The following is a 102692-nucleotide window of genomic DNA, read 5'->3' as shown; positions in this document are numbered from 1 at the left end:
ATGGAAAAAATCAAATTCACCAGTCAGTTTTGAAGTTGTTGAGAAAGTTAAACCAGTTGAAATATATATAGCGCAGTAACTTTCAGGTCATAACTAATAGGATTCAGTCAAAATTTGAAAAATTTTCAAGCTAAATTGGTCAATCAAACTTTTCTTTAACTAATCACCGATGCTAATGCATTCTATCAGATTATAAGCGTGCGACAATGTGACTGATCTGCTCGTTCACATTTAACATTTCAGGTTAAGATAAGATGACTGGTCTTTGGTTTCTCTTCCTCACTGTGTTGTTTGTTCTCAACCTAGGCATGGCTGCAGCGGACCTTCAACGCAATCGTGGTTGGCAGCATGCTACTGCTACGTTTTACGGCGATATGAATGGTGATGAAACCTTACGTAAGTCCTTAACATCCATTATTTAGTCCACATACATATTGGCATATTGTTTTGCATGCCTTCCATATTGTAATGTAGGCTAATGACTAGGAAAACTTGAAAAGTTTACCGAATCATATACTCCACACTCATGTTTGTAGCTTGAAAATTCTATGGCAGAGGGAGCTTGTGGATATGAAAATGTTATTAACCAAGGATACGGGCTTCAAACAACAGCATTAAGCGAGGTGTTGTTCAACAAAGGACGTACCTGCGGAGCTTGTTTCCAAATAATGTGTTCAAACTCAAAATGGTGCAAAAAAGGCGCAGGCGCAATTCAGGTCACAGCTACCAACTTCTGCCCTCCAAGCCACGATCAGCAAGCTCCTTGGTGCAATGCACCTCGCAAGCACTTTGATCTATCCATGCCTATGTTCTTGAACATTGCAGAATACAAAGCAGGAATCGTTCCGGTTGTCTATCGCCGAATTAAGTGCCAGAAGAGTGGTGGCATTAAGTTTGTGTTCAAGGGAAATCAAGGTTGGTTGCTTGTGCTGGTGTACAATGTTGGTGGTTCTGGACAGGTTGTTAATGTGAAGATAAGGGGTGCACAGACTGGTTGGATACAAATGGAACGGAATTGGGGGGTAAACTGGCAGGTAGTGGGTGAAACAGTGCAGAGATTAAAGGGGCAGAGCTTGTCTTTCCAAGTTACCACAAGGGATGGTAAAAGGGTGTGGTCGGATAATGTCGCCCCGAAGGATTGGCAGTTGGGGAAGACATACGAGGGAAGGAACTTTCAGTGATCTGAATCAACACAGAATGCTGCAGTTGGGTTTAGGGTATTAGTTGCAGTTCATTATGCTGCAGTTTTTCCTGGATAATTAGGATTCTTGATCGTGGAACTAGCAATTGTAACTTGTTATCATGTGTACTAGTTTTTTGTAGTTTCTTTTTAACTCCTGAGGTTTTAGTTCAAGTAGCGTAATCCTAGATTCATTTTCCATCTCCAAGATATTCATACTTGGTGTTTATGCTGAAAGATGATAGATGGCAATATCAGGTCAGTTTATTACCCTAAACCTTTGATACTAATTTACCATGTAAGAGACAAGACTAAGATGCAACTTTATATCATGGTGCCACTGACACCAAATATATCTAATATAAGATGGTACAGTACAACAAACGATTATAGACGAGGAAGTAGTACAAAGGCAAATCACGCTGCAGTAATCCTCATCTCTATCTATTATTGCTCTTTCAAATTTTTGACTTTTGAGCACTTGAATCCCAAATGCTGAGTATATTTACTGTTGCTGCCTTGATTGTAAGGAAATAACCAATCACTTTAAAAAGGAACTAGGATCTGTTTCTAACCTAAGGGATTTGCATATGTGAGTAGATGAGAGTAAAAAAGAGCTCAACTTCTGGTACATTTAGAATGATCTGTATGAATTTGCTTGATTCTCCGAGGAGTGTGGGCCCCATCTGTGCAACTCTTGCCAGAACTTTGGCAAGGGGTGTTCCCGGCGCTAGATCTCCTCCAGATTGAGCACCCATATCCACTACCACAGTATCCACCACTGCTCTCAATGCCATCTCAGCAATAGTTCCAAATTCACCACTGCATGAGAAAACACAAGATTATAGATCATCCACTGATGCAATAAAGAAACTAGTAAGTATGTGAGATAACGGAACATGAGGGACAAGTTGTGTTCCACATTTTAAAGTTCATGAAAGAACAAGGCATTGAGTAAACCCAGAACGTCAAATCAATTTTTAATATTAGCAATACCATGCAATTATCTTTACAGTTCATTGGGTCTTTTATCATCAATAGCATTATTGCACCCCTAAAAGCCACAAACATACCTTGATATTACTGACCGTGTCTCCAACATGAGTTGTTCAAATTTGGTGACATCAGGAAGAACTGTGCTATCACTGCTGAAGGCAGTCGTTAGTTCAACCCAACGAGCATCCTCAGGCATCAAGTAGTTCACCCAGTGATGATGACTTCCAGTGCTCATGAACTTGTCAAGTATTTGCATAATAGTATCACGGAGGACAGTGGTATTGAATCGATCGGTTAACTGCTTTCTGTACATGAAAATCATCCAAGACAATTAGTAACATCTCTAAAGTTTCTAAGACTTCTAGTGCATCTTCAGGTGAAGTCCATGACTCTTTACTGTGGTGGGTACTAATGAGATTGAAGTTGTTCAATATATTCCAAGCTCACAACATTAATGTAGTTTCAACTTTCAAGTATTGAAAAACTTATTCCCAGTAGATTCAAAGCTCGGAAATTGACCACTAATATGCTACAACAAAGCTTACCCATTAAGAACTTCAGTTGCTGCTGCCTGGATATTTGAAATTAAGGCAGGCATTCCATAACTGGTGAGATAATCAGAACTTGCTAGAAACTTCTGCTGGTCATCCCTATCAATGAGTTCAGCATCCTCCTGCAAACATACATACAAAGATAACACTAATCTAAGGTTCACATCGTAGAATGCCTAATATAAGTGGTATTATTAATTAGCATATATATGACTTGGTAAAGACTGAGCTAGATAAGTACAATGATATATGAGCAGTCGGATCAGAGTTAACAGAAGTAAGAACACTTTTAGAGGCATCAATCAGGAAGTCACAACGCAATAATGATTTCGTAACAGGCATCATCCAAGACACTGACACACAGTTCAGTAATGCGGACCCTCAAGAAAAACTAACAAGAAAACCAGGTAGCTAATCACAATCACAAAAAAGCACGCCTTTTTTCAGGTGACTACACTCCATATAGGCAATGTTCCGATATATGAGAAATTTGGTAGGGACAAAAGGATGAACTATTACATATTCTTACAGAAAACATAAGGGAAAGTCTAAATATATCTCACTCACACTTCACCTCCTATACGATAACCAACACATTCTCTCTCCCAGCAACACAGCCCGGTCCTTTCCTATTCCAAAATTCTATTGGTAAGATTTTTAAACAAGCATCTCCAAAAGGTATATCTAACAACTCCATAATAACGTCAAAAATTAGACCAGATTACCACCATCCTAGTTAGTCTTTCAACACTCTAGATGTAAGTATCATAATCTCTACACTTTATAACCATGTTTCATCCTATTTCACAAGGGAGAACATATTTGATAAATTGAAAAAGGAGGAATTTAATATAAGAACATTTCAGGTGCATGGATACTAAGTAAGCATGTTCAGTTGCACCACTACTTAAGCTCAGAACATTCAGATTCATACTGCACTTCATACAATAACAGGATTCCATCAAAACCAACAAATCTCATGAACTACAGTGCATAAGTAAAATGGGATAGTAACTGGCCCTTACAACTATAAGAGAGCTTCCAAAACCACGTGCAGTATCAATGTATAAATGTCTCCCTAATATATTGACTTGAACTCTAATATATAAGCTAAGCATCGTCATCGCCCATAACGACAGCACCATTCTTGTGAAACCTGGAAAAACAAGACCCATAGAAGGTGAGCATATCAACAAGACCTCATCAGATACAAAATTGAAAGACAACATATTAATTCAGTACCAAAAAAGAAAGATTCATACTTAGAACTTTTAATCTATCCCACAATTCAAGTTTCTCCGGAGACTTCCCCCTCATTTGCATCAACCTTTCGGTGATGTAAGTAGTATCCATCTCTTCTGCTATCCGATTACTCAAATAGTGCATCGCGTGCGGCAGCGTGGTTGTATCAGCAATGCTCTGAATGCTCTCGAAATGAGCTTGCATTCTATCCATGGCAACAACAGTAGAACCCTAATAAGTAGCAAAGAACTGAAGAACCCAAAATCAGAACAACAAAACAGAAATCTACATACGTAGCCTTAAGGAGCTCATCACTGCCTTCTTGCTCGTGGGCGAGTTCGGTCTCCAAATCAGCAAGCCTTTGTCTGTGAGCATTATACAGTTTATACAGTAGATATCCACCTCCTAACACACCAGTTGTAACAAGCACCTTCCTCCTATGCCTCCTCCAAAACCCCCTAATATCACAAATGGGGCATTAGAAACTAGACTCCCACCAACAAAAGCAAATGAATTTCCACCAAACAAGCAAATCTTTATCCATAGAAACTAACTACATGTAAAGAACATGTGACTAGAACAGTTAAACTAGCAAAACAGAATCACTAGAACACTACCCAGAATCAGAAAACAGACGATTCAAAGACCCAAATGAGAACACACTGCAATTTACAGAGCCTGACCTCAAAGAAAGCATCTTTTTTTTTCTGCTAGAAGAGCCAAGACTTCATCACTGCGCCTTGCTTCAATGGAGCTTAAAGAGATAGTACCACAAGCGGAAAAACACGGTGAAGAGCTAGTGGGCTTTCCGTTTAGGGCCGGAAGCGGTGTTGGGAAACCCGCCGGGATGGAGTTTGTAACGGTGGGGGTGATTCGATTCGAGGGGGAGAGAGATAGAGATGGTCTTAAAAAGAAGAGTTTATCTGAGAATTTATGCCTCAAGGTTTAGACTTCAGAGAAGGCAAGTGGAAGTATGGGACCTTTTTAGGAGACCTGAAATTTCATGGCTCTATAGAAAGTACCGCTGTGTTTGTGTTCATAAATAATTGCCTACAAACCCATTTTGCCACTTATGTTACAATGGTTTAGACTTTTAACCGATGTAGCATATTATAAAACATTTACTTATACTATAACAAATTAAAGAGTTAGGTTACATCTAACCATGTGTGATGTGTCTCACTTCAAAAAAGATATTATTTGGCTAAACTCGATTGTATTACTATGACAACGCAGTAAAAAGTAATTAATGTTAGCGCTGTCAATTTTGTATCAAGATAAATCAGTCAACCAGTTACGAACCATGACAACCAAGCTTAGCAAGTTGATAACCAGACATGTTGGTGACAACAGTTTGGTAAGATGATGGAATGTATCATCAGAAAGACATTATATCCCACCAATATATTTAGTAATTATTAATATTTTCTATCTAAAGGGATAAGAGACTCTTTTCTGATATTTCTCCTTATCACATAGTGCATTCTTTCTCTAAACTATCCTTTTGAACCCACCAATCACCTAGATTCCCGAACACAATTCACCATTTTGCAACGGACTTGTGTCTTACGAGTTTAGCTTTGTCGAACACATGACTCCCCAATCTTTCTATCCACAAGAGTAAGTGTACCAACCGAATACCAACATATACCGAGATCATAGTATACTGAATTAGGTGAGTTAATTTTACGTACCAATTGTAATTGGTACGGTACATGGTTCCCCGCTTCGGGGTCGGTACATGAGAGGCCTGAAGGGCCATATAAATAAATAAAAAAGATAAAAGACCAACCGGCTTCAGGTGAGGCCCAGACTTTAGTACCAATTACGGGCTTTCAAGTCCAACCCGAAACCAGGCCCCAAGAAACAAAAAACCCTAATATCGTGCCCCTATTTAAGCAAACACTCGTTTTCATTTTTCCTCTCACGCCTTTTATCTCTCTGTTTTCCCCAAAACCCTAAGAGCTTCTCTCTCTTTCTGCCGCCGCCGAGCTCAAGCAGCCATGGGTTCCGAAGGCTTAGTTCTCAAGGGAACCATGAGGGCTCACACCGACATGGTCACCGCCATCGCCATCCCCATCGACAACTCCGAGATGATCGTCTCCGCCTCCCGCGACAAATCCATCATCCTCTGGCAGCTCAACAAGGACGAGAAGGCCTACGGCGTCCCCCGCCGCCGCCTGACCGGCCACTCCCACTTCGTCCAGGACGTCGTCCTCTCCTCCGACGGCCAGTTCGCCCTCTCCGGCTCCTGGGACGGCGAGCTCCGCCTCTGGGACCTCGCCCAGGGCGTCTCGGCCCGCCGCTTCGTCGGCCACACCAAGGACGTCCTCTCCGTCGCGTTCTCCATCGACAACCGTCAGATCGTCTCGGCCTCCCGCGACCGCACGATCAAGCTCTGGAACACTCTCGGCGAGTGCAAGTACACCATCCAGGAGCAGGACGGCCACAGCGACTGGGTCAGCTGCGTGAGGTTCAGCCCCAACACTCTCCAGCCGACGATCGTCTCGGCGTCGTGGGACAAGACCGTCAAGGTCTGGAACTTGACCAACTGCAAGCTGAGGAACACTCTCGAGGGCCACAATGGCTATGTGAACACCGTCGCCGTGTCGCCTGATGGCTCGCTGTGCGCCAGCGGAGGGAAAGACGGCGTCATTCTGCTGTGGGACTTGGCCGAGGGGAAGAGGCTGTACTCGCTCGACGCCGGTGCGATTATTCACGCTCTCTGCTTCAGCCCCAACAGGTACTGGCTCTGCGCTGCCACTGAGCAGAGCATTAAGATCTGGGATTTGGAGAGCAAGAGCATTGTCGAGGATTTGAAGGTCGATTTGAAGACGGAGGCTGAGAAGACTGATGATACCGGCATTGCCAACAAGAAGAAGGTATACTGGTTCCTTTTGTTGTTTGATTAGAATTTTGATGGATGGAAATTGATGGATGAAAATTGATATTGTGTTGTTTATGTGTTTATTATATTTGGTTTGAAATTGTGTGGATGTCATTATACATAATGATTTTTGTAGAGAATGGCTACTTTGAAACAATGCTGATCATTTGCATTATTGTAGACAATGCAGATTGTGATAAACTGTGTTCTGCTTTATTGTTAGTCATTGTGCTCCCAATGACAGATGATCAGAAATCAGTATTGTTTTCAATATTGTAGTTTTTGTTTGAAGTCCTAAAAGTTTATAATGTGTTGCAAGAAGTTGTCTCTTTTTTTGTTCCTAGGCACTAGGCTGCTGATCTACTGTATCAAAGAGTATAATGCTGTTAGTCGTTGTTGTTGTTGCACAATTAGTTTACGTATTGATAGCTGTACATTTGTGAAAGGGTGCTGCAAGGAAGTCCATAAGTGAAAAGAGATATAGTGAACCTTAGTACACGTTATGAAACATGTTTGGAATCCACTCTATTTCTGTGTTTGGGTAAACATTTTGAAAGGTTACCAGTCACTTCTGAAATTTCATCTCTGCTTGATTATGGATATTGTTCTCGGAATCTAGATAGTAATGGCGTGGTGGAAAGTGTGGTCTTTGTTGCTCATGAATTTCCTACATTTTCAGTTGGTTAAATTTTTTTCCATGCATGTTTGAATAGATGATGGGTCGCTATGTTTTGTTTCTGTTGGCTTAATATTTTTCTCATGTTATTGCAGGTTATCTATTGTACTAGCTTGAACTGGAGTGCCGATGGAAGCACATTGTTCAGTGGATATACTGATGGCGTCATCAGAGTTTGGGGAATTGGCCGCTACTAGAAAACTGCTTATGGAGAGATCTTTTGGTTATCTGTGTACTGTCAAAGTCTATTTAGGTTTTTGGTTGGAAATTTGGATATTTGGGATTTTATCTCTATGTTGACTATATGGCTTTAACGCCTTGCTATTTTTTGGTTTTCAATTAAGATATTATGTCAGATTTCAAGTTAAGTATCTCTTTGTATTGATGCTGAGATTGCAATCCCCTGTCATGTTCTACAATGTGGTATGATATATTGAACAACCTCAACTCTTTCTGTTGAAAGAGATCAAAGTAGAGCCATGGAATCATGTCATGACATTGAAATCTGGAGATCAATTATGGTTTGAGTAGTGGCTGCAAACCTGTAAGGCTGAAACCTAAGCAAAGGCCTTGAAGCAAGCCGACACCATATTGGAACATTTTATTGTTTGATTGATTTCTATCCTCAGTCAATAATTTCCAGCAAGCCTTCACTTAAATTTAAGGAAAAAGCTTGTGTACAATATGGTTCGCAATATAAATGAAAATTTTTAAACGTTTAAAAGTTAAATAAACTAATAAAGATCATTTCTGGAAAAACTATTGAATGACGTGCAATGTAGCTATTAGTTTGCCAAACGAAGGAAGCAAGTCGTGTCCGATCTGTCTCCCATTTATCATTAAAGCAGACCACCTTGAGCGGAATTGAGACTCATGAATGCAGGACGAATTCATGCCACGAGGAAGTGAGGCAAAATCCCAAACCAAATCTGAAAAGGAAGAAGTAATCACCACTAATACAAGTACTTTTGTGAAAAAGAAAAAAAAACACTGATAAAAATCCTGTGTATGCATTGCACTATTATCTTCCGGTATATACACGATTCCAAACTCAGACAGGCAAAAACTGTGTAAGGTACGTAGATGATTAGATGCTACCTTGCCGATGATTTGCAGAAAATTGAATAGCAATCCTTTTGAATGGTTTGTCTAATTTTGTCTAATGCAGTTCTAACTAAATTGGCTGATATCCTGTGCGTGTATCCAGATGAGTAGTTCAAATATCATCTATACATCTGAGTATCTCCTCTGCCAGATTCATGTCACTTCTTTGATCTATTATGTAAAAAACAAGCAAGCGGCATATCATCGCCCCTGTCTGCAGCATTGCTCACTTGTTCCTTCCCATATTTGACTGACATCTTGTTTAGGTACTACTCCTGCATCAGGTTCATTATGAATGACATGCTGTTTGGACGTTTGAGCATGCCTCTTCTTTAATTTCTTTTTCCCATGGAAGCAAAAACAGGATCACCAGTCTCATAATTACTCCCTGGATCAATTGCCAACACTTTGCTAATTGATTCTTCGAAGCCAAGCTGATGGCCTCTGACTGATTTTCGTCGACCAGGTACTATGGTTGGCTCATATTGCAATGAAGCTTCACGATCCTGTATACAGGGGGATAGGGAATCCTGGACAGCATGATCAGCAACTTCAAGCTTTCTCTTCTTTGATTTATGTAGAAAGTAAGAAATAGTATCATCTTCATCTGATGTTCCTATGATTCGATCTGAACAAGAATTTTCTGCTGGTTCTTTGCGTCTGTCATACTCATTACTAACAAGTACAAAGTCTCCTGTAGGTTCAGTGACTTTGTGCCTTCTGTGACATTTTTCAAGAACTTTCTTCTTCGAGGCATCATCCCCATCACATGTCTGAACCTCAGAATTACTTTTCCCAGGAATCTGGCCGTTCTTTTTATTCCTCCTGGGTCTACTATTCTTTTGTACAGGTACAACAGCCTCACAGTCCCCTGTGGGTCCATTGTCTTTGTGCCTTCTTTGACGCTGTTTGGAAACCTTCTTTTTCTTCTTCTTTGAGGCTTCATCCCCATCATATGTCTCAACATCAGAATTGCTTGTCCCAGGTTCTTCCTCGGAGCAATATTTAGCATTGTTTCTACGTCTCCTGGGTTTAACCCTCTTTAAAACTCGGCTGCATTAAAAATAAAAGCAGGCACCACAAAGATTAGAGAAAGGAATTTCCTGTTGGAATAAAGTTGTAACACTCTTCACTTATTCAATCCAAGAAATACACGAATTTAACAAAGCTTCTACAATAGGCTGTGTTTGCTTCAATATTAATAAGTGGGGGCAAATGGTTTTATGCAAGACTGAATTTCTAATTATTTGGGAATATACAAGCAAACTATAATGTCAAGGTCCAAAAAGACAGAAACTGAGAAGATGCAGTCATTTTAATTTGTTTTGAGGAAAGAGTATTGTTATATATAAATTACTGAAACTGAAGAGATTTAAAAACACAGTTGATACAAAATTGACTAACACTGGAAATTTCCAATAAAGAAACATTTGATGAATGGTCTACACAAAAATTGATGCAGTTCATTTCATAAGTCGATGAGTAGTAGTTCTAGAATCAACATATTGAGAGGAACAAGAATAACATTAGTGTTTGAACATCATACCTTAATTCTCCTGCCTTCCTAGGATAAGTTAAACTTTTCCTTGAGGTAACATCTTGTAGAAGAAAATCATTAGGGCTAAGTTCTGGACGATCTTTTTCCCGATCAACAAAGTTGCGGATGAGAGCAGTCTTACGTATTCTTTTCTCTTCTCTGCGCAAGGGCACTTCATCCGGAAACAACACCTTCCATCTCCTGATCAAATAAGAGTCAGATCAAATGTAAAAATACCCAACTGTGGGCAGCACAATGGTACATAAAAGAACTTCACATAGTCAGGACTCTATACCTCCAGCACATATTATCAGTCCGGTGAGGCACACATGCAGCAACTTTTGTCCAGCAATATCCATATTCTTCAATTGCAGCTATCAATCTTGAGTCCTCTTCTTTGGTCCATTCACCACATTTCAAAGAAGGTTCTAAAGAGTTGACATATCTGCCAACAGAAATGTATAATTAACAAAGTTCTCAATATAGTAGCATTTAAAATTCACTACAGAATACGGTAAACTACCTATCCCTGCACTGTGACTGAGTTCGGCCTGGCACAAACTGAGCTGTCTTATTCCAGTTTTTTGACCCAAAAAGCATTTGAGCAACTATCAGGCGTTTGTCTTCCTCTGTTGTCCACTTACCAACTCTTGTCCTGGTTGGATGAAGTGATTTCTTCCATCTGCATAGCATGAAAACGTACCATCACCATCAATGAGGTTAAACATGCTGCTATTTAGATAACCAATATTTAATATGAAGCAATTAAGGATATGTCAATCCATGAGTGTATAGGAAGGACCTTGAAGGGCCTAAAGTCTCAGAACAAGGTTACTAGGGGAAGACTTGGTCCATGGATCATATAGGAATAAAGCTCCAAAATACTACAGACCCAGATGAAACCAAGGTGGCTTTATTTGTCTGTGGAGCAAGAATCTTAAAATTACAACTTTAACAATTTAATGCTTAGTCGCTCATGTCATAGTATTAAAACACTTGAGCCAACTACATTGTATAAAATTCCAAGTCTATTATGACAATAATTAAGCAGGAATTATGGTTGATCTTTCTTAAATACCAATAGGATGAATGCAAATTTTTTTTATATGGTCTGAGAATACAATGTACCTCAATTTTTGGGTTCAGCAGAAAACACCTTCAGGAAGTCTAAAAATGAGATAAAAATAGCAACTAACCTATTAGAGCATTGAGGACCGGTTCGTCCATTCAATGCAGAAGCTACATACTGCCAATCACTCTCACCAAAAGCTTCTACAGCAGAAGAAAGTTTTGCATCCTCATCCTTGGTCCACTCCCGTTTCAGTATAGAAGCATTTAGGCTCCTTTGGTAGCGTGCCAAACACTGAAATGGAGTCCTGTTAGTCCCCATTGCTTCTGAGATATTACTCCAATCATTGACCCCGTTCTTCTGGACAAGATACAGAATCATCTTATCCTCATCTGTAGTCCATGGTCCGTGATTGATCAAGGGATCCTCCCAGTTCAACCACCTGCAAGATGTCATCACACACATGAAGTATCCATGTGAGCATGATTAGTACTTCCTCAAAAAAAAAAAAAATTGTTAGCATGATTAGTATGATCTGACAGGCAGAAGTTAATGAAAGCATCACATCTATCCTTGATGGAAATCACCACAGATGCACTCAACAGCACTGTATTGATTAATTTCATAGTCAAAACGACTCAAAACTATGGGTCCCACCTTTATGACACATGCTGAACTTTTTAATCAATTCGAACAATGGTAAAAGCGTCTCTGAGGAAGACCTCACAGAGGTCTGAAATCTCGCTTCATGGAAGAATACACATGCTTCAAGACAATCAAGAGAAACAAAAAACACAAATCAAGTACTGCACATATTGACACATGAAACAAAATGAAAATCCCATCTCACAAACTGCCAATGGGTGTATTAAGTAGTGACAATTCCCATATGTTGAGCTTATCATGAACACTTGTTTCATTGTTCTTTGACTTAGAAGAAGGTTATTATTTGGGTCAAGAAAAAATTACAGTTAATTTCAATAAGCCAAATGAAATTACCGTTCAAACTTTAAAAATATGACTTATTCATGTGAAAAGTTGGATGCAGCTGATCTGCCAATCCCCTATATTTTTACAAGTATGTTACATTTCAGCATTGAAACTACATCTTATGACTATTTTTACAAATAACGGAAGACAGATACATAAAGCAAAAAAAAAAAAAGTGTAATATGTTGGAGTTAGATTAGTGGGTTGCCAACATTTTGAAATTGATCGTTTTATTTGTTTGAAACTTATAAATATAAAAAGAAATATCTCCATTAAAAATGTAATGCCATGAGAGGTGAACCATCACAGAAAAATCATACCTTGCTTCACATTCTCCACCAGAGCGACCCGGAACGTACATGGAAGCCAACTGCTCCCAGTTAACCTTAGGCAGGAACTCTTTGATGCTATATGGGGTAATGTCTAGATCCTTAATCGAAGCCAAAATGCTATCAATGTCATTCGGGTCTCCACAAGGTGTCTCAGAATAACTGTGAAGGATAAATGAAGTCAGCGAGCATGTTTAGGAAACACTGTGGAGTAATGTACATCACTAAAGTCTAGGTAAGCTAGACAAAAAGGGATATTATACCATTCTAATCTCTTTTAAAACATCAAATGAATCCGGTTGGAATTATACACAACCATAAATTTCAAAGATAAATAGCTGCTACTGCTAGGTATTGAATAAAAGGGATTTGTGCCAAGTGCTAAAAACTTACATAGCCTATTATATGTAGGTTTATTCCGAACTTTCACCAATCCCAATTCGTTTCAGAAAGCACCTTAAAATGTTAATGTGACATGACTTCATACATGATGAAAAGGAGTGAAGATACCTTGATTCATCCATAGAAGATTGAAGAACCATTTCCTGATATTGCTGTCTTATTCCCTTTTGAAGATCTTTCTTTTCTACCTCTGACCAATTTTTTGAATCTATTGGCAGTGGAAATCTTGACGATGCCTTTCTGTAATCAGCAACATGTAAGTTTTCTTCTGGGCCGTAGGACATAACTTTGGTAGCTCTGTCATGTGCCTGTATGAACAATAAGTTTAATGGACATTACAAGGAAGCCATCATATATCAACTTCAAAAGGCAAGAAGAAAAAGACAATTTCATGTGAAATATCCTATAGACTGTCATGAAAACTAACAATCCCAGTGAAGGACAAAATTACAACTGTCACATTTGCGTCGTCTTTTCTAGGATAAAGTTATCTTATATGCTGTACAATGGAAGTTTGAAACCAATAACTTAAATGAATAAATAGCAGCCAGGATGAACAATAACTTGACATTTCAACAATCAAGAGGCTTGGAATGGATAGTTCCACTGATTCTTATTTATTCAAATGTGAATTTTTAAATTTTTTCTACCCTCAACCAAGCATTTATTCATAAATGCTAAGAGTAGCTGATGCTTACTCGTAAAAAAAAACAAAAATCAAAAGTAAAACTCACCTTTGAGTTAGCCCTTGGCTTTTTTGTTAAAATTAACTGGACACGAGGATCCTTCTTTTGGGACAGTGCCTCTCCTGTCCGTCTCTTGCAATGAGCTTGAAAGTCTCTAAGGATTTTGACGCGCTGCTTCAGCTTGTTGTTTTCCTCAATTTTAGCTTGGATTTGTATCAGCTTACTTCGAAGAAACTTCTGACAGGACCTATTCTTATTAATAGCATCCAAAAAAGCCAGTGCAGACTTTGGGAACTCTGAACTTTTGATTGGCGACTTACAAGAATCTGACTGATTCCACTCAATGGAAGTTGACGGCTGTCCCTCTTCATTATCAGTGACCATAGAACGAAACCTCTCATGAGCATCAGTCCCAGATACTTCATTGCAAGTTTCGTCAACTGATTTGCAGGAAGAATCAATCTGATCAGCACTTTTCTCCTGGGTATCTAAAAGATAATAAACTAAGATCCTTGCGGTGAAATACAGAAATTCAATGCAGTGATATAGAAAACAGTACAGCCAATAATTACATCCATACTCAAGTAGAAATAATGTCACCCAATCCTTTCATTAGCACACTAACTATTATCAATAGATTGGAGCTTTGTGCTCATAAAAACAGCGATTCATGTAGAAACATACACCGGGATCATACACGATACGCATTTTCAATGTACCGTACCAGTTACCATCTCACTCCTAAACCTAAAATAGCTAAAGTTGTCATATAATCCAAACGTTTTAAGTGACCCTCAATCAATGAACAAAAGGTGAAAAGCTTTAGCTGAATCCTAATTCTTCAATTTCTGCTAACAGAACTGACCTAATTGTAGTCACTCCACAATTTTAATTAGCATACACAAATGCATTAACAGAGATTATGTAAGGCTTACCGTTCTCATAGGCAGCAAAGCGTTTGCGAATGGCGAGCAGCGTCTGGTAGTCGTCCTCCTCCTCGTCGGAGGCGGAAGGCGGCAGCAAAGTACAGAGCGGCTTCAGCGAGAGAGGCTTCTTCAGAGAAGCGTCGGAGAATTGGCTCTTGATTTTGCGGAGGAGCTCGAGGTCGTCGTCGAAATCGGAGTCGGAATTGGGAGCGGAGGAGGAGGGGCCGGCTTCTTCGTCGTCTTCGCCGTCGGATTTGGCGATGACGTCGTCGGGGTCTTTGCCGGTGAGCATGCAGGCGCGGCGGATGGCCTCCATATCGTCGTGGAAGCCGTCATCACCATTGTCGTCATCGTCTTCGTCATCGTAGTAGGAGAATTCGTCGTTATCGGCGAGAGCAGACATTGGCTTTACGACGGAGGAGAGAGAGAGAGAGAGAGAGAGAGAGAGAGAGAGAGAGAGAGAGAGAGAGAGAGAGAGGGCGCCAAGATTGTGGCGGAGTTTGAAGCGGCTCTTCAGACTAAAAACGCAGGGAAGCGAGTAATTCAGCCAAGCGGTTCGGGTTTGGTTTCGGGTTTGGACTTTGGACCTTCCCCATTGGGTTTTGAGGCCCAATATCTGTGTTAACACCAAAAAAGCTCTTGAAATTATTTATGTTACTCGTTATCATGGCAATTAGTGTTCACCAGCACACAACAACAACAACAACAACAATAACAACGACAATAAATTTTCACTCAAAATCGTGAAAATATACTCATATTAAATTTCAAACAGTTTACGAACATATGATGCTTAAGAAATAGTAGAATCACTACGAACACTTCTTTTATCATATTTATAAGGCTGAAACTGGTAAAATCATAAAAGAATAATTTGTTTGAGAATTCAGCGTCCCATTCTCAAGTCATACTACAAGTGTATAAAACAAGATTTTTTTAAAAAATAACAATGCTATTTTTGCGGTTCTTGTTACGGGACCCTTTGAGAGTCGGAAGTCTCTTTAGATCTTACTAGGTTAACTCCTCCGAGTATGATGGCTCTAGTGATATAATAAGTAAGTAGTCTCACATTTGGCTCTGGTGTATTTTCATTGATGGTCTGTAGCATTGAGTTAGATATGTTTTTTCTTATTTGACTCGCATGATTTCGTTGTTTCGAAACCCTAGAGAGTGTTCCAAGTTCATGTTACTTCCTATTTGTTCTATATATGATAAAAATCGTCGATTCTAAAAAAAACAATAATGTTGACAAGGTTTTAATGTTTTATCGTGATATACATTAATAAAGTTTATCATTTTCACTTTACACAATTACATACTTCACGTTTCAATATTCACAAGTTAACACCTCAGAATACGTGAATTCATACAAAAAGACTTTCTTGTTTCTTATTGGCATTGATAAGCTCTCTGTATGACCTTCATAATTTGATCTTGGGAATTTTATTTTCTTACTTTTATGACAAAAAAGAAAAAGAAAAATTAAATGAAAATGTGTGCCGCACGCGCGTGGACAAGAGCGTTCACCGCATCGTCACCCGCGGGAATTTCAACTCAATTTGGCGGTAAAAGGACAGTCAATATCACCAAAATGCAACGTGGCAATCTCCCATTTGCTTTTTTTCCCGCCATTTTCTCAAACATTAAGCCCCTCTCATTTCCTTCCTCATTTCATCAATTGGAAACAAAATTAGAAATCCAGAGAACCCAAAAACCCTAGAAACTGAAAAAACCCAAACAGGCAAAATGGGCATCAAAGATCTCCTCAGATTCATCAAACCTTACATTCAAATCATTCATATCAGGAAATACGCCGGCAAACGTGTAAGTTTCCATCCCAAAGTTTCGATTTTTATTCTTATCAATTCATCTTTAAATTGGGTTAGATTGAATTTTGGGTTTTGTGAATTGATTTTGCAGGTGGGTATTGATGCCTATTCATGGCTTCACAAAGGAGGTACTAAAGTTTTGACCTTTACTTCTTTGGTTTTTGCTTCAGTTGGGTAATGAGATTTTGATTACAAATTTTGTTTCTTTTCAAATTTGTTTGGCAGCGTATTCATGTAGTTTGGAGCTGTGTATGAATTCGAATAGCGAAAGGAAGCTGAAGTACATTGACTATTTTATGCACCGGATACATATGCTTCAGCACCATGAGATAACCCCAGTGGTGGTTTTTGATGGTGGCAATGTACCATGTAAGGCTGCCACTGGGGATGAACGCCACAGGCAAGTTTGTTTAGTTTTTTTTTCTCGTACATTAGCGATTGTATTCCGCCTACTTGTTCAGTTTTGTGAAACAGGTGTTTGTGTTATTAATTCGCAATATTATCATTGATACAGGAGAAGGCAGAAATTTCATGATTTGGCAATGGAAAAAGTTGATGAAGGAAATGTTAGAGCCGCCACCGAGCTCTTTCAGGTATGTAGTACATGTTATTCAGCAGTTATACTTCCTAGTACATTATATGTCAGTAGCTCAGTATATATGAGTAGCTCTAGTGTTCCTCTAGCCAAGTTCAATCTAGGAATTTCTGTGACATTTGGTGTGAGTGGCATAACTTGAAGTTATGCATTACTTCTCATCCATTTTGGTATTCGTTGTTTGGTTTTGAAGATTACAGTAATTGGACCAGTTCTCCTGAATCCCTGAGTTATATACTTCTCGACTTATAATGAGTGCTGCATCACTTGAACATAAAAAGTTGTTTATGTGTTGTCAATTCATGACTATATGGAAAGCATGTTACGATATCAAATGTGGTTGAGTTTACTATAGGATACTATTTCCTGCCTATTGTTTATCTGATATGTAATGTGTTTGTTCATCATTTGTAGAGGGCAGTGAGTGTAACTCCATCTATGGCACATGAGCTTATAAAGGTAATTACTTTCTACTTATCTAGGTATACTTCTTACTTTCTGTAAAGTTTGAATTCAATTTTCATGTCACTGCCTTTTGATTCAGTACTTGTGAAATCAAACCTCATCCTAAGTTATTTACTTGATGCCTTTCTGGTCATTATGTTTGTATTATCAGAGCTCATAGCCTTTTTATTTATCTTTGACCCAGAGTCCAAAAGTAATTTGTCCACTGTTGGCCTTCCAGGTTTTGAGAGCAGAGAACATTGAATTTGTTGTAGCTCCATATGAGGCTGATGCACAGCTAGCATACCTGGCCAGTCTTGAAGCAGATAAGGGCGGAATCGCGGCAGTCATCACTGAAGATAGTGATCTAGTGGCATATGGCTGCCAAGCTGTAAGATCTTCCTTGAAAATCTAATATGGTGCTCATGGAGGTCTACTCTCTCTTTTTTTCTTACTTCATTTTTATCACATATTATTGAACTTGCTGGTGTTTTGTTTGTCTTGATTTGCGTTGGTTGCAAACAGATAATCTTTAAGATGGACCAATTTGGCAATGGTGATGAGTTACTGCTGGACAATATTCTTAAACAAGTGGACCGTACTCCTTCCTTCCAAAATTTTGACCTTGAATTATTTACAGGTTAGTTCAATGTCATGCTAAACCTTTTTCTATATGATTGTGTTTTCAGTGACAAATTTCTATGAGCTATGGTGTGGTCACCCACAAATCATCAATCTGAAAAGCTACAAGTTGTTACAACATAACCTACCTTAGTATAACGAACTTCAATGTCTCAATTGGCATCGGGCATTGTGTTCTCTTGATACAGGATTGTCCTTTTTTCCTCACAAATCTTGCCTCAGAGCTCTTTTTACTTCTGTAAACATGCTTTTTATTTCATGACGATACAATATATCTCACCAGCTCAAGTATGCATTTTCAATGCACAATCCAGTTTATTATTTGGCCTTGGTGCAGGTATGTGTGTCTTGGCTGGCTGTGATTTCCTTCCATCTGTTCCTGGAATTGGGATTGGTAAAGCTTATGCCTTGGTTTCTAAGTATCAAAACTTAGATCGCGTAAGTATGCTCTCTGATTCTTAACACTGTTTTGTCAGAAATATTGAAGAGTATAGCATGTCTGAAACAACAAAGGAGGCATGCTTATGACCTATACACTCCATTTGCAACTTTTATTAACCATAAACTTAATCAGGATGTGTCAACTTACTATACGGATTTCTGTATTGTGCATTTACTCACGCATCACGTTCTTGAATGTGTATTGCATCTCAGCAGGAGAGCTTTTATTTAGGGCAGAAGATGTAACTTGTTTGTAAGCCTTATACACCGTCTGTTGCATGTTTTGCAGGCTTTATCAGTTTTGAAATTACAGAAGGGCAATCAAATGCCTGAAGATTACCCCAAATCTTTCAGAGAAGCAGCTGCAGTTTTCCAGCATGCTCAAGTGTGAGTAATATGAAGATTGCTTTAGTAACAAGGCTTCACAGTTTTGGTGTTCTTTTGGTTACTTATTTCTGGTACCTAATTATTCATACAATCATACAGATACGACTCTGACAAGAAAATTGTCAAGCATCTGAGACCCATACCACACGAACTTGTGGAGTCCCTTGATGGAGAACTTGATTTCCTTGGACCGTATCTTTTGTTATATATCTCTTTCTGTTTCGAGGTTAAATCATTCTTACCTAACAAGTTCGCCTGTTTAATATCTTCATTTGTTTTCCTTGACCATAAATTGAACTAGAGATATCCCTTCATCAATAGCCATTGCAATTGCTGAAGGAAAACTGGACCCCATAAGTATGGAGGCCTTTGATCATTTCCCCAGTTCAAGTTCTAAACATCGTTCAGCTCCCATTAAGAGTCAAATTACTCACCACTTTCAAAGATCTGAGACTGCTATTGTATCTGCACAAGTCAGTAGCTTTGTGGCCTTCTCTTCCAATAAAATCAGAAAACAAGATAGTACCATGTCTACAGGCAAGTTTCTGCTGTGTCCTCCTCACATAAATTATGTTTGAAGGCTTTTGCACATCATGACTTCTCTTTTTTACTCAAATTCTGAAGTCTGTATATGCCACACACAAACACTGAAATTGTATACATGTCTTTATGCTTTACATTAGATGTATTACAGTACAAATGGACAACCAAATATATCCACATACAAGTTCTTACATACGTGTAGCATCTAACTTATGCCTAAAGTAGTTAAACCTGTTCATAACCAATGTGTAAGTTGCTTAATGCATGTCTTACAGCAGTGAAATTTTTCTGTACAGAAAATCAGAATCCAGTTTCTGATGAAAAGAAATATTTGAAGGAAGCTACAGCACTTGGAAAGCTAATTGTTCCTTCTACAAAGAATGAAATGGTGGAAAGTACCACAGTGCCCATCAATGTCCCGTTGAAGGTTCGTGCCAGCAATCCTTTCAAGAAAATGAAACAGGAAACCAAATCAGATCAAATAGGTAGCAACACTAAGCAAGTTTCAATTGCTAGTGAGGTAGAAATATTGGATAACTTGTGTGCCTCTACCAGTAACATATCATCAATAGTTCTTGTTGATAGCCCTAGAAAAAGAAAAAACGATATTCACTTAGATGACATAGAGAGCGATAGTAGTCAGGAACAAGTTTCTGTGGTGACAAGTACACAGTTAGAAACTTCAGGCGTTGTGACTTCTGAATCGCAGGAGAGTGTAAATTCAAAGCTATCCAAGCAAAAGAGGATGGTGAAAAATGACAAGTTGAAGAGTAACAGCTGTTCAACAAATAAAAAAGGCAGTATCTTGAATTTCTTTTCACCTGTATGATTTATACGTTTTTGAAAAATTTATATTTGAGTTCTCTTAATTTCTTTTCTGAGACTTCTAGCTACTTTGTTTGAGTTGAATCTTAGTTCACTTGAGTGAAGATTTTCTAGAATAGTCCATTGGGAAGGCTGATTCCAAGCTAATCATTGGTTTTTATATGTTAATTAATATCGACAACACAGTGACAAGTTTGAGAAGCTGCTCCTGACCAACCAAAACTAAGAACAGCAAACTAATGTTGAACCAAGGAACTGTTCAATCCACTTTGACAGTTCTTCATTATGGTATCGCATAACCAGGGACTTAAAACAACAAAAGAGTTGCATGTTCAAAGGTAAATTAGGTTTCCCAGAATCGGGCATATATATGTATGTTTTTTTTTTTCCTTCAGGTCTCAACATGTATCGTGCTACTGAGTAACTTTCATTTCTGACCGGAACAGAAATAGAAGATGGCACCGGTCCTATTGCAATGGGATGATGGACGCTCTTCAATGTTTAAGCTAAACACAGTTTTGTCCTTTCTCTTTTCCTTGTTTTAGTTAACCCCGAGCTTTGTCCTTGTTAAAACCAAAGTTCCAGACTCCCACATTGAGCATTGAGGGAAAGCAAGTGCTGAATAGCCCTATAAACCACACAGCAAGCAGCAGCATTACTCACTTACCTGGACGGGGTTAATGGGTGATCAAGAAGACCTATAGCCTAGGCTTGTGACCTCCATTGCACTACGGAGGGGTGCTTGCCTATGGTCTCCCCAATGTGAGAGAGCCAACGTCATAATTTGTTACAGGAGGGGCCTGCGTTCGCGCGGCCCCTCGCAATTCTAGTACAACATTTTCAGTGCATTGTGGCTGTGTGTTTTCATCTGTAGAACCAAAAACAATAGGGTAGGACTCTACTATGTTGGTGCTCAACTGCTTATTGTTACCATTTTTTCTCTTCTTAGCATAAACTAAACTCTTAAAAGCTTTAACAGTTGACAATCTTAATGCTTCTTTTTGGTCAGAAGTTTCTTGAACCAGGAGGCAGACATCTTTGGGTATCTCTTGAGGGTGGTGAAGTCAACATAGACTATGCCAAACCTTGAGGTGTAACCCAATCTCCATTCGAAGTTGTCGAGCAATGACCAAGCAAAGTATCCTACCACATTGGCTCCCTCATCGACTGCCTTCTTCAGTTGCTCCAAATAGCTTCTGTAGAAGTTGATCCTATTGGTGTCGTGCGATGCCTCTTGAAGCGTCTGGTTTCCGGGGTTATCCATGCCTACAAATCAAGCAACATAAATTGTTGAAACTGCTGAAAAGTATATACAACGTACTGAAGAGAAGAGGAGAAGGCTTTTGTATAGTACCATTTTCGGATATCATCACAGGCGGATTCCCATAATGCTCTTTTATGTACGTTGCACACTTGTACATACCCCATGGTACTTGGTAGAGCCAAGAAGAATACGCCTGCAAAATGCTCAAATTATGATCATACATCAACAACTCTAGTGAATTAAGGATTTTGAAGTGAAAGCAAATTATGTATGATTGGATTGTGGTTACCCTAGGACCGATAGGCACTCCATTCTTCTCAACTGCAAAATTCATGACATACAGATGAGTAATGACTTATTTATGTAAAAAAATTCTTAGATGAGTGAGGTGAACATCTTACAAGCAAATCCTGCATTCCAGTCATTTTGGTACCCGAAGGCATTTGGTTTCGTTTTGTTCTGATGTGGATCATATATGTAATAAGCTGAGTACTGGTTGATGCCTACATAATCCATTGAGCCCTTCACCATCTTAACCTCCTCTTTCGTAAACTTTGGTAGCCTACTGCCAACAATATTTTGGATTGTTTTTGGATACTCCCCGTATACAATCGGATGAATGAACCTATTGAAAAGCCAATCGAACATATAAATTATAGATTCTGTAATAAATGTCTAAATTGCATCAAAAGACTGAAATATTAATTACCATCCAACATGGAAGTCTCTTGCTCTTTGAGCTGCATATCTGTCAGCCTTTGATCCGGTAAGTGGCTCATACCAGTTAAAATCCAAGAGAATACCAATCTTCCCTTTCTGTGTTTTCTGATATATGCACATACTTCAGCATCAGCTAATCAATAACACATTTTCTTTTCTCATGAATTGTCAATCCATATTCCCTCACCTGATACTTTTCCCGGTATCTCTGAACAGCAGTTGCATGTGACAAAATCAAATGATGTGCTGCAATGTAAGGCTCAGTTCCTGAGTTCCCAGCTGTGCAATTTCCATAAGCTTTGGAGCACCGTGCAGGAGGATTCAGTCCATTGTCATAGCCAAGAGCAGCCACCACTCTAGGCTCATTGAATGTAAACCAGTTCTTGACTCTATCTCCAAATGTCTTGAAGCAAAATTCCGCGTAATCCGCATAATCCTTACTGTCAGCAGTTATAAGCACTTCTTAAAATTCCACTACTATTTATAAGGTGTTGTGAAACTAATCCAAAGCAAAGTACTTGCATCATTTTTTTTTCTCTTGAAATATTAAAGTACTTACACCACTTGGTCACTTAACAATCCAAGATATTTTTGTTCAAGTGCGAGGGGAAGATCATAGTGATACAAATTTGCATAAGGAGTAATGCCTGCAGAACAAGCATATGTAACAATCAAATCAAGCAATACTGGAAGCACATTGATAGCAATATCAACATTTTCTGTTTTCTGCATGCAGCATTACTTTACCTCTTTTGAGCAAGTAGTTAATTAACCGGTTGTAATATGCAACTCCTTTCCAGTTCACTTTCCCAGTACCATCTATATAAGTTGAACAAGGCATAAAAGAACTCGATCAGAGCAAGTAAAGAAAAATAAATTGAAAACTCAAGTGATGAGTTACCTGGGAAGATTCTAGACCAAGATATTGAGAACCGATACGCATCAAAATTTAAGTTCTGCATCATATCAATGTCTTCCTGTAACAACAAAACCAGACATTCACTTTCTCAACCTGAGAAAGATACACCACAAGCCAGAAGAAGGCAAAACATGTATGTACAGGATTTCAGAATACATGTACTTCTCAAATGTTGCAATTCAAATCATACTTCTATTATCTAGAGTACATGATGTTCTGTAACACTCAAAACGACCTGCATATCGAGAACACAATAAAATTTTCAACGTAAAACAGAACTTACTTTGTAACGGTGATACTGGTCCACTGTAACATCTGCTGTATCATTATTTGCAATATTTCCTATGTCCAACAGAGCACAAATATAAATTAAATCCCACACTGAATAAATAGTGACTTTGAACAGTGGTCTAATTGCAACAAAAGGAGTTTATACCTGGGATTTTAACAAAGGGATCCCAAATGCTAGGTCCACGACCGTCCTTGTTGGCCATGCCTTCTACTTGATAAGCAGACGTAGCTGTTCCGAACAGAAACCCCTTCGGAAAACCAGCTCTAAGTCCACCCTCGACCTCAGGGAACGAAGCTCCATTGTGCTCTGCTGCACCAGCAACGTACTGGATCACACCAATAAGATTGAGCAACAAGACCAACAATGCTGTAGTTCTCATCCTCAAGCTGAAAAGCTACAGAAAACAAGAAGAGGATAGAGAGAGAGAGAGAGAGGAAAGTATGGTTACTCTGTTTTATAGATAATTAAAAAGATGACAGTTCTATATAAGGAATATACGTTTCATAAAGGAAGCATACAAAAACGAATTGGCGTTAAAGGTCACATCTACCCTGGTCCATGTTTGGGGGGCTACATGGGGCCATCAACCTTCAATCATTCATTCACGCATGCGCTAACTTGTTTTCATCATCTTCTTCTAAGAAATGGCATCCAATTCTACAATGTCACTCTTGCAGTTCTTTAACTGGTGATTGGGTTCTTTTTTTTCATATACATATAGCTTGCTAGGAATTAAGAACACGAAACTTGATGAGAATTGTAACTTGGAACCAAAAGTTGAGCAACTGATCAGTTGCAACATACGAATGATACGATGTATAGGTTTGGTGGAATGCTCGTTTTCAACACTTTAGATATAAACATGGCCCAAAATGGCCAACAATTGTGTACTGTTCTGCCTAAAAGCGCCAGCTCCTTTATTTGTTTAGACTTTAAATATGCGTCTCTCTTTTATTGGTGTCTAATAGTTAGGATTTCGAATCTGCAACAATTGTACGTTTACGTGTGTAGGATAATTAGATTACAGGATTTCAAATCTTATTTAGTATGAATTGATAGGGACAATGCAATACGAATATACGATGGATGCTGCTTGTCATGTATTGTTATCATAATTAGCAGCAAAGATAAACCAGTCTTATTATCAGTACTACCAAGAGCTTGACATGAAGTTCATCTACTGCTTCTTTTTGGCAAGAAGTTTCTTGAACCAATAGGCAGACATCTTTGGGTATCTCTTGAGGGTGGTGAAGTCAACATAGACTATGCCAAACCTTGAGGTGTAACCCAATCTCCACTCGAAGTTGTCGAGCAATGACCAAGCAAAGTAGCCTACCACATTGGCTCCCTCATCAACTGCCTTCTTCAGTTGCTCCAGATAGCTTCTGTAGTAGTGGATCCTATTGGTGTCGTGCAATGCCTTCGGAAGCGTCTGGTTTCCAGGGTTGTCCATGCCTACAAACCAAACAACATGAATGGATGAACTGCTAAAAATGAATTTAATTAGTAAACAGGAGAAGGCTCTTGAAGAGAGCCGTACCATTTTCAGATAAAATCACAGGGGGGTTCCCATAATTCTCTTTTATATACGTCAAACACTTGTACAAACCCCATGGTACTTGGTAGAGCCAAGAAGAATATGCCTGCAGAAAATGCTCAAATATTTATGATCATGCATCAAATCAAAAGGACTGAAGTAAAGGCTTTGAAGTGAAAGCAATTTATGTAAGATTGAATTGTGATTTACCCTAGGACCGATAGGCACTCCATTCTTCTCATCTACAAAATTCATGACAGATACAGATGAGTAATGACCATGTTATTTAAGTAAAATTTCTTGGATGAGGGAGGATAAAATCTTACAAGCAAATCCTGCATTCCAGTCATTTTGGTATCCCAATGCATTTGGTTTTGTTTTGTTTTGATGTGGATCATACATGTAATAAGCTGTATACTGGTTGATGCCTACAAAATCCATTGAGCCCTTCACCATCTTAACCTCCTCTGTCGTAAACTTTGGTAGTCTATTGCCAACAATATTTTGGATTGTTTTCGGATACTCCCCGTATACAATTGGATGAATGAACCTATTGAAAAGCCAGTCCGACGATATAAGTTGTAAATTCTTGAACAAATGTCTAAATTGCATCAAAAGACTGAGAGATTACCATCCAACATGAAAGTCTCTTGCCCTTTGAGCTGCATATCTGTCGGCCTTTGATCTGGTAAGAGGCTCATACCAAACAAAATCCAAGAGTATACCAATCTTTCCCTTTTGTGTTTTCTGATTAAGTAATGCACGAATTTCAGCATAACAAAGGCAAAACACTTTTTTCTTACTCATGAATCAAACTGTGGCCAATACAGCCTCCCTCACCTGATACTTATCGCGGTATCTCTGAACTGCAGCTGCATGTGATAAAATCAGATGATGTGCAGCAATGTAAGGCTCAGTTCCTGAATTCCCAGCCGTGCAATTTCCATATGCTTTGGAGCACCTTCCCGGAGCAAAGAATCCATTGTCATAGCCAAGAGCAGCCACCACTCTAGGCTCATTGAATGTCATCCAGTTCTTAACTCTGTCTCCATATGTCTTAAAGCAAAAATCCGCAAAGTCCGCAAAATCTTTCCTGTCAAACTTGTAGTACAATATCAAAATCTACTAATCTAGTCTAACAAGTAAAAACATTGTGTCAAACTTCAGAATCTTAGGTACTTACACAACTCTGTCACTTAACAATCCCAGATACTTCTTCTCAAGTGCAAGAGGAAGATCATAGTGATATAAGTTTGCATAGGGAGTAATGCCTACACAGTATGAACCAACAATCAAACAATGTCATTATTATGCATACTGTACAAATACTTCTACAGTTCTACTACATATTGTATCAGAAAAATGTTCATAGGCTTAACCACATTTTACCTCTTTTAAGCAAGTAGTTAATTAGCCGATCGTAGTATGCCACTCCTTTCCAATTCACTTTCCCAGTACCATCTACATAGATTCAAGAGTATTTGGAATCCAGGTTGAGAAAATAGATAAATGATAATGAATTTAAACACGGCAATATATAATCATTACCTGGAAATATTCTGGACCATGATATTGAGAACCGATAGGCATCAAAGTTAAGGTTTGCCAGGATATCAATATCTTCCTATCACAACAGAACCAGATTGTTAATCAAATATTCAACCTGAGAAAGATCAATGACCTCGACCATTTAAATGCTAAATATATAATTATATATATATGTAACTTAAGAAGAAAAACATTACTTTGTAACGGTGATATTGGTCAACTGTAACATCTCCAGTAGCATTATTTGCAACAATCCCTATAACCAAACAAAAAGAATCACCTTAAGTAAGAACCAAGAACTAACACAAAAGGCAAATTAAGCATTATTGGGATCAAAACTCAGGGCAACAATGGCACTAGAATTAGTTTCACCTGGGATTTTAACGAAGGTATCCCAAATGCTAGGTCCACGACCTTCCTTGTTAGCCATGCCTTCCACCTGATAAGCAGACGTCGCCGTTCCGAACACAAACCCTTTCGGAAAACCAGCTCTCAGTCCACCCTCAGCCTGAGAGAACGGAACTTCATTGTGCTCAGCTGCACCGGCAACGTCCTGGATCACAACAACAAGGCTAAGCAAGAAGAGCACTAGCACGGGTGAAGTTCTCATCTTGAAGCTGCAGCAAATAAGAGAGAGAGGACTAATGGTGCTACTGTGTTGAGCTAGAGTCAGTGAGAAGAGTGTGTTTATAGATAAGAAGATGACAGGGACTAGCCGTCTAGGTAGACTCGAGTATCAGAGGAAAGGTACAAAAATGGAAAGATGGAGTGGCATCGAGTCCATGCCAAGCTCACACTTGGTCGGTAAGTTGGTCCTTCCCTGCGGGCTGCGGCCTACATGGGACCAGCCACTTCCAATCATGCATGCGTGAGCTTAATTGTTCCTTCTTTGTTATATGCAAATGGCATATATTTCTACACAATGACTGGTGATTAATGGTGGAATCATATATGCTTGGGTTTGCATTTGCTTGTCATAAACTCATAATGTGTTATGTGACTCCAAATTTATGCTAATTTTTCCATTATATATATATATATATATATATATATATATACTTTATACATCGAATGGATATCGATACTACTTTAAATCAATACATATTCGATACGAGCATATTTTCACCGTTGGAGCTAATCCTAAGAATAAGAAACACACTAACTGGAAAGTTCTTGATAACACACTCCCCTTTTCTTTTGGCTTTGGAACATAAGGTCATTTGGATTCAAGGTTTCAATCACTAACCAACGTACACTTTAAATAAGGCCTCATACTCTAGTAGCTTATCGATCAGCAGCCTTAATAAAGTAGCAAAGGGAAGAACAATGAAGAGATAGTCAGATAGAGATATATAGCATCATTTACATATACTAGACTCGTACTCGTGCCATGCACGTGTTAATTTATCGCATGAGTTTATTGTGTAAAGATGAAAAAAAACATTTTATTTGTAACATTTTGTTTTTTAAAAACTTATCCGTTTTGATTTTTTTAAACAATCATGTAATTGTGTTTGATAAAAAAAAACGTATTTTGAGTAAAACATAATTTGATGATTTTTAAAAGATATAGTAGAGATATGTACATATAGGATCATAATCATTTCATCATTTGCCAACTCGATCAGTAATTCAGTATATAAATGGATATCTCCAATTAGGGATGGAAAGAACATTGTTGACCGGCCAATTCATCATCTGGTTTCTTTGTCCTATTGGGAAAGAAACGTGGGAAGCCCTGGCTTCTCCCCTATACTGTTCCAGCATGGTCATCTCGGCTCTACTTTCACTCATGTTTAATCTGGAAAACTCAACTCTTCTAACAATTACTACACGACCACTAATTGGAGGTGATTTTAGGAAAAATCGATTGTGAGCGGCTTTCAGTAAATTCCTGCCAAACCTTTACTCCACACTTATCGTGCATTTCACGTGCTCCTTCCTTTTACTTACAAAACTATGTTGTATGCTATACAGGACCGTGATTTTAGGGTTATTACACATATATAGTTTTCCCAGTCTAGTAGTGAAGCTTTGAAGTTTGAACCATGACAGTCACTTAAATTTTCCTAGCTAGCTATCTACTTCGTTCACAAGGACGGATCCAGCCCATGCAAGATTTTTTATCCCAAAATTTTAGCTTCATATATATTAGTGTTAGCCAAAAAAATTATTTATATATGTATATATATATATATGTATAGAATTGGATTTTTAATATGCATTTCTTCTATATAACTTTATTCTTCTTTTTAAATTATTGAAAATTATCAAGTATAACTCTTCTAATATTCTTGTTAGTTGTTACTCTATATAATAAATTTGAAATTGTAAGTATGAGTTTTTACGTTTCAATCTAATCATTCTGCGAACAAAATTTGTTGTGGAATTTTAATTTGTCATTAATTTTAAGAATATTGTTATACTTTCATTTACACTTATTTTCACTTTTAAAAACTCACTGACATCTACATTTTGCATAATTATATATTTGTACTTATAAAAAAAAATTGGCCTTCGTTCATATCTTAATTGGATGGGATCAGTAATTCAGTATGGTACGTCCCTTCTCTCTATTGCGCAATTTTTATCGTGCCTTCTCTATCATTTGTATCTCGATTCCTACTTGCAACCATGCAGACATGCATGGTTGTTTTCCATTGATTTCATGATCAACATCTCAGTTCGATCATCAATCACCACTCCAAGAGTCCAGTGGTGCTGAGTCCAGTGGTGATGTAACCTCCAATGGGCCAACCAGATTGAAGAGCTAGATCCAGAGTTTTGTACATATTCTTCAATTAATCTTCAACACAAGTATGCAAAAATGATATTGTTGGCCATATATGTCGGTCTGATCTTTAGTTGCATGTTTGAAAACACGTGAAGTTGAATAAGAAGACGAAGACTGTAAATCGACAAGAACAAATATGGTTGTTGAGGAAGACGAGCCAGACAACTCAAGGATATGCATGCCGGCGTTACTAGTCCTTCAAACAAAATCCAAATGAAAAAGAAAACTGGCGGGTGAGCATGGAAAATTAAGCTAATTTTCCAACTATCACTTTTAAATAAACTCCAACGGAGACGGACAAGTCTTTCGTTTTTCTGAAAATTTCGTCCCGCCATTATTGAATTTTGGTTGGAATAGGAATTGGACTGGTACAGGAGTTGAAATGAAAAAATTAAAATAGATAGATAAGGTTTGAAAAATTGCTAGCCTAGCCAAGGATTAGGTGGATTAACATTTTTAATTCATATTTATTTTTATATTTGTGTTTATAAATCTATACTATTAATAACTCAAACACGCTTTATCAACTAAAATATATGTGAAATTACATTAACACCCTCGCACTATAGGTTAATTTAAAATTTCTTTTAATAATTCAAGGGTAAAAAGATAAATAACAAAATCAAAATAGAATAAAAATTTAGATACCATCCACTTTCTCTGCATAAAACTAACCCACTATCACTCTACCATAATGTCATTATCTAATCGATAACTGCCAATAGACAGTTTTTTTTTCCTGAATATTTTTTTATTTAACAAATTATTCTTACACATGCATAATATGTGTTTTTATGACTAGTAATTTTGTACAATAGATTTATATAAGCTAACGTCAAGCCCATTAAGCCATAAAAAAGATCGTGCTCAAGGCCCAGCCCAAAAGAAATTGGTCTGACACAATCTGGATGTAAACATTAGAAGCGATCGCCTGACGCGAAATCGAAGAGGTTGAGGAGAATGGACAAGGTGGAGGAGGAGGTGGAGAAGGTGAAGGAGGAATGGAACGACACCTACAACAATGTCGTAGATTTGATCAAGGCCATCGAGAACTACGGCAAGTCACCTGATTCTGCTTCCGCTACGGAAATGGAGACGACGGCGACGGCGAAGAAGGAGTCGCTGCCGAGATTGAAGGGGCTCACACAAGACGGCTTGTCGTTGCTGAGTTCTCTCCAGTTCAAGCTCGATCTCTTCGCTCCTCAGTTGCCGACCGACGATCAGGTCCAGTCCGCCAAGGCCTTGCTCGAGTCATGGAAAAACCGATCCCACAGGTATTGGATTTGAATTTCATGCTCTCTATCTTTGATTTCGTTGTTGGTTGAATTATCGAAACCCTAAGAAGTTTTTAGTATTAAAAATTTGGCAATTGATCAAGTTGTTGCGGTGTTTATGAGCAGTTTGAGGTTGAGTATGAGGAATGCGAATTTGAAAGCGAATGAGAATATTAGGAAAGCTGCTCAGAAAGAGGTAATGAGCTGAATTCTTGGACTAGTTTTGAGCTTTGTTTATTATTTTCGGCATTGCGATAAGCCTAAGAAATTGTTGTCCTGGTCCTGTAAGTTATGTGTTTTAACATTTGTGTGATTGATTTGGCAGAGGGAACTTCTACTGGGAGGTGGAGGAGAGTCCACAGCTCGCAGGCGAAACTTGCAGTATGTATTTTGATTCGGTGTTCAAACTTTTAAAAGAGTATCATTCCTTGTTTTAAGGACATGAATGGAGTTCTTTCTTGCTTTTAGATGATTTTCTAAGCCTGTTATTTATTGTTCATTGTTTCCAGGACAAAGGCTGGCATGACATCCGCAGCGGAGAGCATCACAGAGAGCCTTAGGCGGACTCGTCAACTTATGGTTCAGGTCAGTGTCTGTTTGTTTCAATTACTTTCAGATAATACTTATTACATATTTGTGCGATGGTTGAATGTATAATTGGCATGTTTGTAGGAGGTGGAAAGAAGCACAGGCACACTCATGACTTTCGGTGAGTTCAGTTCAATTTTACATGTCAACTGAATGTTTACTTTGTTTGAAGTGCAGCGTTCAGTTCTTCCATAAATAAAATTTTAGTTGAGCTTTATAAATATGACATATTAAATTGTGCTTTTGCACTTATGAAAAATTGTATTGATAGATATAGACAGTTTATGCAAATCAGCAGGGTTTTTGCAGCTATGAAAATCACAGTTTGGAACTGTTAGATTCATAGATAGCAGTAAAGGCTGGCTCAAACTTTGTATATTGTGGTGAGACTTGCTCAAGATTGGAATATGTTCATGGTTCAATCTACGGGATGATGTAAATGTCTTGGGCTTTGTCAAATTAACTCATAGCTCATACCATGCTCCTCCATGGCTGAAAGGTCGTTTACACCACATCAAGTGTTTCAATGTTCTGAAGGGCATTCTCATACTACTTTCTATTTTAAATCTTAATTTTCAAATTGTCACTCTGAAAAATTATAGAATGCGTCTTACATTGATAGAACCATGTGCTTTGTATTACAGATCACTAATTATGTGGTCTGCTTGCATGATATCTGGAATATGAACATTGGTTTGGTTGATTTGAAAAGGGAGTTTAGTTTGTAGGACTGAAACTATGTATGTTGGATTTTTACAGAGGAATCTACTGGAGTACTAAGGAAAGCTGAGAGTGAATATAAAGGACACTGGAGTTTGTTTATGCGCACTAGAAACCTGCTATCCACAATGCAACGCCAAGATGTCATTGACAGGTTCGGAAGAGAAACTTTTTGCTTTGTCTTATACTGTCTAGATTTCTTATGTTGAGTGAATTCTGGACAGGGTGATAATTGCAGTGGGATTTTTCCTGTTTACATGTGCTGTTCTTTATGTCGTATCGAAGCGCATTGGTATACTGACGTTGCAGAGGAAGGTCACAGCTGCTTACAAGGCCGGAATGGTTGGTAAAGAACTCCGGCCTGGAGCTGTTGGCAACGGTGCGAATCATCCCCCAGTCCATGACAATGCAGTTCATAAAATCGAGGACCCTTTAGAAAGATTAATGCATGATGAGCTATGACATCATTAGAAAGATTGTCTCTGTAAGTTACTTTTTCCATGCATTATGCTTCCCAGTTCAGATTAACAGAGCCACTTGTGCCACAGATATCAGTAGTAGCTTTGTCAAACATGTACACTTATTTCATATTGGAAATGAAAGATATCGTACATGTGGTTCACACTCCCTCACGAGAAAAGTATAATGAAAGAATCAATTCAATAAAAAAAAAGTCTCAACTCAGCTAAACTGCAGTGACTTGATCATTTTCACACATCTCAATGATCTCATCAAGTTGCTGAGTTTGAGCTTTAGCCTATGATAAACTTTGACATGATCTCTATAATAGCAATGGGAAACAGAACCGCACCAATACACTGTCACTGACCATTACAGTATAACAAGGTGAAAAAAATGCGACTTTCCTCACCCCAAAAACCCAGGAAAGAAAAGTTTCACGAAAGGTAGAAAACGGAAAAGAAATACATCTGAAAATCAAAAACTTCAGTTTGATCTTCTGCTTGGGCATTAATACTCCAGTCAAAGATCTAGATTTTTGCCCTGCCACTACCAGTTGATGGCTTCTATGGTTCAAAACTCTGGAGGTTTACAAAGCTAAGATATCTCTTCAAGCCTTTTGCAGAATCCAAATCACCAAACTAGACTTACCAGAAACAGAAATCACATTTGAAATCCACCAACTTTTACAACTAGCAAAACAACTTGAAACTGCAATTTTTCTCACCCAGGGCAAGTTCACAACAGTATAAAACTCAGGAAATCCAGATAGTCCATCAACTTCTTCATTGTTGCTTTGATAACTTCCAGAAATCCTACAGAATTTTCTATTGCGGAGTCAACTTCCAAACACGAACAAATGCATCCTCACCAGAGCTTACCACTGTGTGCTCGTCTGTAAAAGCTATCCCATATACCCCGCCCAAATGAGCACCCTTGATGGTAACACGGCTCGATGCAGGCTTGTCAACTTCATATATAATGACACATGTGTCAAGTGATCCAGTAGCGACCATGCTGTTATCGGGAGACCAAGCAAGGCAGTTTATTCGAGCAGTATGGTACAACATGTTTTTAAGCTTGACCTGCAACATGGCATGTGCCGAACAATGCAACTACTAAGTTAAGTCGCAAAGGTCATACGATTCAAGTTCAGGACTATTATGACAATTTCATGACCAGGCCTCTAATGAGTAATATTCATATAGGTACATTTGACATTACATAAGTCGAATTTAATTATTCTTAGGCTCTCACTATCTTAAGACAGACATCAATTCTTCGCAAAACTACCTTCAACACTTTCCTTACTTACAGAGAAGTATGTGTGCACAACAGAAGGGAAACTCACTGCAGAGTAAATAAATTCATATCATATGCTTCAATGTGACTTCAAGGATTCCTTCACATATCAAATTCAAAGTTATGTGCAAAAACTTCCATTAGATATGAATTGTATTATATATTCCATTAAGTACTTCTTTCTATTCATAAAATGTAGTCTAACGTAAAACAGTGATGAATTTGCAAAAAGAGATAGTTGGCTAATTGCACTCAAGAGCGATATCATATATTTTAAGTAGAGAACTTCATCACCTTTCCGCTATCATATTTATATGTGTTTTATTACATTTGTCTACTGAAAACCATGCATTAGGTTTATCAAAGAGCATTGATTGATCATGGATTGATACAGATATCTGCATCCACATCTGCTGACAGAATACTCATAACTAGGAGATAGGAATATAGGTTAGTCTTTTCTCCAGCTCATCATTCACTAAAGGATACTAATACCAAGATAAAGGTTTTAAATATAGATTGGCAACTGAGGCTTGCGTTAGTTGTCTGCTATAAGATAGTGAGAGGGGGCTCTCGACATAAATAATTAATAGCTATGGGTACTGAGCACTACCTCTCGGGTGGCACGATCCCAGATGACAGCTTCTCGGTTCAAATCTCCTGATGCAATCATTGAAACATCTGGTGAGTAACGTATGACACTAATGGCACCCCGATGTTTCTCTAATACAGCCTCTTCCGTAAGTGTATCGCCTGCTATAGAATATAAATGCAGTTTGCCATCCTGCCCACCAATGATAGCTTCACTACCATCTGGTGCAATAGCAGATGCTGTGACAGTAAACCCGAGGTTTATAGTTGACACTACTTTGCCACCCCGAAGCAAGACAGCTCCTGAATCAATTGAAACCAAAACAAGTTCAGGACACTGAAGGGCATGGCTTATGTCCTTTGGCTGACTACCAACATCAACAGATTCTGCATCTCCACATTGATCACCATCTAAGGGAACTCTCCACACCTGGATGAGGGGAGAAAGCATGAGCAAGAACAGAGATAAGTTAAAATTAAACAAAGCAAAGTACTTTATGGGTTTAGAATTAAGAAATAAGTTTTTTATCACCCCAAATCTAGAGGTGATCATACCGGCTTTATCAATGGCTTTGTAACACCTAGAGTAATTGTACAGTAGGTGGGGCAACATAAATTGTTATAGAAACCAAATCTAGTGATAATTTGGTGACGCAGTAAACAGAATGAAGAAGGTATCAGAAGCAACAGAAATGAAGAACACACTTCTGTTTTTTCCGCAAAAGAAATCAAAATGTAAAACTAGATATCATCAAATTGCAAGCCAATTAGTACAAAGGATTCTAGTTACCGTATTGTCAAATCCAGATGAAATAATTTCTTCTTGCACAGCTGCAAAACATTTTATTTGTGAAGTCTCCTTCCATTGTAATTTTCCACTATATCCAACACCTTGAATCCATTTCACAATCAGACCATCATAGCTGGTAGACAATATAACTTTAGGGTCATTCTTTACAACAGACAATGAAGTAACATTCTTCATGTGTCCAAACAGTGATAACGGGGCTTTATCAAGGTCACTAGCTGAGAATATACTAATCATGCCTCCAAGTGAGACTGCAACTATATGATCATTCTGCCATAGTCCACCAACAAGCATATCATCAACTCCACCTGATCCCGGACATGTCAACGTTTTATGCACCTTCCCGTTACCATCCTCGCATATATCCCATATTTTTGCCGTCTTGTCAGCAGACACAGTCAGAATCTATCATCCATCAAAACAAGCACTAATCAGCAAAACCCAAATGGACACAAACATGAACACATTTTCTAGCACAAGAAACCGATACTATGTTACCTGTTTGCCATCAGGACTCCAACTAAGAGCATAAATGCTGCCCTTATGGCCATCTTCCGACAAAAGCTCACCGATCTTCTCAGCAGTCTTACCATCGAAAATAAGCCCCTTCTTATCTGAGCTTACAGTAATGAACTTACTCCCATCCGGGGAGTACCTCACACAGTTGACGAAATTCGAGTGATCCCTGACATCCGAAAACCACCACAGAACATAAAACTTTGCAATGACTTAAGTACTACACACATACATTACACATCAGGAAGCAAACAACATCACAACTATAATCCTCAAACAGAACAACACCCACCTGTGAGACTGCTTGAATTTGAAGGGTGGCCCTTCATAGAAATTGACGAGGAAATCCTCACCGCACGTGACAATGCGGAAGGGTCTGGTGGGCTTAAACACGCAGCTCAAAACCCGCTTCGAGTGCCCATCAAAGTCTCCCACAGTCGACCCTGAATCCCACCTAATCATAATCCACACCAATTTTTCAATTCTATCACAAAATATAATATATATATATATATATCATCAAATATAAAGATCAAAACGACGTCGTTGTTGTTGGCTTACATGAAGGCGCGGACGAGGGACTTGCCTTTGCCGTCGCCGCACGCGACGATTCTCAGGCCGTCGGCGGACCACTGGAGGTCGTCGATCCGGCCGGAGAGGACCTTGAACTCGTTCTTGAGGACGAACTCGTTGTGGGTCCCCCAGATCCTGACGGTGCCGGAGACGTCGGCGGAGGCGATCCACTCGCCGTTGGGGGAGAATCTGGCGACGGTGGCCGGGTAGGCGTGCTCGGCGTAGACGGCGACGTCGAGGGGGTTGTTGAGGTTCATGAGGATCACGGATCTGCCATTGGTGTAGAGGAGCCTGTTGGATTTGGGGTCGCCGGAGATCAGGATGCCCCGGCCGCGCTCCGTCGACGGCACGCAGGCGTAGGCCTCGGTGAGTTGGGGCATTTTGGGGATTTCCACAGGTGGGGGATTGAGATTTTGTGGGGATTTGAAAGCTCGAGGGTTTTATATCTCAGTATATGAAGTGGTGGTCATGATGAGGAGTTGGTTTGGAAATGTTCAAAAAGGACACGTGTCGGGATGTGTGTTCGTGGTCCGAAAGGGGCTGGTCACACTCAGAAAGAACCTCACTGGGTCCAAGAGTCAAACCAGGCCTGGCTCATTTTTCATATTTTTATTTTTATTTTCTCTCCGTATCCCTTTTTGTTTTTGTATTAGTATTACATAAGTTCAATTAAAAATAATGAAATAATGCTGAAATAGTATTACATAGAGGATACGTATAAATACATGTATGATTGTGATCCAACTTGGCAGATACCATTTTCTCTTTCGTAATACATGTAGGAATAGAAATTTTATATCCTTAACCGTGCCACTAAATAGAAAAAATGAGAGTACGAGAGTAAAATAGAGACACCGAAAATACGAGAATTCGACATCTAAAAACAACTAGGCTAACGGCTGGTGTTCGACCACAGTATTGGTGTCTATCTGAATTGAATAGTTAAACAAGCTAGAGTGTTACTTATAGTTTGAGTGCTTGTGTAAAGGCTTGCTTAATTGTGAGCGTACCATAGAATTTAGTTTTTCTTTCAACATAGGTTGGAGTCAGATGACTCATATTTCCATTTTCTTTCTCATATACGGCTATGTAAGGCTTTGCAGAATATAGTCTTAAAACAATAATTGAGTCTATGAAGTAAAGGAAGAAAAGAAACCAGGGCAATGATCACTGTGGACACTTTAAAATTTGGACTTTTATGTTTTGGGTTTGCATAAATGGACAACCAGTGGACTGAAAAGATAAAAAAGAACAATCAACTCATCCTTTCAAGCTTTACTCATATATACCATGAAACAATTTCATAGCTTAATCTTATCTTATTCTCTATTCTTAATTCGTAATCTCATTTTCTCATTATTTATTTGCCAATCACATACAAATTAATTATGAATAACATGAATCTATACCAAACATGATAAAGCCCGTAAGTAACAATAAACTTCTATCTAAGTTTACACCTGATAACTTACATAATTTACGTACATTTCAAATAAATCTACAGAATAAATAATCATCAATCATTTTTTTCTCATTTTAAGTAAGTAAATGTGCATTGGATGAATTGCGTATTTTGAAAAAGTGACATAGAAAGTAGAAAACATTACAGTAGAGGCGAGTCTACCCACTCATTTGTGTTAGTTAGATGGAGGGAGCGAATTAAAGGTAAGTGGCAGTGTGGCATGGCCGGTGCACATTCTCACCTCACCAAAGCATGCACACTATATATTGTCGTTCATTCAGCCTCCGTCACAGACATATAAACATGGAGACTGGTAAAAACAACCAGTCTAGTCCTCCATTCCATATGTGTCAACCTGATCTATAAAGTATAAACCAAGTCCTAAGTAAACCCTCACTACCAGACGCAGCACACCCCTCATTCCTCTTATATGGAGTCATGGAGATATATTAATTATTGTTTATATTGCTCTATTATATCTTGATTATCTTCCCAACCAGTACGCACCCTCTGTTAGAGGTTCAGAGAACCTGAGAACCTGAGACCTTTCTCTCCCTGACTCCCTGAGCTAGCTTTTGCGGTAACCTAGCTAGGGTTTACCATGAGGAAGCCCTGCCGCGAGAAGATGACAGAGATGACTAAAGGAGCGTGGTCTATCGAAGAAGATAAGAAACTCATTGACTACATCCAAAAACATGGCGAAGGTTGCTGGAATTCTCTTCCGAAGGCTGCAGGTACATATATATGCATGCATCATCTTGATTCTTTCTTGGATTAGTTTTTGTGTTATTGATGAATTAATGTTGTTGGCACGGTTGATTATGATGATCGCGATCGACTTAATTAGGGCTGCGTCGTTGCGGTAAGAGTTGTCGACTGAGATGGATAAACTATCTCCGACCAGATCTTAAACGAGGAAGCTTTGGCGAAGATGAAGAGGATCTCATCATCAGGCTTCATACCCTACTTGGGAATAGGTATGAATCTCCTCAATCACAGATCAATCCTTGATTTACCCTTTCTCAAGTTAGCTCCCAGATAACGTAATAAAGTAGTTAAGTACGTGTACGTTGTCCAGACACTCTGGATTAGAGATTTAGAGAGAGATGGTTTAATTAATCAATTGGAATTAAAATAACAGAGTTATCGATTTTTTTTTGTTTTTTTATATTAATTTGTCAGCTCTTCTGTATCTGGCTGCCTATCAATCTTCTCGATCAAAAAATTTGGAAAATTTCCATCGATTGCTTGTTTGCAAATTTCAGATTAATGACCAAAACATTTTCTACATCGACTTATAAAATAATCAGTCTGGTCCGATCCCTTTAACTTTTTTCTGATTTGACTAGCAATCAACAGACGACTATTAATAGTCTACGTGCGTGTCTGTGTATTAAGTCTGATCGATCTTGTAGATTTCCGACTCAGTCACAACGAACAACTTCGGTCTTCTAGTAAAAGGAAGGGCGTCATTACAGATGTTTTAACAAATTATCGTTCTTATTTTTAATTAAAGAACAAATGATCGTCTAAGAAATCGTAAAAGAGACAGTTATGATCATGATCGATCGATTTCAGCAAGACGTTCCTTTTTTTTTTTTTCGTAGGTAAAATAAAAATAATATTCATGCTTGAACTTTGCTATATATATATATATATATATATATATATATATATATATAATGAGTGAATTGGATGAATTTAATGAAGCTTCATGCATGTACATATTTTCATAAATTTGTATAGGTGGTCGCTAATAGCTGGAAGATTGCCTGGAAGGACAGATAACGAGATCAAGAACTACTGGAACTCTCATTTAAAGAAAAAGTTACTGAACATGAGCACTCTTCATCCAAATAAGCCCCGTGAGATCAACCGTCCACCTAATAACAAACTTGGCAAGGACTTCAATGACATGGACGATGAGGTCTCATCAGCCGATTATGCAGGCATTGGAGTTAGCAGCTGTTTGGGGCCTGAGTTGAATCTCGACCTCACTCTAAGCATCATATCATGAGCAGTTCTGGCTAGCTAATACTTCTCCTGATCGAAACTCAAGTCGCTTATTTAACGTGGAAATTAATCTGATAATTACAAGCCCTAAATCAGATTGTGAATATATATACCGTTCCTCTCCAGGGCTTCTTTTAGACAATGGTGCTTGGATTGATGGATTCTGGGATTGGCTTTACATATGACTAATGTTGAATAGTATGACAAGGTACGTACTCGATTAAATTGTCGTTCTCAAGTGTAAGTGTTCGAAGAAGTGTAAGACTTAAGTGTTGTCACCGCCCAAACAGTGTAAGCTAGTGATTCTCGATCAAGGCTAGGGGCATGTCGTCATTCTCGTGTTCTCCCTTAATTTATTGATACCTATATATGTAGCAAATATATATATATATATATAATTATATTTATGTGTGTGTTTTATCCTGTATATCTATATACATCTATATATTTATATATATGACCAATATACAATGTAAGAAATACCCTGAAGAGAGATCGATGTAGAGCAGGTTGTTCTCTCCCTTAAATATATGAGACTGAGCAATATTTTGGCCCAGAAATATTTGTGTGTGTATATATATATATATGTGTGTGTGTCTAGTGTACCGGTCAAATGCATGTATAAAGTAATATTTGTATTTTGTGTTAAAGGCCAGTGAGGACATGCGGTTAACCTTAAGTTCTAATGGAATTGCGGTTAACCTTACGTACAAATGTGTAATTGGGACATAGACATTTATGATCATTACACCTCTCTTTTGAAATTTTCAAAATAACTTTAGTTATATTATCCACATGCATTTTAATAAATTACTCATTACACCTCTTATTCACTTACTAGACCTTTATTCTTTGAATTTTTTTTTCTCTTTTTTATACTATGCAAACTTATATTCTTTGATTTTTTGCTACCAAAATCACGTACTAAACTTTCATTCTTTGATCAAATTGTAAATAATTTAAATTAAAAATTATTTGATTCATATTAATCAACTCACAATATATCAATCATTTGTTGAAAAAATATATGTAGTAAAATACACCTTCATTCTCTATATTTATTATTTTTTAATATGTTTTACATATCAATATATATTATTTCAATAGTTAGTAGTTGCAATTATATATTTATATTATGGTATATGTGCTCAAACATGTAAATTAATAGTAATCTGTGTCACATAAAGATCTTAGGTATAATTTTAGTTCTTATTGAATATGTAAATTTAATTATGTAGATAAATTAGAAAATAAATAATGATAAAGAAAGTAATTGATAAATACAACAACCTATTATTTATTGAATTCAATAAAGTCTATAAAATTATCTCTTTTTAGACACATTGTAATCATCATTATGTAAAGGGATATATGTGTCATTCAATAATTCAAAATACATGGAGGTCAAGTAAGAAAATTTAGAAGTCTCAATAACAAGAATCATAATTAATCATCTAAAGAATGTCCTACTATATAACATGAATGTTCGCTAAATTTATGTATTGTAATACGCACAAAAGTAATTAAAGAGTAATCTACTAGCTGTTCTTTTTTTATAAAAAAAATATTTACTTGCTGTTCTTTATTATGACTTGTAATAGTTTGTACTGATTGCTTTTCATATCTACTGAATCTATATATTTATTATTACCCTATAACAGGGTTTGCACTAATTAGTTTTTTATTATGATCATTACTCATTAGAGGAGATCGAATCACTCACTTGACGATACGTATGACATTTGTACGTATGTATGTGAAGTAAATTGCACCTTAGACTCTCCATGCGTTCACATTTTTTTCTTTTAGCTCATTATTAATAAACCACACAAACCGCTCTAAGAGTAGTCTATCCAATGTACTATTGTGTGAGCATATTCCTACAAGTTTTTTGACATGCTTGTAAGATGGTTGTGGAATAGTACGTAATGGCTGCTTTGGCTTTATCTATGTACTTTTTTTCCTATTAATTTGAAAAGTGTATATCATTTGATTAAAAAAAATGCACAAAAGGTTGATGTCAATATGCAATGTTATAATTGAGAATACAAAATTTGTTACCTAGCTAATAAGAACCTCTAGTCTATGTATATCAATACATGCATATAAACATATTACATTGTAGTATTGAAGTTCTTAAAAATAAAATTTCATAGGGGCGAATTAATTGTATATTTCAACCATGATAAGAAATTCGTTGTAGTTTTACCCACATATTGCCCCGTCAATGAATGAACTATAGTTTTTTTTTAAAACGAACTAATTAGCAGTTCGTATATACATGATAAGTAAAAATGATACCTATACGTACATACGTTATTTACTTTAAATCATAAATGACTGAGATTCCTCATTGAGAAAAACGACACAAGGAGTCGAAGACTTGCATGATTGCATGAACGAGGCTAATGCCTCGAATTTGACATTAAAACGTACTAACTAAGTGATCAAGAAGGCAAGACATTTCATGCTAGCTAGTTGTCTACTAGCTCATGATCATCTGTACATGAAAATCTCGATCTATCATTTAATTAATTGAAACAAACAAAAAAATCTACAACCAAATCATTCTAGCAATGTGAAGCACAAAATTGGAGGATATATGGTTTCATCATAGATGCAGGTACGTACAAGGTCAGCAGTTCATATTTTTTTAATAGATGTCAGTTGTTTATATTTTACCAACGATATGATGAGGAACAGATCGATTTAATACATAAATTTCGACCAAGGCATACATCTAAAAATACTCTAACCTGTTAGAATTGGAGTTGGCCAGCTAGCTAAACTGAATTAGTGTTTCAAATTAAGCTCAGATCACAACTATGTACTTAATTAGAAATTTTGAAGCTATGTATAGATATTAATATATATGTAATCATTTGAAGAAAGTACGTACTCTTAGAACAACTACTGCGAGAGGGAGTTTCTAGCTAGCAAAAAATTGTTAGCTCATGAGCGGCTAGCCCTAATTAGGCTCATGCCCTTGCCTGGAAGCATATATGGATGCCACAGCGGATTTTCAAAAGAGATATGCTGACCAAACTATATAACCTACTGTTCAAGATCAAAAATATGATCACGAGCTTAATTTGTTTTTCTATTTTTTCAGATAATGTATATTAACTTGTCTAACTGATGAACTAAGCTACGTACGTACATTCCGAGTCCTTCATGCTGCTTAATTTTTCTATTTTTGTGAAATATACCGTACATATATACAGTAAATAGGCAAATGCATTTGTCATTATATATGCATCTTCGTTTCCCTTACAAATCAAACATCAAATTAATCATCCAATTTACCAAGTACCAAAAGAAGCATCAATCAGCATCCTATGTACAGTGGAATATATGGCATAGTCGCATAGATGACGTATCACTCCAACAACGTATTTGTGTTTTAGCTGTATAGAAAGCTGTACGAATACCGTTGAGTTGAAAATAATATTGATATATGGTCATAATATTGGCATGTACATAGTCATGTACGTTTCTTGTCGTTAGAGTGAGACTCGACCTTCATGGCTCTTGAAAATATATTAATTGAACACGATCATAATTCAACGTACTCGAATGTTTGAATTAATTTCTACAAGTAATACATAATATATGATAAAAAGGAAGTATATACGTACGTACGTTCCCCCACTAAATTAAGCAACGTAGTTGATATTAGCATAATTTACATGGATGTTAATATGTATTACCGTATTGGACCATATTCTTGAAGTACAGTACGTTCGTGTTCATCATCTTCAGTGTTAGAATTGAGAGAGAAAAGCAAGCTAGAATTAAAGGAGGAGACATAGTCCGACGATTGCAGACATACATTGATTTTATTTATTTATTTATTTTTGGTTAAGCAGACATACAATGATGCGTATCAGGAAAAAAGAAAACGGGGAGGAGGACCAGAAAATCGTTCCGTTCAAATCTAACAGTCAAACAAGCATGCAGTCAACCCTTTCCTGATGATCACCACCAACTACTCCAGCAGTCTCTGCTAAATATTCACATACACATCGTAAATATGTTTTGCAGTAACATTTTTGTCGATTATAGACCAGTACGTGCAGTAATAATATAGTAATATATATGACTGTGAATATCGATGAATATCAAAACGCAAAATTATTAAAATAGATCTTAAATTTGGTTGAAATTGTCAATTTACACATGTACTTGTAATTGTGTTAATATACTTTATAAACTTGGTAAAATTGCCGATTTGCATCATCTCCGTTAATTTTAACTGTTTCCGTCCAATTTGCATCACATGCCATGCACATGAGGGGTAATGCTATCATTTTATATTTATATTAAAAAAATAAAAATATTCTTTAAAATGAGAATTATTTTTTAATCAAATTATATATTTACATTTTTTTCCTACATACTCCACCCTACTTCGAATTATATATTCTACATATCCACTCATTTCAAATATAGTGTGGTGTGTGTGTATATATATATAATTATATATGCACATTTATTTATAATTTTTATGTTATTATGTATTTATTTATATTTTTCTAATATCTTTTAACATAACATATCACGTAAATTAATAAATATATAAATCAATAACATGTTTTGAAAAATAAAAACCTAGTAGCAAGTCTTCCTCTCAAGTAATTTTATTTATTTATTTCATTATTAAAAATGAAAAAATATATAATGACAAAACTACCCCTCACATGTATGACATGTGACTTAAAATTGGATGAAAAATATTAAATTTAATAGAGGGGGTGCAAATTGTCAATTTTTACCAAGTTTAGGAAATAAATTAACTCAATTGTAAGTTCGGATGTAAACTGACAATTATGACTAAATTTAGGGTGTAAATTCGCATTTTTGCCGTATCAAAATGATATAGTAGGGCTTGACTGGGTAATTATGTTTAATCCATTACTTCTGGGCCATTATAGGTATTTCATGGCTATATATTCTAGCTAAATTAAATTGTGAATCTATACTGATGTTTATTCTTAAATTTGGAGCAGTTTCCTCAAAATGATGTTGACCTTCTTGAAAAGGAAATCATTCATACTAAAAAGAAAGGTGCGATCGAGATACATATGCATGCAGAGTCTAGTATAGCGATGCAGCAGTGTAGACTGGAGGAGAAACTGAGGAAGGAATGTGGTCCTGTATTTCCTCTGTCTATCAGAAATTTCCTAATTCAACCGACTCACCTGTAAATCTACCATTCAACTCGATCGGTTCCAAACTTCCAATGTTTCTTACACCGTACCTCTGTCTGAATGACTTGTCAACTCGATCGACCGTTGAAAATGAAGGTGTTAGGGTTTTGTCAACTCGTTAACATATGACTTTGGACTTGAAACCATGCAAGTGATTGTTAGCTTCTTCCTTTTTTTCCCTGGATAGGACAAGCCGACAAGGTCAGTATTGGAGAGAAATCATAATTAATTTCAAGGCAATTGGTCATGACTCATGAAGCTCTCTCCCCAGATGACTTCCGACCGCGGTGATTCTAATAACCAAATAAACCCTATCAGGAACGGTAACATATCTGATCAAAGTGTGGAGTAAACATTACCATGTCTTGACATAAATTGTATGAGTGAGAGAATGACTAAATGTACAGAAGCATATGCATCTGCCCCTTGATGCATGCTAACAGTACAAAATGGAGGAACAGATTGAATTAGCTAGCTATAAAGAGAACTTGACGGAAATGCATAATCTCACTCAATGAAGTAATCGAATCGTATAAGGCACACTGTACGTAAGTCAATCATGGCGAGATTTATCTTGCATAAAATGTATATAAAAGTTCTCAGTTCTATATATATTTATCTCCTAATAAAGATATATTTACAGTCATATACAGTACATGCTCTGTTCGAAATATCAGCGATATCACTGATATATCGCTGATATTTCGAATCCGATACGATAAGAGCATATCGGTCAAAATTTATCGGTTAACGCAAAAATGATGGTCAACGGTCAAATATCTGTCAAACTTTGATTTTTTAATTATTTTTTCAATTTTTGTTTAATTTTTTAATATTTATTTTCTTTTAAAAAAAACTTATATTTTTTTCATATATATTTTTAACTTATATATATTTTAAATATATATGATGAATTTCAAGTCTAAATAATCATTATTAAATACCTATTTTTATTATTAGATGTCGTTCGTGTACTTTATTTATTATTAAATTAAGTATTTATTTTTTAAATTTACTTAGTACCGTTTTTTTAGTTTATTTGGTACATATTGAAGTATAATTTTATAAATTTTATTGAAAATAAGCAAATCTGATAAAACTGATATATTCTCCGATATATCGTTTTGACCTCTCGACCGATACGATGCCGAAAACGATATTTAGACCATTGAATACATGCATACATGCATCGTTCTACTAAAGTTTTGGGTAAGGAAAAGAACAAATGTTCACAGAAAAGAAAATGAAAAACAAAGGTTGATTATGGTAAGTCCCGGACACGTACATTGACACACCAAACCTCTTGATAGGTGCTGTGCAGATATATTTCACAACTGTAAGTCAAGCACCGCATGTAAAACTTTTTAATGTTTTAGTTATGAACTTATATTCTAAACCTATATATATAATGCTCTACACCTCATCACCTGAGCTTCTTGAACGAGCAGTTTCTCCCTATCTGCTCTGCGCGCGCAGTCTATCTCTCCATTTATCTGTCTCAAAATTACCCAGAGTTCTTGCTGTTAGTTCTTTAACAATGAGGAAACCTTGCTGTGAGAAGAAGACGAATAATAAAGGAGCATGGTCGAAGCAAGAAGATGAGAAGCTCACTCAATACATTCAAAAACATGGCGAAGGAAGCTGGCGCTCTCTTCCGGTCGCTGCAGGTACTTACTTTTCATATATGAACATTTCCGGACTCTAAATTATTAAGAACAAGAAACATAATTACTTATAATTAAGTTTCGCTCATTCTAGCAGATTCAAATGCTATTTCTTAGCATTTTTATGTTACTTAATCAGAAATCTCAGTATGATTAATTCTAATAGAATGATATGAATGGTGCAGGGTTGCTACGTTGTGGAAAGAGTTGCAGACTAAGGTGGGTAAATTATCTAAGGCCAGACCTTAAACGCGGTAGCTTTGGTGAGGATGAAGAGGACCTCATCATCAAGCTCCATGCACTTCTTGGGAACAGGTACTGCAACAATATTTCTCTTTTTTATGTGCGATATACAGAGCCTTTAATTTCTGAAAATTCCAGGGACAAGAAAAAAGGGAATATTTTGATAAGATGAAAAATTAGGATCTCTAAATCCTTTTGATAAAGTGTCACGGTTTTTCTCATTGGAGCTTATGCATTGGCAATAGAATCTAAATAAATTGAAGCATAACATAAAAATAACTGAAAATATTCTAATATATGGAACCTCAAGCTAGCAATGCATATGCCTTTTTTTTTAATAAATGGGAAATGTTGATTCAGAATTAGCATATCAATTACTTATGCTATAACACTTTTTTTCACCCACTTAGATAAACCTAAATGTGATTTTGATATAAACACTTGTACACAAATTATTCCATTGTATACTATTTCTCTTTTCAATTAATGTTTCTTCTTGTTCTTTCTATTTCGTCCTCATACATAAGTTAGTGCCCTATTTATTTATTAATTAACCTCATGTATGTAAAAAGTCTCACTGTAGTAGAAATTGAAATAGGTGGTCACTAATTGCTGGAAGATTGCCCGGCCGGACCGACAATGAAGTGAAGAATTACTGGAATACTCATCTAAGAAGAAAGCTCATGCATTTGGGAATTGATCCCAACAACCATCGCATAGGACACAATATTTGCTTCAACAAGGTTAATATAAATCATCCATGTAAATCAGCCAATTCACATGCAAATAACGACGATGAAGACAATTCAGAGGATCCGTTGTTCGATTCCACAATTTTTGGCCCCGAAAGCAACACTACAAGTTGTACTTTGCCTGACTTGAATCTTGATCTGACAATAGGTCTTCCGTGGTCACTATGATTCCCAGTTACTGAAACTTAAATACTAATTGTCATAGGTATTAATAGCTAAGTCGGTAGCTAGTCACAGTCGAGTAAAAATAATGCTAACCTTGGCATGCATTAATATTAATAGTTCAATTACATGGCTCTTTTTGTTCATTTAATTATGGAGAGGAGAAATACAGAAGAACGAAATGTGCATGTGCTATATATCTAGAGCATGTTGGAGTTAATCGAACTCATGCACCACTTACATTATGTAAAGTAGTAATGGAGGCCGGAGATTATATCAATTGAAATCATCAATTAGAACTTAGAAGGTTGTTAATTGTCTGAAGTTGTACTCAATTATATGAGTCACAATGTGGAGAAAGATCATTCTTTTTACAAATTCAAAGTGATATGTAGATTAAAGTTGATAAACCACCATTACTATATGTGTATACACACACATATACATATATAAGCTAAAACCAAAATGTCTTTCAACATAAATCCTCGGGAACTGATTGTGGACTTACATATGGTAAAATCTGGCTCAAGTAGTGGATAACACTAGCCAAATAGAGAAGAGAAACTTCGGGATAACGTTTTGTAGCGAGCAGTTGAGAACTTCTATATTCTTTAGATAGTATGGTATATGCACAAAATTAACTAACAAGAACAGTACACGGTTTATGTGTGTGTAAACAACAAGGCTATGATAATATACATGTTAAGGATAAAAGAGTAATTCCTCCGTATTGTCTTAGTATATGTAGCTATAGTCTTCTTTTCTTTTGTAACATAACCTTTACGTTTTATAATTCTAATACAAGATCTTTCTCCCTTATTACTTGTTCTGATTACTTTCTTCTTCAAGCTTTCAATACAAATATATTACAAGGTTGAGGTGTAGTTTCACACTCACTATCCAGAGTGTTAGACGGATGTTTGATATACAAAATATTACGTATACAAACACTAATAAAAATAGAAGTTTCTAATGTTACTCGTAGTCAGGAACTCAGGTCTCAGGAAGTAGAGACTAATCCAGCACGAATCCATCATTAATTCAACCGTTTGCATGACGGCATGACAGTATTTTTCGCTTTTGCAGCTTTTTCAATCTTTAGTAATTTTAACATCTCCAAGGTGAGTGAGGTCGACCATCGAATGATTCGAATCCATCAGATGAATAACCTCGACCTCTAACATCCGCAACATTAACTTTCAGCATCAAAATTTACATCCCAGATTGATTTGCTCACCCCTGCAGATCGACGCGAGCGATTTGCTGATCTCTGCAGATCACCTGCTAGCTCTGTGGTTTCTGGCAATTGAAAACTACCTACGGTTTCAGCATCGTTGTTTCTTAAAAACTTTATTAAAGGGTTCCTTTTGGTGTATTCTTTACTTGATTAACAGTTCCTTTATAATAATAAAAACAAAGTAATCATATGATCATGATTAGCGAAGAACTTAGATTTCCATTGATCGATCGATCAAGTCCTACACTTAATTTTTAATTAACTTATAAAAAAGCTCTTTTATGAAGAAAATTAGCAACCGCATAATTAGCTAGTTAGGTACTTAGGTTTTCTAGAGAGAGAGAGAGAGAGAGAGAGAGTGTGACGGTACATGTGTAGAACTCTTGAAGGTCAAGAGTTGTCAATTTTAGCAGCAAACGATGAAGGTACGAATTGACTAGGATTACTGCAAGCAACCCATGCAATTAACGCCACTGATGGCCGGTGACTGATAGAACTGGCTCCTTATGTCTTGGTTGACAATGGAGAGCGAGACAAATAGATAGTCTACTCAAAAGCATGAAGAATTAATACTAAGATAGAAGTGGTGGAGCAACAAATTAAGCCATTGACCAAAAAAAAAAACAAATTAAGCCAACCAATTAACTAGCTACTATATATTAAGACAAAATAAGACTTTTTTTTTACTTGGCTTTAGAGCTACAGTTATAAGTTAACTAGCTAGCTGGGAGTCCGGGACGACTTCATCAAACTAATTATATTAAATCAGTATTTATCAAATACTCCCTCCGTTTTTTAATATAAGTCGTTTTAGTTTTTAATTTTCATTTTAATATATAAATTATTTTAACTTTTATTCCATAATATTTCATAATTTATCCATGAGCCACAATAATGACAAGAATTTCATTGTGAGAATTTGTATTAATTATCATTAATTTCATTATGGGAATTTGTATCAATGAAGCCTTAAATAAGGGTTAAATATCAGGAATATAAAGAAGACAAGGGTTGTATGGGCTACAACCCAACCGAAAAGTAGCCAAAAAACCCCTAAGTATATAGCCCACCCCAGCCCAATCTTATTTACGATTGGCTTATCTTATTTCCGATTCTTAATTCTATCTTTCTCAGTTTTCACTTCTCACCTTCAATCAGTTCTCAATCTCACACTCACCTACAGATCGTTAATCTTTCTTACCTTTCTCTAATTTCAATTCATATTTGGGTGATTGGGATTTAGGAGAAGTCTAACTCTACAACTACAAGGTATGAATGACTCCATATTTCTATTTGTTTTATTGAAATTGAAAGTAATCAGTTCTGCACTTTTGTTTTTGATCAATGACAAATTCGATTTAATATTCAAGAATCAAGATCTCAATGTCTTCAAAGCTTTGGACATTTGGTTGATTGCCTCTATTACAACATTTTAAGTGAGCAATTTATGTAAGTTTTCACTCATTAAATCTTTGATCTTGTTTAATTGAAGTGATATGTGAGAACTGAGAACTTGGCTTGATTTAATATAATGTTGCTTATCAATATATATATATATATTTATATATATTTATGTGATCATCAAAAGCCCAAGCGATATAAAAGTATTTTCTCATGGTTTCAACCTGATACTCCTCCAAGTAGTGTGACTGAAAATTATGTGAATGATGTCCCCAATGATGATCCTTTAGTTTCTCCTATATCTATACCAGTAGAAGAGTGTCGTATAGGAGGGTTTGATATTACATCTCTTGAGCGTGATCCAGGATTACGACGTCCAATATGTCAGTACCCTTTGAATGACCAGGAGAATGTTAGAAGAGCTTATGTGGTTTTAGGACCATGTCAACCTCAGTTAAGCAGTTACTCATATTATAATGATACATGACAAGGTCAAATTTTTTATCACAAGTGGTTTAAAAGATTGGCCTTAGCTTGGGTATTCTGTACATATGGACAAAGCATATTGTTTCCATTGCTTCTTATTTGATATATATCCATCCCACCATTCAGTATTCACTGAGTATGGGTTTCAAGGTTGGAAGAATATTATGTCAAAGCAGTCTGGCATTCTTAAACACATGGGAGGTATAAATTCACCACATAATGCTACCATGCATAAGTGGGAGACGCTAAGAAACCCAACTAAGCATATTGAGAGAGTCATTAACACACATTCATCCCAAGAAGCAGCAAATCACCGACTTCGGTTTATTGCTACTATAGAAGGTGTAAGGTTGTTAGCCAAACAATGATGTGCTTTTAGAGGGAACGATGAGTCGGAAAACTCAACTAATCGTGGAAACTTCTATGTAGTTTTGAGTTCATGTGGAAAAATGAATCTAGAAGTTCAAAGGGTGTTTGATAATGCTCCCGGAAATGTCAAGTATACTTCTCCATTAATACATAAACAAATTGCAAATATATTGGGCAACAAAGTTAGAGAGAAGATTCGAGATGAAGTTGGATAAACCAAATTTTGTATCTTGGCTGATGAAGCAGTTGATGCATCTAGTAAGGAGTAAATGGCTATCATACTTCGATCCGTTGATTGTCATGGGTTTATTAGAGAAATGTTTTTCAAAATTCTTAGTGTTGCAGACACTTGTTCTCAGACTTTATATTTTGAGATATCTAAAGTCCTTACTCACAATGATCTTCATATAGAAAATATGTGTGGTCAATGATATAATGGTGCTAGTAATATGCATGCGGGGTGAATTTAATGGTTTACAAGCTTTGTTTTGTGAAGAGTGTTCGTATGCATATTATGTGCATTGTTTTGCTCATCGCTTGCAATTAGCTTTAAATGCCGTTGCCAAAGGGGTAGATGATATTTAAACATTTTTTGGTCCATTGAGATTCGTTGTGAATTTTGTAGATTCTTCTGCAAAGAGGCATTCAGTTTTTTAAGCTACCAGAGAATAATAGATTGTAGAATTAGTGGATGCTGGCAAACTTCATACATGTATATGGGCTAATCATGCTTGCACTTTGCAACGAGCAGGGGGAACTCGTTGGGGTTCTCATTTTCGCTCTATAACAAGTTTGATTAATCTATTTGGAGCTGCTCGAACAACTCTTACATAATTGGCTGCAAATGGACCAAAAAAGATACACGCAGAAGCAAAGAATGTGGGTAAGGCTATGAAGCGTTTTAATTTTACCTTTTGCTTGCTGTTGATGCAATTTGTCATGAAGATAACTGATTTTCTTTGTCAATCATTGCAAAAAAAAAAAAAACCATTGATATTTTGAATGCTCTAAACTTCCTAAAATTAGCAAAAAGAAGACTTCAAGAGTTAAGAGATAATGGTTGAGATGATTTGATTACAAGGGTTGCATCATTTTGTTGTGAGAATGATATTATTATGCCTGATATGTCATTACCTCACAAGAAAGGTGTTAGAGCTTGTGAACAAAATATTACAAATGAGCATTATTATCGGGTTAACATACTGAATGATGTAATAGACTTCCAGTTGGCAGAGTTAGATAGTAGATTTCTTGATGATTCATTGGAGCTCCTTGTTCTTAGTGCTACATTGGATCCTCGTGATAATTTTGTTGCACTCAGATCAAAAGATGTTTGCAATCTTGTTTTGAAGTTTTATCCTGAGGATTTTACATCATTTGATTTTTCAACTCTAAATATGGAATGTGGATTTTTTGTAGCAGATATTCTAGTTGATCCAAGATTTGTCAACACATCGTTGTCTTGTGTTGATTTATGGGTTGATTTGTCTTGTGTTGAATCTACCAGTTTCTACAGCCACAACAGAGAGAGTTTTTTCATCTATGAACATCATAAAAAGTAGATTTCGAAATAAAATGGAATATGATTTTCTTGATGATTTGATGGTTCTCTACATTGAAAAAAAGTTTGTTGATAGTTTTGGTAATGATTATGTGATTCTGGACTTTAAAGTTAGTGGAACCCGACAGGTACGATTTCAATAGTTATAGATTATTGTTTGTTATTTTCTTACAATCATTTTTGTTGTAGTTTTCAATTTATGAGGTTTTGGTTTTATGTCCCCTCATATGTTTTTAATATAAAGGTGTGAGGTGAGCCTCCCACTGGGTTCTAAACCTCAAAAATAAAATTGTAAGTGTGTTGTGTGAAAATTAGCCCATCTAATTTTTAATTATTGGTTCTGTCCCTAATTAAATTGCCGTTAGAATTGTTTATTAATTTGTGTAAAAAATTCTAAAACGACTTATATTAGAAAACGGAGGAAGTACTACTCATTTCGACAATGACTACTGTAATTGGGCATATATTACAATCCCATTCTATCGAGTATCAATGAATTTTCAGTATGATCAATCTTCAACTGCAGGACAAATTAGAATAATACCCAGTTTTCTATTAATTAATTAGTATAAGACTGGGTACTGCGTCACTGAGATATATGCGGAAGTACAAAAATGTAGTGTATATGTAACCAATGTCTAGAGTAGAGAGAATATGTTTAAGAAATTATTGAGGCACCAATCATTCAAATAGGGTTTGATATTGTGCTGTTCAGTTTGATGGATGTCAGTTTATCGTCAAAGTGGTAGCTGTTGCATGCATGTGATTCATTCGATATCTTCAGAATTAACTCTTAATTAATGATTTCATAAAGCTAACAAGGACATTGACCAAACTGAAGGAGGTAATGTGTGCGGTAGCCAGTTGTTCTATCTACCATTCAATATGAATTACTAGCTAAGCTAGCTTGCTACATATATATTAATATTAATTACTCAAACTTGATTAGTTCATTAAATTAAGCTACATATACACACACATACAGATAGTCTGACGACACATACGCACTTACACACCATACATATATAGCTAGCCCTTTCATTTCCAACAACTTAATTATTTTTTTAACCCTTCCATATACTTTTTACCCAATTATTAATGGAGAGTAAATATTTATCCCAACTGGTTGGTGTCACAATAAAAAACTAGAAAATTACTTAGTGGTACTAGACCACATTTGAATTAACTAAAAAAAATTTTTTTTTATATTTTTTTATATAAATTAGAACATAAACTCAATCACAACGAATAAGTAGAACAAAACTTATTAATTAATTACTGTAAAAATATTTAAAATATTCTTATTTTTATGAAAATTACCAAATGTTACTCATAGATCTAACAAATTTATCTCTCCTCATTTTTTAGTTTTTGTTTCCGACAAATTTAAGTTTTCCGGCCAAACCACCGGTAATTTGGAGGTGAACCAATATATAAAGTTGTTCTTTATGTCATGTGCTTTCATTTAAGTACCATATTGCATATGTTTTGAGAAATTTTGAAATTTTGAATTTTGCTCACTAAATACCACAGTAGCAGTTAGTTTCTTAGTCGAAAATAGTAGTTAACTTTATAGTTGACAGTAGCAGGTACATTCCAAATCGACAATATCAATTAGATTCATAATCGACAGTAGCATATACCTTCCAAATCAACAGTAACAAGTGTCTTCTAAGTCGACAATAACAACTAGATTTTAACTCGACATTAGCAGTTAGTTTTTATAGTCGACATTAACAATTAGTTTTTATAATTGACAATAGCATATAATCTCTCTATTGATAGTATCAAACACTATGGGTCAAAAATGTGTAAAAAAAATAAAATATTTTATGACATGTGGTAACTTGTTATCATTTGGTCCTTATTTGTAAATTTTGTTATTATTTGTTTTATTAAATTAAGTAGTAAGTTATTTGTAAACTAAATTGTTGTCTAGTACCTCTGAGTAGTTTGTTAATAAAAAATGTCGTATGTCTATATTTAGAAATACATGCAATAGTCGCTATATATGAACATTTGACAAAGATACAGGTATGATACGTACGTACAGCCGATCGAGTAGCACGTATATACACCAGCTATATCATACGGGTTAACACCGTACAATTATTTCGCCAAAGGCGCATGATGTGATGCCGTACGTGATGCGTTATACTAAACCCTACATGTATCTGCAACGTTGGATATATTAACGTTTTCTTTTTTATTGCTTATTGTTAATACAAAGATTTATTCTTTCCTAACCTCGTATTTCTCTCAATGACAGTGACATTAACTATACATCGTACAAATGAATTGACTACTGACAAATTAGTGGCCATTGCACCATCGCCATTTATGAAGCAGATCCCATCGCAAATTAGTAACCCTTAGCTTTCACGGTTTTGATGGAAAGCAGCCACAACTCGATCAACTAAATATTGATGCTGATCGATCATTATTACACTCAACTCATTGACAAGGCAAAAGCTAAAATATCAGAAGACACTGATACTAGTAAACTTACTTCCCTAGCTTAATTGAAATCAGCTCCGAGGTAATTTGCAAGTTATATATTTCAGTTGTTAGTGATTGCGCGCCTTTAGTAGCCTGATGATATTGTTTTCTCCAAGTTAATTTAATGTTCGATGCAAGTACATTCTCCTAGTCGTTGCTTGCTCTTTTTTTTTTTTTTTTTCCGAAAGAAGTCGTTGCATGCTTGCTTCTGTGGCAAGCTAGAAGTTAAAACTGGGCAACTGAACACTTCAATTACTTATATACAACAATTTGATTTTGGTGCTTTAATTTCATTGTTTTTTGTAGGTAGCCACGGAAGCAAGCAAACAAGATGTAACACTTCGATCGATCAATTGCAAGCCCTTAATTTGTCAGTTTCTGTTTGTGACCCTTCCATACTGCTACAAAGAATATACTAGTCATTAAACAATATTGTACTACAAGAATTGATGATTCAAATTATACATGCTTGTAATGAGGATCGAGTATCGTCATTAACCATAACCATACTTCCCAGGACGTAGGTTCATTTAGTTAGTACTGCTTACCAAATGGAATCCCCATCTACCCTCAAGCTCTCCCACATTACTTTCCTTATCATATCTAGTATCAGTAGTATGTCACCCTGTCGAATACACCAGCACAAAAACACATGAATGCATCTGAAGGTCAATGTTAGGTGCCACATGCATACATTGCTTCACCGGTACAAAATGCAGGCGGAGCCCGAAAGCAGAATATCGGTTTTCTTGAAATGCACTTGAAGCTGGCCTGTACTTATATATAAATGAACTGTCTTCATCACCATTTCTATATGTTCCTTTTCTTTAATTAGCTTCCATATCTCTGCAGTTTCTATTAGTTCCTGGGCTATATATATATATATATATATCATAGGAACGGTTTGGTTTAGTTACGACCTGATCGATCAGATGATGATCAGACGGAAATGTATATTCCGGTGAGTGGTTTCTGTGCTAACCTTGTCAAGTGAACAGTTTCTTGCATTAGTTATACCTCTATCTCGTTGTCTGTTCGACCTTGAAACTTCGACTTAACTACATCTCATGTTTCTCATAGCTAGATAGCCTCCTGATCATCTAGGGTATTCTTAATTTAATTAGCTTAGCAGATATTTACTATACATATATCAGCACAAATTAGTGGATCTGTGGATGCATGCTTGTTCAAGATAAAAATAATTTAGATGCTTGTTAGGCATCATCGCTCAAGCTAGAACTCTCAATTTAAATTAATCATAATAACGAATCAGCGGGTAACGACCAAATAAATTGAGTGTTGAGGTCGATCAGGCAACCAACTTGAGGTATTCGTAAGAACTGCTTGCTTGACGAGGCTTTGTATGGACATCAACATTGTCATAGTTCTCCCGTCTTGTTGCACAAACCTCGACAGTCGGAGATTTCGGGTTGACTCGATATATAGTATGATTCAGTTTGAAGAATTCATGTTAATTTCTCTTTAATTTTATTTATATTACAAATGTTACTTTATTTCGCAAACATCTGAGATATTTTAGATTCACGTTAACATTTGATGTTAGCCTGGCATGCTTGCTCTTTTTCTCAAGAATACATTTTCTCCTCCTCACCTAAATTTTTGATAGCTGCACTTCCAGCTGATCATAGTACTACGTTAACTTGGATATTGGGTTTAGTACGTTAACATTACTTATTTTTAATACGTGTCAGCTATTGCACTCTAATTAAACAGCTTCGCAAATGTCTATTTTATAATTCAGAAATTTCACTAATTGTTCATACACATATAGATTGAGCACAATTGACTTTATAAGATCTACAGTGAGCAGTTTAATCACATACGGTCACCGTACCATGCATAATTACTGTCAATTCAATGTGGTCATCTCAAGGTCTTCTAAACTTTTTTTTGCTTTAAGTCTGTAAGACAAAATTATCAAAATGCTCTCACATATATTACATTTCTAGTTAAGAGCAAAACCATCACTGCCAGTGCAGCCAATTTTTATGCAAACTAACCATCTACAATATGCGCATGGGTAGTAGATTAATTAATTGTACGTACTAATCACCATTTGTAGTATCTGTTTTCCAATTGAGAAATGTTAATATATGTCTTGAATCATCCAATCTGTTCTGGCGGCTTATCTGTATATCGGGTTATACTAGGTTATGGTTTCCTATTAGGACTAGTATATCGGATTTAGGGTTGTATATAAACAACCTATTGTGTGTTGTGTACATGTTGTTCTATATTTTCCTCAACATAATAAAACTGTTTTTCTTCTGTCCGTGGACGTAGCTAACACATCGTTAGTGAACCACGTAAATCTGTGTTCTTTCTTGCACTAGTTATAACAAATTGGTATCAGAGCCAAGTTTATCTGGCCTGGTTGTGATTTCCGCCAAGAAAGATGTCTGGTTTGAATGTGAAGATTGATAAATTCACAGGGAGGAACAACTTCAGTTTATGGCAGATCAAGATGCGAGCCTTGTTAAAACAACAAGGGATGTGGGCGCCGCTGGTTAAGAAGTCAGGGGATCAAGAAATCGCTGAGATGGCCAGTCTGGAGGAGAAGACACACTCGACAATTCTGTTGTGCCTTGCAGATGATATAATCACCGAAGTCGCAGAGGAGGAATCTGCGGCTAGTTTGTGGTTGAAGCTTGAGAGTCTATACATGACGAAGTCTTTAACCAACAAGTTGCTTCTAAAGCGACTTCTGTTCGGTCTGCGTATGGAAGAAGGTACATCTCTAAGAGATCACTTAGATCAGTTAAACATTGTTCTATTAGATTTGCGTAATATCGATGTTAAAGTTGATGATGAGGATGGTGCTCTAATTCTGTTGGTATCTCTACCTTCGTCGTATGAGAATTTTGTGGATTCTTTTATTGGTGGGAGAGATACTCTGACTCTGGAGGATGTTAGATCATCTTTACATACTAGAGATATGCGTCATAAGGCGACCGGTACTAGTTCAGACAGTCAGGTTGCAGGGTTGGTAGCCAGTGGAAGTTTGGGACAGAAAGGTTCGGGGAAGAAGAAATATAAGAATCCAGTTTCAAAGGGTTCCAAATCCAATGATGTCTGTAACTACTGTAAAGAGAAGAGACATTGGAAAAACGAATGTCCAAAGAAGAAGAAGCAGTCTGAGAAAGCATCAGGTACTGCTGTTGTAGCAGAAGTTGACACCACTTCGGAAGAAGATCTGGCCTTGGTTGCAGATGCATACATACATCACAGGGATGTGTGGATTTTGGATACCGGGGCGTCTTATCATATATGTCCACGCAGAGAGTGGTTTTCAACCTATGAGCAGATAGATGGAGGCAATATTTCTATGGCAAACAGTTCTGCAAGTAAGGTGGTTGGAATTGGCTCAATAAAAACACGGACACATAATGGTAAATTCTGTACATTAAATGATGTTAGGCATGCTCCACACATGATGAAAAACCTGATTTCTTTGGGTCTTCTAGATAGCAAAGGTTTCAAGTACAAAGGCTCATGTGGAATTTTAAATGTCTACAAAGGTACCAATGTGGTTCTGAAAGGTGTCAAGCGAGGTACTTTATATATTCTGCAAGGTTCAACGCTGTCAGGCTCGGCTGCTGTTGCATCATCAGAGGTTCACAAGGATGATATGACCAAGCTATGTCACATGAGGCTTGGTCATATGAGTGAAAGAGGGATGCAAATTCTGTCAAAGAATGATCTTCTTGGTGACCACAAGGTTAAGGATTTTAGTTTCTGTGAACATTGTATCTTTGGGAAGCTACATCGCAGAAAATTTCCTAAAGCGATTCATAGAACTAAAGGCACGCTTGATTATATCCATTCTGATTGTTGGGGTCCCTCTCGCGTTGACTTTTTGGGAGGTCACATATATTTTGTGTCTATGATTGATGACTACTCAAGAATGACTTGGGTGTTCATGATGAAGCATAAAAGTGACGCCTTCAAGAATTCCAAGCAGTGGAAGGCATTAGTTGAAAATCAAACAGGGAAGAAGATCAAGAGGCTGCGAACTGATAATGGTCTGGAATTCTGTTCTGCTGAATTTGATGATTTCTACAAGACTGAAGGTATTGCAAGGCACCATACAGTCCGGAATACACCACAGCAAAATGGTGTAGCAGAACGTATGAATCAGACACTTCTGGAGAGAGCTAGGTGCATATTCTCTAATGCTGGATTAGAAAGAAGGTTCTGGGCAGAAGCGGTGAATATTGCTTGTTATCTGATAAATCGTGGACCACACACAGGTATACATCTCAAAACACCTTATGAGATGTGGTCTGGTAAGTCTGCTGATTACTCCAATCTGAGGATTTTTGGGTGCTATGCTTACTATCATGTAAATGAGGGTAAGTTAGAAACAAGAGCTAAAAAAGGAGTGTTTGTAGGCTATGGAGATGGGGTTAAAGGTTTCAGAATCTGGTCTCCATCTGAAAGGAGGGTTATACTGAGTAGGAATGTAATATTTGATGAAAATTCTATGTTTAACCCTACTATGAAGTCTATGGTTGTATCAGAAAATTGTAGTGTTGAGAAACAGGTGGAGCAACAAGTCACTGAAGATGTGAGTGAACCACAACAAGAAGATCAACACCTACATTCAGAATCAGAACAAATGGTTGCTAATCAACATGGTTCGACTCATGAGCGATCTAGGAGACCAAACTTTGGGAAACCACCTACAAGGTATGGTTTTGAGGACATGGTGGCTTATGCACTACAGGTTGCTGAAGAGGTGGATCCTCATGAGCCGTCCACCTACAAGGAAGCAGTTACAAGTACAGAGTCAGCTCAATGGCTTGCTGCAATGGGAGATGAAATGGAATCACTTCAGAAAAATCAGACTTGGGAATTGACCAAACGACCTGATCAGGGGAGAAAGGTTATTACTTGCAAATGAGTTTTCAAGAAGAAAGAATGGGTTGTCACCTGTTGAGGGCATCAAGTATAAAGCTCGAGTAGTTGCAAGAGGGTTTCATCAGAAAGAGGGAGTTGACTACAATGAGATTTTCTCACCTGTGGTCATACATACTTCTATTAGGGTGCTACTAGCCATAGTTGCACATTAGAATCTGGAGCTTGAGCAACTAGATGTGAAGACAATGTTCTTACATGGAGAATTGGAAGAAGAGATTTACATGACTCATCCAGATGGTTTTCAAGTCCCCGGAAAGGAAGACTATGTTTGCAAGTTGAAGAAGTCCTTGTATGGACTAAAGCAGTCCCCTAGACAGTGGTACAAGAGGTTTGATAGCTATATGATAGAGATCGGCTACATCAGGAGTCCGTATGATTGTTGTGTCTACTACAACAAGTTAACAAATGGTTCCCTCATTTATCTGGTCCTGTATGTAGATGATATGCTGATAGCTGCAAAAGACAAGTCTGATATTCAGAAGTTGAAGGGTCTCCTCAGTGCAGAGTTTGAGATGAAGGATTTGGGAGCAGCTCGAAAAATTTTGGGAATGGAGATTTACAGGGATAGAAGTCAGAAGAAGTTTTTCTTATCACAGAAAGGCTACATCCAGAAAATATTATCCAGGTTTGGTATGTCTACATCCAGATCTTTAGATACTCCAAGTGCTGCAAATATTCATCTGTCTACTGCGTTTGCACCTAAATCTGCTGAGGAGAAAGAATACATGTCTCGAGTTCCTTATGCTAGTGCAGTAGGAAGCTTGATGTATGCTATGGTTTGCACTAGGCCTGATCTTGCACATGTTGTTAGTGTTGTCAACAGATTTATGGGTGATCCTGGAAAGGAGCATTGGCAGGCTGTGAAGAGAATTTTTCGGTATCTCAAAGGTACGTCTGATGTTGGTCTCATTTATGGAGGTGATACAAACTGTTTGGTAACAGGCTATTCAGATAGCGATTATGCTGGAGATGTTGACACTAGGAGATCTATGACTGGTTATGTCTTTACTCTTGGTGGCTCTGTTGTTAGCTGGAAAGCTACTTTGCAGCCTACAGTGACTTTGTCTACTACTGAAGCAGAGTACATGGCTCTGACAGCCGCTGCAAAGGAAGGCATATGGTTGAGGGGACTGGTCAGTAGTCTTGGTTTGCATCATGATCAGGCTATAGTATATTGCGACAGTTTGAGTGCAATATGTTTAGCTAAGGATCAAGTTCATCATGAGAGGACTAAGCACATTGATGTCAGTTATCATTTTCTGAGAGATGAGAGCAGAATTAAGGTGAAGAAGGTGGGCACTGCTGACAATCCCGCTGATATGTTCACCAAGTCGGTTCCACACAGCAAGTTCCAACATTGTTTGGACTTGCTAAATGTTACAAGCTGTTAGTTGCCCTTTGGGGGCGACATCTGAGGAAGAATGAGTTTTCTGTACATCTGGCATCACTATGGTGCATCTGGTACATCTGTTATTTGTGAGAGGATTCAAGTCAAGGTGGAGATTTGTTAATATATGCCTTGAATCATCCAATCTGTTCTGGCGGCTTATCTGTATATCGGGTTATACTAGGTTATGGTTTCCTATTAGGACTAGTATATCGGATTTAGGGTTGTATATAAACAACCTATTGTGTGTTGTGTACATGTTGTTCTGTATTTTTCCTCAACATAATAAAACTGTTTTTCTTCTGTCCGTAGACGTAGCTAACACATCGTTAGTGAACCACGTAAATCTGTGTTCTTTCTTGCACTAGTTATAACAAGAAATATCACTACATCAGCAGTAACACCATGAAACTCGACAACATATATACGTTTTTCGGCATATTTTACCATATATTTTTACTTCACATTACTGACATATTTATACCTTAGGCTCAATATATGCGTGAATATATAGTAGATTAATCGTTATGATAATAGACATTACAAGCTAGTACATGTCCACACTAAATCAAATATCAACATTCTAAAAAACCGACCACGGACATTTAGTAATTTTAAGATTTTTTTTTGGCACGCGCTCGACATGCATGAAGTAAATTAACTAGCTAATACCATAACAGACAATTCTAGTGTTCATATCTCAGTCGAAGAAATACAGCCATAAATCACCTATGGATACTTAAGAATCAACCACGTATCGTATAATTTTATTTCAATATTGACATATGTTCACCATGCAGGTAAAGTTACTGAGTAACGCAGTATACGTTACAACTGACAGCCTTTACTGTAAAATTTATATATAAGTGCTTTAATTGGTGGTCTGCAAAATTTTTATATATGTTTCGAACTTTCGATACTTGAAATTTAAGACATCAGATTCAAAACTTGAAATGGATAGAAAACAAGAAAAAGTGCACGATAGTTCCTTAATAGTAGCGATCGATCAGGCAGCTTAAGTTTACAATCACAAACCAGAGTCATTACACGAAGATTACAAGTTTTAAGCAAGCGGTAAAATACACTAATAAACACGGTAATTATAAATTAACAGCCAGGCTAGCTCTCGTCCTTTATTGCTACTATCTTATATTAGCTAAGCTTCACCCCACCGCAGCATCTGCTGTACTCTCAACGCCTCCTGTTGGCCGGCTCCTTCTGTGCATTAAAATACACGGTGGACACCGGCAGGCCTAGGTCAAGCTGAGCTGCGAAATAGCGAGTGTTAAAATGAGCTCGAGTGGGGGGCTGGTCGACGAGCCCCATTGGTGACTTTTGCTGAAACAGTACCAAAATGTAACGGTGAATCCCCACCGGTGGCCGTGGTCCGACATAGGGCAGTATCTCTTTTCCTGCAACAAAAATAGCAACAATTAGTCTGGCTATTTACATGGTAGTGTCATATTATTGTTAATAATTAACAGGATTACTAGGAGCTTGCAATGAAGCCCTTATCACCCTACGAAAATCCAGATTCGTGCCACGTGGAAGCGAGAAGTGTACATGGACATAGAGACCTTGGCATCTGGCAACTACGTGTTAGTACTAGTCTCACTCATCAACAAGCCACGTGTTGCCATCATGTAATTTAGTAGAAACAAACAAACCATATATGTGAAGAAAATATCCATGCAAGTAATCGAGTAAATCTTATTTGTTTCGTTGTGTAAACCCCAAGCCCGATCGTTTTTTCTTTGGTAAAAGATAGCTGAAATTCTGCCGCTCAATGACATATGTTCATGCGGTATAAGAGGCATCAAGAGCATTTTTGGACAATATATCTACACACACGAGGACACGAGTGATGTGATGCATGCAACACTGAAAGCCTATACAAGTCTGATAACATCAGAGGGAGACATGCATGTTTAATTCTCGCCTGAAACCTGAAAGATTCTTCTATATATGTGACTCGAATACAATGTTTTACTTCAGCATGTATAAAACATCCTAAAAATCCAAGCAAGTAAAAGTAGAATAATTTACCTCTAATAGGATTTATTCCTCCAGGGATATCAGCCACGATCCTGAAATCACAAACAACAAACCTGAGATTTTTGTGACCAAGAAAACAGAAATTTTACACCAAAAGTCCATGAAACCATAACAAAAAGGTGAAAAAGAAGCGAACCAATGAACCCATTCTCGCATGCTAGGCTCGCTTGGACTCGGAGCATCGGGATCAGTCAGGACCTGCAAGTCTACGCTTAATAAGGTACGCAAATATGAAGCACGATAAACCACTCACATGATGAATACAATCATCGATCAACAAATCAAGATGGTGAAACATTCATATATGCATGCAAAATGTTAAACGAGGCAAACCAGGGAGTAAAGCTCGCCGGGGTGACCGGAGAAGGTCACTTTTGGAGGGTTGATGGCGATGGAGGGTTTGATGTCACAGCCATTGGTTACATGCTTAGAGCCGAAGTAGACAGACATGCTTACAGTCGGTACAAAGATGTCGACCACATCGCCGATCACTCGGCCGACGACCAAAGGATCAACGGAGGTCGCCATGGTAATCGGAGAAAACGAAAACAGATCGAGGGAAAGAAAAAGAAAATGAAGAGCAAGAAGCAGCTAAGCAAGCATGCAAAGCTCTATGAGCTTCTGTGCAGAGGGCAGAGGAGGTAGGGCTTATATAGAAGTGTAAAAGTGGAATGAGGAACTGTCCTCTGGTACATGCATAGGTCATACAAAACCACAGAGATACACGTGGACACTCATCTAAGAGGTAAAACCACCATCCTCGGTTTCCTTCGCCCAAATGGCGAGATCGCAGCCGTCGATTACTGCCAAGCACCTTACACATGTATCAGCCAACAGTAAATAGCACCAGGCCTTCATGCAACCACAAGATAAGCTTAGAAACAAGCCGCGACAAATCAGCTGGGCGGACCCCACAGGAAAAACCAAGGCTGTGGTGAAGGGAGTACAGGTTGTAATGTGAGGAGGAGAGCAGGAGAAGACAGCCTTTGGTTTGTAACTCTCACTCTTTTTTCAAGGAAAAGATAAAGGGAAAAATCTAACTGGCTGTGCTTTTGTCCTAGTTATAATGCATGCCTTTGTTTTTCCTAAGGTGGTTTCGTAAGTTACAAAAATTGCGTCAGCATGACCTGGGAGTGTAAAGATTATCTGCGAAAATGTTTGTGTTTTGGTCCCCAGTGTGTTCTGCCAACAGGGCCCAATAAGATCCGTCTAAAGACCAATAAGAGCATGTCATATATTGGGCTGGACCAACTAGTGAAGCTGCAAGTTTTTAAGCGAAGAAATCAAAGAGTTGCTCAAAGCCTCAAACACACCTAGGTGACCTAGCCAAGTAGCTTTGGTCTCTTTTAGAATGTAATGCACTTGTAGTTCTTTCGGGGTAGGAATGTAGGATTTGGGACCGATTGTGCCGGCACAATAGAACTTTAGGTGGTTTTTCAAGAACAAAGAAATTGGTGAAGATAATCTTCAGAAGATTGGGTGGCGGAAATGCTTCAGTTACCATGATTTCCTCTTTTTGCTAGTCATCTTACTTAAGTTTCATCACTCAAATTGTACAACTCTATGTCTCTATTAGCTCACATGAAATTTAGTCCACATGAATTGCTCTACTACCCAAAACACTTGTATCCAAGTCGGGCCACAACGGCTCACACGGTTTTTATTTTTATTATTTACTTTTATGGAACGGCTCACACGGGTTGATGCCCTCCTTTATTACTGAATTCTATATGGTTTAGGGTATAGTGTGACACATCTCTTACTAAACTGCCGACGATATGAACTACTAGTCTACCAGTCATTTTCACCCTAAAATTTTGCACAGAATTTGCCATTAATTAAGACCATAATGCTTCAAACATTCCAAAGGCAGGACCTGCGTGACACTCTGCCACTCTTGCAGAAACACACACACAAACCGTCCCTTAATGTTTAATGCATGAAGCTTCATCTGCACCAGTACTCTGCCTCCGTCTTCATATTCATATTGATCTGGTTTTTGAAAATGGAGATAAACGCTTGGGGCCCTGCTTGGGAGATGAGAGGTTGACATCTCATAAATCTCCCGTGAAAAACATGACTGTGACAAACTAATGCCTCCAAGCTAGTTACATGCAGCACCAATTATTTGTCCCTCCAAAACAAAGCAGTAGTCCCAATTGGGACATGTTACCACAGATCCACGTCCTTACATCATCAGGCACCACTTGTTTTTGGACAATAATTCTCCATACTGTTTAGAATGATCAACAGAAGTTGTGGTTCTAGTTGTGGAATATCAGGAGTTCGATGTTCTCTAACGGCATCCCCAACCCACCACCTAAAAATCTACAACAGGTTTGCAAAATGTAGAACATCCGAAAGCGCGGGCAATTAGGTTTTAATAAAACGTAGAATAATTTCTGATTCATAAAACGTACAACAGTTATAGACTTATAGGGTAACTAAATTTAGTCTTAGCACATTCTAAGCTGCACATAAAATAGAAAAAATGACACTATGTAGAATGTGACTGAAACTGCAAGGATGTTGGATGAGGATTGATCAGAGATCTCCGACGAATCGACGGCTAATGGCATCCCGTCACTGTTGAGGGTGCAAGACTGAGGATCGGAGCCGTCATTGCTTACCATGATAGCCCGGAAAACGGAGGTAACGGTGTGCATGTAGGCCGTCCGATTCTTGGCAAGTAGCCATGTGAGACCCATCAGCTGGCAATCTTTGTTGTGCATTTTGCTGGTCCTGTCCTCCAATTTGCTTGAATTCGAAGTCTTCTTCTTGTTAAGCTGCACAGAACCAATTACACACAAATTAAAATAAGGAAAAAAGAAATAGATGAAAGAGCTACTGATTGGACAAAGGCAACAAACAATGGTCTGGTGCATCAAATCGATCACATAGGCTTAGCATACAATTGAGTTGCAAGGCACCTTAAAACAGAGTTCTTTACAGTACAATCTTCGATCCCAAATTGAGTTTCAGAAATTTTGATGTGTTTTGATGCATTATTATCGGTACGATAGTAACTCAACGAACCTCTTGAGTTTAAGGCTATGTCTAAATCTGCATTGCTAGACATTGATAGACACTAAAAAAAGACCGATCATTACATATAGGAATGAGTGAAGTTGCTCGGAGTGCTCCACATTTACTCTTAGTAGTCGCTTGCAAATGTAGTTACATGCAGCTTTAGCTTTTAATTCTTTGACTTAGTAACCTTCTCTATAGTGTTGTACTCACTCGCTGTTATGGCGCGTCTAAGGGTTACAAATTCTTGTTAGCAAGAACACACTTTCCTAAATTATCAAGCAGGAAGAAACCATGATCAGATTATCGGTCATCTTCTTCAGCATTGTGCAGGGCAGAACCAAAATTGAAGGTCTACCAAGTAAATAGATGAAGGAGATTAACTTACATGTTTGAGACTGTTGAGGCATTTGGAGCAGCCACCAAGACCCGGGAACTTATTGACATTGTTGCTGCTGCTCAAGCAATTCTTCTCTAATCTCTTGACACTCTCATCCCCAACAAGTTTCCCATTCTGGTTCACTGAAAATGCATCAGCGCAGCTCAAGGGGTGCAATCTGATCCCACAGTAGCAGTACACCATGTCACAGGTCTCATTTGGCCTCATCAGCTCAATTCCTTTTGCATTCAGCGCCTTTCCCAAGTCCCCAACACAAGTCTCCGAGTCATCAGGCAGCAATGGCGGGTCATACGCGGTAGTAGTACCATGACCTGCCACTGTAGGCCCTACTCGGCCGCTTCTGCCCAGCGCAGTGGCGGAGTAAGCAGAGTAGAGCCAGGACGCTAGCACAGGGCAGCAGCGGCTGTGCTGTAAATGGCCTGCCGGGTCGCCTTTCTTGGCGGAGCAGGCAGCCTTTACGCCGTGGAAGAGCTCATCAGGGAGCTGGAGTGGGCAGCCGGCTAAGTCGGATTGCTCTGGAAATGCAGGGATTGTAGCTGGGGGAGAAGAGTTGGGAAGGAATGGCTGAACCAAGGCCGGGTCTGGGTTGGATAGAGCAACTGAGTAGGGTAAGAGAGTGAAGAGGAAGCAAAGGAAGGTGAAGAGTGGAGGTGGGTTTGGGGACATTGTCGGATTGTTGAGTTTGGATTTTGGGTGTTCTGCAATGTGTGTGAGGGAAGAGAGGGGGTGAGTGAGAGCGTGGAAGCAAAAGTGATGGTTGGGGCTGTGGGTGGTGTTGGAGCAAATGAAAGTGAGAAAAAAGGATGGTAGGGTTGGGACTGGTTTGGCTGTTTGCTAGATCCAACTTTAAGTATATTGAAGTTCAATATATATTTGGCCTTTTACGAGATAAATTTTAAATACACGACTCATTTTTTTAATATACATTCATTTTTTTAATACGTTACCGATTTAAAATTTTATGTCAATTCTTCTCTAAATACACACTCCAAAGTATTAAAATTATCATTTATCTATATAGTATGAAATATTTTATCATTTAGTATAATTATAATTTGATTAGCATATATCTTATTCAAATCATTCACGTTTTCTGCTAGAAACGTCTGAGAGATTTTTTTTTTGGTATTTTAAAGGGATAGCTCATTAACCAACTTTTCGATTACATTTTCACATCTACATTGTTTAACTTTTATGGTCTGATGTGTATATCACTTATGTAAAATTTCAGTAAAAAAAGTGATAGTTAAATAATCAAACTTTGTGAAAGCAATGGATACACTAAATTTGTTAAATCTGAACCGTTCATGCTTATAAGTTTAAAACCTAGTTTTGAATACCTTAAACACCTCTATTTTGGCTGAATTTTACATATGTGATCTACATATTAGACTCTAAATGTTGAACAGTAAAGATGTTAAAATGTGATTGAGAAGTTTGTCAAGTGACATATCCCTTTAAAAAACCCAGAAGAAGAGCCATGTGTGTATTTATATACACACACACATATATGAACTTATTAATTAGTAGCGAAGTCTTGTAACCCAACATCTCAACTCAATATGTACCAAAAAAATTCTATTATGCCATCAATTAGTTGAATCCAAACAAAAAAAATCCAATATTCAATACATTGACCTATATTAATATGTATCCAACGTCTAGGTCAATTATTTTTCCTTTTTTTTTCCTCTTTTTTTTTTCCTATATTAATATGTCTATTTAGTCATTTAACATACTTAAATCAGATTATGTGAAAAATAAAATAACCGGGTGTGTATTAAGAAATGTAAGGTGTGTATTTAAAACCTCTCATTCTATAAATCTGTAATAAAACTCAAACAAAAATATGTAATGACCCGAGTTTTCGAAACAATTATTGGAGTGTTTTAAATTTTATGAAATTGTGAAATTCAATTAAACGTGTTTGTTTCACTTTGCGACGTCGGAAATCAAAAACGAAAATGTGATTTAGAAAAACGTTACGTTTCCGCGACGTGAGTATTGACTTTTACTCCGTCACTCGTTTGTGAAAACTTCCTTCACGAAAATTGTAGAGCTCATCGATACGAGTTCGTGGACACATCACGCGTTCGAATCGAACGTCGGACGTGAAAGTTATTAACAACGGAAGTAGTTTCTGATTTTGGAAACTAGTATAAATATAACATTTTAGGGATTAGAGTTTCCATTTCTGGAAACCCTTCATCCACCTCCCCCTTTCTCTCTCTCCCTCGCGATTTCTCTCTCCCCTATCTTACCTCCCCCTCAAATCGCCTCCGGTGATCTCCTCAGCCGGAGAGACGTGGTCCTCACCGCCTCGCCACACGGCCTCACCCGACCCTCCGCAGTCGACCCCGAGCTCACGATGCTCCGTCTCGCCGCCGTGAGCCTTCCCTCTCTCCCCGAGCCCTCCCTCTGCATCGCACCGAGACCTCCCTTCTCCGGGCGACGTGCCTCTCACCACCGACCCAGGGAGCCTCGCACGGACCGCAGCATCAGCCCTCTAGCTCGCCGTGCCTCGCCTCGCCACAGTGAGCTTCCTCGAGACAACTCGAGGCTCGGTGGCCACCTCCGCCATTCCACGGCGACGTCACGGTGGTTTGGAGGAACGATTGAGGTAAAGGATCGAATAATTGAGATTGTGTGTTTGAAATTGTTGGATTTGAGTTGATTTTTGTGGAAATCGTAGGAGGAGGGTGGATTACCGCTGCCTTAGGCGGCGCGTGTGGGTGCGTGTGGTAGCTTAGAGGCGACGTGAGGCCGTGGGGAAGAAGAGGGGGAAGAAAGGAAGAGATTAGGGGCGGCGGTGGCGTGCTACGCGCGGTCGCCGGAGGTGGCGCGTGAACGCCACGTGCGGCCGCGCGTGAATAGTATTTTCAAAACAGTAAATTTGTAAACATTTATTTTTACAACGGTGAATGTAAAAAGTGATTTACGTACTATAAATGTAAATTTATTTTACGTACGGTAAATGTAAATTACTTTCAGTAAATATAAAAGTAATTTCGGAAGGGTAAATCAGTAATTATTATTTACTGAGACATTATTTACATTTGAATAGTATGTATACGTACAAAAATACGTATTTGATATGTATTTGTACATAATACATGGATAGTAAATATATGAATAGTAACTTTGTGAACAGTAATTTCGTAAAACCAGAAATCGCTTAACAATAAACTAATATTACTGTTTCGGCATTTAAGGTTTACGTGACGATTCTAAATTCTTTTCTTATCTTTTCAAGGTGATCGATAATTCAAGAAAATGAATTACTTTCGGAATTGTGGAATTACACTCGAGATTATAAGGTGAGTAAAATCTCACATTACGAATCTACCCTTACGGTAATTCGAGATTTATGCATAATTTTAAAGAATGAAATATGACATGTATATGATATAGTGGAATATATATTTGTATAAATGGTAAATAGGTACATATATATAGTTTGCTATATTATATACTAACATGATTTCGTTGTGATTATGTTCATTTGGTGATGAGATTTATATATCAAGCATGTGATTTGATATGTACAATATGACATGATGATTATTGTATGTGGTTTAACATTGAGTTTTGTTAAAACGTGTTTGTCTTCGGACGAGTTTTTGTCTACGGACGTGTTTATGTCTTCGGACGTGTTTGGCATGTCGGAACCTAGCCTTTGGCCGGACGAAAGTTACGATTCAGTTATAGCTCTAGTCTGTCTGCCGGGACACTGCATATGAGGTAACAGATAGGTTATCGGCCTATGAGTACCCATATATTTTTGATATTGGATGGCAGATGGTTGTCCAATGTCGGCGGCGTACTACATGAGGGGTAACAGAGGGGTACCAGTGCTCATGGGTACCCGTATTATAAATACATTTGGGTAAACAGAGGGGTTGCCCAATTCTCATGAGTACATATATTTTCACATTATTAGACAACCAGATGGGTTGTCTAATGAGTCATGAGTGCATTTATATTTGTTGATTTGTGGATTTTCGTATATATTGATATGCGTGTTATATTGTTGTTTTACTCATACGAGTTGCAAAGCTTATCGGGTTTGTGTTTACTATCCTGATGCACCTATTCAATGGTGTAGGGGGATAACTCCGCAGGTGTGGATTAGCGGAGATTGACGGACCGCTCAGAGGACTTGAAATTATTTATTTCCATCTTGTGGTGAGGACTTTGTGTGGATTTCTTTGTGAGTATTTTGTGAGGATTATACACTTCCATTTGTTATAATGTTGAATTATAAATTTTGGTTTGTAATAAATCGGTTTGACTGAGTTGTATTTTGAACTCAGAGATGATCCGCTGTGACATTTAAATGATTTCGACTCATTGAGATTGTTTTAGTGTTTTTCACGACTTTGAAATTTGAGTTTCATACTCTAAATTTTGGGGCCGTGACAAAATATAAAACAGAATATGTAAGAAAGGATGAATAATGTTGGAGGAGATCACTAATATATATCATCCACAAATTATGCATTCATTCATGTCATGTCTCAATGATTTAGGCCGTAACATAAATTTTTATCGTATTTTAAAAATTGTAGAGTTGTCATGTCTCAAGGATTATTATGTGTTTTGTTGGAAACACCTTATGAGATTCTGAATAATATCATGGGATTATATATTCATTTGAGTATACCGATCCCCAAAGCAACACATATAAAAATTGTTTGCACACATATAGCAAGTCTATGAAGTTCTGGTGTATGGATCAATTGTGAAAACTTCTAAAATATATGGTTTTGGGAACCTACATTTTGTATTCATCAAATTATTGATGAATTTGATAATTGAAGTATTATAGAAGTCTATGAATCGAGCCATATATGGTTGGGGATTCTACAAATCAAACATGTTAGAATAAGTAATATCCTAGTAGCATGGTGTAGCTCCATGCCTGTAAACAATGTAAGATATTCGGTTTGGTAAGTAATTATGCATATGTGTGCATCTGTTTCTTCTATTCCTTCCTCCATAACTAATCCAACTGAGTTCCCAACTTCCCACCAACCATTTTGTTTATTAATACATTGACAAATTTGAGAACATTGGAACGATCCTTACTGTTTTCCATGCCTTAGAAGTGAGAAGAACCTACAACCCTGTCATTAACAATTGTTTTTCTTGTTAATATGCAGAAGCTTAGTGCAATGAAATTGACTTAAGAGTGCCCAAGGGATCTCTCAGACTCTCACCCTATAAAGAATATGAAAGATATATATATATATATATATATATCATATAACAAAGAAGAATATAGCATATATGGTTGCTGGTATTCCCTTGCAGAAAGTGTTCAAAAGACTTCAAACACTAGCAACTTTTCAAGTGAAATGTCCTTGTCTTTCTTTGATAACCTTTCATTTTGGCTTATTTCCAGGTTGTTATAATGAAGATAGCATTTACTTGTGAGAGACCTCAGTCTGGTAATCAACAAATTATTATCTCCATCCACCTCTGTTATGCTATTGACAGTCACCAAATGTGGCACTCAAGTGCTTCTCACTTTTATCTAAAAAGCATGCCTTTCTCTTTTAGCTTTTTGTTCCTTTGTAACTTGTTTAATGTCTTCCCTAATATATCATACTATGACTGCTAATGTGAATATAATTATGAACGCTGATCCCTTTTTGTTGTCATTCTTATTCTTAAAGGCATTATAGTCTGGTTTTGATCAACTGCATAATCAATAAGTAAGACATTATTCGTATATGTGAACTGGTTGATCATCATGTAGATAGGCTGAACAATTTTAAGTTCAAGTACATATATCTTCGAGTTCAAACCGAGTAATTATACAAATATAAGCCTACATCTTGGTATAACAAAATTTTGTTGAAGCAACCAGTGTTGTACTTGATGTCTTGATCAACATGAGGGAAGATCTTTGGGAGGAGGAAGCAAGGATTGAGTTGGTCCATGTCCATTTTGAACTAAGAAGCCTGAGGCAAGACCCCAAGAAGTGTGTTCTTCAAGATGACAATGTATGAACCAAACTCCTGGATTATCAGCCTTGATCCGAATCGCGGCCCATCCTCCACTTGGAACTGCCACAGTGTTTCTCTCAGGAGGATCAACAAGGTTGTACTTTGCTGGATCCTTGGAGACATCGAAGTTCCCAAACCCTTTACCAACTATGAAGAAGTTGTGTCCATGAACATGAATTGGGTGGTTCTCCACATTAAGAAAGCTTGTGCCTTGCAGCACAATTTCCAAGTTTGTTCCATAGGGGACTTGTATGATCTTGGTACCAAATTCTGTGTTCATGTTTTCAGTGAGTGGATCCACCCCGGTATAGTCAAATGGCCTTCGAGGCTTCTCTGGGAAATCGGTGGAGTATTGACTTCTTTTGAGCTTCTTGTAATGAGATTCCAATATTGACACAGCGGGACGAACAAAGGACTGATTGCTCATTGAGGCATAGAAGCTCTTCTTGGCGTAGCCCTTGCATGTTTTGTTAGCAGGACAATCTTGGAGGTTAAGGCTTATAACTGTCACTATTCGTTTGTGGATAGTTTTTGGCACATTACATGGATACTGAGGGGAATGAAGGCTTCTCAGGTTGTCAGAAAATTTAGTGTAATATTTGGTGTCTTCCATCTGAGGAAAGTTGTACATGACAGGATCAAAAGTAGTGACCTTTTTCGGGTGCTCGCTGGTGTGTTCAGTAGTTTTCGGGTTCTTGTACTGCAAGAAACCGGCTGTGGTGGAATTATTGAAAGGGAAAACAGATGTGAGGTAAGTCCAGGCAGCCATCAAGAACATGCCTGAGGAATCAGGCACTTGATTAGCAGTGAGCAGAACATTGGTGGTTTGGCCAGGAGCTATCATAATGGCTTTCGTTTTGAATGGTTTTGTGTATACTGCATCAATCTCCACAACCGTCAATGTGTGATTAGCAACAGCAAAGAAAAGTTCATCATTCAGTGCTGCATTGATGATTCTAAGCATGTATGTTTTGCCATGTTCCACAGTTTTGACCAATGTATCTGCACATTATAATAACATTAACAAAGTAAAATCCCCGAGTCGATGATTGTGATAATCTACTGCCTCTTGGCTAACAAATCAGTCAGTTATATATGGTAAGATTTTAGCCTCTTGTATGATGAAAGTTCTTAGGTATGTACCTTTGTTTGAGCAATTATAGAATGGTCCTGGCAGACCATTTATGGTATAGGCATTTGAAATGGCAGGGCCGCCTCCATACTTCATCATTTCACTTTCCACTGAATCTACATCTCCATTCCACCATTCACCTGCAGCCAAACATAGAACATAGATGTCAAGATATATAAGTTGTTCGAAAAAGAGGGCTACAGTGCATATCAAGCTAACCGCTAAAAAAATGTCCCAAAAGGCCAAAATCCTAAGTAGGTTGTCAGAACTCAGAACAGGAGACAATGTTAAACGAACAACTATAATTGGTGCTGCCAGCAACAATACTATATATCATATTATTACCGAAGATGATGGGGAATTCATCTTGAACTGGAACTGAAAATGGATACGGCATGTGAGGGTGGATGATGAAGGCTCCATAAACTGAAGCTCGTTGCCACGAATGATGAGCATGCCACCAAAGAGTGCCTCTCTGGTCGATTACAGTGAACTTGTATGTGTAGGTCTTCCCTCCTCTAATCGGACATTGTGTGATGTAAGCTGGACCGTCTGCCCATCCTGTCCTTAGTTGCTTTATACCATGCCTGTCATGACCAAAATTCAGAGTTAATGTACAAATAACTCATGTTTGATCACTCCTCAAAGCACATTCAAAGTCAGTATCTGAACTAAACTCACCAATGGAGGGTAGTGTTTTGTGCAATGTGATTGGTCACCTTAATTTCGACATTATCACCTTCATGAACAGCAATCGTTGGACCTGGATACTCTCCATTCACTGTCAGAAGTGACTTTGTGTGGCACAATCGGGTTACTGTTTTCCACTTAACCTGATAAAGCAAGAACCACCAAATCTCAAGGTTTCAGTTCCCCGGTTTCTTTGGATGATCACACAATGCAAGAAACAAAAGTTCGATCAACTTATATACACTCTGGCTAGCTAGCTTACATTGAATTCGAAGCGCCGCGTTGTTTGCGAAAGACAAGATGGTAGAGCTCCAGATATGATCATCAATAGAGTTACCATTACGAACCGGCAAAAATCCTCCATTCTAAAGCGTCAGTAGAAGCCTAAGGGATGTATTTATCGTATACCCCAATTGAGTTTTACGATACTTTCATGCAAGCTATCTTTATATACACCATCAAGTCTCTAGTAAACACCTTTTTTTGATTAAAAATTGTATATTTTATAAGTTATCTGATGTACTGATTCTTGTAAAGACAGATTTTTCTGATGTTAGAGGGTTGGTGAGGACGGATAGCCGACACCGAACATGTCAAAATGAGCTTTTAGAAGGGTGAAATTTGTTTGAAACTTTGGCTGCTATATAGCTTCTAATTTTTAATCCCAAACTTCAGAAAGAATTGAAGTGACCACTAACCTTCTAATCATACAAATTTTAGTATTGAATAATCGGATTTGTCATGTTAAACATATGGAACCTATTGTCATTACCTTCATTGTTTGATTCTTTGATGACTAGAACTGCATGAAGTCCCAAAGCTATTAGTGGGTTGGTAAAGTGTAAGGTTTATTCAGGACAAACTTGGACTAAACCAGTATCTTTTGATTACCAGGAGCAGCCCAAAATCGTTAGATCAATGATTGTGACCTGCTTATATATGGCATAGAAAGTGAGGGTTCTTGAAGAATATTATGAAAATTAATTTAATGTTTTCTTTGGCAATAAATTAATGTTCCCAATTTGGCCTTTTAGGTCCCCTCTGTAACCCAAAAAAAAAATGTCCCTAAATTAATTTAGTGTCGTATATTGTTATCTTGCTCACTTCTTCACCAACTAAAGGGTGGTGTGCTAGCTAACACAACTCTCTCTATCTCCACTTACATGTTAATCAAGGTTAGAGAAAATGACCAAGTAATCATAACTTATCCTGATGATAGAGATATCAGGACAAGTGCTAAAGAAATTTACACATATATGTAGTGGGGTTTGTTGAGTGTTCTACTTGGTTTACTAAGCTGCCATCTTGGAAAAATAATAATGATCCCTTAGTGAGGACAGTTGTGAGCTTGTCAGATTGTAAAACATTTTAGAAAAATTCACAAGATGATGACTTACACCCCCTTAGAATCTCATCAGAACCTGATTTTCCATCTTGCTCTAGCAGTAATTTAACACAGAGCCACTGAGCCAGTAAGATGTAAACAGCTTTACGTAGAAAATAAGGCCCAGCTTTCCTAGTCAAAATTGGCAAACTGCATCTAAAAGAAAATTATAAGCAAGACGATGATCGTACTCTCCAGATAAAGTCAGCTTAAAAATTAAGCCGTAGACACGGCTCCTCGAGAATGAGAGACACAAAGAGTCAAATGGACCATCTTCCTTCTTTTCCAAAGACCCACTCAAATAAACATCTAAAAAAACCACTCAAATAAATTTAAAAGGAGTATATAATAGTTATTTAGTTATTCGTTTTATAATTAAGTGATTTGCTTGTCATAAAAAAAGGGCGTAAAGACCACATATGATGTATAATTAAAGATCTTTTATTTCTTTCTTCCTTCTCACCTTCCCAACAACGATCTTATGCAGCAATTTTTTTTTCCTTCAAGAACCAGTTTAATCAACAATCAAACCACCAACGTCTTTAACAAAGAAACCAACCACGTACAAGAGACCTACGTACAAGAACTGATCTTTTCTTTTTCTTCGTTTTTTTTTTTGTAACTTATGAAACTATCACACTACAATTGTCCAAACACCACAGACTTGAAAATTAGGTTGGTGATCAAACTCAGCGACTCCAATCGAGAAGATAATCAAACCCCAACAAATAAACCTTTCAATAGATACTACAACAAAGCACCGAACAAACAACGAACCAATTCAATCTTGATTGAGATGCTTCTAATACAGACTTCAACAAAGGCACCGGACCCAAACACCAATCCAATAACCAACTAAACCCCAGAAGAACCAATACAGCACAGGACATCGAACGCACAAACGAACCAAACAGTTGATTATTGTACCGCAGTGGAAATTGAACGACACAGCCAAGTCCCAAATGATTATAGAAGGAAGAATTGAGAATTTCTGAATTGTATTACTCTGCTCTACCGCCTCTACGAATAGAGTTAATATACAAAATACAAAAAAAAAACTATTGGGAAACTAATTACTTTTTAATACTCTTACAATATTTACGATCATATTACCACACAAATAACTCACACCAATAGAGCAGCTTAATTTTTATATGACCATATTTCTGTAAAGTATGATTTGGCTCCGATTGATAGACACCCATTGAAAATCAAGGTAGCTGACAGACTGACTCAGACTGACAGAAGTATGCACTATCGATCCCCTGACATCATATTTCTCTCGTTCTCTTACGATACACTGGAACTTATCACCAACTCTGTAGTCAATTTCCAAATCTAATTTTCTAATGAATTGCTCATGTAAATGCCAACTACCCCAAAACCAAAATTAAAGCTCTCTCAGATCAATTAGTCTCACTCCCAAGTCCAAAGAAAGTAAAATTCTTCTGCAAATCATTTTATTTTGATTGCCTAGTTATAGGTCAAGTACTAACTATTTAAGCTGACACTTGTTAAGTTGTTATCTGGTAGTTTGGTACTTCATTAGTTCATTTTTAAACAAAATACTGGTCACTATTCTAATTTTTAGTAACTCGACAGTTTAGTCATTCATGTTTCAATTTCAACTGATCACTCTTTATATTTTTAAATTTTAAACAATTTGGTCATTTCGTTAAGTCACTGTCCAATTGCACCGTTAAGTTATTGACTTGACAAACATAACATAAGAGGGTAAAAAATCACTTAACGGTATAATTAGACGAAGACTTAACGAAATGACCAAATTGTTTAAAATTTGCAAATATAATTGGTGATTAATTAAAATTGAAACATGAAAGACTAAACTGTCGAGTTATTAAAAATTGGAGAAATACCTAATATTTTGTCCATTATTTTTTTAACTATCTGACATATTGAGGGAGGCCCCAAGTTGATTCCTGAAGAACCCAATTGCTTATAGGGCACTTCATCAGTTTACATAGTAAACTTTGACACTTTTGTTTTTCTTTGTTGCAATAAAGTCCCAATAAAGTTTGAAACTTTGAGGTTGAGAACACTCAAAGCTTGAAACTTTGAAGTCCCAGAAGCAATGCGCGGGGAGTTACGGCGGATTTATCGTGACAAGGAAAAAGGAGGTTTCCTACTGCAAGAACTCTCCATTGTAATCGGGCTTTCAACACTGCTGCTGTATTTGCAGTGACAATTGGTGATGGGAGGAACTGTGTTCTTGAATCACTAGCCGAAAACAGAGAGCCTGATCCGTCGGAAGGGAATGAGAACGCCAATTTTTTGTTCAATTTAGAACCAGCATATCTTTTGTCCGGGAACAATTGGACCTGGAACTCGATGGCTCCAATGGTATACATTTTCAGATGACAGTGTAAAGTAAATCTGAAAGATGCTTTTTGTATGATCAGTAAACTACTTGTTGTACTCTTGGAGATATTACTGGGTCTACAGAATTAATCACACAATATACTAAGTGATTAAGAGTTGATAACATTATTCTGCATGAAACTGCAAACTAACACTGCTTCCTACTGTTGTATCAAACATCACTAAACAATGGGAAAAAAATACATTGTTGCTTTCTTACATATAAATACTTAAATAGTTACAAGTCACAACACTGCCTTGTGGTGACACAATGAAAGAATATAAATCATGAGGTCCTACTGTGTTAGCTTCTAACTTAAGATTATATCTTCGATTGTGGACCGCTACACCCTTTTCAACTAAACGGGGTTAAGGAGACAGAACGCAAAGTTGCAGCTGTTTTTACTAATACAGATAGAAGAATATCACACACGAAGAGATTCGACCTTTTGGGCTAAACCATCAACTGACTCATCATTGACCTCAGCAATTGGATCCTCCTGTACGAAAAATATAGTAAGACAAAATAAGATGTTGGATGGCTTCTAAAAGGCGAAATGTCACAGTCCGAGTAGCAGTTTCTGTCTACAATAACAAACGGAAACATGGAAAGAAAGAAAATCACTGTATTATGCTCGGCACATCTACAATAATATTACTAACCTGCGAATCTTTCTTCTGTACACCTATACACTTGGAAGCACTGATGCTGGCACTCTTCAACAGGCTGCGACTGGAAACTGGTGTGTACTGTGTCTTGCTAGGTCCATTTGCATTTGGATTATCAGAACCATCAGCTGGAGGGCTGTTAAGAGTTGTGGCAACAGAAGCTGCAGTCCTTTCCAATTCATTGCTTTCGTCAGCATCCTCCTTGGGTGCAGGAACCCGTTCTCTGGGAACCAGACAGAAAATAAAAAATATATAATAAAATAAAAATGATGACACATATCACACAATCAGTGACCAATAAACATCACCAAACTAACTCATCTTTGTTAGCAGCCCAAGGAACTAGACCAGCATGGTAATAAGACAAAGAAGGGTTGCTATTTTGGGGAGCTAAGCAAAGGGAGTGGAGAATGGATGGTATCTTTAGGGCAGAAGTTTGAATGCATATCATGTTCCCCTTCTGACCCAGCTAAGCTAAACTGATTCCAAGGTGTTTCTCCAACACATACCTGGGCAAGGAGGCATGCTGCCTTTGGAGTGGAGGAGTGCCCCTTTCACCTTTCCCATAGTGTTCCTCAAGATGTGCAAACTGTCGCTTGAATCGATCAACACCACTAGATTGACATAAACAGATCAGACTGGGTTAATGACTCCAAACACAAAAGTCTTTCAAGTAAACCTCTCCACACGAATTGAAGTTGAACTGAGAATAATACATCATTAATGACAACAAAAAAGTGCCTCCTTACCTAGGATACATAAAGCTGCTTGTTTGATCTCCCCCTCGGAGATACTCCTGCAGCATCTGGGGATGATACTCTAAAATCTGTGAAAAAGACATGATTTATCATAGTAAACACTAGTGAGGTGTATTAATTACAGTGAGTTAAAGCAAGCGGCCATCAAATTGAAAGATCATACCTCCCTGTAAATTAACTCTCTAACATCATCTTTTGTCAATTTCCGTCGCTCAAACTCAAATTCAAGTTTTGAAATGGGCTGAGTGCACGGCTCACGATCCACATTTGCCAAGCCATGAAAGTATGGATCAGCTAATGCCTGCAAGCATAAGCATTAGGACTATTTGAGGTATTCTGTTCTCTAAGAAAATTTACAGGAAGCATTGCAGTGTTCAAATTATTCAACAGATAGCATTCCATGTATTCAAGCTGCTTAACTGTACCTCTTCTGCTGTCGGACGATCTTTGGGATCAAATGCAAGAAGTTGCTCCAATAGGCGGAGAGCTAAAGGATCTGCATTAGGGAACTTATGTGTGAAGGGAACTGGTTGTTTTTTCCGCATGCTACTAAGGTATCTTCTTGCTTTCTCATTCCGAATCTGCAGAAGATCATTTATAAAGACTCGGTAAAGATCATTTGAAGCTGAGAAAGAGAACTAGAACGGTGCCTGGGAGCAATATTTTAAAAGCTAATAAGTTAGCAGTCACATGATATGTGGAGGGCATTCTACTATGAGAACTGTAAGTGTGAAAGAAAGTGAATTTCAATGGCAGCCTACTAAGAACTTTTTTTTTCATTATTGGGCTTGCAGATATTAGAATATTAGTACTAACCCTTGCAATGGATTCTGAAGAGGGCGTGCCAAGCAGATCAGTCATGAGATCCAATTGATGCACCACATTTTTCCCAGGAAACAGGGGTTTTCCAGTGAGAATTTCTGCAAATATGCATCCTATGCTCCAGATATCAATTGCAGGAGTATACTGCCAAAACATCATAGAAAAGTTAAGATTACAGATTAATATAGAAGCATCTATATGCATCTTCCCATTAGCCGTCTTAGTAACATGTGAAACCTCAAAATGAGATACATTTATAGCAGAGTTCTCAAAAATGAAATGTAGCTTACTTTAGAGAAAAATGAACCGCAAAGTTCAGGGGCTCGGTACCATCGAGTTGCAACATAATCCTTCACAGGTACAAAGGAAAAAATTAGTCTGATGCATGGTTGGTTATAGGCATTAATGGGTAACTTATAATACACACTTTCAGATCCTTTTGGTAGCAACTTACAGTCCAAAAAATAGCAGATGGGGCATCATTGAAAGATACTCGAGCAAGACCAAAGTCACATATCTTTAATTTGCAGTCAGCATTAGCAAGGATATTTTTTGGCTTTAAATCTCGATGAAATACATTAGCTACAAGAAGTGCAGAGAAAATATATAAATATCATCTAAGGCAGACGGACACTAATATTATAACTCCAAAATACCAACCTGTATGAATATACTTTAGACCTCGAAGAAGCTGGTACAGGAAAAATTGATAATGCTCAGGGGTAAGATCATCATTTGCCTTGATAACCTGGTGGAGGTCAGATTCCATCAACTCAAACACAACATAGATATCTCTGAATTCTCGCCGTGAAGGAGGAAGCATAATGTGGTTTATTTCAACAATATCAGGATGACGAAGCAAACGAAGAAGCTTGATTTCTCTCAGGATCCTTGTAGCATCTGAAACATGCTCAAAGACATCATTAATCTTCTTGATCGCAACCTTTTCTCCGGTGTGGGTGTCAACCGCAGAACCCACAACACCATAGCTTCCTTTCCCAATGACCTCCTGAACTTGGTACCGGCTTGCCTCACCATATTCTGTGAAAAATTCTGACTCTAGGTTGCTCTGCATAACAATAATAATAATAATAAAAACCATAATTTGTAAAACACAAACAAACCAACTCTTTCCTTCTCATAACTTCTCACTTCAATCCGAAAAATGGCTTTAAATACACATAACACTATTAAAATGAGTGAACTGTTGTGCCAGAAGAACATTTATCTCTTCAGGAACCTCAAAATGAAAATGCCACCCCATCAAAGTTTGAAGCTTTAATAACTAAGCCTCACACCATTAAAGGAGCAAAGTACTAATCATCCTCAAAATGAAACACGGTGAACAATATCAGCTCAATTGGGCAAACCATCCACGCCTATTATCAAAGTTTGAAGCTTTGATCTTTGATCAGAGCAAAAACCAAATAAGATTTCAGTCTTTACACTAATACTAAGCCAAACAAAGCCTAACTCACCATCAAAGTCCAACAAAGCAAACAATGAGCTACAGAAAACAAACAAAGGAAGCGAAAACAGATCAAGACCCAGATCGTGAAATGCAGAGGAGAACGAGAAAGGCACCTTCTTTTCCATAATGGACGGCGGCGGTGATGGTCGTGGTGGTGGAGGATTAGAGTGGTGGGCCCGTTTGGGAACTCGGATGAGCTTCAAACCAGAAATGTCGAAGTCGTCCTCAACCTGAAACTGAAGAAGATGGTCGTCGTCCTCCTCTTTTTGGAGACAAGCGGACGATTGCGCGCTTATATCGCCATCATTATAAACACGGTCGTTATTATTCGGATTCGGATTCGAATTCGGGTTCGGGATAGTAGTGGAAGTATTAACAGGTTTGGAAGTAGAAGAGGTACGACGTTGAAACCAGCGACGAACACCGTCCACCAAGGTTGCTCCACTCCCCATATAACTCTGTGTTCTATTTTAGTTAGAAGCCTCCCAAGGTTGATTCACAGCCACACGATTCGCTGCATTGCCCGCTCTTGTCGGAACTCGGCCTACTTTCGAGGTTTGATCTGACTCCTGCAGCCTATGGTTTGTTAAGGTCTTGGAGCTCCTGTCTGGTTTCTCGGAGGTACTTGGTTCGAGTTCGTGTCTGATGATGGGAGCTCAAGGTTGGGGATGGGCCGCCTTCTTGTCTGTTGCTGTGGATATTGATGCAGGCAATAATGCATGTCGCCCACGACATACTATATAGTGTTGCCATATTACATTGTAAGTTTGTAACTGCATTTTCAATTATGGAGACATGTTTCGTGCGATTTTTTTCTTTTTTATTTAATCCGGCAAACAACTTTAATTATGACATTTGTATATTGTGACTCGAATTCATGTGCTAATTCCGAGTTGTGTAAAAAAGATAACTAGAGTGATTCAAACGCTCTATTTTTATGCATAATAGAACCATAAGAGTTATCCAAAAATTACACACATACATAGTAGGTTATAACCATGTAATTCTTTCACTTCTCATTAAACTAATAATTGATTTAATGAGAAGTGAAAGAATTACATATTTTCATAGTAGATTATACATTTTCATGAAACCAAATATCTAAAACGATTTGGATAAGGAGAAAACTAAAGTCTCTAATATAGACAATTCCTCTGATATTTGATCAAGTGGGACAACTGGGTTGCCAGCAAGTATGCTGTGTTTCAGGAGGGATAATTGACTCTAACCACTTGATTAGTTGATTTTCATCATAATCAACAGTTAAGAAATTGTATGCTAAACATTTTGAATTTGGTGGCCAACCAAATCCTATTGAACTGGATTTTCCAACTGTTTACCTCTTCTCTTCTGTTCTTCCTTTCTCATTTGCGATGTTGATTTTTTAGGCTATCCAACATTTCCATTACCGTGATGCCTTGCTTGTCAACACACATGCATTACTGGTAAAGGGAAATTTTCAATCTCCTTTTCCGCTTTCTCAAAAATTGTTTAACCGATTGGTGATCCGGTAATCAGGTAATGCAACAATATATTTCAACCCAGATTGCATATAAGAGTGTGTTTAGCAACGCTGGCTATTATGTAGTGAAACACTACTAGGAAATTAAATGTTCCTTCATTATAAATAGTAAATATACATTTTTTTTAATCGAAGATTGATATTTGCTTAAACAATGGCCAGAATGAGAATACCGAACTACTGTCAAAATACCATGACAGAAGTAGACAACTACTAAGACCAATACCCTAACTAAGGTTGAAAAGAGCCTCAACAACAAAATGTAACAGCTAACGCCTACTAAACGGAATTAAGAAAACTAGCTGACAGAGGTCTCAATTGGCGAAACCTAATAGAATATCGTATTCGATGTTTAACCAAGCCAAGTAATTATTAGCTATTTGAGTGCATGTGATATTGTGATTGATGACTTTAATTATAAACCCACAGCACATGCTTATAAACCTTTTCCTTGTAAAGTTTTCGCCTTTCAGTTCCATTAAAGCTTCCCACAATCCAAAGATATGAAAGAAGACCCTAAGCACCTGTTTTCTAATGAGCTTGTTCAGATTTACCGTTAGGCATAGTTAGGCATAGTTACTATTGAAGTTATGAATAGTCAAAATACAACTGTTGGGAATGTAGTCTGATCAGTTTCCTCGCAGAAGAACAAACGAAAAGAGTACAACAATTGTTGGGAATTCAAGGTATTCCAAAAGAATCATCTTGATTCCTAAGTTCCTAACCAATCTTCAATTCATCGCTTCTTTCTACAGGGTTTGTTCTACACCTTGCACAAAAGGTAACTGACGTAAAACAACTATTCGGCATATGAAAAATGAAAACTAGGACATGCTTCAAAGACAAAATAGTTCTGTCAACAAGATTGTAGCCTCACCAGTTCAATGGTTCTTGTGGGAGATTACGATTATACAGGGGAAACTCAAAGAGAAAAGTTGCTTTGAACCACAAGGGCAAGTTCTTGTACAGGACTGGAGGTAGCGGAACTAGAGGGCTGAAACAGAAAATATTGGTCACGGTTACTACAATTCGTGCTCAGGAAAAACATGTATCAAAGAGAAGCTAATATTCACCTGGTCGATCGTTTATAGAGCCTATATGCATCCACATTTCCAAACTTCTTATCTGCAGATGCCTGTTGTTTAAGCATATGCATTAGTAAGTCTTTTAGCAGCTCTACTTTTGCAATAAGCTCAAGCAGTGGTATGCCACTGAGGAAAGAAGCAAACCTCAAGCAGTGGTATGCCACTGAGGAAAAGAAGCAGCAAGGTTAGAAAGATTGGCCCAAGAATTACCAACCACTCTGCACCATCCAATACAGGAGTGGAAGCCACAAATACTCCCCACCAAAGAAATATCTGAGCAAAAAGCAAATCAACGTTATCTTTGACAGCACAAAACTAACGAAATCAATGTCACAATTTGTTGGATGATCAAATATTTCAATTCCACATTCTGTGATTTACGTACATTCATATAATATGTAAGTCAGTAAGTATGCAGGCATAAAATATAAGCCACACTAAGAAAGATTAAGTTGACAGACAATATACTATGGGTAAAATGAAAAACACTATCATAGAAAGGTTCTAAACTTTATCAAGGTTTGAATGGTTAGTGATTGCCTGATTGGAGATAAATGTCATGGCAATAATGAGTAACTGACATAGAAACCATCTACAAAAGAATCATAATTTTTTCATATACATATAACTGGAACAATTTCATGCTGTATATAGAATAATTACTGATATTAGATGTTTAATGCAAGAGCTGTATGCAATGGAAGTAACATCAAATGGTAAGTGTAGCATCAGTTCCAGAAAAAGTGACATTTACTGATATCAGAATACTAACCTCCCCAAAATAATTTGGATGCCGAGTGTATTTCCAAAGCCCAACATTGCACCACTTTCCCCTGTTTTGAGGAGAATTTTTGAACACCAACCTTTGCTGATCAGCTGTAGCTTCAATAAAAAAACCTACAGACCAGATAATCCATCCAATAAAGTCGGCAGCTTGAATAGATGGCGTTTTGTTGCTTGAATTAACCACTGTGACAGGCAAACTCACAGTCCATACCCAGACAGCCTGGACAACATTTTGACTAGTTCAAGAATCAAATTCATCACAAAACATGCAACACACAACTATGTATAATTAACCCTGGAAATCAAAGAGAGCTACAGAACCTGAAATATCCAGAATACTGCCAATTTTCCAAGATTAGCTCGCATTTCATCAAAACGTCGATCCTCCCCCCATTGCAATATTCTGATCACCAAAAGTATTTTAATGATGAACAATGGCACACAAATGGTTTTGGAATTAGCTTCTTTCATATCATATACTCATTTATTCTACCTCATCAGGAGAAACAGTCCCAGACGGAGACCCCATATTACCACAAGCAAACTCAACACTACCTGAGATGAAAAACGAGTAGAACTACAAAATCAATACCGTGATATCGTAACTATAGCAAAGCAACAGCTCAAGGTGGCAATTTCATCAGCTTCTACAATGACTATGCAGCATACTTTATATAACTACTACACACATGGAATTGCTCCTTTTACCAAATTGAACATTTAACACAGGAACTACTCTGAGGCAGAAGAGATAGTACCTGTCTGAAATGCCATGAACCCTTGACAATTAGAGTGAGTATTGCAAGTATAACAAAATTGGTACTTCCTGGAAGAACATACACCAAAATTGCATAAAAGTTCATACTTTACTTCCCAACCAAATAAACAAATCAATTCTAATTAGTACTACCATCTCTGTTTCATTTCCACTTTGGGCTACCATAAACTTGATTTCCCAATTCTCAAAACAAAGACATACAGTATCTAAAGAATCCAAAACTTCCTCAGCAAATAAACAACGATAGTTTCAAGAAATGAGTATTACCGGCAAAGTCGGTGACTTTATCAAACTTAAGAAGCGCAGTGATCACGAAGAACAACAACTGATATGCCACCTTCAACAGCAGAACACCAAAACCTCAGAAATTCGGAGACAGAAAACGAAATCCATTACAGAAAGAAACACGACTTACAGTAACAATGGCCGTGAGAGCCAAGAAATGGGAGTCCAAAACTGTTCCCATGAGAGCAGTTCTGGGTTTTTTCTTTGCTGAGAAATCAAAGTGTTGTGGGCTCTTGGGAAATTGTGTTATAGAAGACTAGTATAGAGTGGAGTGTGGCTGCAATTGGAACACCGTTACTTACCACGACCGGAACCTTATTGTGCAACTCGCCAGTGGCTGTGGGGCCCTTGGGTAAAAATATAAAGGGAGCTCTTAAACTTACAGAATTAAACCGACAGAAGTGTTCCAGTTTTGTGGGAAGTTCTCGAGTTTAGAACCATTTTCTGAAGAACGTTCGCTGTGAACTTTCTTCAGAAACTTCTTCTACTTTCAATGGCCCCCAACGACGCGTCGTTTCTTTATTGGCTGCAGGCCTGTTTAGTAGTTTCAGTTAAGTTATTTTATTTTCTAACCCTTGAATTTACATCTAATTATAACGAGATTGTTTATCATATATGGGTTTTATTATCCTAGTCTTAATGCATGGGATTCTCAGGCCCTGATGATTAAGCATCAAGCCCGGAAAAAAGCAGCAAGATTGGTCCGATGGTGAATCATAATGTGCAGGACATAATTCGGATTTACATGTTTAATCAATGGTATACATTCATGTCGCAATTGCATAAAAGAACTATAAGATACGAGTCTGTAGAATGGTGAACATAATCAAGAGATTAGACATTTCTTTGAAGATAAAAATTGTTCCTGTTTATGCTGGTGCAATTGAAACTCTTTCAATCTCAATAGTATACACTAGAGTTGCAGAAGGAGGAACTTGCAGACCAGGGCCTAAATCTGCACCATTTTCTCCAAATCCCAAGTTAGGAGGAATTATTACTCTTCTTTTACCCCCAGCCTTCATTGATCTGAGCACATACTCTATCCCTTCACATAGTCCTTTGCTGTAAGGCCTAGACCCCAGTACTAGAGCCAAAGGCCTCTTCTTGTCATTTATTATTGTATTCACAAACACTTGCCCACTGCCTGCTACCTCCCCCTTGAGCTCGATCACCACCAAGTCTCCTGGCCTCGGAGTTGCCCCGCCGCCAACTTTCAAGTCGTAGTATCTAACACACACAAAATGCAAGGTAAATTGGGTGATGACTGAAGAGCAACATTTTTTGTTTTGGTCGAGATCAAAGGAAACAGATTGTGCAGCTCAAATGTAGAAAAGCATGATGTACCTTATGCCATTAGGCAACACTACCTCTTCTTCTCTCTCAACATTTCTGCAGAACACATATGGTTAATTACTAGAAATGTTAAAAAAAAGTCACTTGCATTACAAGTCACATCAAGTCATAAAGTGATGAAAGCATAGGAAATTAAGTACAGAAACTGACCTTATGTTTAGGGTTGGGCATATATCGGTTCGGTTCGGTTTTTAGTCTAAACCGAAATCGAATCACTTTAATCGGTTTTCTAGAAATTCAAACCATTTATCGAATTAAATTAATATGAACCGAAACGATCGGTTTAACCGAAATTCGGTTCGGTTTCGGTTTACACCTCATACGTAATTTTTAAAAAAATTTCAAGAGGTGAGACTCAAATTCCTACCCAAAAATGATGTCACAAATCAGTACATCACATGCACGTCTCATTAATATCTATGTAAATATTATATTTTTCTCATTTTGATAGATTTTCAATAAAACATCAAAATGTTAATGTTGAGATTCAAACTCACGACCTATAATATAACAACCATGCACTCTACCAACTGCACTAGACAACCTTATATGTTATGTTTTGTTATTGTTTTGTACTAATATCCATTATTTTTTATTTTTTAAATCATTAAATTAAATTCGGTCGGTTCGGTTTTAAATCGGTTAATTTGATCACGTAAACCATTTTCAAACCGTTTAAATCGGTTTCAGTTCGGTTTTTTTCATTTTTAAACTACATCTATTCGGTTCGGTTATCCGATGCATATTTTCGGTTCGGTTCGGTCAGTTTTGCTTGTTTAATTCGGTTTATGCCCACCCCTACTTGTGTTAGCTTCTTGTTCAGAGACTTCAAGGCGGGTCTTAACCTGTTCAGAGACTACACCAACTGCGAGAAAGGCCACCCAGGCGAGGCCAGCTCCAAGCCCAAACCGCCTGGTTAAGCTCGAAGCTATCCAGTCTGTAGAGTCAGCCTCTGTCTTGGAGGGCCTTTGTTGTTCCACATTTAGTGAGACGGGCTTTTGCTGCTGAGATGATGAACTTGTACTTTGAAGTGGAGTTGGAGGGTTTGGTTGTGAAGGAAGGTTTGGTGGAGTTGGAGGAGGAGGTGTTTGTGATGAGGCAAAGTCGTTTGGTCTTAAGGTGTGGGAGAGAAATGGTGAAGAACCAGAAAAGGCAGCCATTGCAAGATGATGATGGTGACAAAATCTTGGTGAAGATACAAAGTTCCTTCCTTTAAGTAGCTCTTGGTCCCTACCTTATCCTTGTATGTGATGGTACTTGAAATGGTGGGTTGCCCTTTTTAAGTTTTATAGGACCTGTTTCGCTGCAAACAGATCTTCAAGAATTGATTGCCTTTAAAACAAGTACTTTCCAGCATGAAGTTCATATTAGCCAACATGTTTTTCACTGAACTGGATTGCTTATCTTAAACAGCAAGACTGCCTCTTTGGCCTTATATATAGTTCAGGCAACACCGGAAAACATTGATTACAGCAATTGCTAACGAATTCTTTACAAACAAATGTACAACATTGCGAATGGCCGCAAGCGTTAAAAATACAGAAACAAAGAGGAAACCTCACCAAAAAAAAAAAGGAACGTAAAATGACAATTTCAAACTGAGTGTGTATGTTAGGTCATGATCTTCGATCAGCAACTTTGCCCCCATCCGTATTTTGGATTGGAAATGAGCCAAGATTCCGGGATGTGTAAAATTTACTATGCATCCAGCTGTACCTTATGTAACTCAGGATGGCCTTTGTGTAGTGGATCTAGGCACGGCAGAACTATTTATAGGCTTCTGCAACGGCTTCAGGATTGCCATGATCTGAGCAAATGAGGGTCTCAATTTCGGATCTCTGCATTGTTAATTAGGTTAAAAATTAGCTTCACCAACCTGCCTAAAAACACATTGGAATTGATCTACAACTGATGGACTGCAATTATCAAAAGTAAGAATGTAACTCAGCCTGAATAAGATAAGCAGACAAAAGGATACTCACGTCTGCCAGCATTTCTGAATAAGATCTGCAATTGCAGGATCAATATCATTTGGAATATCAAGACGGCGATGTTGAAATCCAACTGCACCAACAACTTGCATTGGGTTCATTCCTCCCCATGGCTGCTGCATGGTAGAGAGCTCCCACAATATGACCCCATAGCTAAAAACATCACACCTGTACACCAAACCACATTTTTCTGTTTTATCTCTGCATACAGCTGCAAAATATGAACTATATAAAATGTGGTGGGAATAATAGCCGTACTTTTCATCTGAAGGTTCGTTTCTTAGCACTTCTGGAGCCATCCATTCAGCCTGAAGTAGAGTTATGGAATTTGAACTTAGTGAAAGGCCTAGCTTAAAAGCCAGATAGATTCAAAACAGTGCATGTTTTTTTTTCAAGAGATGGTATAAGGATGAATGAATTTCAACAATGGTATGCAGATATCTTAACAACTACATGAATAATCAAATTGACATCTTTCGAATGCAAATCCATTACGATTATCTTCATCACTGACTTGATCATGCTTTTTACTAGTCAAACATTTGCAACACCAGTCATGACAAACACAGTATATGACTAGCATATAAACAGAACCGGCAGAGAAAATCAAAATTTGTTGCTTGAGAACATGTTGAGACCAAAGTTTCTGGGTGCAGCTTACCGTCCCTGCGGTGGATCTCGAGGACAGAAATGTGCTGTTCTTCATTCTTGATAATCCAAAATCACAGACCTGATAACAGGCAGAAGCTTTTACCTTGTCATATTAGGCTATGAAGAAACAGTAACTCTGTTCAATTATCTCACTAAACATAAAAGACAACCACCTTAACAACCCAATTCTTATCCACAAGAAGGTTTGGAGACTTCAAATCACGGTGTACTATAACAGGAGTGCAGTTATGCAAATAATTCATTCCCCGAGCCTGAACATTCAAATATTAGAAAGACGATATTTATGCTACATAAAATTAAAAACCACAATTTATTTGAATTAAAAAGGCAGGGACGAGACTATTACAGCATCAAGAGCCATCCTCAAACGCCTCCGCTCGTCTAATTGATTGTTAGGCCGGTGTAATAACCTATATAAACTACCTCTGCAATACATATTTATGAGTCAAGCTTCCATTTTTTACGAATCAGAAACGTAACTTAATACTACTAAAGATAAAAATAAAGAAGTATAAATCACTGTATAAGACAGCAGAAAAGACAAAATCAGGGTTATATTTTATAGCAGCTTGACTCTGAAACTAAAAAAAAAAATATAAAATGTGTTTTGCCCAATGCATTTCAATTCCCATAGTGAAAATGAGCAGTATCCATCTTCAGTTTCAATAGTTTACCCTTGAGAATGTTGTTTATTATTGATCACTCCACAATACATGACACTGAAAAGATGAAATATTACTCTTCTTTTTTCCTTTTCTCTTTATTATCTTTTGCTTGGTAAAACCACAAATGCTCCAGCAAGTTGTATTTTTCAAGGCAGAGTTATTTAATTAAAAATATAAAATAAATGGTTTTTAACTCATAAATATCTATGAAACTTGTTGGAATCCAAAACAATGTTTGGAAATTTAAATTAACACAAGAAAAAGACAACAGTCCAGCATGCATACCTTGGAAGAAATTCTGTAACTATAGAAAGATTTGGAGCACGAGTTATGGCTCCCATGAAGAGAACTACATTGGGATGTCTGAGTCTTTTCATAATTCGAACCTTGAAATAGAAAAAAAATCTCTTATGGACGGAAGTTAAGAAAAACAGGGTAAATAGAAGGATTTTCTTATGTAGCTGATAAATGCCATCATTTATTAAAGAGTGCCAAAGAGTGGAGGAAAGGGTGAATATCACTGCTTGTACCTCACTTCTGAATTCATCAAGTGATTCACCCAAAAGCCCTTGGTCTAGAAACCTCTTCACAGCAACCTCCTGTGAAACCAAATAGTGGATAAGCTCAATATATTTACTTGGAAAATAAGTTCAACATTACAGCATCTGGACACAAAAGACAAAGACAGCACCAAAACTTAGCAGAACAGTTGATTGTGCAGTAGAAAAGGTTAATATATACTGAGAACATGATTCCTTCTTGTTTTACATTAGCACCTTCTAACGTAAGAGAATAATCAGTGTGCTAGTGTTCTGGTATCTTTACTAATAGTGATAGGTCTACAGTTCCTAATGCCATTTGATATGATCTGATCCGGCAGGGAAAAGAAAAAAAAATTGAAGCGCCACGGGCCTCTACAGAAGTATAACTATGTTTAATACAGCTCAACACCAAAAAGGTTCAGACACATAGTAGACAATACCATGAGGGTTAGCATTTAAAAACTTACCGTCCCATGCCAGTCTCCATGATAGACCTCCCCATATGATCCTGGAGTAAAAAGAGATGCGTGAAGACGTGAAATGGGAACACCATTTATAAATGACAAGTACATAATATAATAGCTTAAGGCACAGGTCAGTACCAAGTCCAATTCGTTCACCCAAGGTGATATCCTCCCATGGAATCTCACAATCTGCTACATCATCACCAATGTCAGATTTTGTACTTTCATTACCTGCTGATTGATCTGAGACTCTCTCGCCTTCTGAGGTGACTCCTAAAGCATCATGATCACCGTCCCCACTGCCACGTAGTTCATTACCAGAACCTTCTGTATCCCCATCACTTTTTGTTCCCTGCTCATACTGCTTGCTGACAGCTGCTGTTGTTGCAACCACTGCTGCAGCAGTAGCAGTCGCAGCAGCTGCTACAGGAAGTTCAATATTTGAGTCAGCACTTGACTTTGTTACTGCAACTACCATGGAAGATGCAACAACAGCAGCTGCGGCCGCTGCTGCTGCGGCAACAGGGACACTTTTTGTATATTTAACTGGATTTACTTCAGACTGTGATAAGATATTCTGGCCAGTTACTTCCCTGGTATCAAGAGGAAGGCTGACCCCTAAACCTTCCACAGGCTTAAGGTGCTCTGAATGACCTGACAAACTAGCTTTAGAATGCACCCGGTGCTGAGGTAGTGGAGGCAAAAGGTGAGCCACACTGGTCTCATCCTGACCTCTACTCTTTCTCATTTCAGAGCTCTCCTTATTTCCCCCCTTATCTTCTGCTCGGGACTTGGTCTCAATTGTTGACACATCTAACTGATCTGGATATATTTCTGTAAACAAGTTTCTGGGAGCAACAACACCACTTTCGAGTAATACGTCATGAAGTTTTTGAGCTAAATTTGGATTCTCTTTGGCAGCAACAATCATGTACTGTGACACATCCTTAACTTTCATTCTACGAACTGCAGGGGAGCTAACACCTTCAGTCCATGAAGGAGATCTTGCATGTGTATAATTTGGCCTTCCTGGATGTTCTTGCACCAGTGCCTTCTCCACATTAGAGGAGTATCTCGAACCATCTGAAGGTATCTTGGCTTCCTCCTCACAAACACTTGGTCTGGGTAAATCTTGACGAGACTTTGGGGTTTCTCTCTCCTCAGAACCCCTATCTGCAGAAGCATAATTACTTAACCTGGATTTTCTGTCTAATGTCCCAAAGTCTGAATGTTCTTCAAATGAACTCCCAACTCCACTACTGGAAGAAGCTACATGAGAAGAATCAATGTCTCTAGACAACGGACTGGCAGGAAAGTAAGGTTCATCATATTCTATATGTGATCCCGCTTCATCAGATGGAATAAGTGTGCCGGGGTCAGCCATCAGATCAACAATGTACTCCCTGAAATTGACATTGCACACACCTTCAAAAACAAATTAAGATTCTGCAATGTCAAATGAGAATTACAAAGGTAAACAGATCAATGGCCTGAAATAATTTTCAGCAATATTTGGTAATAAAATTCCATGTGTGCTTAAGCTATACTGTGCAGTTCTAGAAAATGATAAAACAGAAACCGTCAAGAGTTTTGTCCGTAAAGATTTTGAATATATTTAAAAGAATCTCGAATAAATATAAGCAATTCCTTAGAGTACGTATAATACACATAAGCACACCTTATATATGTATGCACAATTATGAGTTAAGCATAGACAATAAAGAACAAAACTCCACCCATTTCAAAGAAGAAAAGGCAAAAAAAAAAAAAGAGCACAAACATACTCTACTCAATCAAGAACTTGGCTGCACCACATCTAATAAAATGTAAAAGAAGTTACCTTCCATCGTCAATCTTTACAAAGTTCATTGCAACATCATTGGAACCCGTGTATTGTTGTCCTTTCACCAACCGGCATGGGATGCCAACACTATCAGACAAAGCCTAGTTAACCGCACCAAAACAAACAGGTTCGGTTCAGTGATATATAACCCAGTAATGCAAGAACAAGACATTAAAAAAAAAAACTTGGGAGACAAGCAGACAAGGCAAGAATATGAAGGAATGGAGTAACAGGGGTACTGCAATCAAACTATCAGTCATAGAGTTAGCTTTTAATACCTCCTTACATATCAGAACTTAGAGTCAACATGGTGTCTTCTATAAATAAATCAAAGAACAAGTACCTTGAACAACAATGCACGATGCCGAGCTAATCCAATGGTCAGAGAACCAAGGGGCAAAACCATGCTACCAATGGTTGCTTTCAGACTCTGACTAAGACTTTGCCATGCCCTCAACATGTTATAAGGATTCGCAACTGGTCCACCCATAAAGTTCGCAACTAAAAGAGCAAGTTTTCGCACCAAATATCTGTTTACAGATACTAGAGGATCTGAACGTGACTTTACAGCCATTTCTAGCGCCATATTTTCAAGTTTCAATAAATTTGCATCTACAGCTCTATTGACCAATACTGCTTCCCAGTTGACACTATCTGACAGAGCTGTTCCTTGCAGATCGACAAGGGAAGGCATTCTGTCTGAGGTTGACTCAGTCAATATTCCATACAGGTCATAGAAACCATCCATAATCTTATCATCATAGCTGAGAGCATTGTAATTCTGTGAAGAATGGGCAAATCTACGATATGAGATGGGCTAGAAGGGAATAAAGTATACAAAGTGAAAATACAAAATTAAATATATGAACCCGCATCATATATTATGACTATCAGTTAAATATCTATCAGGGAATTATTTAAATAACAAAGAGTGAATCCCTGCCGGTTCTTTTACATGTTGCCTGGTAAAGCATAGAACAGGTGACTTTGGTTGTAAATATATGTTCAGGAAGAACCAGGTCACAATTAATGCATAGTATTCAAAACTGCCTTGACTGAAGTTTGTACCATCAGACTATATTGAAACGCTATGAATTCTAGCTAGTAGCATTCCACAAAAGAAAAATGAGCAACAATATAGAATGAGAGATCAATGAATTTCAACACACATGATTATTTAAGAGAAAGAAAAAAAAAAGAGCCAATTTTGATTCATATATACAAGTTGGACAGAACGGCCAAAGTGAAATTGTAAGACAGACATCGTCACTGCATGATACTCCTTTTGCCATAACATGCTACTAGAGAACCACATATACAAATTGAGACTACAAATAAAAGGCCTTTTGTTTATGACAATGTATTCAGACATAACTCACATAGGCTTCAGTTTCAAGGGTCAAATGTGTAACCATGTCAATGCGTAGTCAGGAAATGAATACTCTAGTTGATTATGTTCATCTTGATGAACTCTTGCTTTAGCACTTGTAGATTAATTGATGATGCAATGATATATGGCGCCATGGATAGTGACTATCAACAACACAGTGTAAACTGCCAGAAGGTTACTGATATCAACTGTCTGGAGTCTCTTTATTACACCAAAGGTACTTGAAAGGGTACTAAAGATAAGGATCACAGGAGCAATGATAGTGACACCAATACCTTTACAGACAATATATCTCAACTCTTTTGGCAGTTAATGTGACTAAAGCTTAGTGTTACACGCATGATCATCTATTGAGAACACTAATCACTTCAGTAAACTATCTGCACGGATAATTGGGAAAACAGAGCAGACCAATGACAAAAGCATACACATTCAACGGCAGAAAACGCACCACTAATAAATTCCACATTTAGATTATGCAGGGATCCTGATCAATTGTTCACTAGATGAGCAACAAGTCCAATCAGATTGGCAGATGAAAAAAACTTACCCAATAACGATAGGCAATAACTTCAGCCGGTGTATTATCCGGAGCACAAGAGCCTAAGCTAATCTGCTTTACAGCCTCAATCTGAACTGCCTCTGGATCCTCCCTAGCACTCAATTCCAAAGCCAGTTGAATATGATATTCTTCCATTATATCAGCATCCCTCGAAGTACTAGACCCCGAATCACGCCTAGCTGTATCCAAAACAACATCCCCTCCACTCCTACTAGCTGGCTCAGGTTGCTCCATTTTCTCCCCCCTAACATTTGAAGATGATGGTGGACTAGGGCTTCTTCTATTAGCCACTGAACTGAGCCAACCTGATATCCCAGACAAGTGTTTATGCTCCGAACTCTGATGGGACCTTGAGTGCAAAAGCCTCTCAGTGTCGGAAGACAACTTATCAATAGCCTTATTGCTGCTCCTTGATGAAGTAGACCCTTCTGCTGAATCTTCTGATTGGTTGGACATGATATGGAGCTTCTTAAGAAGGTTCTTCATATCTTATTATCATAAGTCACAGTACTGAATGCAAAAGAGGTAAAAATCTGGCCATAAACATCTCCATTGTCTTGGACCAAGCATCAAATCTCACTACCCCAAAATCACCAACAAGTTCCAAAGTGATTCAAGAAAGCCTCTTTCTTTGAACCCTCAACACACCTTTAAAGGGTTTAAACCCCACAACTGACCCCCAGAAACAGACCCATCATCTCCAAAAGCATAAACCACCACTCCAAGCAAAACCCAGTAAAGCTTTAACAACATCAAGGACATCCAGATAGCTCAAATTGGAACAATCCCACTATTGGGGTTTAGTCCCACAACCAAAACATGCCCAAAATAGCAAAACACTTCACAACTGTATATCAAAGATAAAAACTTTGATCCCTACTGCCTTCAATAACCACAGCAATCACAAAACACAGCACACAAACTTCTCAGATGAATGAATGGATCTTACTTGGTATTCAGCAACAAGGAAACCAGACAAGGGTGTGAGCAATTGGTACAATTTGAACAAAAAAATGAAAGAAAATTAAGAGAGGGCAGGTAAAAGAAGAGACAGCAAAGACCAGCAAGTGGGAGAGAGAGAGAGAGAGGACCTCTCCAAAGAAGGACCCACTTGTTTGATTTGGGAGCAAATAGGGAGAGAGCCTTTACAGGAATTCAGTCCCATAAAAAAACAGGGGTTAAAAATTGGTGGGAAACACAAACACACACACAGCTAACCGATCACTGGCTCACAGTCTCACAACAGTCACAAGTCACCAACACACTTCTCTTTACTGGGAAGATTTTTTTTTTTTCATTACCAAAAGAAAAATCTTCCCTGTACTAAACTCTACTCAGTCCTTCAATCTCAGTGAAATCCCAGAAACCAAAAAGGGTGCTGGCATCAATTGGAGATTTGTGGTCAAGAGTAAAAATATCTAGCAGAAGGTAAAGAATTTAGAATCTTCAAGTCTTGCTATTTCAAGAAAATATTGTTGCTTTCCGTTTATCACAAACCGTTGTTTTTGTAACTAGACGACAAAAACCCGCTGAAACTGGCACACAACGAATTTAACCTCTCAATGCGTTATTGAGCAACAACAACATTCTTATGTTGTAGTAGTAGCCGGCCTTTAAGGAAAAATCTATCATACGCGGCTGTATGTTATACGCCGTATCATCCAACCGCACAAACACACCACCACCACTGCGTACAGAAAATGACAGCCCTTGCCAGCCATTAAGCACATGTTGTATGGTGTACACCAGACGAACCCGGCCTTTAAGTATTCAACGGCTGCAAATTACAGTGGCTTCTGCACTATTCTAGAATCCCCTATATTTCTTTCTTTCTTCTTCAAGAAGTTCCTTTTCTTATAAATGTGATCAACCTGCAACCTCCTTATCCTTGTTTATTCTTTTCACAATAATTTTCCAACAATCTCAATTTTGTTATTGTATAATTGGGGGTCAATAGGTCTCATAGAGAAACTAAGCTTAATTTGTTGTATTTGAAATTGTGACCTCATTGGAGTGGAGAATGGGGCATTAGGATGATATGAATATATACTAATTTTTTATGTTTCGCTATAATCAGTCGAACTCATAGCCTTTCACTTATAAAACAAGCTTCTAGCGCAAATACTCGATCTGACATTTCTTAGAGTCAGTTTGATCAGATAACGGCATGGGGAGTTTTATCATGGATTCAGTATTTGCCAGAACCAAGATATGGGTCATGTTCTGGTCCAGCAGCGATCTAAACCCTCCAGGCCTCCACCCTATGTAGAATTGTAAACATATTTCTTCCCCCCCCCCCCCCCCCCAAATAATTTTCCAAGTCAGGGCGCCCTGTTTCTTCATATTTCCAAGTTTTATATTCTTCCCACAAGTTTCGTGCTAATATGCTTATTTGCTGATCGAGGACAGTCCTCGAATCTAGTTGATAAACAGATCTAATTTTTTATTCTATATACACCATCTTCGTAATACAGTTGACCATTAAGCATAAAAGGAAGAGTTCGGAGTCAATGAGTCATATATAGCTAGCTCGTCGGATGCCTCCACAATTGAACAGACGTAAGTGATTAGCTCATACATGTTACATCTATAACACCGGTGTCCGGTGAGAATATGTAAAAATCCGGACTGGAAAACTGGAGCGGTTCACATTAATTCGTGACAAGCTTATGCATGGCGAGAAAAAAATTAATTATCTACGAGAATAACATGGTGAATACTCGATGTTTACTTTCAAAACTTACAGCTTTTAACCCTTCGTTTGAAACAATTTGATTACAAACGTAATGTATGTGTCAAGATCGTGTTCCGAACATCCAAATCAATCGGAATCGCATGCGTGTGATCTGTTTCTAGTCATTAATTGGATCCACAAGCAGTCTGGCTTCAAGAATTTCTCTTTCATTTCCTTGTTGTTGTTAATTAAAATGACAACGACTTAACATTACAAGAAGTACGTGCCTCTTCCTGTTCAAACGTACTTCAAAGGTTCTCACAGGTCGATCGCTAAATGATTACCGAGCTGGTTCTTGAATATGTACGTCACCAAAATTAGGTTAACCTTTGTATATTCTCTCTATCCATCTTAGGATGAGGAAAGAAAAAAGGCTGGACTGTTGGACATGATCAGGATCATAAAGCTAGTTATCACAACTTGATAAAGACCTTTACAATTTGTCCTATTGCAGATGCCCTAATTAGCAAGGAGGTTCATGCAGAGCTTCGATCTCGACCTCAAATAAAGAAAGAGCGAGAGAAAATACAACCCTGATTTTGTTGAACCCATTTAACAGAAATTAACAACGAAATTATTCATGGTTGTATGGTATGGAGACGTCAAATCAACCAAAATCAGGTCCTATAGTCCAGATACATATATATAAGCTATTTTATAAATTAATCTCCGTCGAATAGAAAGTGACCAAGATATAAATTAGAAAATATGGACCCGAAATTCTTAGGTTTATTTGGGTTGCATGTATATACTTCAAAATCCACAATGAAGCCAGAGAAGGTTGGTTTGACACGTTTTAATTTGCTGCGTTCAGAAATGGCGATCTCTCCCCCATTATAATCAGGGTCGGCCCTCTGTTTATCAAGGCCCTAGACAAAAAAAAATTATTAATTAAAAAAATTATTAACTAATTAAATAAAATTCAAGACCCTCATATTCCTAATACAATGTAATATATCATTTTCATACTAAAATTATGATTTTAAGAGTTAAATATCATATTAGATTTACAAAGACGGAAAAAAATCATAATTTTGGACCTAATAATTAATTATATATTAATTTATATTGAAACTTTATAGGTAAATTTAGAAGAAGAAAAAATGCCCCTATTTTTTGTTTGGACCCTAAACCTGTGCCTACTTGCTCTTGCCCAGGGACCGCAGTGATTATAATAGTTCTCATGCATGTCGTATATAAATATTACGTTAATCCTCCAAGCATGCATCGTTGATCAAGCTCTAAGCACAAAGACAATACTTAATTACTGGCTTTATTACACAAATATGCTATGATCTATGGATTCTATGGTTTACTTTCGGAAAAATATTAGCTAGGGTTAGGTCTTCAAGTTTTTAAATTTTAATAGAAAGATGTCAATATCCGAATACAGAGAGAACAAACAAATAAAATGATCAGACAAGGCCATGCATGTTCGATCTCTGTCTAATGAAACGTATATACGAGCAAAGATAGGTCAATGAAAGGTGTAGGTATGTGGTTTTTAATTGCAACCTTCCTATATTTATGTAAGTGGTCATTCGTTGGTCATGTACTCATGTGCATTGCCTACCTCTTAGGCAAAATGATTCGCATCATTTATCATACTATGATTACTTATTTCCTCTGTTTGTTATTATACGTTTCCCTCATCTCATGTGATGCATATGCATGGAATTCAAAAAATTACGCTCATAAACTTGTTATATTTCAATTTTCAACTACTTAGAAAAAATATATATATATATTATAAGAAGCTCTTATGCATTATATATATATGTGTGTGTGTGTGTGTGTGTCCAAGATCATTATCCAAAAAAAAGTCAAGCCAAGAGCACGCTAAGTTAGGAATCTGAAAAAAAAAAAAGGGAGGCAGACAAACACTTCAGAATTATCTACATTGCTGAATTGACCATTTGATCAAAAAAGAATTCAAGTGACCGAAACATATATAAGAAAATGATGGCTTGATAAAAATAAGAAATTGCTTGCGTGCGATTAGATCTTAAAGGCTAGCTATAGACAGTCAGATACCATATGAACTAGGTTAATTAGTTGTAAGTTTTATTTCTTGCATTTGTCATATAATGTAGAACGTACACCATATGTTATTGTATTTTCATATTGTAATCACAGGGGAAAAAATCGCATCATATCGAATTCACATGTAACACTATGATAATTCTATGAACGTATAAATTGAAAACTTTTGTGTTTGGAATAATTAGAGAAGACGTTGATTTTACTAAGTATGAGTATTTGTCATAATATTTCCGAAAATTTTGGAAAATCAAATATATTTTACTATTCAATAAGATCAGTTCTAGAATCATGGGCGGCTTTGCTTGTCTTGTTTCGTTCACAATATTTGCTTTGAATGCACAAAGCAGCTGGAGCGGTGGAGCTTGCTTTCATTGTTTAAGACACAAAGATTAATATTCTGATGGTTGGACTTTGGTGGCGCGTGGAGAACAAATTGCGGCTTCCATAGAGTGGGGATTGATAGTCGTTATGGCATTAATCGCATTATCCAATCCAAAGTCGTAAAAGGAGTTCGGAGTGGAGTTCCCAACAGAATGACTGTGACTGGAAAGGAGACAGCGCGTGATGTACAGTCTCTTATATACATATGGAGGTTGAGGTGGAGGAGTGGAGGACCAGCTGGTTTTCTCTGCCATTCCATTAACGTGGAAAATTCCCCAGAATATAGCGAAAGAGGAAACGAAAAAGAAATGAGTGGCGGCCCTTTTCACCTTGATATGCTCTAGATCCCGGAGTGGTTGACTACAAGTCCACCATTTTTCGTAACAAAAAAAGGGCGGAAGTGGCAAGAAGAGAAGCAAATTAGAAGAGGCAAATGTCGTGCTCAAAAAACCAAAATAATTTGACATTTTTCTGATCATATTTTTCACCGCTTTCATCAAAATCGTCGTGTGTTTTTTCTTACCGATGAAAATTATGAGCATGCGACTCTCTAATACATGATAGAAGTTCTTGGTCACCGGTTAAAATCATAGTGCACTGCATAATGGTACATAATAATAACATAAAAATAACTCACGTTTTAACCAATCTATCTTTGTTTTGAGCATTTCCATTCCTTCTGGCATAGTTAACCACTTGACCCTCTCTTGTCCTAAGAGACATTCCGAAATCATCTGTCGTGTTTTCCATTTCAACAAATAAACCATCGGTCAGCTAAACGGGCTTACATGCAGGTCTATAATAATATCAGATTGTAACGGGTCAGCGGAATCAATTAGACAATAAGAAATGTAGGCCCTGAATGGGATATCCGATCATAGAATAATCCTCTTCAATTTCTTGGACAATAGGAGGGGCACTCCTCCCTTTGAAGAGTTACTAGGGCATTGCAAGTTTTACTGTGATCGTCTTACTTGTCTAGAGCTGTTTCTGTTAACTAATATGAAGATCCATCAAACAAAATTCATAAACTTTCACAGCATATCAGGTATCATAAAGAAACAGCATGCATCTATTTCAACTTTCAAGCAGGATGATTTCGTGAGGCAGAAAGAGGGTGTTAACTGGATGCCTCCTCCTGGATTTGTGAAGGTTAATTTTGATGCTTCTTGGAGTGCTAAACCGTCTGAGTGTGGTTTGGGGATGGGAATGGGGCTTGTTTAGC

The 102692-nt window shown here is 37.6% G+C and overlaps 18 protein-coding genes and 1 non-coding gene across 21 annotated transcripts; 7 read left to right on the top strand and 12 right to left on the bottom strand.

The window, feature by feature from the left end:
* The first annotated feature begins 254 nt into the window (after positions 1 to 254).
* On the top strand, positions 255 to 1181 carry LOC126793843 (expansin-A23-like). The gene is made up of 2 exons (XM_050520475.1): positions 255 to 396; positions 556 to 1181. The coding sequence occupies exons 1-2, from the start codon at positions 255 to 257 to the stop codon at positions 1179 to 1181; spliced, it is 768 nt and encodes a 255-aa protein (XP_050376432.1).
* A 421-nt stretch (positions 1182 to 1602) lies between these two features.
* Positions 1603 to 4962, bottom strand: LOC126795959 (peroxisome biogenesis protein 3-2-like). Its single transcript, XM_050522687.1, has 7 exons — positions 4653 to 4962; positions 4263 to 4427; positions 3990 to 4174; positions 3753 to 3883; positions 2722 to 2849; positions 2254 to 2481; positions 1603 to 2002 (listed from the first exon to the last, which is right to left on the bottom strand). The coding sequence occupies exons 1-7, from the start codon at positions 4664 to 4666 to the stop codon at positions 1756 to 1758; spliced, it is 1098 nt and encodes a 365-aa protein (XP_050378644.1). The 5' UTR covers positions 4667 to 4962; the 3' UTR covers positions 1603 to 1755.
* Positions 4963 to 5901: 939 nt separating this feature from the next.
* LOC126795963 (guanine nucleotide-binding protein subunit beta-like protein) lies at positions 5902 to 7903 on the top strand. Its single transcript, XM_050522691.1, has 2 exons — positions 5902 to 6851; positions 7628 to 7903. Exons 1-2 carry the CDS (start codon positions 5973 to 5975, stop codon positions 7727 to 7729), a joined length of 981 nt encoding a protein of 326 aa, XP_050378648.1. The 5' UTR covers positions 5902 to 5972; the 3' UTR covers positions 7730 to 7903.
* Positions 7904 to 8742: 839 nt separating this feature from the next.
* On the bottom strand, positions 8743 to 14993 carry LOC126795944 (uncharacterized). The gene is made up of 9 exons (XM_050522672.1): positions 14585 to 14993; positions 13698 to 14137; positions 13072 to 13271; positions 12553 to 12723; positions 11370 to 11684; positions 10697 to 10855; positions 10469 to 10618; positions 10183 to 10374; positions 8743 to 9689 (listed from the first exon to the last, which is right to left on the bottom strand). The coding sequence occupies exons 1-9, from the start codon at positions 14976 to 14978 to the stop codon at positions 8969 to 8971; spliced, it is 2742 nt and encodes a 913-aa protein (XP_050378629.1). The 5' UTR covers positions 14979 to 14993; the 3' UTR covers positions 8743 to 8968.
* A 1267-nt stretch (positions 14994 to 16260) lies between these two features.
* Positions 16261 to 20350, top strand: LOC126795951 (exonuclease 1). Of its 2 annotated transcripts, none has more exons than XM_050522680.1 (12): positions 16261 to 16399; positions 16496 to 16532; positions 16643 to 16804; positions 16919 to 16997; positions 17414 to 17458; positions 17685 to 17834; positions 17969 to 18083; positions 18423 to 18523; positions 18816 to 18913; positions 19013 to 19105; positions 19215 to 19450; positions 19753 to 20350. In XM_050522680.1, the coding sequence occupies exons 2-12, from the start codon at positions 16516 to 16518 to the stop codon at positions 20283 to 20285; spliced, it is 1629 nt and encodes a 542-aa protein (XP_050378637.1). In that variant the 5' UTR covers positions 16261 to 16399; positions 16496 to 16515; the 3' UTR covers positions 20286 to 20350. The 2 variants fall into 2 exon arrangements, with proteins under 2 accessions (XP_050378637.1, XP_050378636.1); XM_050522679.1 differs by having other exon boundaries at positions 16267 to 16399; positions 16630 to 16804.
* Positions 20351 to 20940: 590 nt separating this feature from the next.
* Positions 20941 to 21102, top strand: LOC126796518 (U1 spliceosomal RNA). The gene has a single exon (XR_007672363.1). It is a non-coding gene; the product is annotated as a U1 spliceosomal RNA (small nuclear RNA).
* A 129-nt stretch (positions 21103 to 21231) lies between these two features.
* On the bottom strand, positions 21232 to 23909 carry LOC126795954 (beta-glucosidase 44-like). The gene is made up of 11 exons (XM_050522683.1): positions 23621 to 23909; positions 23468 to 23526; positions 23167 to 23242; positions 23013 to 23084; positions 22825 to 22912; positions 22453 to 22705; positions 22255 to 22370; positions 21947 to 22170; positions 21835 to 21866; positions 21636 to 21738; positions 21232 to 21547 (listed from the first exon to the last, which is right to left on the bottom strand). Exons 1-11 carry the CDS (start codon positions 23853 to 23855, stop codon positions 21270 to 21272), a joined length of 1536 nt encoding a protein of 511 aa, XP_050378640.1. The 5' UTR covers positions 23856 to 23909; the 3' UTR covers positions 21232 to 21269.
* A 634-nt stretch (positions 23910 to 24543) lies between these two features.
* LOC126795953 (beta-glucosidase 44-like) lies at positions 24544 to 27302 on the bottom strand. Its single transcript, XM_050522682.1, has 11 exons — positions 26934 to 27302; positions 26759 to 26817; positions 26562 to 26637; positions 26403 to 26474; positions 26197 to 26284; positions 25854 to 26106; positions 25645 to 25760; positions 25340 to 25563; positions 25224 to 25255; positions 25017 to 25119; positions 24544 to 24931 (listed from the first exon to the last, which is right to left on the bottom strand). Exons 1-11 carry the CDS (start codon positions 27169 to 27171, stop codon positions 24654 to 24656), a joined length of 1539 nt encoding a protein of 512 aa, XP_050378639.1. The 5' UTR covers positions 27172 to 27302; the 3' UTR covers positions 24544 to 24653.
* A 2972-nt stretch (positions 27303 to 30274) lies between these two features.
* Positions 30275 to 32459, top strand: LOC126795965 (uncharacterized). The gene is made up of 7 exons (XM_050522695.1): positions 30275 to 30629; positions 30756 to 30825; positions 30955 to 31010; positions 31139 to 31214; positions 31302 to 31338; positions 31977 to 32091; positions 32162 to 32459. The coding sequence occupies exons 1-7, from the start codon at positions 30316 to 30318 to the stop codon at positions 32397 to 32399; spliced, it is 906 nt and encodes a 301-aa protein (XP_050378652.1). The 5' UTR covers positions 30275 to 30315; the 3' UTR covers positions 32400 to 32459.
* A 189-nt stretch (positions 32460 to 32648) lies between these two features.
* Positions 32649 to 36624, bottom strand: LOC126795949 (actin-interacting protein 1-2). The gene is made up of 6 exons (XM_050522676.1): positions 36175 to 36624; positions 35906 to 36067; positions 35596 to 35782; positions 35080 to 35502; positions 34312 to 34719; positions 32649 to 33481 (listed from the first exon to the last, which is right to left on the bottom strand). The coding sequence occupies exons 1-6, from the start codon at positions 36564 to 36566 to the stop codon at positions 33224 to 33226; spliced, it is 1830 nt and encodes a 609-aa protein (XP_050378633.1). The 5' UTR covers positions 36567 to 36624; the 3' UTR covers positions 32649 to 33223.
* A 1437-nt stretch (positions 36625 to 38061) lies between these two features.
* Positions 38062 to 39903, top strand: LOC126795971 (transcription factor MYB3-like). The gene is made up of 3 exons (XM_050522705.1): positions 38062 to 38382; positions 38496 to 38625; positions 39395 to 39903. Exons 1-3 carry the CDS (start codon positions 38250 to 38252, stop codon positions 39663 to 39665), a joined length of 534 nt encoding a protein of 177 aa, XP_050378662.1. The 5' UTR covers positions 38062 to 38249; the 3' UTR covers positions 39666 to 39903.
* A 6426-nt stretch (positions 39904 to 46329) lies between these two features.
* LOC126795970 (myb-related protein 308-like) lies at positions 46330 to 47907 on the top strand. Its single transcript, XM_050522704.1, has 3 exons — positions 46330 to 46538; positions 46721 to 46850; positions 47377 to 47907. The coding sequence occupies exons 1-3, from the start codon at positions 46409 to 46411 to the stop codon at positions 47696 to 47698; spliced, it is 582 nt and encodes a 193-aa protein (XP_050378661.1). The 5' UTR covers positions 46330 to 46408; the 3' UTR covers positions 47699 to 47907.
* A 14818-nt stretch (positions 47908 to 62725) lies between these two features.
* Positions 62726 to 64156, bottom strand: LOC126795973 (protein MOTHER of FT and TFL1). The gene is made up of 4 exons (XM_050522707.1): positions 63962 to 64156; positions 63765 to 63826; positions 63620 to 63660; positions 62726 to 62985 (listed from the first exon to the last, which is right to left on the bottom strand). The coding sequence occupies exons 1-4, from the start codon at positions 64154 to 64156 to the stop codon at positions 62765 to 62767; spliced, it is 519 nt and encodes a 172-aa protein (XP_050378664.1). The 3' UTR covers positions 62726 to 62764.
* Positions 64157 to 66069: 1913 nt separating this feature from the next.
* LOC126795962 (uncharacterized GPI-anchored protein At4g28100) lies at positions 66070 to 67806 on the bottom strand. The gene is made up of 2 exons (XM_050522690.1): positions 67044 to 67806; positions 66070 to 66414 (listed from the first exon to the last, which is right to left on the bottom strand). The coding sequence occupies exons 1-2, from the start codon at positions 67719 to 67721 to the stop codon at positions 66085 to 66087; spliced, it is 1008 nt and encodes a 335-aa protein (XP_050378647.1). The 5' UTR covers positions 67722 to 67806; the 3' UTR covers positions 66070 to 66084.
* A 4987-nt stretch (positions 67807 to 72793) lies between these two features.
* On the bottom strand, positions 72794 to 75283 carry LOC126795950 (laccase-1). The gene is made up of 5 exons (XM_050522677.1): positions 75151 to 75283; positions 74880 to 75031; positions 74544 to 74785; positions 74210 to 74338; positions 72794 to 74068 (listed from the first exon to the last, which is right to left on the bottom strand). Exons 1-5 carry the CDS (start codon positions 75250 to 75252, stop codon positions 72948 to 72950), a joined length of 1746 nt encoding a protein of 581 aa, XP_050378634.1. The 5' UTR covers positions 75253 to 75283; the 3' UTR covers positions 72794 to 72947.
* Positions 75284 to 78849: 3566 nt separating this feature from the next.
* LOC126795946 (mitogen-activated protein kinase 9-like) lies at positions 78850 to 83042 on the bottom strand. The gene is made up of 11 exons (XM_050522674.1): positions 82485 to 83042; positions 81561 to 81969; positions 81355 to 81482; positions 81191 to 81250; positions 80895 to 81044; positions 80504 to 80659; positions 80242 to 80379; positions 80070 to 80146; positions 79830 to 79934; positions 79315 to 79543; positions 78850 to 79151 (listed from the first exon to the last, which is right to left on the bottom strand). The coding sequence occupies exons 1-11, from the start codon at positions 82821 to 82823 to the stop codon at positions 79077 to 79079; spliced, it is 1866 nt and encodes a 621-aa protein (XP_050378631.1). The 5' UTR covers positions 82824 to 83042; the 3' UTR covers positions 78850 to 79076.
* Positions 83043 to 84464: 1422 nt separating this feature from the next.
* LOC126795964 (uncharacterized) lies at positions 84465 to 87078 on the bottom strand. 2 transcript variants are annotated; one of them, XM_050522692.1, is made up of 10 exons: positions 86958 to 87078; positions 86810 to 86879; positions 86523 to 86590; positions 86258 to 86319; positions 86086 to 86167; positions 85751 to 85984; positions 85123 to 85251; positions 84967 to 85028; positions 84771 to 84887; positions 84465 to 84662 (listed from the first exon to the last, which is right to left on the bottom strand). In XM_050522692.1, exons 1-10 carry the CDS (start codon positions 87006 to 87008, stop codon positions 84614 to 84616), a joined length of 924 nt encoding a protein of 307 aa, XP_050378649.1. In that variant the 5' UTR covers positions 87009 to 87078; the 3' UTR covers positions 84465 to 84613. The 2 variants fall into 2 exon arrangements, with proteins under 2 accessions (XP_050378649.1, XP_050378651.1); XM_050522694.1 differs by having other exon boundaries at positions 84465 to 84656.
* A 478-nt stretch (positions 87079 to 87556) lies between these two features.
* On the bottom strand, positions 87557 to 89376 carry LOC126795966 (peptidyl-prolyl cis-trans isomerase FKBP17-2, chloroplastic). Its single transcript, XM_050522696.1, has 3 exons — positions 88984 to 89376; positions 88172 to 88218; positions 87557 to 88054 (listed from the first exon to the last, which is right to left on the bottom strand). The coding sequence occupies exons 1-3, from the start codon at positions 89338 to 89340 to the stop codon at positions 87697 to 87699; spliced, it is 762 nt and encodes a 253-aa protein (XP_050378653.1). The 5' UTR covers positions 89341 to 89376; the 3' UTR covers positions 87557 to 87696.
* A 202-nt stretch (positions 89377 to 89578) lies between these two features.
* On the bottom strand, positions 89579 to 97377 carry LOC126795943 (probable serine/threonine-protein kinase SIS8). The gene is made up of 13 exons (XM_050522671.1): positions 96298 to 97377; positions 94701 to 95138; positions 94355 to 94458; positions 92653 to 93917; positions 92518 to 92558; positions 92039 to 92107; positions 91794 to 91894; positions 91190 to 91268; positions 90996 to 91094; positions 90833 to 90901; positions 90430 to 90479; positions 90163 to 90339; positions 89579 to 90018 (listed from the first exon to the last, which is right to left on the bottom strand). Exons 1-13 carry the CDS (start codon positions 96793 to 96795, stop codon positions 89907 to 89909), a joined length of 3102 nt encoding a protein of 1033 aa, XP_050378628.1. The 5' UTR covers positions 96796 to 97377; the 3' UTR covers positions 89579 to 89906.
* Between the last annotated feature and the right edge of the window lie 5315 nt (positions 97378 to 102692).

Source organism: Argentina anserina, chromosome 5 (genome assembly GCF_933775445.1).
Source record: "Argentina anserina chromosome 5, drPotAnse1.1, whole genome shotgun sequence".
Lineage (NCBI taxonomy): Eukaryota > Viridiplantae > Streptophyta > Magnoliopsida > Rosales > Rosaceae > Argentina > Argentina anserina.
This window is presented reverse-complemented; position numbering and strand designations above follow the sequence as displayed.

Coding starts and splice junctions, on each gene's coding strand:
- LOC126795965 (XM_050522695.1), top strand. CDS start 30,316: ATGGACAAGGTGGAGGAGGAGGTGGAGAAGGTGAAGGAGGAATGGAAC. Junction 30,630..30,755: donor TGGAAAAACCGATCCCACAG/GTATTGGATTTG, acceptor GTTTATGAGCAG/TTTGAGGTTGAGTATGAGGA. Junction 31,011..31,138: donor GCTCGCAGGCGAAACTTGCA/GTATGTATTTTG, acceptor CATTGTTTCCAG/GACAAAGGCTGGCATGACAT.
- LOC126795954 (XM_050522683.1), bottom strand. CDS start 23,855: ATGAGAACTACAGCATTGTTGGTCTTGTTGCTCAATCTTATTGGTGTG. Junction 23,527..23,620: donor TCCCTTTGTTAAAATCCCAG/GTATAAACTCCT, acceptor TGTTGGACATAG/GAAATATTGCAAATAATGAT. Junction 22,706..22,824: donor TTGTTAAGTGACCAAGTGGT/GTAAGTACTTTA, acceptor AACTGCTGACAG/TAAGGATTATGCGGATTACG.
- LOC126795973 (XM_050522707.1), bottom strand. CDS start 64,156: ATGGCGACCTCCGTTGATCCTTTGGTCGTCGGCCGAGTGATCGGCGAT. Junction 63,661..63,764: donor ATGCGAGAATGGGTTCATTG/GTTCGCTTCTTT, acceptor TTGTGATTTCAG/GATCGTGGCTGATATCCCTG. Junction 62,986..63,619: donor AGGAATAAATCCTATTAGAG/GTAAATTATTCT, acceptor TTTTTGTTGCAG/GAAAAGAGATACTGCCCTAT.
- LOC126795959 (XM_050522687.1), bottom strand. Junction 3,884..3,989: donor GGATAGATTAAAAGTTCTAA/GTATGAATCTTT, acceptor TTGTTTTTCCAG/GTTTCACAAGAATGGTGCTG. Junction 2,482..2,721: donor GCAACTGAAGTTCTTAATGG/GTAAGCTTTGTT, acceptor TTTCATGTACAG/AAAGCAGTTAACCGATCGAT.
- LOC126795953 (XM_050522682.1), bottom strand. CDS start 27,171: ATGAGAACTTCACCCGTGCTAGTGCTCTTCTTGCTTAGCCTTGTTGTT. Junction 26,475..26,561: donor ATGGTCCAGAATATTTCCAG/GTAATGATTATA, acceptor GAATCTATGTAG/ATGGTACTGGGAAAGTGAAT. Junction 25,256..25,339: donor CTGGAATGCAGGATTTGCTT/GTAAGATTTTAT, acceptor TGAATTTTGTAG/ATGAGAAGAATGGAGTGCCT.
- LOC126795946 (XM_050522674.1), bottom strand. CDS start 82,823: ATGGGGAGTGGAGCAACCTTGGTGGACGGTGTTCGTCGCTGGTTTCAA. Junction 81,970..82,484: donor CGTCCATTATGGAAAAGAAG/GTGCCTTTCTCG, acceptor ATTGTTATGCAG/AGCAACCTAGAGTCAGAATT. Junction 79,935..80,069: donor AGCAGCTTTATGTATCCTAG/GTAAGGAGGCAC, acceptor ATGTCAATCTAG/TGGTGTTGATCGATTCAAGC.
- LOC126795943 (XM_050522671.1), bottom strand. CDS start 96,795: ATGAAGAACCTTCTTAAGAAGCTCCATATCATGTCCAACCAATCAGAA. Junction 95,139..96,297: donor TTATTGCCTATCGTTATTGG/GTAAGTTTTTTT, acceptor CATTCTTCACAG/AATTACAATGCTCTCAGCTA. Junction 92,108..92,517: donor ATGGAGACTGGCATGGGACG/GTAAGTTTTTAA, acceptor TTGGTTTCACAG/GAGGTTGCTGTGAAGAGGTT.
- LOC126795964 (XM_050522692.1), bottom strand. CDS start 87,008: ATGGGAACAGTTTTGGACTCCCATTTCTTGGCTCTCACGGCCATTGTT. Junction 86,168..86,257: donor GGACTGTTTCTCCTGATGAG/GTAGAATAAATG, acceptor TTTGGTGATCAG/AATATTGCAATGGGGGGAGG. Junction 84,888..84,966: donor CTCTATAAACGATCGACCAG/GTGAATATTAGC, acceptor TTTCTGTTTCAG/CCCTCTAGTTCCGCTACCTC.
- LOC126795944 (XM_050522672.1), bottom strand. CDS start 14,978: ATGTCTGCTCTCGCCGATAACGACGAATTCTCCTACTACGATGACGAA. Junction 14,138..14,584: donor CTTTGCTGCCTATGAGAACG/GTAAGCCTTACA, acceptor ATTATCTTTTAG/ATACCCAGGAGAAAAGTGCT. Junction 10,856..11,369: donor GGTCCTCAATGCTCTAATAG/GTTAGTTGCTAT, acceptor CATGCTATGCAG/ATGGAAGAAATCACTTCATC.
- LOC126793843 (XM_050520475.1), top strand. CDS start 255: ATGACTGGTCTTTGGTTTCTCTTCCTCACTGTGTTGTTTGTTCTCAAC. Junction 397..555: donor GAATGGTGATGAAACCTTAC/GTAAGTCCTTAA, acceptor ATTCTATGGCAG/AGGGAGCTTGTGGATATGAA.
- LOC126795971 (XM_050522705.1), top strand. CDS start 38,250: ATGAGGAAGCCCTGCCGCGAGAAGATGACAGAGATGACTAAAGGAGCG. Junction 38,383..38,495: donor TTCTCTTCCGAAGGCTGCAG/GTACATATATAT, acceptor CGACTTAATTAG/GGCTGCGTCGTTGCGGTAAG. Junction 38,626..39,394: donor CATACCCTACTTGGGAATAG/GTATGAATCTCC, acceptor AAATTTGTATAG/GTGGTCGCTAATAGCTGGAA.
- LOC126795966 (XM_050522696.1), bottom strand. CDS start 89,340: ATGGCTGCCTTTTCTGGTTCTTCACCATTTCTCTCCCACACCTTAAGA. Junction 88,219..88,983: donor CTGAACAAGAAGCTAACACA/AGTAGGGGTGGG, acceptor TATGTGTTCTGC/AGAAATGTTGAGAGAGAAGA. Junction 88,055..88,171: donor GTGTTGCCTAATGGCATAAG/GTACATCATGCT, acceptor TGTGTGTGTTAG/ATACTACGACTTGAAAGTTG.
- LOC126795970 (XM_050522704.1), top strand. CDS start 46,409: ATGAGGAAACCTTGCTGTGAGAAGAAGACGAATAATAAAGGAGCATGG. Junction 46,539..46,720: donor CTCTCTTCCGGTCGCTGCAG/GTACTTACTTTT, acceptor TGAATGGTGCAG/GGTTGCTACGTTGTGGAAAG. Junction 46,851..47,376: donor CATGCACTTCTTGGGAACAG/GTACTGCAACAA, acceptor AAATTGAAATAG/GTGGTCACTAATTGCTGGAA.
- LOC126795962 (XM_050522690.1), bottom strand. CDS start 67,721: ATGTCCCCAAACCCACCTCCACTCTTCACCTTCCTTTGCTTCCTCTTC. Junction 66,415..67,043: donor GCCTCAACAGTCTCAAACAT/GTAAGTTAATCT, acceptor GGTTCTGTGCAG/CTTAACAAGAAGAAGACTTC.
- LOC126795951 (XM_050522679.1), top strand. CDS start 16,322: ATGGGCATCAAAGATCTCCTCAGATTCATCAAACCTTACATTCAAATC. Junction 16,998..17,413: donor CCGCCACCGAGCTCTTTCAG/GTATGTAGTACA, acceptor CATCATTTGTAG/AGGGCAGTGAGTGTAACTCC. Junction 19,106..19,214: donor GAACTTGATTTCCTTGGACC/GTATCTTTTGTT, acceptor AAATTGAACTAG/AGATATCCCTTCATCAATAG.
- LOC126795950 (XM_050522677.1), bottom strand. CDS start 75,252: ATGGAGGATTTTTGCCGGTTCGTAATGGTAACTCTATTGATGATCATA. Junction 75,032..75,150: donor CGCGGCGCTTCGAATTCAAT/GTAAGCTAGCTA, acceptor TTGCTTTATCAG/GTTAAGTGGAAAACAGTAAC. Junction 74,786..74,879: donor CAAAACACTACCCTCCATTG/GTGAGTTTAGTT, acceptor TGGTCATGACAG/GCATGGTATAAAGCAACTAA.
- LOC126795949 (XM_050522676.1), bottom strand. CDS start 36,566: ATGCCCCAACTCACCGAGGCCTACGCCTGCGTGCCGTCGACGGAGCGC. Junction 35,783..35,905: donor AAATTCAAGCAGTCTCACAG/GTGGGTGTTGTT, acceptor TTCGGATGTCAG/GGATCACTCGAATTTCGTCA. Junction 35,503..35,595: donor GGAGTCCTGATGGCAAACAG/GTAACATAGTAT, acceptor GATGGATGATAG/ATTCTGACTGTGTCTGCTGA.
- LOC126795963 (XM_050522691.1), top strand. CDS start 5,973: ATGGGTTCCGAAGGCTTAGTTCTCAAGGGAACCATGAGGGCTCACACC. Junction 6,852..7,627: donor GCATTGCCAACAAGAAGAAG/GTATACTGGTTC, acceptor ATGTTATTGCAG/GTTATCTATTGTACTAGCTT.